This window comes from Rattus norvegicus, chromosome 4 (genome assembly GCF_021556685.1).
Source record: "Rattus norvegicus strain SHRSP/BbbUtx chromosome 4, alternate assembly SHRSP_T2T, whole genome shotgun sequence".
Classification (NCBI taxonomy): domain Eukaryota; kingdom Metazoa; phylum Chordata; class Mammalia; order Rodentia; family Muridae; genus Rattus; species Rattus norvegicus.
The window spans coordinates 164428409-164547629 of record NC_141537.1 but is presented as its reverse complement, the minus strand read 5'-3'; the positions used below and the strand labels follow the sequence as shown (position 1 = coordinate 164547629).

General features: G+C 40.2%; 2 protein-coding genes, 1 long non-coding RNA gene and 2 pseudogenes across 8 annotated transcripts; 2 read left to right on the top strand and 3 right to left on the bottom strand.

Annotated features, from left to right (window-relative positions):
* Window positions 1-397: 397 nt before the first annotated feature.
* Window positions 398-4457, top strand: LOC102553980 (ankyrin repeat domain-containing protein 13C-like; annotated as a pseudogene). Its single transcript, XR_015687049.1, has one exon. The product of XR_015687049.1 is annotated as an ankyrin repeat domain-containing protein 13C-like (transcript).
* Window positions 4458-12708: 8251 nt separating this feature from the next.
* Clec2h (C-type lectin domain family 2, member H) lies at window positions 12709-22470 on the top strand. 2 transcript variants are annotated; one of them, XM_087657740.1, is made up of 6 exons: window positions 12709-12859; window positions 13396-13542; window positions 16487-16615; window positions 19379-19563; window positions 20113-20219; window positions 21117-22470. In XM_087657740.1, the coding sequence occupies exons 1-6, from the start codon at window positions 12727-12729 to the stop codon at window positions 21259-21261; spliced, it is 846 nt and encodes a 281-aa protein (XP_087513866.1). In that variant the 5' UTR covers window positions 12709-12726; the 3' UTR covers window positions 21262-22470. The 2 variants fall into 2 exon arrangements, with proteins under 2 accessions (XP_087513866.1, NP_001434448.1); NM_001447519.1 differs by having other exon boundaries at window positions 12727-12859; window positions 13444-13542; window positions 21117-22465.
* A 2802-nt stretch (window positions 22471-25272) lies between these two features.
* On the bottom strand, window positions 25273-34025 carry LOC134486892 (ARL14 effector protein-like; annotated as a pseudogene).
* A 6251-nt stretch (window positions 34026-40276) lies between these two features.
* Window positions 40277-69387, bottom strand: Klrb1 (killer cell lectin-like receptor subfamily B member 1). Of its 3 annotated transcripts, none has more exons than XM_087659359.1 (6): window positions 68348-69387; window positions 45626-45715; window positions 44319-44393; window positions 43651-43805; window positions 43151-43266; window positions 40277-40863 (listed from the first exon to the last, which is right to left on the bottom strand). In XM_087659359.1, exons 1-6 carry the CDS (start codon window positions 68361-68363, stop codon window positions 40740-40742), a joined length of 576 nt encoding a protein of 191 aa, XP_087515485.1. In that variant the 5' UTR covers window positions 68364-69387; the 3' UTR covers window positions 40277-40739. The 3 variants fall into 3 exon arrangements, with proteins under 3 accessions (XP_087515485.1, XP_087515486.1, NP_001078874.1); XM_087659360.1 differs by lacking the exon at window positions 68348-69387 and adding an exon at window positions 59351-59495 and having other exon boundaries at window positions 40277-41964; NM_001085405.1 differs by lacking the exon at window positions 68348-69387 and adding an exon at window positions 59351-59435 and having other exon boundaries at window positions 40740-40863.
* Window positions 69388-103106: 33719 nt separating this feature from the next.
* Window positions 103107-108438, bottom strand: LOC134486848 (uncharacterized). Of its 2 annotated transcripts, none has more exons than XR_015687092.1 (2): window positions 108192-108438; window positions 103107-103356 (listed from the first exon to the last, which is right to left on the bottom strand). It is a non-coding gene; the product is annotated as an uncharacterized LOC134486848 (long non-coding RNA). The 2 variants fall into 2 exon arrangements; XR_015687091.1 differs by lacking the exon at window positions 108192-108438 and adding an exon at window positions 106321-106409 and having other exon boundaries at window positions 103193-103356.
* Between the last annotated feature and the right edge of the window lie 10783 nt (window positions 108439-119221).

Sequence of the window (119221 nt, the reverse complement as noted above, 5' to 3'; positions counted from 1 at the left end):
GAGACAGTATCCAAATTAACAAACTCAGATTGAAAACAGAGACATAACAACAGAAACTGAGAAAATTCAAAATACTATCAGATCCTACTACAAAAGCGTATACTCAACAAAACTGGAAAGTCTGGATGAAATGCACAATTTTCTGAACAGATAACAGGTACCAAAGTTAAATTAGGGCCAGATGAAACATCTAATCAGTCCCCATAACCCCGAAAGTAATGAAAGCAGTCATTAAAACTCTCACAACCAAAATAAGCCCAGGACCAGATAGGTTAAGTGCAGAATTCTATCAGGCCATAAAAGAACACATAATACCTATGCTCTTCAAACTATTCCACAAAATAGGAGCAGAAAGAACTCTAGGGGGTGTCTTCCGACGTCGCTCTGAGGAAGGTTCACAAACAGGGTTTCAGCCTTTAAGCTAGAGTTTGTAACTGCTGTTGACCTCCTTTGCAAAGGCCCAGAGCACCAGGTCAGAGCTCTGAGCCTTGGGTCTCCAACCACAGGGCCCCACCCCAGCGTGGAACTCTGTACGAGGGGAGCGCGGGCGCTGGCCGGACACAGACGCGAGTGCAGGAGAGGCCAGCTAATACTCCAAGGCGTTTCCTTCCGAGTTCTTGCGAGAGGAGCCGAGTGAGGAGGCGGCAGCGGCGTGTGGTCGCGGGCTCTTGAGCTGCGGCTTTCCTCGTCTGAGACGAGGGCCGCTGCCTCCGGGAGATGCGCGTGTCGCGGACCCGCGGTCGCCCCGGGAGTTCATGCTGCGTGCGAGGCTCGCAGCCGCCGCTCTAATCGCCCGGCGTCTCCGCCGCGCCCGCTCGGCCCGCGGTGAGCCTCCCGGACCCTGTCCCTCGCGCCGCGGCGGCGATGACCGGGGAGAAGATCCGCTCCCTGCGGAGGGACCACAAGCCCACAAAGAGGACGAGGACGTGCTGGAGCCCTGCGAGGAGGAGGCGACGGCCGCGCTCGGCGGCGCCTTCACTGGGGACAGAAGCGGAGTGGGCGGCAGCGGCAAGGGCGGCAAGGCCTGCCCTAAGATCTTCAGCTACCACCACCGGCTGCAGCTGAAGGCGCCCGCTGCGCCCGGCCCCGGCGTTCCGGCCCCGCCGCAGCACAACGCAGTGACAGCCACCTGCCTGGCTCCGGCCTGCCTGGGCAGTAACCCGGTTGTGGTGGCTGACGGAGGCAGCTGCCCCTCGCTCTACCCGGTGCACGAGTGCGTCTTTAAGGGGGACGTGAGGAGACTGTCCTCGCTTATCCGCACGCACAATATCGGACAGAAAGATAATTACGAATGTGCACATTTACTGTTGGCTCACAATGCTCCAGTAAAGGTGAAAAATGCTCAGGGATGGAGCCCTCTGGCGGAAGCCATCAGCTATGGAGACAGACAGATGATCACAGCTCTTCTAAGGAAACTCAAGCAGCAATCTAGGGAGAGTGTTGGAGAAAAACGACCTCGATTGTTAAAAGCCCTAAAAGAGTTAGGTGACTTTTACCTAGAACTTCACTGGGATTTTCAAAGCTGGGTGCTTTTGCTTTCCCGAATTCTGCCTTCTGATGCCTGTAAAATATACAAGCAAGGTATCAATATCAGGCTTGACACAACTCTCATAGACTTTACTGACATGAAGTGCCAACGAGGGGATCTAAGCTTCATCTTCAATGGGGATGCTGCACCCTCTGAGTCTTTCGTAGTGTTAGACAATGAACAAAAAGTTTATCAGCGAATACACCATGAGGAGTCAGAGATGGAAACAGAAGAGGAAGTTGATATTTTAATGAGCAGCAATATTTATTCTGCAACTTTATCAACCAAATCAATTTCTTTCACACGTGCCCAAACTGGATGGCTTTTTCGGGAAGATAAAACAGAAAGAGTAGGAAACTTTTTGGCAGACTTTTATCTGGTGAATGGACTTGTTCTAGAATCAAGGAAAAGAAGAGAGCACCTTAGCGAGGAGGACATTCTGCGGAATAAGGCCATCATGGAGAGCCTGAGCAAAGGTGGGAGCCTGACGGAGCAGAACTTTGAGCCGGTTAGAAGACAGTCTCTTACCCCTCCTCCTCAGAACACTATTACGTGGGAAGAATACATATCTGCTGAAAATGGAAAGGCACCACACCTGGGCAGAGAACTGGAGTGCAAAGAGAGCAAGAAGACATTTAAAGCCACTGTAGCCATGAGCCAGGAATTTCCTCTGGGAATTGAGTCATTATTGAATGTTCTAGAAGTAATAGCACCCTTCAAGCACTTTAACAAGCTTAGAGAATTTGTTCAAATGAAGCTTCCTCCTGGCTTTCCTGTAAAATTAGATATACCCGTGTTTCCCATGATCACAGCCACTGTGACTTTTCAGGAATTCCGATGTGATGAATTTGATGGGTCCATCTTTGCCATCCCTGAAGACTACAAGGAAGACCCAAGTCGTTTTCCTGACCTTTAACTGATCCCGAAGAGCAAGAGGCTTCAGGTGGCAGGGACTGACCTTCGTTCAGCAGAGAGAACACATCAGTGATGTGATGAAAAACTGACCTCTAATGAAACATCCACAGCTTCCTGATGTGCCATTCATTCCTCTTTTTAAAGTCACTTCCTGTCTGTGCTAGTTTGACACCCAGTGACCCCAAGACCTTCCTATGTAAAGCAGCTGTGAGTGCTGTGATTTGTTTTTAAAGATTTTTACACTTCTTGTTGAAATATATATCATATGAATATATCTATAGCTATATCTAAAACACACCTGGACCATTAACGTCAATTCCGTGTCTATGAAGTCCTTTGAAATGTGTCACCTCTATCAGGTGGCATGTATAAATGTTCCTTTAAACTATGTTTTCATCATCATGTATAGTTCTGTAATTTGAATGTTTAATCAACTAGAAGGAATGCAGTTTTCTGAGGTGAACAGAGCAGTGGTAACTATTGAACAGTTGCATTTACAGCCTGTTGCAATACATTCCGAGGGAACACTCCTGCAGGGAATGCGGTGCCCCCACCCCCACCCCACCCCACCCCAACCCCAGCACTTTGCTAACAGTTGCATTTACAGCTGCAGTGCATCCGGAGGGAGGGCTCCCTGCAGGGGATGCGGTGCCCCCAGCACCTTCATGCAGCTCATCCTGGTGCTCTTTGTTTCACCTGAATCCTTTTTCAGTGGAAACTGTTTGTTACTGATCTTCCTTTCATAGAACCTCAATTTTTTTTCCTAAACTTGAGTTTAAAGGTCCTTGTTCTGTTGATAGGTACAGTAACATGCTTACAGCTAGCCCTTTCCTTAGTATCAGCACTTTAAACAAATTCCAAATTTTAAACTTGCTTCCTAGTAAGTGCACGTAAGTCAGATTATTTTTAATGGAATATGGATGCATTGGTGTCAATTTAAAAAAAAACAAAACAAAACAACGTATTTTGGACAATTATGTATGTAACGCTTTCAAAATAAGGTAAAAACATTTTATATGCTACAATATATTTGTTATAGGCTAAAAGTCCAGAAACACACATGATTGAAAGTTCATTTTTTTCTTTTAAGTCACAGGAAAATAACTATTGATTTGTCTCCAGAGTATTAAAATCATGCATTACTCATTTTTGCACCTAAAATTTGTCATATTTATTACAAGATGGTTTAAAGAACCAAGAATGAAAATAAATTAGAATAATGTTCAAATCATAACAGTATCATGTTGTATTAAAGACTTAGCTAAATGTTTGTGTCCTGATGAGATGTGTCATGGATGCACCTGTCAGGTTGTTATAGAATGTTTAAACTTTGACCAAGACTTTTATTGAAAGATGACTTATTTAAAATTCCAAAGTGTCAGCCGTAAGATATTTATCTCTTTACAGTTGCATCTCAGATAGTGATACCACCTGGCATATGTTGACATTTTATTTTTTATAAAAATGATTGCATTCAAAAAAATCAAAGCCCTAATCACTCCAGTAAGTGATCTGTTCAGTTTTAAGAACTGAGAAGCCCAAAGCTAGCATGATGGAATGGAAGTTATCCCTGCCAGACAGTGGCTGATTCGGTGACTTAGCTACTCAATTAATTCTGTTGTCAGTCATGAGGTCCAAGGTTCTGAAAGGCAATGATCATTGTTGCTTTAGGCTCCTTGGCTCGAACATAAAGGAAAAAATGATAAATTTACAGCTTGGGATTTAGAATTTCTTAACATATGTGAATATTTTGCTGGGTTACACTGGAGATAGGACTACTGAAAATTGTTGCACTGGATTGTACTACTGAAAATTGTTGCACTGGATTGTACTACTGAAAATTGTTGCACTGGATTGTTTTGACTTCAATTTTTCTTTAATGAATAGTAGAATCAGATTGTCCATTCCAAAATGTTTTTTCTCTGATCACAAAGAACAAGTGTATCTCTTATGATGGTGGGAAAAAAGGAGTTAATTAATGCAAATAAACTTTTCACAATATTAAAAAAAAAAAGAACTCTAGACAATTCCTTCTATGAAGCCACAATTATGCCTATACCTAACCCACACAAAGATCCTACAAAGAAAAAGAACTTCAGACCAATTTCCCTCATGACTATTAATGCAAAAATACTCAATAAAATTCTCACAAACTGTGTCCAAGAACACATCAAATGATCATTGAATATGATCAAGTAGGTTTCATCTCAGGGATGTAGGAATGGTTCAATATATGGAAATCCATCAATGTAATCCACTATATAAACAAACTCAAGGAAAAAAAAAACACATGACCATTTCATTAGGTGCTGAGAAAGCATTTGACAAAATTCAACACCCCTTCATAATAAAAGTCTTAGAAAGATCAGGAATTCAAGGCCATACCTAAACATGATAATATAGCAAACCAGTAGCCAACATCAAACTAAATAAAGAGAAACTTGAAACAATCCCACTAAAGTCAAGGTCTAGACAAGGCTGACCACTCACTCCCTATCTATTCAACATACTACTTGAAGTCCTAGCCAGAGAGCAATTAGACAGCAAAATGAGATCAAAGGGAAACAAATTGGAAAGGAAGAGGTCAAAATATCACTCTTTGTAGATCATATGATAGTATACTTAAGTGTCCCAAAAATTCCACCAGAGAACTCCATCAGATGATAAACAACTTGAGCAAATTGGCTGGACATAAAATTAACTCAAACAAATCAATAGCTTTCCTCTACTCAAAGGATAAAGAGGCTCAAAGAAATTAAGGAAATGACACCCTTCACAATAGTCCCAAATAATGTAAAATAACTTTCTGTGACTTTAACAAAGGAAGTGAAAGATCTGTCTGACAAGAACTTCTACTCTCCGAAGAAAGAAATTGAAGATCTCAGAAGATGGAAAGATCTCCTATGCTCATGAATTGGCAGGATTAATATAGTAAAAGAGGCCATCTTGCCAAAAGCATTCTTCAGATTCAATGAAATCCCCATCAAAAGTCCAACTCAATTCGTCATAGGATTAGAAAGAGCAATTTGCAGATTCATTTAGAAAAGCAAACCAGAATAGTGAAAACTATTCTCAACAATAAAAGAACTTCTGGGGTAATCGCCATCCCTGACTTTGAGCTGTATTACAGAGCAACCATGATAAAAACAAACAAACAAACAAACAAACAAACAAAACCCTGCATTGTTTTGTTACAAAGACAGGCCGGTAGATCAATGAAATAAAATTGAAGACCCAGAAATGAACCCACATACCTATGGTCACTTAAGCTTTGGCAAAGGAGCTAAAACTAATGGAAAAAAAGACAACATTTTTAATGAATAGCGCTGACCGAACTGGAGGTCAGCATGTAAAGAAATGCAAATTGACCCATTCTTATCTCCTTTTACAAATTTCAAGTCAAAGTGAATCAAATACCTCCCCATAAAACCAGATACACTGAAACTAATAGGAGAGAAAGTGGGAAAGAGCCTCGAACATATGGACACAGGGGAAATTTTCCTGAAAAACACACCAATGGTTTACCCTCTAAGACCAAGGATTGACAAATGGGACCTCATAAAATTGCAAAGCTTCTGTAAGGCAAAAGACACTATCAATAGGACAAAACAGCAACAGATTAGGAAAAGGTCTTTACCAATCCTATATCTGATAGAGGGTTAATATCCAATGTATACAAAGAACTCAAGAAGTTAGACTATGGAGAATTAAATAATCCTATTTAAAAATTGAGTACAGAGCTGAACAAAGAATTCTCAACTGAGGAATATCAAATAGCTGAGAAGCACCTAAAGAAATGTTGAATATCCTTAGTCATCAGTGAAATGCAAATCAAACAACCCTGAGATTCCACCTCACACCAGTCAGAATGGGTAAGATTGAAAACTCAGATGACAGTAGATACTGGTGGGGACATGGAGAAGTAGGAACACTCCTCTATTATTGGTGTGATTGCAAGCTAGTACAACCACACTGGAAATCAGTCTGGCAGTTCCTAAGAAAATTGAACATAGTACTACCTGAGAACCCACCTCAGAATTCCACTCCTGGGAATACACCCAAAAAATGCTCCAACATATAACAAGGACAGATGCTCCACTATGTTTATAGCACCATTATTTATACAAGGCAGAAACTGGAAAGAACCCAGATGTCCTTTAAGAGAGGAATGGATACAGAAAATGTGGTACATTTACAAAATGGAGTATACTTATCTATTAAAAACACTGACAACATGAAATTCTTAGGCAAATGCATGGAACTAGAAAATATCATCGTGAGTGAGGTAACCCAATCACAGAAGAACACACATGGTATACACTCACTGGTAAGTGGATATTAGCCCCAAAGCTTGGATTACCTAAGAAAAAATTCACAGATCATATGAAGCCCAAGAAGGAAGACCAAAATGTGGATGCCTCATTCCTTCTTAGAAGGGACAACAAAATACTCAAGGGAGAAAATACAGGGATAAAGAGTGGATCAGAGACTGAAGAAAAGGTCATTCAGAGACTTTCTCACCTGGGGATCCATCCCATATGCAGCTACCAAACCCAGTCACTATTGCTGATGCCAAGAAGTGCTTGCTGACAGGAGCCAGATATGGGTGTCTCCTAAGAGGCTCTGCCAGAACCTTAATGATACAGATGAGAATGGTTGCAGCTAACCATTGGACTGAACAAGAGGACCCCAATGGAGGGGATACCCTCTCTCCCACTCCCCCTCTCTCCCTCTCCTCCTCTCCCCTTATCTCCCTCTCTCCCTCTCCCTCTCTCCCTCTGTCTCTCAATCTCTGCTCTGCTTCTGCTTCTACCATGATGAGTTCCAGTCTGCTGGCAAAGTTCAGTATACTACTTTCCCTCTCTCATCTGGATCCTTTCAGATGCCACTGACTGTTCTTTTTCTAATATCTACAATAAAATCTTCCACTTTAACCTTACCTTGGTGTACTCATGTTGCTAGTGTGTCGATCTGGTGCTGAAACACTTTCCAAAAGGGCTTGACCTCTCCTAATTGAGCTAAGATGCTGATTTGACTCTACTAAGGTAGAGGTCATTTGTTTCTGCTGGCTTCAGTCAACTCCACATTTTAGAGCCTACTTCTTCAGTTCATATAGTTACCCACTGTGATTCGGGGCACCTCTCGGTCTCTTTGACTCCTGGTGCTTCTCCACCATCCCGGGCACCTGTCATGTGGAAAGGCTCTGTCTCTCTCATGGCACACAGTAAGTGTTCCCTTGCAGCTGCCTTCTCTGTCTCTGTCAGCTTCTGGGGCAAACTACTACTTCGAAGATCACACCAGTACACCAGGCACCTTCATTTACCCCATTGGGCATCCACCACATAGAAAGGGATGCTTCTCCTCTTTGATTTGGAATGTTTCTCTTTGACAAGTCCCTCAGTGTGCTTGGGATGCCCAGGGTTAAAATTCTTGACACCAGAATGCTTACCTTCTCTCTCCTACCCTTGTTCCTCCCTCCTCCCTTGTCCTCAGCTCACTCCTGTAGCTTACCGTCTCTGTGTCTCAGATCCCGCCTGGAGCCCACTTTGTCTCTAACTGCTCTGACCACTTTTCCCTTCCTGCCCACTCTGTGTCTTCTCTGTATCCCTGGATCCTGGACCCTGCTCCTCCATCCTAGGAATCCATCAGTCTGTCCTTCTGTGTGCTTTTCCTCTGTGATTCAGGTTATCTCTCTGCAAAAGCACTCAACCCTCTCTCCTTGTATTGTAACTCCCCCTCTGGCAGAGTCCCAGTTTGTGACCCTTTTCTCTAAGCCTCTCCCTCCTCCTCTTTACTCTGCTTTTCTGTCCTATATACTCTACCACTCAGCTGGATCCTGACACTAACCATGGGCTCTTTCCAGTTGAAATATTCCCCATCTTGCCTTTTCTAATTCCTTTCCCTCCTCAGATACAGAGATTTCATTAAAGCCTTGCTGTCTAACTACAAATGCTTGATCCCTGTACACCTCAGTGGCCAATGATGCCACACTCCATTTCTAAGTTCTGACAGATTGCAACAATGTTGTCACCACACAAGTAAATGATCCTCAAATCTCTTATCGATATGTTTACTCTACTCCCAACCCTCAAAATGTTTTTATTTCTAAATCTTCTCTACACTCTCAGACATCACTTAAGACCATGTTTTAACTCTCTTATCTCAGGATTTATAAGGGTATGGCCTAAAAATATGTAATACCAATAAAAAGACGTCAGTTCAAATATTACAAAATGTTGGTAGTTTGGGAAACAAGCTAAAGAAACTTGTCCCAACTATTACCATTTTGTTTTCAAGGTTCCAGGACCTAGGAGAACTGGTTATTCCCGAGTCTCTGAACAGCTTCTGTTATTCTTCTAATTCTGGAACAAAATGACTGTTTCTAACCACAGCACCCATTGTTCATCCTTTTCCTCCAAAAAAAAAAAAAAAAAAAAAAAAACCATTGTAACTATTCCTAACTACAAAAGAACAAATGGATTTGATTAGTTGGATTGCAAAATCTACACTCTGTATCAGTTGACATAGATCACCCAAATAAGGAAAGTCCTTATTGGTAAATCCTGGTTTGTGGGGAAATGTAACAATTACTTGGCACAGATGTTCCTGCAAGCTTAAATATTCTGTGATATTCCTGCTTGAGCTTGTGGTCACAGTTCAGCTTTTGAGTGTGTTCTGCAGCCCAGATCAATCAGTAGTGGCCTAATTACAATACATTTTGGTAATCTGCACTGATCTGGAATTTGAGTTGTGTTGTATATAAGCAGACCCCATAATATTTGGTGCATTGACTACCGATCCAATCTCTCTACCCAGGTTCCTGATTTGTAATTATCTGCATTTGGGGACTTCACTTGAAGTCCTAAACCTCCAGAGGTATGCCTGTGATTTAAATAGTTTAAGGGATATGAAAAATGGCAAATATTTGAGATTCCTTTCCCCCTCTGTGCTATTGTTACACTAAAACACCAGATGAGATGTATCCCAAGGTGGGGCAGTCTCTGGATGGCCTTTCCTTCAGTCTCTACTCCACTCTTTGTCCCTGCATTTCCTTTTCAGGAGGAATTCTGGATTAATATTTTTGAGATGGGTGAGTGAACACATCCCTCAAATGGGAGCCGTGCCTAACTACTGGATATGGTCTCTACAGGTTCTATCTCCCCTTTGTTGAGTACTTTGGCTAATATCCTCTCCACTGGGTCCTGGGAACAACATATGTTCATAAATTCCTCTTTTTATAAAGGTCTACTCAGCTTTACAGAAACTGACTTAGAGATGTATGTATAACCAATTATGTCTTTGTTAACCGTGCTTAACACTGGGCTTCTTGAAATTTTTAGATAAGGACCAAAATATGTGCAACGAATTATGTATGCTTGGTAAATAAGGTTTATAAATTCTTAAGGTCTACTCAGGCTAGCAGGAACTGACTTGAAGATTATACATAGCTTTTTGGTCTTTGCTAAACTTGTTCAGCTTTAGCTATTTAGATACACTGAGTCACACAAGAAACATCAGTGCTGTGTAATGATACAGCATGAAAGTATCAGAAAAGCAAGGTTGCCAGGCCCTGTGCATTTTGTTTGTGAACTAATATGGTTTAACATTGTATTTATGGCTAGCTTTGATAACAAAGGATCTTCAGTTAATCATCAATTCAAATTTAAGGCTCAAACTTAACAGGGGGAAAATATCAACTTCAAATGTTATGAAAGTGACTAACTTGCTGTAATTGGTAAAGACAAGTAAGATGTGCAAGTTAATTTTCAGTTACTTTATAAATGATCAGATTCTGTCATGTGCTCAGAACTATGCCTGTAGTCATGCTAAGTACAATTACAGTTCATTCATAAAGACATGCTTCCACCTTTGGTTCATTCACAAAGACATGCTTCAGCCTTCTGTGTATGTTTTCACGTTAAGATTGAAGCAAGTAGCTAAAAACTAATAAAGTTTGTTTACAATCAGGCATACTTAATAAATTAGATGATAGCCTTCAAACTCCTCAAAAAGATCTGCTGACTGAGTTCTGAATGTGGTCCTGTTGGGGTGGGAGGTGGTTCCTTTGACTTTGAAAGTCTACCCTTTTGTTGATGTGAAAAGATGACATATTCTCTTCTACAAGTGCTTCTCAGTTGAAATTAGGACATTGTTTTCAGGTCCCAGGAAAGTAAAAATGCTGGTTGGGGAAGGAAGTCAGTAGTAATAGGGAGCTTGTGCTAAAGCTTCTAGTTACCATCAGGTAATCCAGTCTGTATAATACTTTGTTGCAAAGAGATTTTACTCTATAAGGGCCTCAGAGGCAAGCACTCCTGACTCAGAAAATCTCCACCTTTCTCTTTAATCCATGATCTCTACTTGTTTGTGGTCTCTCTACTTGTTTGTCTTTCTATAACCATCTTATGTGCTTATGACCTGACATTTCAAACTTTACAGCTTCTATCAACCATGAGGCTGAGATAAGAGGAGATAACCAGGAATAGCAGGGATCAAAACCTTATCTAAATGGTGTCTATGTACAGAGCTCAGCAGGAGCTGTCCAAAGGTTGTCAGAGGAGACAGACACCACCCAGGCTGTGTGAACTGAAAACTTATAGATTGAAAGTCAGTTGAGAGCTAGAGGAGATGAAGTTGGTGCATTTTTGGAATTGTCATATCGGGTAAGTAGACATTTGATAAAGCCACACTCATAAGAAATAATTGTACTTTTGGTTAAAAGGAGTTAGCTTGAGGCACATTATTTCTAGAGAAGTGCTCTAGTGTTCTTGGGGTGACATGCTTAATTAACAACCCACTGTTTTCATAACATTCTCTTGGCTCTGCCTTTTTATGCATTGCATACTTCAGTTGTGTTTAAATGCATGGTTGTGAGCATCATAGAAATGAAGCTGTTTGCCATGTATTTCCCAGCAGCTCCCTTCTTGTTAGGATTTTGATGACATCCATGCTGTTGCCTACCACGAAAGGGTTCTTGTTCAATGATGTCTAGTATGCACACCACATAAACACAGAATAGTGTGTTTCTAACAGATGATATTAATGAGTATCTAGACTTCTGAATTGGCCGTTAGAAATAATGGTAGCAAAACCATTTTGTACATGCCTTTCTGTGTGTATGTAATTGAATATATTTACTGTAGCTTGGTTTGGGTATGCTTAACATTAATAGCAATGTCAAAGTTTTACCACATAATTACAAACACCTACTCCATTAGGTGTAAGGTATCTCTCTTGAAAAATTCATATACTTGTCTTCTGAGATCAGTATAAAAAATGCTTAGTGGCCTCTGTAGGGATTTATTCCTGCTCTCTTTCCAAATATCAAAACAGATCTATAAAACAGAGCAAAGTGCACATGTCACATCATTACGTTGTGTATTTACCTGGCCTTTGTTCTTCATTATGATTGTCCATTCTGTCAGGGAACTATAATCCTGTACACATCTCTACGACACTGCATATATTGCACCTCCCAACATGCACTGTATGCTCATTCCTGTCTTATCTATTATACTTGGATCTTCAGTGCACTCTAGCACTTCACTAACATGGCTTTTCAAATTACTTACTGTAAACCATAATGCAAGAATATCTCTCAAACATATCTGTTTCTGTACTCTTTCTGTAGTGCCCACTGAGAATGGAGCTGCTGCTCCTGGGACAGGTCCCTGGACAGGTGATGGCTCTGTAGCTGTGTGTTCCCCTGTATTTGCATTTCAGCAGCACCCTTTTTTTTCTAAACAACATCATAATTACTGACGATTAAGAGAACGGCCAAATCTAGAGATTCTGAGTAAAAACGTTCTAAAAGTAAAATATATAGGCTGAGTAGAATGACTTGCATTCTTAAGGCTCACACATATAAGCAGAAGCAAGCTGTTCTCCAAGAATTTGAGTCTATCCAGGTCCACAAAGTGAGACTGAGGCTACCAGAGGTACATGTGAGACCCTGTTTCAAAATAAATAGTTTCCCCAATTAATAACAGCATCTTTCATCAAAGCAATATTTTTCTTAAAGAATCAGTGATAAGTAAGGAGCATTTTCCAATTCTCAGGCATTTGTCTATTTTATTTATTGCGTTTAAAGTTCACATAATTTCATGTCACAATCTTCTACCTTGTGATTCTATTTCCTCAACAAACAAAAAACTATGTGCTGACAGGTGATATGTTCAGGACTGAGAAGGAGTGACTAATGAATCACCCTTCTTAACTGAACTCATAAAGTGTTTATCAGGAAGCACATACAATATATAAGGCTCCCTCTCCCTCTTCACAGTTTCATGTCAAATCTCCTCCTGAATTCCGTTCTTCCTCTCAGTTCAAAAATGAGTGCTGTAAAGATTGAAGAAGCTTCCGTGGACAAGCTGAAGATACACCTCACTGCTACTGCCTGCCTGCAGGAGGAAGATAAAGGTATATATTTTAATGCAATTTGAATCAAGCTAAAGGTATAAAGGGGAGATTCAAGAGAGACCCTCAGAAGAGTTGAGCATTGTCTTTTACATTGTCAAGGTGAGTCTCTGTAAAAGTGGAGATGCTTGGAAGTATCTCTTATATTATATACTCAATCAAGTATTGAATATTTGAGTATTTCTGGGCAAGAGAAATGAATAATGAATTCACTATAAGAATCAAAGAATTTGTTTGGTTTTGGATTCTGTTGTTTGATTTGCTGCTTGGTTTGTTTGTTTTATGGTATGGGTATTGTTTGTCGAATGTTGTTTTGTTTCTTCAGCCTGTTTTTGCTCTCTCTCTCTCTCTCTCTCTCTCTCTCTCTCTCTCTGTGTGTGTGTGTGTGTGTGTGTGTGTGTCTGTGTGCGTATGTCTCTGTGTGTGTATGTGTGTCTGTGTGTGTGTGTGTGTGTGTGTGTGTGTGTGTGTGTGTGTGTTTAGAGGAAATTGCTGTAGAACATCCTCCTTATGTCTTAATGTGAAGGAAACTCTAACAGGAAAGCTTTCAAGGAGCACAGCTAAAGAATTTATCCTTGATCCTGGAGCTTGTGATTTGCAGATCCACTACAACACGAAGAGGGAGACAGAATTGAGGAGGAGCCGGAATCTTCTTTCAGCAAATCATGTGAAATGTGTGGTTTCTGGTAAGTTATGGAAATGAACAATGCTGTGGAATTTCTGTCTCAGTATTATGTATTTCAAAACTCAGTATACACTCTTTTGTATTTTGAAACTGTCTTGTTTGGTTCTTTTATGGTCTTTTTTCTATCCCTTTCCATTAATTGAGTTTTTGTTTGCTTGTTTGTTTTAACAAAAAATATTGAGTTTCCTGCAAAACACTCTCCATACTCACCAAAAAATCAAGATCTAGAAGAAAATAGATGCTTTTCAACTAAAGCAAAGTTTTCTCTAATTGGAACATTTTTATTTTCTGCATAGATATGTACACACACACCATAGTTCTGTGAGAGAAGTTTCCCTGAGTTAAGAATTTGTCAGACTTGTAGACAGACTAAGAGAAGTCATGAACCAAATGGACTTAACAGATATTTATAGAACATTCTATCCTAAAGCAAAAGGATATACATTCTTCTCAGCACCTCATGGTACTTTCTCCAAAATTGACCATATAATTGGTCATAAAACAGGCCTCAATAGATATAGAAAGATAGAAATAATCCCCTGCGTCCTATAAGACCACCACGGCCTAACGCTGGTCTTCAATAACAGTAAGGGAAGAACGCCCACATATACATGGAAGTTGAACGATGCTCTACTCAATGATAACCTGGTCAAGGAAGAAATAAAGAAAGAAATTAAAGACTTCTTAGAATTTAATGAAAATGAAGGTACAACATACCCACACTTATGGGACACAATGAAAGCTGTGCTAAGAGGAAAACTCATAGCTCTGAGTGCCTGCAGAAAGATACAGGAGAGAGCATATGTCAGCAGCTTGACAGCATACCTAAAAGCTCTAGAACAAAAAGAAGCAAATACACCCAGGAGGAGTAGAAGGCAGGAAATAATCAAACTCAGAGCTGAAACCAACCAAGTAGAAACAAAAAGGACCATAGAAAGAATCAACAGAACCAAAAGTTGGTTCTTTGAGAAAATCAACAAGATAGATAAACCCTTAGCCAGACTAACGAGAGGACACAGAGAGTGTGTCCAAATTAACAAAATCAGAAATGAAAAGGGAGACATAACTACAGAATCAGAGGAAATTCAAAAAATCATCATATCTTACTACAGAAGCCTATATTCAACAAAACTTGAAAATCTGCAGGAAATGGACAATTTCCTAGACAGATACCAGGTACCGAAGTTAAATCAGGAACAGATAAACCAGTTAAACAACCCCATAACTCCTAAGGAAATAGAAGCAGTCATTAAAGGTCTCCCAACCAAAAAGAGCCCAGGTCCAGACGGGTTTAGTGCAGAATTCTATCAGACCTTCTAGAAGACCTCATACCAATATTATCCAAAATATTCCACAAAATTGAAACAGATAGAGCACTACCAAATTCCTTCTATGAAGCCACAATTACTCTTTACCTAAACCACACAAAGACCCAACAAAGAAAGAGAACTTCAGACCAATTTCCCTTATGAATATCGACGCAAAAATACTCAATAAAATTCTGGCAAACCGAATTCAAGAGCACATCAAAACAATCATCCATCATGATCAAGTAGGCTTCATCCCAGGCATGCAGGGATGGTTTAATATACGGAAAACCACCAACGTGATCCATTATATAAACAAACTGAAAGAACAAAACCACATGATCATTTCATTAGATGCTGAAGTTGATTATCAGCTGTAGGAGATATTTATGTCCTTCTTAAAGTCCTCTATCATCATCATGAGATATGATTTTTAAACCCTAACCCTGCTTTTCCTGTATGCTGTGGTTAGGACCTGCTGTGGTGGGCAAACTGGCTTCTGATGATGCCAAGTAGCCCTGGTTTCTGTTCCTTAGGTTCTTGCACTTGCCTCTTGCCATCTGGTTACCTGCTGTGTTAGTTGTCCTTGCTGTCTCTGACTGGAGCTTGTCTTTCCTGTGGGCCTGGGACCCTGTGATCTTAGGAGTAAAGCACTGCTGGGAGACTGGCTAGATATCTCCACTTGAGATTTGGGTACAGAGGGCTGTTGGACATCCCTAGCTTCAGGGCACAGATGGAGACAGGAAGGATCCTGTCCCAGGCTGTTCTGCAGTTCCTGTGCCCTGTGTGCTCCTGATGGGTGCCCCTTTGGACAGTTATTGGAAAGAAATTTGGGTATTACCAGTGGGTTAGGAGTGAGAACAATCCTGGGAGACCAGCTCTCTCCAGGAAGGATTTGGGTACAGATGGCTGTGGGACAGCCTTAGCTCTGGGCACAGATGGAGAGTAGAATCCAGTACAAACCTTTAATCAAGTTGAAGCTGATTCTTCAGTTGTTAATGTGTTCAGAGTTGTTACTTTAGATTTTTAACTTGAATTTTGCACATGGTTTTGTAGATTTTAATTAAATGCTCTTTTTAATTTTCTTATTCTGATAATACATTGAATTATATGAAAGTAGTTATTTAGCATGAGAGAGTTTGTGAATTATCTAATTAGTTAGATTCATAGGCAAATAGAACAGGGAATATTACATTTCCTCTCAGTCTCTTCCTCATATTTAGCCAAGATTGGCCTCAAACTCCTGTATCTCGAGTACTAGTAACTACAGTCCGGAGCCCCCACTCCTTGAACACTGATTGCTTTCTCTTCATTTGTAGTATGGTTTTCTCAGTCCTAACCAGATCTATTCTAATGGAACTTTGATGTTATTTCTTCTTCACTCTGTCCTTCACTCTTTCAGTTTCCTTCTCTTTCATTGATCGTTAGTTTAATAACTGGAAGATTCTATGAAAAAATATCTGTCTCCCTTTCTTCTAGTATTCTGTCAGCCAACGAAATCATTTATGGACTGGAAACTTCTGTGAAGGGATTTGCCCTGGTGGAGTAAAAACCAAATCTGTACATGATTCTGGGGTAAAATTTTATTTTTATACAAAACACTTTTAAAATTGATGTTCTCATACACATATTTTGCAGGTAAAGTACTCCAAGGAAAACTTCTCAGAAGCATCTCCCCTGAGTCTCGTGTTAAGCTTCACTGCTGCTATGGAGTAGTGATCGTGGTCCTCACTGTAGCTGTAGTTGCTCTTTCTGTTGCTTTGTCAGGTGAGTGACTCACTCTCCAAATCCTGCGTCCCTCTGTCCACATCCACATTGTCAGTTATACTCACTGAGCACTGTGAGCTAGGCATTGTGGGAAGGGCTCCAGAGAAAACACCTGGAAGTTCCTGTTCTCTGGGGACTTAGGTTCCAGCAGGAAGATGCAGTGAAGGAACAGCACAGGCTGTGGTGTGCACAGGAGGCCAGGCTCAGCCTCCCTGGGAAGCTGACATCCAGCAGGCTCTAGACAGTGATGCAGGGGACATGGTACACCTGGGGGAACTGTCCAAGGCAGAGAGCAAGGAGAGGAAATATCAAAGTAGGAACCTCAAGGAGCATGCTGCATCTAAGGGGAACTGAGGCAGTGAGGAGTCACATAGTTGCGAAGATAAGAAAGCCCCGAGACCCGTGGTTGGAAACTTCAGAATATGTGATTCCTACATGTTTAATTGTAGACTGTTCTGAATAGTGCGGTAAGATCTTGTGTAACTTTGCTGCCATAGCTAGAGTAAATATTCCATGATATTGCTTTATAGCTTCATTTTTGGAAACAGGGTTTCTCTGTGCATCCAGCTGACTTTGAACTCAGAAATCAGCCCTCCTCTGCTTCCCAGGTGCTGGTAAAGTTTGAACCACCAATGCCCAAATCATTTCACATAATTAACCTTAACTTTACCAATGACAATTACACAAGTTTAAAGAAATAAACATTTGCCAGTAAGTCATAGGCAGTGTAACCTAAACTATTATGTAGCCCTAAAAATACTCAGATAAAAAAAGTGGCATCACCCTCATTTCAACTGCATTTGTTCCTTTCACTAATGCCTTGTGGCACTGGGTATGAGATATGGGAAAAACTAAGGCAGAGTCCCACACACTAAAAATATTTGGGGGATCATTTCCAATATTTAATATTTTGCTTCAAAGATCACTTGTTCCTTCAAAGACACTAGAACTTTGAAAGAGCATCACATTCGTTCTGATAAGTTAAAGGAAGGGAGAAGAGAAGGTAAGAAAGAAAAGTGTCTGTTAAGTTTCTAAGATGTCCTCTGAAACATTTGTTTTCAGAGCTTTTAGACACACACACACACATGCACGCATTCACATGTACATGCACACACGAACACACATACACACACACAATTACTTTAATAGACTCACAGACGAACACATCACACAGCTCCATCAACACAGTATCTTTCTAATATCCACACGGTTGAAATACCCATTGTGAAGCCATGAAGCTTAGCTTATGGTTTAGTCTCTCATTGTCAGTCACATTTTTGTGCACTCTCTGCCACAGAAAGAAAGAAAGAAAGAAAGAAAGAAAGAAAGAAAGAAAGAAAGAAAGAAAGAAAGAAAGAAAGGAAGGAAGGAAGGAAGGAAGGAAGGAAGGAAGGAGGAAAGGAAGAAAGGAAGAAAGGAAGAAAGGAAGAAAGGAAGAAAGGAAGAAAGCAGAAAAGAACAGAAAAAGGAAAAGAAAAAGAAAATTTATTGCAGAGTTAAAACTAGAAGCACATTTCTGTTTTTTAACTTTTCACAACATATGGTTTGTTATTGCATGTGTCCTTTCTTGTCCCCTTATGTCCTTCTTCCTTCATGGTATTCCATGCCTACACACAGAGCTACATCCACTGTCCGCTATAGGCTGGGAATGTATGTGAGGAAGTACAATGGGCTGGTTTTCTTGGAACTTGGGTGATCTTCCTTAATATTATATTTTCTAGCTCCCATCACTTTTGAACAAATTTAATTTACAGCTGAATAACATTCTGATTTGTACCTGTAAGGCATTTACACTATCTGTTAGTTCATGAGCATCTGGACTTTTTTCATACTGTTATAAATATCAGAGCAATAAACACAGATGTGCAAGTATCTCTCTGGTAGGGTTTGAAGTTCTCTTCATATGTGCCCACTAGTGGCCTATGTGGGTCACATAGCATGTCTATTTTTAAGTTTTCTGAGGACCCTCCATATGGGCTATATCAGCTTATACTTTTACCAGTAGTAAATAACCCTGTTTCTGCAATTGGCTGAGCTAAACAGGCTGAGCTCTGCCTTCCTGTGCTTCCCAATTATTAGGGATAAAGGCATCCATATGCCACCACTCACAGCATGGTTGTCATATGTCTTAAGGATAGCCAACCTGAGTAGATATAACAAGAACCAGCATATGATTAAATTTACTTAGTGTGTGTATGTGTGTGATAGAATTATAGAAAGCTTTTTATCAAAATTTTGGTATCAAAATTTATTTGAGCCTGCCATGTTTTGCATGCTGGCATTTCTATATAGTGAAATGTAGACAAGTGAGGAGTTTCTTTTCATTTCTTAGAGAAAGGGAGGATATAAAGGAGGATTTTAGGAAAGAAAGTTATACCATTCTAGGAATCAGGGACAGTGCTATGTAGAAATGAGTTCTTCACAGGTTATGGTGTCTTCGGTCCCAGAACTCAGGAAGCACAGACAGAAGGATTACTGCAAGCTCCAGATAGCTTAGTCCTCATAGTAAAATAAAGGCCAGGCAGTTGGACATAACTAGATTCTGTTTTGAAACAAAAAATACAAAGAAGAAAAGAAAAAACGTTCTCTTAGAGCCCCATTAGAAGGTTGAGGACCCTCATGCTTGGAGAGGTCTCCTAGTGATCAGTAAAGAAAGCTACAGTCCAAGCACACACCTCACAACTGAGGTTTGGATGGCTAGACAAAGGGACCAGACATGGAAATGTCACTTTATTACATTTTATATCACTATCTGCATTCTAGTGAGAAACAAAATTCCAGTCATGGAGAACTGTGAACCTTGCTCTGCCACATGCCCAAGTGGCTGGATTGGATTTGGAAGTAAATGCTTTTATTTTTCTGAAGATGTGGGAAACTGGACATTCAGCCAGTCCTCGTGCATGGCACTAGATTCCCATCTAGCTCTGTTTGACAGCCTGGAGGAGCTGGTAAGGAAGGCGATCAGTAATGGGTTTGTTGGCTTTGTTGAATATGTACTGCCTTGAGATAGAGAGCTTGGGGCTGAAACAAGAGGAAGGATCCCACTCAGGCAGATGGGGTTTAGTCAGAGAACAGTACTTTGTACCATTTCCTGATGTTATTGCTTGAGCCCTAATCTATTGCAGAGATCTGTTCTCATGTAATTCTCATAGTGAGACCTGCCAGGCCAGACATACAATCTCCTGAGATACCTTGTGGTCATGTAAGCTTTGCTCCAAGCATTCACACGTTTTATACTGAATGTGGCATCTATTAAAAATGGCAAGGAAATTGTATATCAAGGACTTTTCCAGTCACAATGGGATGGATGATCATCATTGTATTTTAGATTATGCGTATAAAATGCTTACACTGAGAATTGAGGGTTATTGTGGCTCCAATATAGATAACCCTCAGTTACTAGATGCTGCCATCTTCTGAAGAGGCTCTAGGGTGGAGACTCAAGGGTCATGTGAAACTGAGAGACACATGTATTTGCTTTACCTGTGTTATGACAGATTTTTCTGAAGAGATACAAGGGACCTTCTGACCACTGGATCGGCCTGCATAGAGCGTCAACAAAGCACCCTTGGATATGGGCAGATGACACTGAGTATAGCAACTTGTATGTTTTCAGAACACTTTCTCTTACTCTGTATTCATTTGTTTTGAAATGTGTGAGTTGTATCTGTAAGAGATGAATGACTGTGTTGTGTGAAGCCAACTGTAGTGGGAAGAAAGAAAGTATGAACCATCAAAGTGCAGGTCTGGTTCAGAGCCAGAGTGGGTGCTTAAAGTCAGAGCCAATTCCAGCAAACACCACAAACTTAAATCCTTCGGATATGTTCCCTTTTAATGGTCATCATTTCCAAGGCATTTACTTAATTCAATTTCTCTCAAAACCTTTAAGATGGTGATGATGTCTGAGGGAGATATTGTCTGCTCCATCACCAACTAAAAACTTTTCTTTGCTGGTGTCAAAACTTTAGGTGGGCAATGGGGGCTCTAAAGCACAGGAAGCCAGTGCAGAACTGCATGAGTATGACTTGATGGTCCCCTGTACCTGTTCACAGAAGCAGAGACTCCAGGGATACTGGGAACCTCTCTAAAGTCTTCTCATCAAAAATCATGAGACAGCTCTTCTGTGAGCATAGCTAGACATTTTGAGTGGAGTCATTTCACTGGAATGGTAAAACACAGACACATTCAAAGTCATTATGAAAGACCTTTTGAAAATTTTCTAAGAATTGGGTTTTCTCCACTTGTATAACTTATGTAAAATACTTCAAAATAGAACTGAAAATCACCCTCAGTGATGTCACCTATGGCAGCAGTTTGTTTGAACATGGCAGCAAATGCCAGTCAGTTCCCTTGTACACATTACATGATTCAACATTGAGGAGTAAGGAAGGTGTGGTTCAAGTCAAACCCTGAGGATGTAAATCAATCTCAGTACAACTAGCACTGTGATTTGAACGCACTGTTGGTTTGTGCAGTAATTATCGTTTGTTCTTTGCTTTAGGGTTCTCATCCGAGGAGGAGGACAATGTGGCTTCCTGAGTGACAATGGGATCAGCAGTGGCAGGGACTATACACATAGGAAGTGGATTTGTAACAAGTCCAGCAGCTACACCTCACAGTACCCACTATTTGTAAATCCAAGCTAGGGAATGTACCAAGGGAAAGCATGTGTGAGAAACAGATGCTCTGTGATCTGTTATCTACAGTTGCTGCTCTACTCAGGACCTACCAAAGCCATGAACAAAATCCATCAATAACCACATTGACAACAAAGATGAAAACTAGCTTAGAGGATCATAGGAATACTACATAAATTTTGGATAAATGATTCTAAATTAAATCGGTATTTGGGTATGAGTTAGTACTGATATCTAAAACTAAAGTATAAACAAAACTGTGTTGGTGAGCTCCATTTTATCATCAGGAATGAACATTTTCATTGGTCCTTGCTATAAATTCAGGGGATATGAACCCATGAAAATTATTAGTCACAAGAAATATGATAATTGGCCTGTGGCTTCCAAATATTATAGTAAGTATGGTCATCATTCTTTTTAAAAAATTCAATAACAAATATGGAGGGAAATCTAAACCAGATGGAAGGCAATGCTGTATACTCTGTCATTTAATAGCATTGTCAATTATTTTTATACTTTATTTACGAGTTTTTTAAAATTGAAACAGACTAAGAATATGATACAAGCAAATGTCATTTTATTTTCCAAATTTAAACTTTTTTGAGAATTCCATACGAGTGTATGACATTTGAATTTTATTCTTTACTAGGTTCTTTTCAGATCAGGATAAAATTGGTTACTGAACCTCCTTCAAAGCATTTGATCCCTAATCTTGTAATCATTTACACACACATAAGTTTTAAGAAAAAATATTAACAATATTTGGATAATGTGCTACACTGTACTGATGAGTCCCAAAAAGGACGAAATAACAGGTCAGTTAACACTTTCGTCTTACTTTATCTTTGGATTAAACCTTCTCACACATGCTAGGCAAACACTATCCTACCGATATTACACTATCCCTTTTTATAAATTTTTATTTCATAACAAGATCATTCTGTAAGCCCCAGATGGCTAGGATTACAGCTGTGTATCACCACAGAGGCCTTGCTCTATTAACGTTTTAGTTCATGGAGTTCAGGGACAGGACTATGATACCAATGGTAAAGGCACCAACTACTAAGACTGATAACTTGAGTTCAACATCTGGATTAGCATGTTGGGAGCATAAAATCGTCCACAGTATATTGTTTGTAAACTTCAAACTTGCACTGTACCCATTCACAAACAAACACACACAAATATATTAAAATGAAGTAAAAAATATTAAGTTTTTTTTGTAGTAGACTGTGTTTATTTTAATCCATATCCTTATTATCGTTTTTGTTTCTTTGGTTTTCTTGACACAGGATTTCTCTGTGTATTCTTGACTGTCTTGAGTCCTGCTTTCCTTTATAGACCAAGTTAGGTGTGGACTCAGAGATCCAATTGTCTCTGCCTCCCTGGTTCTAAGTTGATAGATATGTACCACCACCGCTGGGCTCACTTGGTTTGTTCATTCTAGATAAATGCAAGCATATTTCATTCAAAAAATTCTTTTCTCAGTATTCTACTCCTACTGCATTTAGCTCTTTCTGCTTTGCAGTCTGTCTTATTTCTAGTAAAATAATAAGAAAGTTTTTGCGTGTAATTTACTTCTACATTCTCAGAGAACAGCAGTCTGTCAAACCCAGGAGTTTTCAAACCATATATTTAAAGAAGATATGCTCTTATGACAGTCATTGTAGGATTCCATGTCAGATTATACAGAATAACAGTTACAAAGAACATACTCTTTTAACAAAATTCAGAGACATTAATGACTTTATCATTTGGTTGGTTTTTTTTGTCTTGTTTTGTTTTTATTGGATATTTTACTTACTTGCATTTTAAACGTTATCCCCTTTCTGGGTTTCTACTCAGTAATTTCCCTATCCCATCCCCTTCCCCCTGCCTCTTTGAGGATGCTCACCCACCCATCAACTCCCTCCATCCTCCCCACCCTGGCATTCTCCTACACTGGGACTTCAAGCCATCACAGAACCAGGGGTCTCTCCTCCCTTTGATGCCCGATAAGTCCATCCTGCTAGTTATGCAGCTGGAGCTGTGGGTCACTCCATGTGTATTCTTTGATTGGTTTAATTTGGTACTCTTTAGTCCCTGGGAGCTCTGAGAGGTATGGTTGGTTGATATTGTTCTTCCTACGAGGTTGCAAACCCCTTCAGCTTCTTCAGTCCTTTCACTAACTTCTCCATTGAGGACCCCCTTCTCAGTCCTATGGTTGGCTGCGAGCATCCACATCTGTATTTCTCAGGCTCTGGCAAAGCATCTCAGGGGACAGCTATATCAGGCTCCTGTCAGCATGCACTTCTTGGCATCGGCAATATTGTCTGGGTTTGGTGGGTGTATATGGGACAGATCCCCAAGTGGGGCAGTCTCTGGATGATCTTTTCTTGACTAACGACTCCACACTGTCTCCGTATTTCCTTCTGTCAGTATTTTTCCCCTTTCTAAGAAGGACTGAAGCATCCACACTTGGGTCTTCCTTCTTCTTGAGCTTCAGGTAGTCTGTGAATTGTATCTTGGGTATTCTGAGTTTTTGGGCTAATAGTTACTACTTATTGGTGAGTACATACCATATATATTCTTTTGTGACTGGGTAACCTCACTCAGGATGATATATTCGGTTTTTTTCAACACTTCAGATTTATTGAAAACAAGATTTTTCGTGGTTTAAAATAGTACCAAGTCACTAATTCCCAGTGTTTAAACACTTTCTTTCATTACATATCTAATGTAACTTAGAGAAGTACTTTTCATACATGGTTCCTAGGCCAGTGGCATCAGCATCATCTGGGAATTTGTTTCAAATGTAAATGGAGTCACAGTATGCATCTTAAGTTAGTTACTGAGAATTTGAGAACCTTCCAGAGAGTGAACATAAGAGAAACTCTGACTTAAAATGGGGAAAATTAATGTTTGGTGTTAAGGAGATGGTTCAAACATTTAGAGCACAAACTGCTCTGCAAAGGACCTGGGTCTGGTTCCCAGCACTGATTTCAAGTAGTTCATAAAAGTCAGTAACTCAAGCTCCAAAGAAGCCAAGATCTCTGACCTCTGCAGGCACCTGCACTGATGTACATGAACACACACACACACACACACACACACACACACACACACACACACACACACACACTTCAACTTTCCAGACACCTGCTATAGTATATCAGAACAGAGACAACCACATCATGCTGTCAGTCAGCTGCTCATCCATCCATCCAACTAGCAAACATGCAAGCCACTGAGTATCATTTAAGGCTAACTTCCTTTTGAACAAAAAGTCCTGAAATACTGATCTTGTAAGGATTCAATTTTTTGCTTCTCAATTTAGTTAATTAATATACAATTTAGTAAAATATAAATGTTTTGTAATAAAAACATTGTCATTACCAAAGTTAATTTAACATCAAAATATAAACAATAAAAATAAGACGAAAGATATAAAATACAAAGGTAAATGTTTACTTTTCTTTGTAACATATGACATTCTAAGAAAGACATTCATTTGGTTGAATGTTCTAGGTAACAGCTTTCAGATGCAGAGCTTTGCAAATCTTAAAATTATGGTATTCCCAACCAGACATCCTGGGAAGGGAGAGATGACTTCAAGGCAGAGTTAAGAGTGCTGCTAGTGAGGGAAACTGACCATCCACTCTGGCAGCCTTTGATCACATGAGAGGGTCTCTACATAATTATTATCCATTCTATATCCATCTGTAGCTTGAGAGAATGTTTTGCCCAAACACTGACACTTATCCAAGAAAAAGAAGTTTGACTTAAAAGTATACATACATTATGTAAAATATACAATATATTACATATATGGTTATACCTACATTTATGAATGTATATATGTTTGTATATATGTAGGTAAAAGAAACAGAAGCTAGGCATGATGTAATATACCTAAATTAATACAACTTGGGAAGCTGAGGCAGGAGGATTGCCATAAGTTCAAGGCAAGTCTGAGCTACAGAATAGACCCTATCTCAAATCAAACAGGTGTGTACACACACACACACACACACACACACACACACACACACACACACACACACAGAGGAAGAGAGAGAGAGAGAGAGAGAGAGAGAGAGAGAGAGAGAGAGAGAGAGAGAGAGAGAGAGAGACTAGTCAGGAACACTAAGTGGCAGTGTGCTAATGACCTCGCCAGACTCAGGGACAATGGCATCACAGACACAGCGCTGGTTGCACTGGTACTATGAACCACACTGGTTGGAATTGCATTTGACACACAGGTAGAAACATGCCAGGCAGTCCTCCAGGCACTCACCCAGGTCCACATTGTTACAGATCAGTCTGCCTTTTTTGTTGTACTTTCTCATCACCTTGTACTTCACAGGAAAATATTCCTTTCATCTTGGATATCAGTGCTTTCTATTTCTGCTGCCTTATCTCAGGGTTAAAATCTGTGGATATTTTCTAGTTCTATCCATCTGCCTAAGAATTTCATGAAATTGTTTTTAATAGCTGAGTACTACTACATTGTCTAAATGTACCATATTTTCTGTATCCATTTCTCTGTTGAAGGGCATCTGGGTTCTTTCCAGCTTCTGTCTATTATAAATAAGTCTGCTGAGAACATAATGGATCATGTGTCTTTGCTAAAAGTTGGAGCATCTTTTGCATATATGCCCAGGAGGGGTATAGCTAGGTTCTCAGGAAGCATTATGTCCAATTTTTTGAGGAACCACCAGACTGATTTCCAGAGTTTTTGTACCAGCTTGCAATGTGGAGAAGAGGAGTGTTTCTCTTTCTCTACATCCTCACCTGCATCTTCTGTCACCTGAGGTTTTGCTCTTTGCCATTCTGACTGGTGTGAGGTGGAATTTCAGGGTTGTTTTGATTTGCACTTCCCTCATGACTAAGGGTATTGAACATTTCTTTAGGTGTTTTTTGGCCATTTGATATTCCTCAGCTGAGAATTCTTTGTTTAGCTCAGTACCCCATCTTTTTAAAGGGTTATTGGATTCTCTGGAGTCTAGCTTCTTGAGTTCTTGGTATATATTAGCCCTCTATCAGATGTTGGATTGGGAATGATATTTTCCCAATTCCTTGGTTGCCCTTTTGTTCTGTTGATAGTGTCCTTTGCCCTGTAGAATCTTTGCAATTTTATGAAGTCCTATTCCTGAAATTAGGACATAAGCCATTGAAATTCTGTTCAGGAAATTTTCCCCTGTGCCCATGTGTTCAAGGCTCTTCCCCACTTTCTCTTCTATTAGTTTGAGTGTATCTGGTTTTATGTGGAGGTCCTTGATCCACTTGGACTTGAGCTTTGTACAGAGAGATAAGAATCAAAAATCGATTTTCTACATGGTGACCTCCAGTTGTACCAGCAACATTTGTTAAAAATGCTGTCTTTTTTCCACTGGATGGTTTTAGCTCCTTTGTCAAAGATCAAGTGACCATAGGTGTGTGGGTTCATTTCTAGGTCTCTAATTCTATTCCATTGATCTATATGCCTGTCTCTGGACCAATGCTATGCAGTTTTTTATCATTATTGCTCTGTAATACAGCATAAGGTCAGGGATGGTGATTCTCCCTATGAGGTTGGAGCCCAGGGTCAGTCCATGGGTAGTGGCTTAGTCCCTGGAAGTTCTGGTTGGTTGGCATTGTTGTTCATATGGGGTCTCAAGCCCCTACAAATTCTTTCAGTCCTTTTTCTGATTCCTTCAATGGGGGTCCTGTTCTCAGTTCAGTGGTTTAAGGATGGCATTCGCCTATTGTAATTGCTGTATTCTGGCTGTTTCTCTGAAGAGAGATCTACATCCGATTCCTGTCGGCCTGCAATTCTCTGCTCCATCAATCTTATCTAGTTTGGTGGTGGTATTATGTATGGGCCACATGTGGGGCAGGCTCTGAATAGGTGTTCCTTCTGCCTCTGTTCTAAACCTTGCCTCCCTATTGCCTCCCAAGGGTATTCTTGTTCCCCTTTTAAAGAAGGAGTTAAGCATTCACATTTTGGTCATCCTTCTTGAGTTTCATGTGTTCTATGCATCTAGGGTAATTCGAGCATTTGGGCTAATATCCACTTATCAATGAGTGTATACCATGTGTGTTTTTCTGTGATTGGATTACCTCACTCGGGATGATATTTTCCAGTTCCATCCATTTGCATATGAATTTCATAAAGTCATTGTTTTTGATAGCTGAGTAGTATTCCATAGTGTAGATGTACCACATTTTCTGTATCCATTCCTCTGTTGAAGCGCATCTGGGTTCTTTCCAGCTTCTGGCTATTATAAATAAGGCTGCTATGAACATAGTGGTGTATGTGTCTTTGTTATATGTTGGGGCATGTTTTGGGTATATGCCCAAGAGAGGTATAGGTGGGTCCTCGGGTAGTTCAATATCCAATTTTCTGAGGAACCTCCAGACTGATTTCCAGAATGGTTGTACCAGTCTGCAATCCCACCAACAATGGAGGAGTGTTCCTCTTTCTCCACATCCTCGCCAGCATCTGTTGTCACCTGAGTTTTTGATCTTAGCCTTTCTCACTGGTGTGAGGTGAAATCTCAGGGTTGTTTTGATTTGCATTTCCCTTATGACTAAAGATGTTGAACATTTCTTTAGGTGTTTCTCAGCCATTCAGCATTCTTCAGCTGTGAATTCCTTGTTTAGCTCTGAACCCCATTTTTAATAGGGTTATTTGTCTCCCTGCAATCTAACTTCGTAAGTTCTTTATATATTTTAGATATAAGCCCTCTATCAGTTGTAGGATTTGGTAAAGATCTTTTCCCAATCTGTTGGTTGCCGTTTTGTCTTAAGAACAGTGTCCTTTGCCTTACAGAAGATTTGCAGTTTTATGAGATCCCATTTGTTGATTCTTGATCTTAGAGCATAAGCCTAAGTTCTGAAACTTTTCCCAGTGCCCATGTGTTTGAGATTCTTCCCCGCTTTTTCTTCTATTAGTTTGACTGTATCTGATTTGATGTGGTGGTCCTTGATCTACTTGGACTTAAGATTTGTACAGGGTGATAAGCATGGATGGATATGCATTCTTCTACATGCTGACCTCCAGTTGAAACAGCACCATTTGCTGAAAATGCTATCTTTTTTCCATTGGATGATTTTGGCTCCTTTGTCAAAACTCAAATGACCATAGGTGTGTGGGTTCATTTCTGGGTCTTCAATTCTATTCCACTGGTCTTTCTGTCTGTCTCTGTACAAATACCGTGCAGTTATTGTCATGATTGCTCTGTAATACTGCTTGAGTTCAGGGATAGTGATTCCCCCAGAAGTCCTTTTATTGTTGAGGATAGTTTTAGCTATCCTGGGTTTTTTGTTATTACAGATGAATTTGCCAGTTGTTCTGTCTAACTCTCTGAAGAATTGGATTAATATTTTGATGGGGATTGCATTGAATCTGTAGATCACTTTTGGTAAAATAGCCATTTTTACTATATTAATCCTGCCAATCCAAGAGCATTGGAGATCTTTCCATTATCTGAGATCTTCCTCAATTTCTTTCTTCAGAGGCTTGAAGTTCTTATCATACAGATCTTTCACTTGCTTGGTTAAAGTAATACCGAGGTATTTTATATTATTTGGTACTATTATGAAGGGTGTCATCTCCCTAATTTCTTTCTTGACTTATATCTCTTATGTGTAGAGGAAGGTTACTGATTTATTTGACTTAATTTTATACCCAGGCACTTTGCTGAAGGTGATTATCAGGTTTAGTAGTTCTCTAGTGGAACTTTGGGAATAACTTAAATATACTATCATATCATCTGCAAATAGGGATATTTTGACTTCTTCTTTTCCAATTTGTATCACTTTGATCTCCTTTTGTTGTCTGATTGTTGTGTCTAGAACTTCAAGAACTATATTGAATAAGTAGGGAGAGAGTGGGCAGCCTTGTCTAGTCCCTGATTTTAGTGGGATTGCTTCAGGTTTCTCTCCATTTAGTTTAATGTTAACAACTGGTTTGCTGTATATGGCTTTTACTATGTTTAGGTATGGGCCTTGAATTCCTATTCTTTCCAGGACTTTTATCATGAAGGGGTGTTGAATTTTGTCAAATGCTTTCTCAGCATCTAATGAAATGATCATGTGGTTTTGTTCTTTCAGTTTGTTTATATAATGGGTCACGTTGATGGTTTTCCTTATAATAAACCATCCCTGCATGCCTGGGATGAAGCCTACTTGATCATGGTGGATGATTGTTTCTACATGCTTTTGGATATGGTTTGCAAGAATTTTATTGAGTACTTTTGTGTCAATATTCATAAGGGAAGTTGATCTGAAGTTGTCTTTTTTCTTGGGTCTTTTTGTGGTTTAGGAATAACAATAATTGTGGCTTCATAGAAAGAATTCGGTAGCGCTCCATCTGTTTCAATTTTGTGGAATAGTTTGGATAGTATTGGTATGAGGTCTTCTATGAATGTCTGATAAAATTCGGCACTGAGCCCATCTGGACCTGGGCCCCTTTTGGTTGGGAGAACTTTAATGAATGCTTCTATTTATTTAGGAGTTATGGAGTTGTTTAAATGGTTTATCTCTTCCTGATTTAACTTTGGTACCTGGTATCTGCCTAGGAAATTGTCCATTTCCTGCAGATTTTCAAGTTTTGTTGAATATAGGTTTTTGTAGTTGGTTCTGATGATTTTTTGAATTTCCTCTGATTCTGTAGTTATGTCTCCCTTTTCATTTCTGATTTTATTAATTTAGACACACTCTTTGTGTCCTCTCGTTAGTCTGGCTAAGGGTTTATCTATCTTGTTGATTTTCTCAAAGAGCCAACTTTTGGTTCTGTTGATTCTTTCTATGGTCCTTTTTGTTTCTACTTGGTTGGTTTCAGCTCTGAGTTTGATTATTTCCTGCCTTCTACTCCTCTTGGGTGTATTTGCTTCTTTTTGTTCTAGAGCTTTTAGGTGTGCTGTCAAGCTGCTGATATATGCTCTCTCCTGTTGCTTTCTGCAGGCACTCAGAGCTATGAGCACAGCTTTCATTGTGTCCCATAAGTGTGGGTATGTTGTACCTTCATTTTCACTAAATTCTAAGAAGTCTTTAATTTCTTTTTTTATTTCTTCCTTGACCAGGTTATCATTGAGAATAGCATTGTTCAGCTTCCATGTATATGTGGACATTCTTCCCGTATTGTTATTGAAGACCAGCTTTCGGCCATGGTCGTCTGATAGGACCCATGGAATTATTTCTATCTTTCTGTATCTGTTGAGGACTGTTTTATGACCAATTATATGGTCAGTTTTGGAGAAAGTACCATGAGGTGGTGAGAAGAAGGCATATCCTTTTGTTTTAGGATATAATGTTCTGTAAATATCTGTTAAATCCATTTGGTTCATGACTTCTCTTAGTCTGTCTATGTCTCTGTTTAATTTCTGTTTCCATGATTTCCATGACAATGGGGTGTTGAAATCTCCTACTATTATTGTGTAAGGTGTAATGTGTGCTTTGAGCTTTAGTAAGGTTTCTTTTACGTATGTAGGTGCCCTTGTATTTGGACCATAGATATTTAGGATTGAGAGTTCATCTTGGTGGACTTTTCCTTTGATGAATATGAAGTGTCCTTCCTTATCTTTTTTGATGACTTTTGGTTGAAAATCGATTTTATTTGATATTTGTATGGCTACTCCAGCTTGCTTCTTCAGACCATTTGCTTGGAAAGTTGTTTTCCAGTCTTTCACTCTGAGGTAGTGTCTGTCTTTGTCTCTGAGGTGTATTTCCTGTAGGCAGCAGAATGCAGGGTCCTCTTTGCATATCCAGTTTGTTAATCTATGTTTTTTATTGGGGAATTGAGTCCATTGATGTTGAGAGATATTAAGGAATAGTGATTATTGCTTCCTCTTATATTAATATTTGGATGTGAGATTATGTTTGTGGGCTTGTCTTTTCTTTGTTTTGTTGCCAAGATGATTAGTTTCTTGCTTTTTCTAGGGTGTAGCTTGCCTCCTTATGTTGGGCTTTACCATTTATTATCCTTTGTAGGGCTGAATTTGTAGAAAGATATTGTGTATATTTCATTTTGTCATGGAATATCTTGGTTTCTCCATCTATGTTAATTGAGAGTTTTGCTGGGTAGAGTAAACTGGGCTGGCATTTGTGTTCTCTTAGGGTCTGTGTGACATATGTCCAGGATCTTCTGGCTTTCATAGTCTCTGGTGAGAAGTCTGGTATAATTCTGATAGGTCTGCCTTTATATGTTACTTGCTCTTTTTTCCTTACTGCTTTTAATATTCTTTCTTTGTTTTGTGCATTTGGTGTTTTGACTATTATGTGACGAGAGGAGTTTCTTTTCTGGTCCAATCTATTTGGAGTTCTGTAGGCTTCTTGTATGTTTATGGGCATCTCTTTCTTTAGGATAGGGAAGTTTTCTTCTATGATTTTGTTGAAGATATTTACTGGTCCTTTGAGCTGGGAGTCTTCACTCTCTTCTATACCTATTATTCTTAGGTTTGATCTTCTCATTGAGTCCTGGATTTCCTGTATGTTTTGGACTAGTAGCTTTTTCCATTTTCCATTATCTTTGACAGTTTTGTTGATGATTTCTATGGAATCTTCTGCTCCTGAGATTCTCTCTTCTATCTCTTGTATTCTGTTGGTGATGCTTGTATCTACACCTCCCTGTCTCTTCCTTTGGTTTTCTATATCCAGGGTTGTCTTCCTTTGTGCTTTCTTTATTGCTTATATTTCCATTTTCAATTCCTTTACCTGTTTGATTGTGTTTTTCTGGAATTCTTTCAGGGATTTTTGTGATTCCTCTCTGTAGGCTTCTACTTGTTCATTTATGTTTTCCTGAGTTTCTCTAAGGAAGTTCTTTATGTCTTTCTTGAAGTCATCCATCATCATGATCAAATGTGATTTAAAATCAAGATCTTGCTTTTCTGGTGTGTTTGGATATTCAGTGTTCGCTTTAGTGGCAGAATTTGGCTCTGACGATGCCATGTAGTCTTGATTTCTGTTGCTTGAGTTTTTGCTCTTGCCTCTTTCCAATAGGTTTTCTCTGGTGTTACCTTGTTCTGCTATTTCTGACAGTGGCTAGACTGTCCTATAGGCCTGTGTGTCAGGAGTGCTGTAGACCTGTTTTTTCTGTTTTTTTTTTTTCAGCCAGTTATTGGAACAGAGTGTTCTGCTTTCTCACATGTAGTCTTTCCTGTCTACTCGTCTTCAGCTGTTCCTTTGGGCTTGTGTCCTGAGTCCACCAGGCAGGTCACTTGGAGCAAAAAAGTTGGTTTTACCTCTGGTCCAGGGGCTGAAGTTACTCCTGGGGGGCTGCTTTTGAGCTCTCAGTGAGGATGGCAGCCAGAAGGGCCTGCCCCGCCTTTCTTGGGGCCCGGTTCACCAGGGTCCCAGATGGTGTTTTGTATTTTCCTCTGGAGTCAGAAATGTGGGCAGAGAGTAGTCTCTTTTGCTTCCCAGGTATGTCTGCCCCACTTGAAGGTTTAACTCTCCCTCCCACAGGATTCTTGGTAGACATTTAAATACCACTTCTATTTCACTAGGGATTATAAGTCTGTTTAAATGCCTGTTTGATATTGGTTTAACTTTGATGAGTGATAAATGTCAACAAGTTTATTTATGTCTTTTAAGATTTCCAATTAGATGGATGCAGATTTTTAAAGTATGTCCTTATTAGTCCTGGATTTCTTCATTGTTTGATGTTATATATTCATTTTCCTCTAATATTGTTAATTTGCCTCTTCCCTTGCTGTCTTTTAGTTAAGTTGCCTATGGGCTTGTGAACACTGTTGGTTTGTTCAAAGAACCAACTGTTTGTTTCATTGATTCTTTAAATGCTCTTTGTTAATTTGTGTCTATTTTATTGATTTCAGCCCTGATTTTGATTATTTCTTGCTATCTACTTGCCCAAGTATTATGAGCTACTAACCAGAGAATATCCAGACACAGGTTCAAACCAATATAAAGCCTTTATTAACTACTTGGCAACTAAGCTGCTTGTTTAGGACCCCAGTGTAGTCCCAAGTCTATTCCAGTGTGAACTTTTGAGCACAAAATCATATACTAGGTTGATACACCTCATTTAGAAGAACAATTAGTCCAAAGCAGACTACAGGAGCCAAATATCAAGATTAGTACAGTAGAGACTCTCCCTGAACTATGAACTTTGATGGATTAGGTTTTGGTTCTCATTTTGGCAGGTAGTGATGCAACAGGCTGGGTTCCAATGCCTATATGGAACTTCCACCATGATGTCAGTTGTGTTAAGGTCTAGTGTCCTCCTAAGCTCTGGTGGGCCTGTTACATTCCTCACTGATTCTATGAGCACAGTCAATGCATGGATTCACCTTAGTGCAAGAAGTTATACCATCTCCTTAGCATTAGTGCTTTAACAGAAGTTATTCTCTGTCTTACATGGCAGTTGAGCAAGTGGGGTCCCATAGTAATAGATAGGAACAATAGGATTAATTACCTAGCCAGGGCTGTAAGTAAACCAGGACAGACAACAAAGATTGGTACCAGTTGTTAGATTCTTAATATCTCCTTTCTTTTTCATGAAGCTCGTTTTAGATATGGCTAATTTTTATCTAATTATTCCTGACTGAGTGGCATTGAAGCAACAAGTTTTCCCTAGTGTCGTGCAGAGGCCTCCTTGTCTCATAAAGAGGAAGAACAATCTTCTGCAATTCTGAAGAATAATCTCAGCTAAGGAGTCTAACTGGGCTTCCAGATGGGAAGTAGAATTTTTCTAAATGGCTCCAGTCTATGTCTACTTGAATACTGCATTTCTGCATGTTTTCAAACTCCATAAATAGGGTCAAAGTTTCAACTGCTGTGGAACCTGTCATACCTGCTCCAACCAACAGGGGAAATAAGAATGGAGACAGCTCCCACCTCATGGGAGATCCAGGTCCTAGATTTAGTTAGATCTTTCACAATTGTAGATAAGAACCTGTGGTATAACATGCATGAGATAGTAAAAGATGTGGGTTCTCTTCCAATGCAAAAAATTCAAAAGTTAAACTATTAGTAAAAGCAAGCCAGATAGACTCTAACTCTTAAAATACAGTTGCCTTCTATTCATGGGTTACCCTGATGTGCTGCTAGCTACAGTGGCAAGGTCCTGCTAGGTATTCAGGTAGGGGGAAGGGTGGAAAAGGCACTGAGAGTGGCATTGGCCATCAGCACCAAAAGCTGATTGATGAGTTCTCACAATTTAATTCTCTCATCTTTTTTAGCAGACAAAAAGCTGTTAGCTTCAGGCTATTAACACCTGGTGATAGCAGCAGGGGGAAAATCTTAGTTACTTGGGTTCTTTTCTCACTGACTCAGGCTCAGTGGTCAGGTGAGTGGTTGAGTTCTTTAACTCTTCATTATCCAGAGGAAAAAAGGGGGTGGCACACATATATACAATGCATACTAGGTGAAGCATATAGGGCTACACCACTACTTTATTTTTGTTCTTGGTTTTTACAACTTCTCAGAGTAAATGATCTCAGAGATTTTTTAAAGGATTTTCACATTCCATAATTTCATTGTAAGTTTAAGGCAATAGTCCATGTTGTAGATCAATAAGGTTTAAGGAGTTACAGCAGAATTATTTACATATCTTTATTATGACTAGTACCTGACTAAACATTCATTATCTCTTTATAGTTCCATGAGTTCATTATACATTTAAAGCAATAATTTTTATGTCATAAGTTGGAATACTTTTGTCAAGAGACATATCATGTGCTTCTGTTTTTGCTATTTTTAAGTCTTGTATAGATAAACTAGTTCATCACTTATTTTCTGTCCTTGAATCTGCAATAAATTGTCCATTCCCACTCTATGACCTTTAATTACCAGATAGTGGCCTCACTCTTAACCTAGAAAGAATGTTTCCTTGATTGTAAATTTGTTCCAAGCCTGCTTTTTTTCCTAGTGCAATTAGCCTATGACACATGAAGGTTTACAGAGCTGTATTTGTAGCTTTTATTTTATAGGGGGTCTGAGATTGCTTGCATCAATTTAGGAGTTCTACAAATTGCGATCAAGAATTATCAAATTATCAATTAATCTATACAGCATTACTACATGAAAGAACATCTTCATACTGATTCTTCGGGAGATCGTCCCAATAGGGTGAGTAAATACTCAGGAATTGTTTGGCTGTGGAATAGTGGCAAGAAAAGCATGTAATCAGCAAGAAGAAATCCTGGGATGAAGTCTTAGAACAGTAACGGATCTTGGACTATGCTGCATATGACAAGAGGAAGGAGATGATGGTTTCTTTTCTAAGACTATAAAGTAATCAATTGGTAGCCAAGAGAATTCAGTTTCACTACACCATCAAGCACAATGGTGTCCACCTGGCTTCTTTCAGCTCAGGGTTAGGGGTAGAAAGACTGAGCCCAAGAAAGTATAGTACTTAATAAACAGGAGACCTTTCTTTACACCAGTGGACCCACATACCCATGAGTATGCTTCTTCACAGGATTGAGTAAACAATCCCTCAGTAGCTTCTGGATGCAATATTTTACATAAATCAACTGGAAGGTGGGTTGGTTCTTAATGGGTCAATTGGCTATGAGCTCCCTGGTTGCAAACTTTCTTAATTTCCATGACTAAAGTCCTAGCATGGAAAGTTTTAGGTCTTTTCCACTGGGAGACAGAATAGGACAACAAGAATTATAGGGACCATAACATTCTTATCCTTAAAAGAACAGAGAGCTTAGTAATGACCCATCTGTTATATCCTATCCTCTGCCCTGACAGTGCCCTGACTGAGATTAAATATGTGACCCTTGAAAGGCAAAATGTGGCTCAGGACTCCCAAGACCAAGTTCTCAGCCAAACAGTGAATTACTAACTGTTCCAGAGGACTGAAAGTATGGGAAAGTGACAGAGATAGGAGATAGAGGAAAAAGGAAGGGCGGGGGGAAAAGGAGCAAATGAAAGGAGAGAAGGAAGATGGGTGAGGGGTATTTGTGATAGAGTGGGACTAAGCTCTTTCTTGATAGAGAGAAGACAGACATGACACATAGGAAAATGGCAGCTTATGAAGTTACAAAGGAAAAGTGTAGAATGAGGTATCTATTTCAGTCAGAGAAGTTAATTAGGTGAGTTGAAGTGGGCCTTTGATTTCTGGACTTGAATATTTTGATAGCTTGAACTTAGTAGTCAGCCTCAAAAGAAGGCAGTGGGCAAATAAGAAAAAGGACCTTGGGAGCTACATTTATCAATAAAATCTACTGGTTTTTAGCAAGGCAGCGTGAATAGGGAGAAGGGAAAGGCTGTCAAAACCATGTTCCCATACTCAAGCTAGACAGAGTGCTCCTGCATTACAACCTTTTTGTTTTATTATTGGGTCCCTACATGTTGGGTAAATAGGCATAATTCTCTCTGGATGTTTCCTGCTGAAATTGGTGCATTATTGATAAGGAGCACAAAGAAGCTGGGTTGCTAAATCGGGAAGAGCAAACTGTTGCACTTGTTGTACCACAGGAAAATGTAGTCTGTGAAATTGGACCAGGAAATAGATTCCAAAGAATGGCTAGTGCTGGTGCTGTACTTTTTGGAGCAGTCTGCAGTTGATTTGAAAACTGCTGGGACAAATAGACTAGGGACACAGGTAATGTTAAGTAGTTTAGGGAGAAATTATTTTATCTTGGAAATACATTTGAATTGTTTAGATTTATGGTCCTGATAGAGTCCCAAGGCCAGAAAGAAGGCCGTGAAAATGGGGAGATCCCAGGCAAAGAGGGCAATCTCACCCTAAAGCACAGGCAATATCCAAGAGAGCTGAGTCTGTTACTTGGCAGAAGTATATATCTGGAGTCTGTTTGAGAGGCCTTGAGAGGAGGAAGGAAAATTTAGATTGGCTATATAAGTTTAATTGGTGAACAACTGTTAGTTGAAAGCAGGGTCTGATTATGTCAGGGAGAACCCAATTTGAGAGACTTTTGTTGTATCAAAATAATCTTTCCTGGGGTGTTCAGGTGGGTTTTGGAATTTCAATATTTTAGGAACATGGATGATTGGGAAGTTCTTGGAAAATGTTAAGAGATATGGTCAATAACAGGTTTTAAGGGTTGTTGTAGAAAAGATGAGAGACCTTGGAATTAATTTCCAATTAATTTAATTTAGTTTAGAGAACTTTTAATTCTTTAACTTCAAGGGACTCGGATGACCAAGGGGACAAGCAGTCAGTAGTGAGGGAGGAGAATTGGCAACTGCAGTATTGGTAAATACAGACTATGACTACCAGAGGGCTTTAAAGACAGATGCAAAGAAAGCAATAGGAGACATTGAAGGAGGGATCAGTGAAGCTTAGGAAGAGAGTTTGTTGGATGACCTTGACCCAAGAAAGATTTTGTCCGTGACAGAGTATGTATCCGAGAGGAGATGGCTTAGGCTTAGTTATATATTGTTGGGAGTGTAGAGTTTGTTCAGAGTGTTTGATATCTGTACAGTTAGCAAATTTGGAAGAGTCACTTGGCAGTGGATGTCTGGCAATCATTTGGGCATCTGAAAAGTAGGAGAATGAGAAGAGAAATTAAATTTGTGGACAACACGTAAGGAGCAGCAGCCTGAGGGTAAGGACAAATACTGATAATGGAGAGGTCGGTCTGATGTGGCCATTTGACAGGAAGGATCTGTCATCTGTATACAAAATGTAGACACAATTGCTAAAGAACTCTTTTTTGTATGAGAGGGATGAGGTAGGAGGCCTCTCAGAGGTTTTAAATGGGAATTTAAAGGATCAGGAGAACATTGAGGTAAATGAATAAGTGTGGAGGAGTTTGAGGCGGAGCAGGAAAGAAACATGAGTGGTTAGTTTTCGGTAAGAAAAGTTTGTAGGGACAAAATACAAGACAATGGATGAGATATAGGAGATAAGGGAGGTTTTGGTGGAAAGAGATTGTGAGAGAAAGATCAATCAATTTTGAGAGGGATCAATAGAGTGTGAAAGGGAATCCAAGGTTTTGGTTTTTTGTTTATTCATTTGTTTGTTTATGTTTTGGGTTGTTTGGTTGGTGTTTGTTTGATTGTAGGTGTAGAGGTGAGCAGCGGGACAGTGGCAAGAGAACAGAGAAGGGAAGTCAGCTATGGATGATGCTGTAAGAGTTTTGGAGAGGTAGCTGATGGGTCAAAGGTCAGACTTAGGAAGTATTTGTGTGTTTTAGAGGTGTAAGAATGAAAATGTAGGGATAGATCTGGGAGATATGGGTCTGGAGTAAAAACGAGACCATTTTAAGTTTAAGGAATTGTTTGTGGATGGGAGGAAAGAAGAGGTCCAAAAGTGGCTTGTTTTAGAGGTTGTACTGGGGACCCATGAGTAGAGGAAAATGGTCATGAGGGCAGAGATAAAAGGCAGAGATGAACAAGGTAGTTTAAAATGAGGTGTTTCTGAGTTAATATAAGAAAGAATATCAGGTAGGTGACTTGGGAGAGGTGAATTTAAACTTTGGAAGGTGAGAGCCAAAAACTTTAGGAGCTGAGAAAATTGAGGGAGATTGTGTTAGAGATGGAAGGAGTGCAAACAAGGAGGTTGTCTATAAACTGAAGCAGATAGGAGAAAAAATGGGGGAAAGGTAGGAGTGCAGAGACAGAGAGACTGAGAGACCAGACCAACTATATTTTGTTTTCAGGCTCTATCTTAGAGAGCCTGACCTAAAGGTGAACTCAAGTTAACCAACAAGTCTGTACCTAGCACCAGTTTCCAGGTTACTCTCTAATAAGCCTGCCCCTGGCACTTCACTCCCTAACAACTAGCAAGCAGGAGAAAAGCAGAAGTTTACGGTTTGGATCCCAGCACTAGCAAATTATTTTAAAGGACAACAAAATCCCATAATAGCGTCCCCAATCAGACGTGTATCCCCTTGCTTGTTTGCTTGCCTTTGTAAATCCTTGCTTGAAACTGGGCTCAAGGCTTCACCCTCCTGTCTTGCTGCACCAGGGTAGGTGGTGAGCCCAAGCTCAAGCTAGATAGAAAGACCCTAGTGGCATTGCATTGGATTTGGCTCCTTGGTGGTCTTTTGGGACATAAGAATGAACGTAACAATACAGGCCCAGTCCTTATCCAATGTCTAGCCAAAAAGTTGAGGACAATCTTTGAAATCCTGGGAAAAGACATTCCAAGTCAGTTGTAGGGATTCTTGAGTAATAGGATCTAAGGATGTATAGACAAAACTGTTTCACAATGTATGTTCAAGAGTATTACCCACATTACAGCTTGCAATCATCTATAACTCCAGTCCGAGGGGATCCAATTCTGCTTCTTGTTCCAAGGGCACTGCTCCTACATAGTACACAGACACACATGCATGGAGAACATCCATACACGCTAAATAATAATTTTAACCTAGAATTATTTTTAATTGAGATTCTACTTGCACATCCTTCAATTTAATTAAAATTCACATTGAGGGATGAGGGTCTATGAGTATCTATTTTAACAGAAATTTTCTTATGCCTCTATATACAGTTAATTCAGTTTTTTTCTTTTGATTACTATGGAAAATTTGATAAGATGTTTTTGTTGTGTCAGGGTTTTTCTTTTTAGTTTGGTTTGGTTTTTAGAGAAGAGAACTTCCAAAAGATTGATAAGAATAAATACTTAGTTTTGAAAATTTCTCTAACTGAAGAATTAAAAAAAGTCATTTATTTTCTGCTACAATTACCAAATATTTAGCTTCATACTTTCTACAGTTTCTGCATACCCATAAGCTATAGAGAGGTGTGGAAGAAAGAATCAATGAGAAAATAAAATGGGATGGCTGTGGACAGTGGAAAGAGGCAAGCCTCTGTCTTGGTTTTGTTTTATTTTTTGTTTGCTTGTTTGTTTGGTTTGGTTTTTTGTTCTGTTTTGTTTTGTTTTTTCCATAACAGGATACCTCTTGCTGCTAAGGAGACTGAGAAACCCAGTACCAGTGAACTAGCATCTGCCCAGGGTCTACTGTTGTATCACCACAAGCTGGAAGCCATCATATGGACAGAGTTCAGTTTACATACAGTCACACTCATTGTCAAAGCAGTAGTCCATTATTAATTGGCTAATTTGCAGGTGTCAATCAAAATGCCTATCCCAAGTTCCTCAGCTCTGAGCCTCTGCTGTCAGTCAAAAGCAAGATTTTATTCAAAGTTCTGCAGTTCAGATGTTTGAGTGGGGGTGGGGTAGAGATTCAGATTTTACAATTTTCTGCAGCTGTGTGTAGATGACCTCAGGCACAGAGATCAGCAAAAAGCACACAGACTCCAGTGCCCCCTGCTGACCTGAGTTTCCCTCTGTAGAAGTCCTCTCTTAGAAAGCCACATTTGTGTCTGTGTACATTTACATTTACACAATAAAGAAAATGGACATGAGCATCCGTAAGAGTCACCAGGGTTTTGAAGTCCATAATCTGTGCCACTAACTGCACAGGGCAGGCCAACAACAAATGTGCAACACAGAGATCTGGTGTGAATATTGAAGTGATAGAGATGAGATTCACAATCAGGAGTCAGGACACAGGGTTTCAGACACGTTTCTGGATCTGAGAGATGAGATTCACAATCAGGAGTCAGGACACAGGGTTTCAGACACGTTTCAGGGTCTTTTGGCAGATCCAATGGTTGTCTGAAGAACAAGAATCTGAAAACACTTCTGTGTGTGAGATGAGGGCACAGCTGTTTTCTTCGTTCTTGCCGGTGATGCGTAATCTAAAGAGCAAAGCATAGGCTGCTCCTAGTGTCCAAGATTTCCTGACAATTATCACATCAGTCATCATTTCTCTTTAGACAGTTAAGGAAACTCTAGATTACACTGTGTTTAGACATAGTAAACATATGGTGACAAACATTAATTACACATATAAACAATAATGATACAGCTGATGGAAACCCCTATAATTTCCAATTGTACCTTCACTAGAGAGGAATTCTTGCAGCAAGAATCTTTATTATGCTGTACAAAACAGAGATTGTTTAGGAATTGGGGATGGAATGCCTCATTCTACTATTAACATGTCCTATTATCATGTGAAAAGCATCATCATTTTGCTGAGCATCAATATCCTGAAGTATGTAGTATAACCAACCTGCTAATGCTAGATAAGACATTGAGATATACATGAATGTATGACAAGCACACAGTAGGTTCTCAGTAAATGTATTAAACACACTGAGTGAATGCAGTGAGTCTATAGAATGAGATGCAGAGGGAAAAAGGCCCCGAACTCATGTGAAAAAGGATAGGAATCCTTCCTGTCTCATCCTAGAGGCTGTTGGGCCTTTGCTTCATAGCAGCACTGGACTCATCTGGAGTTCCTGCAGATTCCTACAGGTGGAAATGAGACCAGAGGCAAAGCACTAACACAGGCATCTTCTCGGTGATTACAAGGAAGGGTGAGTTCAAGACCAGCCTGTCCCCAGCTGATGAGGTCACACATCAGGCAGTAGCAGGGCTCCCTCAGTGCTGTTTCTTTGCCTCTATTCATTTCTTGATGGAGCCCCTTGTGTGTCAACGGCAAATTTGATGTTATCCTAGTGCCCAGCATGCTAGTCAAACTATGAGCTTCCCTCAATTGGGCATCCATAAATGTCCCTTAATTTTATTTTTCACCCTTTAGCTTCTTTCTTTGATCTTTAAGAACCTTTTCTTAAAGCCAATCTGTTCACATTAATAACTTCTTTTCAAAAAGCCTTTAATGGATTCCTTGGTCTTCCTCAGCCAGACTTCCTGTGAGGACTCTAACATTATCTTATTCAATTCCACCAAATAATCCTGTTTGGAAAATGTTATTTTCCTCTTGGTTTTCTTACCTGAAAACCAGGGATCGGGGAGGTAAAATAGTTAGAGAGGAGATAGGGTGAGGGAAGGAGGGTCAGAACATGTGGGGAAGTCAGAGGTCAGTATTGAGCATAGCCTCCCTTTCTGCCTTGTTTCTGCCACTATGCTGTGGTCTCCAGGCTCACTGGCTCAGGTTCTTTTGGGTGATTCTCTGGTCTCCACCTCCCATCTCTCTGCAGGGATGCTGAGATACAGGTACGCACGTCCACATCTGCCTTTTTATATGGGTTCTTTTTAATATGCCTTTTTATGTGGGTTTTTATATACCTTTTTATGTGGGATGAACTGTGAGACTTACACAGATAGAGCTTGTACCGAGAGCCATTGTCTCAGTCCAGTTTAAACAAAAGCAGGCTTTGACTGACTCCCTTTCTCCTGTAGCAGGACAGTCTCCAGATTTACCTGGTTACTGCTGTCTAATCAGAGTATCATTTATCCAAACAGTAAAATCACATAGCAACTGTGCTCAATCCTCTGCTTTAAATGTATTCTTTTACTTATTATCATAGTTTTTGCTATTAACATTAATTAAAATTAATTTTAAAATTTAAAATTTTTAACTAATTTTAAAATTAGTTAAAATTAAAGAAAGTTTTAAATCATAGCACAATTGACAAACATATGCAAACACACACACACACACACACACACACACACACACACACACACAGATTCAACTACCAGCTCCCACAAGGCAGCTCACAACCATCTGCAACTCCAGTTCCAGGGAACCTGATACCCTCTTTGAACCTCTGGAAACTCCTGCATGCACATGGTATACATGGAGACACCCAGGCAAACACACATAAAATAAAACAAATATATTTTAAATATATATATAAATTTATATGAAAATCTATGTTCTCTATAGACTTTAGAATTTTTTATCTCTAACTTTAAATTAGTCTATTTCTTGTCCTTTAAAATTCCATTATAAATACACACACACACACACACACACACACACACACACGCACACTACTATAAGGAGTTAATGTCAAAAGAATTGAAAGTACATAAACAATTCAACTAATTTTGGAATTGACTCTTCAGACTATTTCAACCCTCTAAAAATTCATAAAGTCAATTAAAATTACAAATTTCAATTTTAAGGAAAAATGAGAATTGAATACTCAAATTAGCTCATTAAATACTTACAGATTAGTATTTAAAATAGAACCATTCATCCACTTCCAAACCTTGTCCTCTTGTACATATTTTAGTCCAATAAAAAATTGTTGTCCTTTTCCCTTTGAGAAGTCCTGCAATAATTTCTATAATCAAAAGAGAGGGGGAGACTTAACCTTACATCTTAAGACTTATATCTGTGTACACATGACTTCCTTTTTTCTACTAGCCTTCAAAAGCGTTATTACTTTGGTTTGAAGTCCCCACCAGCACAATTCTCTCCTCTCTATGAAAGTGATCTCTCTATATTTGTACTTTTAATTAATTCATCCCATTGTTTTCAATTATTAGTTCGACATCCAATTAGTCTTTCAGATAAGAGCAGTTTAAAATCCATCACAGACATTCTGAGATGTTGACATCGCTTAAAGAAAGTGTTCTTTTCTTTATTTTCCATTGCTTTGATTTTACTTAAGAGGTCTGTTTTATTTCTTTTAATTTAATTTATTTTATTTGGGCTAACAGTTTACCAATTCTTTTCCATCTCCAATGAGCAGCAAAGTGGCTCCTCTCAAAGAACAGTCAGCGAGACCTTCAGCCCAAGGTCTGGAAGTTTGAGAAATAAATAAGCATTTATTCCAGTGCAAATGCCAATCTCTTGGGCACTCTAGAATGGTTGATCTCACTAGAGAAGAAAAAAAAAAGACATGATCTATTTCTGCCCTGTTCTTGATGTACCATAATAAACTACACACAGTAGGTTCTTCATTAGTGCATATTGCAACATAATCAATGTGGTTATAGGTCAGATCACCATAATTAATGTAAAGGATTGCTTTTTGTTTTGCTTTTATTAATTAACTTCAGACAAAGTACACTGTGCAACACATTCATGAAAACAATCAACTACAGTACTTTTTAACTTGAACTCTGCCCTTTAGGGATTATGTGCATCAGCAGCCTGAGACAGCATAGTCTAAGGCTCATAGATGTCAAAGTCACACAGCTTCAGCTGAGTCTTGAACATCAACAGTTACAATCTGTGCGACTCTCCAAGAATTCTTAATGTTGTGGCTGTCTTCTTAAACAAAACCATGGTGATATAGTATGTTCATGGAGAGCTGCTATGAACTTTGATTGAAGTAATTCACATTTTCTGTTATCTATTATTCTCAGGAAACTCAAGCCACACAATTACCTGTTGGTTCAGTCTTGTTCTCTTGAACAGCCACACTGCATTTTTCTATTGGTGGTTTTTGCACCAAGAATCCCACTAGCAAGCAAGAAATCAAACCAAAAGCATTAAATTCTGGAATGAATGGTGGAATGAACCATTCTTTAGTTTTTTAAGACAGAGTTTCTCTGTGTTATAGTCCTGGCTCTCCTGGAAGTCACTTTTAGATCATGTTGGCCTGGAACTCATAGATATATACCTGCCTCTGATAACCAAATGCTGGAGGTGAAGATGTGCAGCAGCACACTCGGTTTAATTTCTAATTTCAACAAATCAAGTTATTTTATCTGAACATTGAATGAACTGGATTAAGGGACAAGTTTGGTGACAGGATATATATGAACAAGAAAGGCACAGAACACATGAATTCACACAGCTCTGAGATGTTGAGATCTGCCCCAACAACATAGCTATAGCCATTTTGTTCCATGACTGTCAGATATTTCATATTGTTGCTGTAATATTCATGCCAGTCATTGACTCAGAAAAATAGCTTATCTGAAAGCAGGATAATGACTGTATCCCCTGTAAAGTTCTATATGTTCTTAGGTTTGTTAATCTTAAGAAATACAACAGAGCTTTACATAGGACCCATCAAATTAAAGGTCAATATGTTATGTCTAAAATGTCTTGAGTCAGAAACAACCACCGACCTGAACTTCCTGTGCATATGAGCCCACTGTGGGTTTTGTGGGGTTTTTTCTTTTTAAGCCTGCCCTGAGAAATGATTGTTGTAGTAGCTCAAATAGTTCTGAACTATGACCCTGATTTGATTGGTATTAGGGTGTTCATTCAGTCAACCATCCTTGTCTGACTGAGGTGGCATTCATATGGTTTGTGGAGCAGCTCTCAGTCCCCAACAGAAATTGCATATCATCTGATTGACAAATCAACCTATGGGTGTTGCTGAATCGCTCATACTGTTCATGGTCACATCTGAGCTTGCTCATCTTCTGTGGCACCCACACAAGAGAAGGTTTATCAGACATGTAAAAAGCTAAAGCTTTTAGTTTTCATTGTTCTTGTCATCCTTTGTTACAGTTGTGACTTTTATTTTTCTAGAGTTCTAGGTGCATATATGACCCTGTAATACTACTCACAGAATTCAAGAAGCATGAAAGAAATGTGAAGTTTTTGAAGAGGGCACAGGATATTGCCCTGTAACATTACATGACATTGACCTTACCCTAGGCTTAAGGAACCCAAATGCTATGAAAAGAACCAATGTTTATGTGAGAAAATTATGAAGCAAAAGCTCTTGCCTCACTTACCTAAGACACTGAGTCCCATTAGAAGAAGGATCAGCCCAACACAGCCAAGTTTCAGAGCCACCCGGTGCCAGCCTGATCCCCAACAGGCATCTAAGAAGGGCAAATAATACACTTGATAAATCCAATTGAAGTATATCTGAGATAGAGGTCAGAAATGGTTCATAACTACATAAGACTATGAGGAATATTTGAACATGATAGTAGACTGACTGACATTAGAGATGGTGTTACAATTTGTGTGCATTGTTTTACACACACACACACACACACACACACACACACACACGGGGGGGGGGAGTTCCATTTTAACTAAGCCCATACTACACTTAGTGGCTATAAATTTCATAATTTGATGTGTGACTGCAAAAGAAAGTTTTCATTAAGTGGAATAATTTGTGATAATAGCTTTTGTTTCAATGGATGCCCTATGGCTTCTCTTGGCTATGAGTGAGCTGTTGGTATCCCTACTTTTGCAACTTGGGTCCATCACTGAGTGAGTATTACTGGGACACAAGCACTGGTGACTAGTTGTGGTGGTTTGAACACACTTGGCCCATGAAGTGGCACTATTAGGATGTGTAGCATTGCTGGAGTAGGTGTGACCTAGCTGCAGAAAGTGTGTTACTGTGGGGGTGGGCAATGAGACCTGCCTCCTAGCTGCCAGGTTTGGGAACCCAGTCTTCTCCTGTTTGCCTTCAAAACAAGAGATAGAATTCTCAGTTCCTCCAGCGCCATGATGTGCTTCCTGCCATGATAATAATGGACTGAACTACTGAACCTGTAAGCTAGCCCCAATTAAATGTCCTGTATAAGAGTTGGTCATAGTCTTCACAGCAATTGAAATCCTAACTAAGACACTAGTGATTGACACCTTAACCTAGATGCCATGAAATATCACTGCTGCTCAAGGCAGTATCCAGCTTAAAACAGTGAGTTTCTTATTCCTAGAATTTCCTAGTTAGTAGTTTAAGAGCACTGCTAAATGCAAGTAACAGAAGCTATAGACACTGAAATAGCAAATAAATGGGTACTGTGTTATAACATGACTATTGTGTATAATTTAAAAAAAAATCATACTTCTGCTTTCCGGGGAGCACTGACTGCACTCACAGCTAGGCTCTGAGAACATCTGCCTCTGGTCTCACTCAGCTCCACCAGTGGTCAGCTGGCTGTTTTCCCCCAGAGCTGTGATCCCTCTCCCAGACCCCCACAGCCTCTGTCAAAAACCACCCAAACTGCCCTCTTTCTCCTGCTGCCCACCTTAGCCCTGTGGATCAAAAACACGAGACAGTTTTATTATTTAAAACTAGCCAGATAATCCAATGTCTGGGCAAAGAATTTATCGACTAGCTCCCTCCATCCTCCTTTCTCTCCTTCCCCTCAGCCTATAGCAGAGGCTACAAACAAGGTGCTCCAAGACCTGTATGACTGCAGCTTCCAGCTTCCTCCTCATTCTGAAGCCTGGTCCAAATCTCTCTTCCCTCCCTGCATCCCTTCTTTTTCCTGCTAGGATCTGAAAGTCCCATCTTTTTCCTTTCGCCCAACAATTGGCTTCTGCCTTTTTTATTGAGACAATCAAGAACCAATTAGGGAAACAATACCTCCCTCTACACATGAAATATACTATTTATATCTGGCAGATGCCATGCAGGAAGAGCTGCAGTGGGCAAGTGATCTTCCTGGAGATGCCCCACCATTTTGCATAGCTACAGTGGGTGTAACATTGAGGACTATGAGCCCAGCGGCTTTGGCCAGGATTGCTTCTTCCTACTAATGTGTCTTCTCATGCTTATCATTGGTATATTCTCCATATACCTAACATAGTATGATTGGGCACGGGAAGACCCTTACTGCCTATAGGCTGCTATGATAGTGTGATGATCATGAATGATATAATTCACTCTGTTAGGCAAGTTTCCTGAAGATCAATATGGAGATGAAAGTTCTTGAGCTAATGCTGGTTAGATGAATTAATGGTTGTGTGGAATTCCTGTTTTGATTCAAGTAGTTTTAGGAAATTAGTTTGGTTTGAATAATTTTGGGAAGTTAGGGTAGTTGTTAGAAAGTCTAGAGTTAGAATCAAGAATAGAATGTGCCCCTTCCTCATAGAGTAGCAAGAGCTACACAGGTGAGAAAGACAGTACAGTGAACTTTCAGGGGTTACAAATACAAATTGTAGTAGCAAGAAAATTAGGCTCAGGACATGTTAATATTCAAAGAAAACATTCATTCTAGGTTGGTCCTGACTTTATTGATCTTGTCATCTAGGGATAAAGACACAGGTTTTTGTGTGCACCATAATAAGGAAGGTCACAAACAAAGAATAGATAATTTCATTATGAAGGTAAGAACAGAGAACTGATGATTAGCCAGTTTAGCATATCGAGATTCAAAAATAAGACATAAGACTGATGGCCTGTTCCTTAGTAAATAAATATCGTTGCTAGCTAAGCATAGGAAAAAACTTGCTACTATAGGCTTGGCTTGCTTAAACTTTGTTAATCTATGGCAAAAGAAGCATTGCCTTGGGATTACAATAAACATGCCCAACCCTGGCGGAAAACAGTGGAATTTGGGACAATTGTTGTGGTTCCCAGTCTCTTGTGTACCTAGGCGCTGCCTGCATACAGTAGCTGGGAGTTGCGAACTGATTTCCCAGCCCCTGTTTCCCCTCACAACATCTACCTACCAGGCAGGAAGAAGAAGGCAATGTCCAGGCTGGGGGCAGAGCCTGGTTTTGTTCAAGTGACTAGAGTACAGAGGTGCTGGGAGAGAGACAGCCATCTCTGGGTGATTTAGACGCAGCTCTTTACAACATAGGCCTCCCCACCATGGCAATCCTTGATCCTTGGTTCAAACTGCTGTATTTGATGGCAAATGTAAATGCATAAACCTTACTCAGGGTAATCCAAAGATTAAATACCTTCTTCCAGGAAGGCATGCCAAGAAGGAAAGCTCACTGGCTAAACACTCAGGTCCTATCTAGATACCTCATTAGCATGAAGACCTCTAGGATTTTATGCTATGTGACGGATTGCCATGGTTTTTTCAGTGGGGTGTCATGGTTATGTATTCCAGAGGAGGTAGAATTTGGCAGGAATCTGGCCCAAGGCCTACCATATTCAATTCTGAGTTTCATGGGGGTATTCAACCTTACCAGTTCTTCTGTCTGGTGGCATGGTCTACTTGCCCCACATATAGGTAGATATAAGTTTGAAAAAGAGAAAGTGTAATCAATAAACCTGTTCTTACTCCCCTTTGGTATAATGATTTTAATCTGTTTTTTTAAGAATATATTTATGTAATTATTGTTTTTAGAAGCAATGTAACTTGTGGCTACAAGGTAATTTTCTTCTCACATCAAAAACTTTGTCTTAGGGGGTATAAAAAGGTTAATGAAATAAATAAAGTTGTTGTAGCCTACTCATTGGAGCTTGCTTGCTTGAGCCACTCGGAGTGTGGTTGTGTGTGTGTGTGTGTGTGTGTGTGTGTGTGTGTGTGTGTGTGTACAGTCCACCTTCCCTTTCATTTCTCTACTCACTGGCTGCCATCAACAACTCCTGTTGACTGACTGCCCCCCATCAGCTCCACCAGTGCTCACCTCCATCAGGTGCCATTAGCACCAACACCAGTCACTGACACTACAGTCAGCCCTCTTGAGTTAACGCTGTGGTGTTGAAGCTGGGGATACTGTGGTAGATAAGGGGATACTGTGGTATAACTTTGTCGGGTCTCTGTGACCACCTCAGCTGGCTATGCAATGGTATTCAGAAGGCAAGAAGACACTTCAACTTAATACGACTAATTAGCCTGTGCTGGTTAAACTTTGGGAGTCTGACCCCAAATAGTTTCTCATAGGCATATTTAAACACAGCAAAATTTAGAGAAACTTTCCCACTGATTGGCGGAGGATGTTTTCATGCACTTTGTATTTAAATTCTGATTTTTATACCCAGAGATCTGGTTGTGGTCAGGACCTTGGTATTGTCAGTATTATGAAGCATCTCTTAACTCAGTATTTTGTAGAACACTGTTCTCCATCACCTTCATATTTGTTCAATATAAAGCTGAACAGCCAATATCTGGGCAGGATGGGGAAATATCAGGACTTCCACATTCAAGAAGGTGGAGGAGGAATCTCAGGTGTGGATGGGGAGGCACTGTCAAGACTCAGATGAAAAAAGGGGTAACAGGGCAAGACTAAGATGTTACATAATGTGCCACATGCCTGAGATGTAAGCCAGGTCAGCATGTCAGGTTAGAAATGCTGAGTATCTGTCAAGCTGTAGTGCCTGAAGCTTTTAACAAATATAAAAGACCCCATGTCATAATTCAGAGCAAAGGAAGGCATAGAAAAGCCCTTACTTCTACAGGTGATAACTAACTCAATCCTGTGTGGCCCACAAAACTTAAGACTACATTGCAATTTTTGTAAAGAACATGTTATATCACCCTAAAGATGGATTCTATAAATTGACTACATGCGACTCCTTCCATAAAGATTGAGTTCTTTAGATTGACAGGCTAATCGTAAGTGTCTGGGAGATGATTCAGTTTTGGCCCAGCCACACAGATAGTGCAGTAGTTACACAGTATAAGAGTCCAAATTCAGCTTTCTGGATTGATAACAAGTTATACACTCCTTCCTTTGAAGGAAGACCTAGTGACTTTAACATTCCTAGTTCCCCTAGTGCTTACCTGTCAGCATGAGGACTTCTGTTACTACTGTATAACATGGCGTACACTATGTCTACCATACTGACTGCCTAAACATCATGTTTGATATCTTGGTTTTCCTTGATAACCATACCAACAATGGGTATTTTATGCTTATTAAGTATTTAAATGGATTGATTTTTGAGATATAGTCATCGTATAACTCAAATTTGTAGATTTAACATTTTGCTAGACAATTTTAAAAATGCAGGTTTCACATAAAAATAATGAGTTTTATTTATAAAGGTAATAATGAGAAACACTAGCCAGGACTTAATCTCTATTCAATCATAATTCCCTATTGTTTTCATTTACTTTTACAGTTCCATGTATAATATTTTATGAATGGCTGTTTACAGTCAATAATTAGAGCCAAGTACTATACCATTCTGAGCAATGTTTTCTTATTGCTTTTTGTTTTACTGTGTCTAGTTTCTGAGGTTATGTTTCTGGTGGCTTAGGCTAGTGGCAAACTCTCTCTGTGGTAAAGGATGACCTTGAACTCCTGATGAGGTGTCAAGTACTAAATTTACCTCTGTTCCCTAATCTGGATGACTGGGGAACTCCAAATTTCTACTGCTACACATTTATTCCAGTTTTTATTATTTTTCTGTTGTTTCTAAATACTCCTGGATATAAATGATGTCATGCAGTGAGTTACATGTTAAAATTTGAAACAAAAATCCTCTGGGGAAGAAAGCTGAACACCCAAGAGCACAAACATCCTGAGACTGCAGGATAGACTGCAACCTCTGCACACATCCCTGGTCCAAGAGGCAACTGCACAGTGCCTCTGGACACAGGGATATAGGAACAGAGAGCCAGTGGTAACCTCAGTTCTGCTCTGTGCCTGGGACTGAACTGAACCAGCCAAACAGCTTCCTGCACCTAAATCCCATGGGGGAGAGAAATGGACCCTCAGAAGTGTGGACACTTCTGAGAAGTCAGAGGAGACTACCCTCTGCCCACAGTCCAGACCCAAGAGGGAATTGCCTAGTGCCAACTGTGCCCCTTGGGTCCTAGGACCTAGGAGCAATTTGGGGCAAAACTCTTTGATTCCTACCCACCTGTAGAGCTGGAAGACAGTCTCCAGGAGCACAGACACAACAGAAACCAAGACTACATGGCATCATCTGAGCCCAATTCTCCCACCAAAGCAAACACTGAATACCCAAACACACCAGAAAAGCAAGATCTAGATTTAAAATCATATTTGATCATGATGCTGGAGGACTTCAAGAAAGACATGAAGAACTCCCTTAAAGAAATCAGAAAAAAATAAATAAACAAGTAGAAGCCCATAGAGAGGAATCACAAAAATCCCTGAAAGAATTCCAGGAAAACACAAATAAACAGTTGAAGGAATTAAAAATGGAAATAGAAGCAATGAAGAAAGAACACAGGGAAACAACCCTGGATATAGAAAACCAAAGGAAGAGACAAGGAGCCATAGATACAAGCATCACCAACAGAATACAAGAGATGGAAGAGAGAATCTCAGGACCAGAAGATTCCATAGAAATCATCAACACAACTGTCAAAGATAATGGAAAATGGAAAAAGCTACTGGTCCAAAACATACAGGAAATCCAGGACTCAATGAGAAGATCAAACCTAAGGATAATAGGTATAGAAGAGAGTGAAGACTCCCAGCTCAAAGGACCAGTAAATATCTTCAACAAAATCATAGAAGAAAACTTCCCTAACCTAAAGAAAAAGATGCCCATAAACATACAAGAAGCCTACAGAACTCCAAATAGATTGGACCAGAAAAGAAACACCTCCCGTCACATAATAGTCAAAACACCAAATGCACAAAATAAAAAAAGAATATTAAAAGCAGTAAGGGAAAAAAGGCAAGTAACATATTAAGGCAGACCTATCAGAATCACACCAGACATCTCACCAGAGATTATGAAAGCCAGAAGATCCTGGACAGATGTCATATAGACCCTAAGAGAACACAAATGCCAGACCAAGTTACTATATCCAGTAAAATTTTCCATTAACATCGATGGAGAAAACAAGATATTCCATGACAAAACCAAATTTGCACAATATTTTTCTACTAATCCAGCCCTACAAAGGATAATAGATGGAAAACTTCAACACAAGGAGAAAAACTACACCATACAGAAAACAAGAATATAATTTCCTCACAATGAAATCAAAAGAGAGACAAACAAACATAATTCCACCTCTAACAATGAAAATAACAGAAGGGGACAATAACTATTCCTTTATATTCTGAACATCAACGGACTCAATCCCCCAATTAAAAAAAAACATAGAGTAACAGACTGGATATGTAAAGAGGACCCAACATTTTGTTGCATGCAGGAAACACACTGCAGAGACAAAGACAGACACTACCTCTGAGTAAATGGCTGGAAAACAACTTTCCAAGCAAATGGCCCAAAGAAACAAGCTGGAGCTGCCATTCTAATATCAAATAAAATTGACATTCAACCAAAAGTCATCAAAAAGATAAGGAAACACACTTCATATTCATCGAAGGAAAAACCCACCAAGATGAACTCTCAATCCTCTCTATGCTCCAAATGCAAGGGCATCTACATTCATAAAAGAAACCTTATTAAAGCTCAAAGCACACATTGCACCTCACATGATAATAGTAGATTTCAACACCCCACTCTCATCAATGGACAGGTCATGGAAACAGAAATTCTAGAGAAACTAAGAGAAGTTATGAACCAAATGGATGTAACAAATATTTATACAACATTCCATCATAAAGCAAAAGGATATACCTTCTTATCAGAACCTCATGGAACCTTCTCCAAAATTGACCATATAATCAGTCACAAAACAGGCCTCAACAGATATAAGAAGATAGAAATAATCCCATGCATCCTATCAGATCACCAAGCACTAAGACTGGTCTTCATTAACAACAATAATGACAGAAAGCACATATATACATGGAAGTTGAACAATGCTCTACTCAGTGACAACTTGGTCAAGGAAGGAATAAAGAAAGAAATTAAAGACTTCTTAGAATTTAAAGAAAATTAAGATATAACAAGCCCAAACATATGGGACACAATGAAAGTGGTACTAAGAGGAAAACTCATAACTCTGAATGCCTAAAAAAAGAAATAGGAGAGAGCATATGCCAGCAGCTTGACAGCACACCTAAAAGCCATAAAACAAAAAGAAATAATAAACCCAAGAGGATTAGAAGGCAAGAAAGGATCAAACTCAGGGCAAAATCAGGAGCTGGTTCCTTGAGAAGATCAACAAGATAGATAAACCCTTAGCCAGACTAACCAGAGGTCACAGAGAGTGTATCCAAATTAAAAAATTCAGAAATGAAAAGGAAGACATAACAACAGAATCTGAAGAAATTTAAAAAATCAACAGATCTTACTACAAAAGCCTATATTCAACAAAACTGGAAAATCTGGAGGAAATGGACAATTTTCTAGACAGATACCAGGTACCAAAGTTAAATCAGGAACAGACAAACCATCTAAACAATCCCATAACTCCTAAAAAAAATAGAAGCAGTTATTAAAAGTATCCCAACCAAAAAGAGCCCAGGCCAAATGGGTTCAGTGCAGAATTCTATCAGACATTCATAGAAGACCCCATACCAATACTGTCCAAACTATTCCATAAAATAGAAATAGCATTTTCAACAAATGGTGCTGGCTCAACTTGTGGTCACCATGTAGAAGAATGTTAATTAATCCATTCTTATAACTATGTACAAAGCTTAAGTCCAAGTGGATCAAGGACCTCCACATCAAACCAGATACACTCAAACTAATAGAAGAAAAAGTGGGGAAGAGTTTCGAACACATGAGCACTGGGGAAAATTTCCTGAACAAAACACCAATGGCTTATGCTCTAAGATCAAGTATTGACAAATGGGATCTCATAAAACTGCAAAGCTTCTGTAAGGCAAAGGACACTGTGGTTAGGACAAAACGGCAACCAACAGATTGGGAAAAGATCTTTACCAATCCTACAACAGATAGAGGCCTTATATCCAAAATATACAAAGAACTCAAGAAGTTAGACCGCAGGGAAACAAATAACCCTATTAAAAAATGGGGTTCAGAGCTAAACAAAGAATTCACAGCTGAGGAATGCCGAATGGCTGAGAAACACCTAAAGAAATGTTCAACATCTTTAGTCATAAGGGAAATGCAAATCAAAACAACCCTGAGATTTCACCTCACACCAGTGAGAATGGCTAAGATCAAAAACTCAGGTGACAGCAGATGCTGGCGAGGATGTGGAGAAAGAGGAACACTCCTCCATTGTTGGTGGGGTTGCAGACTGGTACAACCATTCTGGAAATCAGTCTGGAGGTTCCTCAGAAAATTAGACTTTCCACTACCTGAGGACTCAGCTATACCTCTCTTGGGCATGTACCCAAAAGATGCTCCATCATACAACAAAGGCACATGCTCCACTATGTTCATCGCAGCCTTATTTATAATAGCCAGAAGCTAGAAAGAACCCAGATGCCCTTCAGCATAGGAATAGATTAAAAAAAAATGTGGTACATCTACACAATGGAATACTACTCAGCTATCAAAAACAACGACTTCATGAAATTCATAAGCAAATGGAATGAACTAGAAAATATCATCTTGAGTGAGGTAACTCAATCACAGAAAAACACACTTGGTATGCACTCATTGATAAGTGGATATTAGCCAAAAAGCTGGAATTACCCAAGATGCGATCTACCGACTACAGGAAGTTCAAGAAGAAGGATGACCAAAATGCGAATGCTCCCACTCCTTCTTAAGAGAGGAAAAAAATAACTCTAGGAGGGGATATTGAAACAAAGTTTGGAGCAGCGACTCAAGGAATGGCCATTCAGGCCCTGCCCCACATGTGGCCCATATATGTACAGCCACCAAAACTAGATAAGATTGATGAACCTAAAAAATGCATGCTGAAAGGGACCGGATACAGATCTCTCCTGAGAGACACATCCAGAGCATGTCCAATACAGAGGTCAATCCTAGCAGCAAACCACTGAACTGAGAACAGGACCCCGTTGGGGGGAATTAGAGGAAGTATTGAAAGAGTTGAAGGAGCTTGCAACCCCATAAGAACAAAAATGCCAACCAACCAGAGCTTCCAGGGACTAAACCACTACGGAAAGTCTATACATGGACTGACCCAGGGCTCCAACTGCATATGTAGCAGAGAATAGCCTTGTTGGGGCACTAGTGGAAGGGGAAGCCCTTGGTCCTGCCAAGGTTGGACCCCCAATGCAGGGGAATATGGGGAGGGGCAGTAAGGGGATGTATGGGGAAATACCCGTATGGAGGAGGGGGAAGAAAAGGGATAGAGGCTTATGGACAGAAAACTGGGAAAGGGAATAACATTTGAAATGTAAGTAAAGAAATATATCTAATAAAAAATTTTTTAAAAATTAAAACAAAGTGTGCTAACATGGTCTTTTATTTTTGTTACGTGGTCCGCAATTAAATGTTACCATTTCTATTTTTTTTAGTTTTGTTTCATTTTGTTTTTTTGGGGGGGGGTTGGTTTTGTTCTGTTTATTTTTGGTGGCTGAATTCTATGATTCAGAATGTAGACAAATGGTAGTGGTTTCAGAACTGGAGATCAAATTTAGGAGAAATTTAGAAAAATTTACAGAAATTCACCCTCATATTCTCTAGACAAATACTTACAACAGCCATTTGGATGGCGCTGAGGTAATCTTAGACACTGTGATTAATCTGGAGATTATCTAAAGCACAATGAGTACGCACATAGGTTCTGTGCAAATTTTAAAAAAGAGACTTGAGCTTATATGTGGCAGTTCTATAAACAATCTTCTCTGGACAGTGAGTAATGCTACGTATTCAGAGGTGATAAAGGACTGTCATGGAATGATACAGACAGTATATTGGACTTGAGAAATAGCAGCATGAATTGTAATTCCTGTTATGTGAGACATGCTGTGTTAATGGACAAGGAGGCAAAAGCAGACACCAGAGAAAACTCTAAGGCCCCAGAGATACCCTGAATATGAGAAAAACCATATATGTATGTCAGCCTACAACTTCTCCTGAGCATTAGGGTGACACAGCATGACTAAGCATGGTAAATAAATCTAATGAATTACATTTATCATGTTATGCCTGTCTTACTTTGGGTTTCTACTGCTGAAATGAAACACTATGCCAAAAAAAAAAAAAGCAAGTTGGGGAAGAAAGGGTATTGGAGGAAGTCAGGACAGAAACTCAAGCAGAACTGGAACTGGGAGCAGGAGCTGATGCAGAGGCCATCCATGGAGATATACTGCCTACTGCCTAGTTCTCAGGGCTTTCTCATCCCAGGGATTGCACCGCCCACCACATACTGAGCTGTCTCCACTTAATCATTAATTGAGAAAATGCCTTACAGCTGGAGCTCATGGAGGCCTTTCCTCAACTGAGGCTCCTTTCTCTCTGATGATTCTAGCTTGTGCCAAGTTGACACGCAAAACCAGCCAGTATAATGTATAAGCATTATTTCACATTTCTGTCTTTTCTCTCCCCTTTTACTCTCTCCCCTTATTTAACTTTTTGTAAAATAATCTTATTTTCATATAGGTACTATTTTGATGCTTTTTACAAAAATCAGAACCATCATATTTCAGTGTTATCATAGTACGATGCAGAACAATATCTTACTGGGGGAATATGTTTGACCTTCGTAAACCATAGAATTCCACCTCTGTAAAATGACTGGACAATATCTACTTCATAAACTTTTAGAATTTGATGAAACAATTCTTATAATTTCCAAAGCACAATGTCTGCTCCAAAGCACTATTCAATACACAGTAACTATTTCCTGTCCTTCTTAAAGTGTTTTTTTTTTTTTAATGAAAGTAAAAAACTGTTTGGGTGATTTTAGAAATCACTACTCCCTCACACTAAAGTGTAAGGAACTGCATACACATCCTGACCTGTTTGAGCTACTCTACATGAGTTTAGACTGAGAGGAAGAGTCACTGAACAGTGAAGAGGCTGTGTGAGGCTTGATTATGTGGCAGTGCCTGCTTTGGTTATTCCAGACACTGCTAAGTATTCTCCACTGTTCAACACATTTTAATGGATTCCCTCAACATTAGCACCTGTAAAATGACCTCCAAATCTTTTTCGACCTGTCATCATTCCTCCTGACTTGATCTCTGCCACACACTGACGATGCATGTTCCCGTGCAACATCATAGGCAAGTTCTTCCTTTGCATTTTTGGGTTCACCTTCCTAGGTGACATCTTTCACATACTCAAACTTGGTCCCCAGTGTCCTTCAGGAATGGACTCCAGGAAGGAAGGCTTGCCTTGATTATACTATATGACATGGTGCACTAACAGCAAAATTCTTAATTTTCATTTAAGTGGTTTTCTTGCTAGCATTCTACATCACACAGTCTCTGATACAGGTGTTTAATGATCGAATACCTACACATTCATAAAATCCTATAAGAAAAAATATTCACATTAATTTACAACTGGATCTTATTTAAAGAAATTACGACACATAGTAGGTGGTTATGAATGGATGATTGAATGAATGAATGAATGGTCTCTGTACATATTTTATTCATCCTACTATTAAAGCAAACTTTTGTCATTTGGTCACAAAGCAGATAACTGCCCCTGTTCCTCTTTCTGCTCTTTTTTGTTTGCTTGCTTGCATTTTGTTTGCTGAGAAATCTAATCCCTGTGCTGTGAATTTCCCAGTTTGAACCATCTAGTTAGTGGGTTGGTTCAGTTGGTTCAGGTTGGTTCAGTTATTTCACTTTGGATCACAGACCTCAATGACTTATTCTACTTATTTTGTCCTTCAGGTTCACATTCAAGCTGATGTGTGTAGAAAAATAATCACAATGAGAGTAGACAAATTTTCTAACCTCTTGATTTTGGATCATGGATAGTAGTATTATTGATGGAATCTCCTTGCCTTTCTCAACCTTCATTTTCTTATTTCCATTTAAATGAGCCCCTCCTCTACTTTTGCTAGGCAGAAACACAAGGAGAAGGCAGCGTGTTTCATTCTAGCACACTGGCTTTCTCAAATCCTTCTAGCGCTATCAAAGCCTCCACTTTCTCCTAACCCTGACATGAAGATAATGATGAAGCTGATTTAATAACTCTAAGATGTTTTTCTGATTTTAACTTTTATAATACAATAGTTCCTAACCAAACATCCTTTAATATTGATAATCATATACTTCTCACAATATAGGAATAATGCCAAATTGAAAATGGGGCAGTTATTGATCTTAGTAAACCCAGTTAGGCCACAGAATGCAGTACTATCTCATGACAATTTGACACATTTATTACCTCAGTTTCTGGTCCCTCTTTATAATCCTCATGCCATGCTATTATTTTGAGTATTGCCTCAGTCTTGCACACTATTTCATGAAGATTATTAAATGTTCTGGCAAAGAAGACAACTGATTTTCCCCAATACTACATACAAGGCATGAAATTGCAGTAGAGCTGAAACAGAGTCTGTGTTCTGTGCCAGGATCTGGGATGGGCAGGATGTAAGTCTGCACTATCATTAAAACCATTTTTATGATCATAAATATGAAATATGATTTCTTCAGGGTCTTTCTGAAACTGACAAGAGAAAGGCCTTTTATCTTTCAAGAGCTCCTAGAATTAAATAACATTTAAGTTTTTCTCTTTGATTGTGGTTATCTGTTGTGTTTGTGCATGATTGAGTGTGTGTGAGTGTGTGTGTGTGTGTGTGTGTGTGTGTGTGTGTGTGTCTACAGATGTGTGCATGCTACACTAAATGTAGAGATCAGAGAACACTTTTCACGAAGTGATTATCTCCCCACCAAAGGTATTGGGAATTGAACTCTGGGTGTCAGATTTGTGCAGCAAGTACTATTACTTGAGGAATCATCTCACTATCCCAAAGCAATCACTTAACACTGTAATATGACAGGAAATGCTTACCTCTCAATGATATTCAAATGCCAAATTAAGAAATAAAGTCACTTACCTTGTCGGGGAGATGGAGGTGATGTACACCTGAGCCCTTGGGTGTTGGCTAAATGTAATTCAGCATAGAGCACTGGTGCATCCATTAGAAATGAGAGTTGTAATACTGACCTCTAGGTGAGGACAAACTCAATGATCTGTGATGTGAAATGAATAAAGGGGTATCCGCTGTCAACTATGCTGTCTGTGGCCACACCTACCCACGCTTGTGAAAAAGGTTTTAAAACTGGGTCTATTATGCTCACATTTTACTTATTTTTATCTTTAAAGCTGAAGGTTTTTCCATACACATGGTATGATTTGAAAAAATTCTGAAAAAGCATTTTTGTTCTCAGCTCTTTAACCATCTGTTCTCAGCTATTAAATCAAGGCAAAGGTTAGTGTAAACGGAATGAACCACTCAATCTCCAATTCGGATTTAAAACATAACCTCCCCTCCGAAGTCTGTGGAATTATAATGCAATATGTTTTGTTAGGGTTTTTTAAAAATTAAAGTCAATGCATCCAAGTATATAGTTATATTGGACACTAGTCGAAGCTCAAAAATCCTGAAATATTTATGTCATGAAGGAAGGTGTGGAATGTGGGAATAAGGACAAGAATATGGCTGACACAATAGAAGCAATGAGGAAGGAACCATGGGTACCTCTCTCTCATCCTTGTTCTGAAGGTTTGCTTGGATATAACATCATTCACCTGAGTGAAAGGACTTCATCTTTCAGAGCTCAGAGAGTAGAGGACTAGGGTCAATGGGATGTGTTAACTTCCCCAACAGTTTTCAGACTGAGAGCCTTAGAGGAAGGACTATGAATGCCAAATCTGACATACTCATATCACACGTGAAGGAGAAAAGCAAAGATTTTGTTAAAGTCACTTCTATGGTCAGAGAAGAATTGAATCAGTCACTCACAATGACATGGCAGTGCAACACTAAGTCGGCTGTAAGTTCCAGGAGACAGGAGTTGTGTACATACAACATGGGGCTCACACTTATTCTCTACCACCAAGATGACTGTGGCAGGGGGAGCTAGTGTGAGGGTCTCACAGCTCACTTATGACTTAGTGAAATATCCTCAGCTGTCACTGTTAGTAAACAGTCATTTCACTCAATGCCAGGCATAGGGCTCTGTCTCATGTTTCATCTAAACTTAAGATTTCAAACACTGAGGAGGAGTTTCCTGACTTGTCTATCTTAAGTGATTCTGCATACATTTCCTGAAAAATGAACAAACCATATTTGAAGAGTGACAGACCAATCACACAGTAGCCCTGGGGCTGATAACCCCAGGCTTTTATGGGAAAAAAGTCAAGCTCACAGGAACTGAACCATTAAATCTTTTAAGGGTGTATCTCCAGGCCTAAACAGGCCCTGTCAAGTTCACCTTTGGGCAAAGACACAGAATTAGGTCTTGATCTTTCAATAGGGCTTCTCAGAATGCCTTGGATTGGTACAGATCTCATCACTGTGGGAGAGTTCTGCCCAAATCTTTTGCAGGTTGAAGTATGAGAGCTGCCTCAGTTGCCTATTCCCTTCTCTGTAATATATCTCCTTAGTTTAAAACGGGATTGTGTATGTGGAAGTTTGAGTGTATATTTTATAAAGGTTTCAGTTCTGTTATATATAAGATTCACCTGGAAAGGTGTTAACAGTGCTTGGTCCTGCCCCATAAACCCTTGCCTTTGTCAAGATACTGTAGACTTACATGCAGAAATGTGTAAATAATGATGCCAAGTAATAAATGTATTGACGGAGCATGCTTAAATAAGTAACCCATCAGTTAATGAAATCTGTGGGGGTGAATTAGAAATATAAAGAGAGAGAATCTGGTGTTCTAAAAAGAAGATTCACAGGATGCTTTGATCTGGGTAGAAGACCTGGAATTCTAACTGTAAGCTCTGAGGCCGTTGGAGGTGACTAGAAATTTGTAGTCGTTCTTCTGAAATTAACATATTGAGGTAAGATGGTTCCTGGTAAAGAAGCTTACAAAGGCCTCTACGTTGCAAAGTGTGATCTAACTGGAAAAAAACAAATTTGTCCACATAAGCCTCAAGCAAATTGACCACTTGCCGTTTACAAACTATCAACAGCAGCAACTACTGCACAGTTATGTAGTCATCTTCCTACAGATACAAAAATACAGTCTTCTGAGAATGCACTCCTGGAGAATCTAGCAGTGCTAATGATACTTTTAGCACAAAATATATCAGAATTCAGAAGTAGCTTGATTTTGTCACAATAAAATATATGGAGAGAGAAGACAAACAATGTGAGGGAAAGATTACAATGTGGTGTTCTATTCAAATAATGTGACATTAAATCTAAATAAGACAAATAAACAATTACAAGTAATTCTGGGTTTTAGAAGGTGAAAATAGAGAAAGTAATGTTGAGTGTCTCAATGGACAAATAAAGACAGGTTTTTAATTAGAAGCCTATTTTGATATCAAACCTTTCCAGATTAAAACTCAAGGGTTGGAATATATAGAAAAAATGTCAAAACACACATAGTGGCAATCACGAATGATGAAAAAAGTGATAAAGCAATAACTTTATGAAAGAAGATGAAAATATGAGCCAGAAAGTGATAATTATGTTGCAAAATTATATGTTTTAGGTTCAAAATGCAAAGCAATGGATGTCAGGAACAGAACAGCTCTCCAGGAAGCTACAAGGACTCCTTGCTCCACAAAGGCATTGTTTTAGGTATATTGGAACACACACCACAACAGCTCTGTGGGAAGTTTTGACACTCGCTAGGAGGTTGCACCGAAGCCCATTTTAAACTAAGGAGATATATTACAGAGAAGGGAATAGGCAACTGAGGCAGCTCTCATACTTCAACCTGCAAAAGATTTGGGCAGAACTCTCCCACAGTGATGAGATCTGTACCAATCCAAGGCATTCTGAGAAGCCCTATTGAAAGATCAAGACCTAATTCTGTGTCTTTGCCCAACGGTGAACTTGACAGGGCCTGTTTAGGCCTGGAGATACACCCTTAAAAGATTTAATGGTTCAGTTCCTGAGAGCTTGACTTTTTTCCCATAAAAGCCTGGGGTTACCAGCCCCAGGGCTACTATGTGATTGGTCTGTCACTCTTCAAATTCTCCATATTTCCTCTGTACATCACTTCTTGATTAACTTCCTTCTTGCTTCATCTGATTATATGATAGCTTTCTTCTGACTCTGTCCCATTTCTCTCGTGGAAATAGTGTATAAGATGCTGTTTTTAGATTTCTGAGGCTGCAGCTCCACCTTCATCCCTGGAGGCTTGCTACCATCCAGGACAAACAGGTGAAATCCTCAAGCACAAAGCCCCTGCTCACTGGGTCCCCAGAAAGGCCAGTAACCTTGAGGTCTGCACTGTCACCTCCATGTTCAATCTTCTGAACCACACCTCCTTTAATCTCTGAGGTCTGCAACCATCAGGAATCACCAGCTCTACCTGTATTCCTGGAGACCTGCTATTAACCAGGACAACCAGAAACCTGAAACCATCAAGATTACAAGCTCTGCTGGCATCCCTGGAAGTCTACTGCTACCAGGGACAACCAATTCTACCTGCAATCCTACAGGCCTTCTGACATCATGGACTACCAGCTAGCTCTACTGGCAGCCCAGATACCTGCTCCCATTAAAGTTTACCAGGCCTGCCAATACTAAGGATGGTCAAAAGGGTAAAGGCCAGTATAAGAATATAATCAACAAAAGCCAGGGCAATATGGTACCACCACAAACAGCCATCATACACCAGTAAGCTCAGAAATTCTAACACACTTGAATTGCAAGAAAATGATCTTAAATCTAGTCTTATGAAGATAATAGAGGCCTTTAAAGAGGAAACAAAAATATCCCTCAAGGAAATACAGGAAAATACAGTCAAACAGGTGAAGGAAATTAATAAAGATCTGAAATTGAAATACAAACAATAAAGAAACAAAACTGAAGCACCCTGGAGATAGAAAACCTAGGCAAGAGAACAAGAACTGCATACATGAGCATCACCACAGAATACAAGAGATGGAAGAGAGAATCTCAGCATAGAAGATACCATAGAAGAAATGATACACCCGTCAAAGAAAAGGAAATGTAAAAGGTTCCTAACTCAAAAATCCAGGAAATTTGAGACACCATGAAAAGATCAAACTTAAGAATAATAGTAATAGAAAAAGACTCCTAACTCAAAGACCTAGGAATTATCTTCAACAAGATCATGGAAAAAATTTCCCTAACATAAATAAAGACATGCCTATAAATGTATAAGAAGCTTACAAAACATCAAATAGAGTAGACTAAAAAAGAAAATCCTCCCAACACATGTTAAATAAAACACTAAATGAACAGAACTAAGACAGAATATTAAAAGCCACAAGGGATAAAGGCCAAGCAACATATAGGCATGGAACTATTAGAATTACACCAGACTTCTCAACAGAGACTTTAAAAGCCAGAATGGCCTTGGCAGATGTCTTACAGTCTCTAAGAGATCACAGAAACCACCCCATACCTACTATACCCAGCAAAACTTTCAATCACCATAAACAAAAAGCAACTAAGGTATTTCATAACAAAAGTGCCTTCAAACATCTTTCCATTAATTCAGCCCTACAGAGGATACTAGAAGGAAAACTCCAACACAAGGAGGGTAATTACACCCAAGAAAACACAAGGAAATAAATAACTTCGCATAAGCAAACCAAAGGAACACAGAGAAAAGGTGGGACGACCACCACCAACAACAAAATAACAAGAATTAACAATCATTTGTCATTAATACTTCTCAACATGAATGGACTCAATTTCCCAATAGTAAGACACAGGCGAACAGAGTGGATGCATAAATAGGATCCGTCATACAAGAAATACACCTCAACAACAAAGAGAGAAATTAATGTGGAGTAAAGGGCTGGTAAAAGGTTTTCCAAAAGAAAAAATGGGCCCAACAAACAAGGTGGAGTAACTAATCTAATATCTAATAAAATACTTTCACCTAAAAGCAATCAAAAAGACGGGGAAGTACACTTTATGTTCATCAAAGAAAATCTACTAAGTGACATCTCAGTTCTGATCATCTATGCCCAAATGCAAGGACACCAGATTTGTAAAAAAAAAAATTACTAAAGCTTAAATCACACATCAAAACACACATATTAATAGTGGTAGATTTCAACACTCCACTCTCATTAGTAGATAGTTCTTTGAGACAGAAACTAAACAAAAATTATTATGCTATCAAAGAAGCATCAACAGAACATTTAACAAAAACAAAGATAGTATAGCTTCTTTTCAGCACCCTATCGAAGTTTCTGAAAATTTGATTATATAGCTGGACACAAAGCAACCCTTAACAGATATGAGAAATTGAGATAACTCCTGTATCCTCTCAAACCACCATGGATTAAAGCTGGACTTTAAAAAACAGAAACAACACAAAGCATACAAACTCAAGGAAACTAAAGAACTCTCTATGCTACTATCATGGGGTCAGGGAGAAAAATAAAGAAATTAAAGTTTCTCTGGAACTCAGTGAAAATATAGGCACAACATACCTAAACTTTGTCTCAAACAAAACAAAGCAAACATTGTCAGTAAAAGCAAAAATATCAAAAGCGGACAGATAAGGTTAAGAATTATTACAACCAAGGTAACAGTAGACCCGATAAAAGGAATATGAGTCTGACTGTTTGAATGAGGATGACTTCCATAGGATCACATATTTTAATGCTCAATCCCTAGTTGGTGGAACTTTTAAAGGATTGTTCCATGTAGATTTTTTCCTTGCTTTAAGCTCTGGAGGACCATGCTACCAGTCCCCACCCAGATTCCTGCAGATAAAAACCAACACACACACACACACACTCCACTTATTCTAGAAGTGCCTATGCTAAATCAATGACTGGGCACTCCTAAACCCCTGCCACCTCAGGCATAATCAGTGAAAACTCACATGGCTGGTTGACTTTATCTCCGGCCACTACTGCCTCCTTCTACTTAACCCAATCTCCTCATTCTCCCCATTCTCCCCATTCTTCCCATTCTCCCCCATTCTCCCCATTCTCCCCATACTCCCTGCATCCTTCCTCGCAACTCTAAGGGTTTTTCCCCATCATCAGTATATTTATTGATTGAGTAAGAACCAATTGAGGAACAGGAACTTAGCATCAGAACCACCCTCCATACCTCACCTCTTCTGTCCAATTAAAAAAAAACTCAAAACACAAACAAAGACAAACCTCTTCTCCCAAACTTAATTTGAACAAAATAATAACAATCACATAAATTACAAAGTATGATACATAATTAACATCCAGTCCATCATATTTGTCAGTTAAAGTACTCTACCATCATTCTACCATCATAGAATTATGAATCTATCATTTGATTATGTTTACATTTTAGCCTGTAAAGTCATCTAAAAACCATGTCTTCCACTCCATAACTTCTCTCCCATGTTAAACAACTCAAACCTGATTATGAGACCAACCCCGTCAATAATCTATGAATGGCTTAAACATTAACTGGGTAAATAGGAAACACCAAACACAGATTCTTAAACTTATACAAATGTAGATACAATTGACTGCACAAACAGCCCCATGATTTATTATTATGGTGGAGCATCTGTCTTCAACCTTTTGGCCCAGGACCATCTCTGACAGACCTTTGCAAACCAGGATTATGAAGGACTGTTCACCTTGTCTTGGCAGAGCTATGAGTTGACTATTCCTCATATGTGTCCTTTTCCTGGACAATATTTTGTCTATAGATGAAATAGGCAATTTCTGCCTGTGGCTATTTTGCCACAATAAGCCACCTTCCCAGAGGTAAAGATGTTCATTTTTTTTTCTTTGGAGGAGAATGGGGAAACTGTCCAGAGCATACATGCCTCATAGTAAAGTGACTTTTGGTAATGAAATAACATTAAATGTCACATTCTATGGATTTCTGATGTTTTGAAGACTAAGTAAAGCATCTTGAAGTGTTAAACCTTAGCTACTCTTAGCCATTTCTATTTGAGTAAATTGAAGGTACTTTATTAAATTAAATCAGAATCTAACATAAACTTGAGTTTGCTCTCTGACCTTTAATGTGTGTTGCTTAATCATCTTAAACATTTTGTAAAGTAGTTATTAGAAGGACTAGGTCTAAGCTTTATATTCTTATTTTTTATTTGTTTTTAATTTTTTATTGGATATTTTTATTTATTTACATTTCAACTGTTATCCCTTTTCCACATTTCCTGTCCATAAACCCCCTCCCCCTTCTTCTGTGAGGGTGTTCCCCCACCCATCTACCCACCCTGACCTGCCCCTGCCCTGACATTCCTCTACACTGGGGGGTCCAGCCTTGGCAGGAATAAGGGCTTCTCTGTCCTCTGCTTCATATATATAGCTGGAGCCATGGGTCTGTTCATGTATACATTTTGGATGGTGGTTTAGTCCCTGGGAGCTCTGATTGGTTTGTATTGTTTTTATGGTGTTGCAAATCCCTTTAGCTCCTTCAATCCCTTCTCTAACTCCTCCAATGGGGACTCCATTCTCAGTTCAATGGTTGGCTGTGAGTGTCCACCTCTGTATTTGTCATGCTCTGGCAGAGCCTCTCAGGAGCCAGCTTTATGAGGCTCAACTTCTTAGCATCAACAATATTGTCTGTGTTTGGTAAACCTCATATTCTTAAGTAACTTGCATGGTTATCAAAGTGTAACAATATTAATCTCAAATTTTGTATCTATATAAGAAATTCACACCAATGAAAACATTAAATCTGTATGAATATAAATTTTCTACCAATTTAAGAAATTATAACTTCAATTTGTATCAATTATAAAGATTTCTGTCAATTAACATTTTGACTACACAACGTTTAATTCAAGGATAAAATTTAGTAAGCTATCTTACCTGTTCCTCCCTGTTCAAAATTGTGAGCATTTCCAAATCATCCTTTAAAATGTCAAACTATCTATAATTTGTAAAATAACCATTACCAGACACCCAAACCAAGGGGATTAGGTGGTTTATCCTTGTTGGAGGAGGTATGTTACTGTGCATGGGTTTTGAGATATCAAAAACCCATGCTAATCCCAGTTGGTTCATTCTCTGTCTCCTATTTGCAGATCAGAATGCAAGTTCTGAGATACTGTTCCATCACCATGTCTGTCTGCCAGCTGTCATGCTTCCACCATTATGATCACGGACTAACCCTCTGGAACCATGAGCCCCCCAAAATTATAAATTTCTTTGGCTACATTGTCTCCTCACAGCAGTAGAAAACTATCTAAGCCACAATTTGTTGCCAGCAATTGGGGTGTGGCTATGAAAGACTTGACCATGCTGTTTTGGAACAATGCAGAAGAGCTTGGGACTTTGGACTATGAAAGTGTTTGAAAGCTATAAACAAGTTGCTAGTTAGTGGAACTGTTTAACAACTGTTGGGAGATATGTCCTTGTGGGAAGTTGTCTCCTTGACATTTAAAATTCTGTTCTGTCCCTAATTAGTACTCTGCCTACTTCCTACTTATAGAACAAGATATATTATCCACACATGTACTCCATCCCATGCTCCACCACACACCTACCTTCAGGCTGCTATGTTCCCACCACTCAGATTCTAACTTTGGAAGCATAGCCCCCAAAAACATTTTCTCATATACATTCACTTCCTCATGATGTTTTTTCGCAACAGAAAACTGAGGAAATAAGGAAATGTTATTCTCACATATTTTATGGAATTAATATCTAGCATACATGAGTAACTACAAACTAACAAAGACCCGACAATCTAGATTTTTAATCTATAAATTATTTTAAGATACATTTCTTTAAAAAGCAATTGTATTAGTTGCTTTTGAATTCCAGTGACAAAAACCATGAAGAGAACTTACATGATGAAACTATTTATTTTGGCTCACAGTTTCACAATTTAGTCCATTGCACTGTCTATTCCTTGTTGTCAACTTGACTATATCTGGGATGAAATATAATCTAGAATTGGAAGGCTCACCTTTGGTCCTGAACATGAGGCTGGAAGATACAAGTTTCTGACCTGGACCTTGGTATGGAGATCTTGAGGCAAAGTGGCTATGAATCCCAGGAGCTTCAGGCCAAGAGATCTCTGAGTTCAAGGTCACCTGGAACAAAGCAAGTCCCAGACCCAGGCGTGGTGGTACACACCTTTAATCTGGGACACATCTTCTGCTGGAGACTTACATAAGGACATTGGAAGAAGGACAAGTTTCTCTTCTTTGCCTGCCTGCCTGCCTCATGGGACAAAGCCATTGCCAGATCCTTTGACTTCCATTCACAGCTGCTGCTGATCGTTGTTGGGGAGTTGGACTACAGACTGTAAGTCATCAACCAATTCTCTTACTATATAGAGACTACCCATAAGTTCTGTGACTCTAGAGAACCCTGACTAAGACATCCATCATGGGTTTGTAGAAAAGAGGATGGGGAAATTCATGTTAGGTTGAGCCAGGAATCAGAGAAGAGAACACAGAGAGGGGCTGGGTTGAAAGATTACCCGTGGGACATACTTCCAGTGAACTACTGCTTCTGTCTAGGCTGACATCTCCTACCTCTCATCGGATCTCAAAATACCACCATATTATAAATCTACCAGAGGATTAAACACTACATTATGTTAAAACTCTCATCACCTAATATTCTCTGGAAATATCTTCACAGAGACATACTACACAAATGATTTAGATGTTTCTTAATCTAAGCAAGTCAAAGTCAAGGTTAAGTATCACAACAGCATAAAGATAGCCAAGAAGCCTGTGAAAAGTTGAACTGCATCACTAAACATCATGAGGATTGAAATGAAGACAGTGAAAAAAGACTCCTGGTTTCTAGTTCTGCATGAAGGAGCCTGGGAGTTTCCAATTCATCCTCCCAACAAACATCAATGTGAAACAGCTGGAAACCAAAGGGCTTTTCTAAGTTGTGCAATAGGGGTGAGGACACAAGACAAAGATGCACACCACCACAGCTAGATAGTCAGATGAATGGAGGACAGGAAAGTTTGGTTCATGAGAGCCCAATTTTGCACTGCTCTCTGACCATGGGAGCCACAGCAGAAATGGAAAACGTCATCTATGATTTTTTTAAGTGCTGAAAGCATGTTGTGGTTATTTTGACAGCTATAAATACTTGCAAGAGGCAGTTGGAGGGCAACCACAGCCTTAGAGACTGACCACATCCTCAAAGCAAATGTCACAAGATGCACCCCTTAAGATCACAGTAGGAGAGAAAAAAGCAATTTTTATAATATATTGCCGACCACTCTGCTTTTAACAGAAGTTTTCTCTAATAAATAACATCAACAAAACCCTAGAAACCCAGAAACTCAGAACCTAAAACTAGTATGTTTATTACAGTCTAACTGCCTAGGGACAGGATATACACAGTCTAGTTATTCACCTCTCCTCACAGAGAAGAAAAATCAATTTGAGGCTACTCTGGCCTGCTACAGGGAGGGGGAAAATTCTTATTGTCAGTTGCTGTAGATGTTGTTCCCTTCCACAAAGATGGGAGAGAATAAGTGAAGAAACACTGGGGAATTTATCTTTAAATACACAAGGTCACTAACACTCAGACCTTATGACATCGCCCTGTCCCTTAACCTCACCAGCACAATAATTCTGCACTTGCTTTACCTAGAGAATTGGGTTTATATAGTAAATCCAAGACACAGCAAAATGTAAACATGTGGCTGGATGATCCAGAAACAATCCTCACAGCCATATATCCTAGGGATTGGGGAAATCAAACTAGTGAGACACCTGCTCCTACCTATTGGATGACTACACTAATCAGCTGCCCCACTGAGAAAATGAAGTACTGTTAAATGTCAATGAGAATATGGGAAAACTGAAGCTAATATTCACTGATGCATGGAAAAGAAAAATTTTGCCACCACGGTGGAAAACTGTGGTGAGTCATCAATTTAAAAAAAAAGGAAATAAAGAAAAGAGATTAGTATGGTACCTACAACCCTACTTCTAGATACATGACCATAAGTATTGAAAGGAGAGTCTGTGTTATGTACCCTCAAAATTAATCTTGAAATTGGATCCCATTGAGTAGTGAGAGGTAGAGAACCTTCTCTGAAGGAATCTACTAGTGATATTTTGACAAATGGATATGTAGATGAAGTTCCTTTGAACTATTTATCTTTGTGGAAGATTCACCTCTCAATCTTTGTCAGACAAGTCTCTTTCAGAAATGGGTGTTTGTCAAAACCGGTGACCACTTAGACAGATGGTCAAAGAACTGAGAATATGTAAAGAGTGAGAGCTTAGCCTCAAACCCAACATCTATGTAGTCAACACCGACACCCCATTACACTTCCTGTCTTGGCTGGTGTTATAGCTCTCAGCCCCAGGCCTGAGGCCCCTGTCCATGAAGACTGATAGCTCTCCAGAACAAAGACCTGCCATTTTGCTTCTGTCTCTTCTTACAGTCTTTTATGCTTCTTTGGCCTCAGCTCTGCTCCCTTTGTACTCCTTCTCCTTCTCCCTCCTGCCCTGACTGTTCACAAACCAATCAACTAAGGTATCTTCAGCTGCCCAGCAGAAACTGCCTCACTGTGTTCACAGCATGACCTCCTACACTCAGTGGTCCCTGTCTCTGCTCTTCTGTGCCCTGTGCTGTGCCTCTGCTCTCTGCTCTCTGCTCTCTGCTCTCTGCTCTCTGCTCTCTGCTCTCTGCTCTCTGCTCTCTGCTCTCTGCTCTCTGCTCTCTGCTCTCTGCTCTCTGCTCTCTGCTCTCTGCTCTCTGCTCTCTGCTCTCTGCTCTCTGCTCTCCCTACTGCTACTTCCCTAGTGTAGCCAGCTCAGCCTGATCAGCTTAGAGAAGGCATTGAAAACTCCAGGGAAGTTTTCTGAGTAATGATTTTGTGAAACCATAGGGGAGATACAGCAGGGCATCTGGCAGAGCAACCTTCCTCAGAAGCTTGAGAAAAGATATTTGGACCAGGCATGGCCATCAGTTTCTGACCAGTCACAGCAATTGGTTTGGATCATTCACAGCCGTCACTCTTGCACCAATCAGGGACTTTAAGGTTTATGTTTTGGAATCACAGGCTGGATTGCTAGCATCAGTCAAAGAAGTGTTGCAGCTAGACCACAAGAAAGGTCTTCCCCCTCTGCCCTAAGTGAAAATGGTTGCAGGGTTATATACAGCTCAGTGAATCTGCTGATAGGTTCTTGATCAAATCCTTCTCCCTCTCCCTATCCTTCTCTCTCTCTCTCTCTCTCTCTCTCTCTCTCTCTCTCTCTCTCTCTCTCCCTCTCCCTCTCCCTCTCCCTCTCCCTCTCCCTCTCTCTCCCCCTCTCCCTCTCCCTCTCCCTCTCCTTCTCTCCCTCCCTCTCTCCTTCCCTATCTTTCTCCTTTAAACTTCTTTGAGCACAGTAGATATATGGGGATGACAGATGCAATGTAATACAGCAGGTCTCTAGTGTTTACTAAGTTTGGCTGACTTTCTATACATAATTACTTACTCTCCACCCCTCCTGATCCATGGTGACGCTCTCGCCATTCTTTGTTCACATGTGACTACTGCAGATCCTTCCCATGTATGGAATCAGGCAGCATTTGTTTTATGTGAGTTGATTATTGATTTAGCACAAGGACCTCCAAGTTCACCAATTTCCTGAACCACATATCTCTGTCTTTCTAACAGCTGACTACCATTCCACTGAATGAATATACCATGCTTAGCTGTCAGCAGGGATTTGAGGTGGTTGCACATCATATACGATTATAGAAGTATTCATGTGGTCTCTCTTTTTTTATTGAATATGTTACCTATTGACATTTCAAATGTTATCTACTTTCCTGATTTCCCCTCTGGAAACCCGAATTCCCTCCTATTTTCCCCTGCTTCTGTGAGGATGTTCTACCACCCACCCACTCCCGTCTCCCCACCCTGGCATTCCCCTACACTGAGGCATTGAGACTTCACAGAACCAAGAGTCTCTCCTCCAATTGATGTCTGAAAAGTCAATCACCTGCTACATATGGTGTAGCCATTACTTTCCCCATGTGTACTCTTTAGTAGGTGGTTTAGTCCCTGGGAACTCTGGGGTGTCTGGTTGTTTGATATTGTTGTTCTTCCTATGGGTTGCAAACCCTTCAGCTCCTTCAGTCCTTTCTCTAACCCTCCACTGGGGACCCCCATGCTCGGTCAAATGGTGGACTGCAAGCATTCAACTCTGTATTAGGCTCTGGCAGAGACTCTCTGGAACAGCTATATCAGGTTACTGTCAAGCACTTCTTGGCATCCACAATAGTATCTGGGTTTGGTGTCTGTATATGGGATGGATCCCCAGATAGGGCAGTCTCTAGATGGTATTTCCTTCAGTCTCTGCTCTACATTTTGTGTCCATATTTCCTCCATTGAGTATTTTGTTCCCCTTTGTAAGAAGGACTGAAGCATCCACACTTTGATCTCCCTCCTTCTTGAGCTTCATGTGGTCTGTGAATTGTATGTTCAAGCTTTGTGACTAATATCCACTTATCAGTGAGTGCATGCCATCTGTGTTCTTTTGTGATTGGGTTACCTCACTCAGGATGACATTTTCTATTTCCGTCCATTTGCCTAAGAATTTCTTGAAGCCATTGTTTTTAATAGTTGAGTAGTACTCCATTGTGTAAATGGACCATATTTTCTGTATCCATTCCTCCTTTGAAAGATATCTGGGTTCTTTTCAGCTTCTGGCTACTATAAATAAGGCTGCTATGAACATAGGGGAGCCTGTGTCCTTGTTATATGTTGGAGCATCATTTGGGAGTTGTATAGAAAGGTACTCAGGTATGTCCAATTTTCTGAGGAACTGCCACATAAATTTCCAGAGTGGTTGAACCAGTTTGCGAACCCACCAACAATGGAGGAGTGTCCCTATTTCTCCACATCCTTATCAGAATCTGCTGTCACCTGAGATTTTTATCTTACCAATTCTGACTGGTATGAGGTAGAATTTCAGGGTTGTTTTGATTTGAATTTCCCTGATGACTAAGGATGTTGAACACTTCTTTAATTGCTTCTCAGCCATTTCGTATTGCTCAGTTGAGAATTGTTTGTTCAGCTCTGTATCCCATTTTTAAATAGGGTTACTTGGCTCTCTGGAGTCTAACTTCTTCGGTTCTTTGTATATTTTGGATATTAGCCCTTTATCAAATGTAGGGCTGGTAAAGATCTTTTCCCAATCTGTTGGCTGCTGTTTTGTCCTTTTGACAGTGTCCTTTTCCCTTCAAAACATTGCAATTTTATGAGGTCACGTTTGCTGATTCTTGATCTTAGATTATAAGCCATTGGTGTTCTGTTCAAGAAAATTTCCCCTCAACCCATGTGTTCGAGGCTCTTTCCCACTTTCTCTTTTATTTGTTTCAGTGTATCTGGTTTTATGTGGAAGTCCTTGATCTACTTAGACTTGAGCTTTGTACAAGGAGGAAAGAATGGATCAACTTGCATTTTCCACACGCTGACCACAAGTTGAACCAGCATAGTTTGTTGAAAATGCTGTCTTTTTTCTTCTCTGTATTGGTTTTAGCTCCATTGTCAAAGATCAAGTGACCATGGTGTGTGGGTTCATTCCCCAGTCTTCAATTCAATGTTCTATCTGTTAAATATCTATTAAATGCATTTGGTTCATAACTTCTATTAGTTTTACAGTGTCTCTGTTTAGCTTCTGTCCATGATCTGTCCATTGCTGAGAGTGGGGTGTTGAAGTCTCCCACTAATATTATGTGAGGTACAATGTGTGCTTTGACCTGTATTAAAGTTTCTTTCATGAATGTGGTGCCCTTCGTTTTGTAGGATAGATGTTCAGAATTGAGAGTTCATCTTGAAGATTTTTCCTTTGATTAGTATGAAGTGTATTTTCTTTCTTTTTTGATAACTTTTAGTTGAAAGTCGATTTTAGTCAATAATAGAATAGCTACTCCAGCTTGTTTTGTCAGACCATTTCCTTGGAAAATTGTTTTCCAGCCTTTTACACTGATGTAGTGTTTGTTTTTTTCTCTGAGGTTTGTTTCCTGTATGAAGCAAAATGCTGGACCCTGTTTATATATCCAGTCTGCTAGTCTATGTCTTTTTATTGGGGAATTGTGTCATTGATGTTAATAGATATTAAGGAAAAGTCATTGTTGCCTCCCGTTATTTTTGTTGTTACAGGTGGAAGTATGTTTGTGTGGTTATCTTCTTTTGGGTTTGTTACAAGATTACTTTCTTGCTTTTTCTAGGGTGTAGTTTTCATCCATGTGATGGAATTTTCCATATATTAGCCTTCGTAGGGCTGGATTTGTGTAAAGATATTGTGAAAATTTTCATTTTATCTTGGAATATCTTGGTTTCTCCATCTATGTTAATTGAGAATTTTACTGGGTATAGTAGCCTGGACTGGCATTTGGGTTCTCTTACAGTCTGTATGACATTTGCCTAGAATCTTCGTGGGCATCTTTTTCTCTGGTTGGGGAAATTTTCTTCTATATTTTTGTTGAAGATATTTTCTGGCTCTTTATGTTGGGAATCTTCCCTCTCTTTCATGCCTATAATCCTTAGGTTTGATTTTCTCATTGTGACCTAGATTTTTTGCATGTTTTAGATTAGGCGCTTTTTGCATTTTGCATTTTCTTTGACTATTGTGTCAATGGTTTCTATGGTATCTTCTGTCCTGAGATTCTCTTTTCTATTTCTTGTATTCTGTTAGTGATGCTTGAATCTATGACTCCTGATCTCTTCCCTGGGTTTTCTGTCTCCAGAGTTGTCTCCCTTTGTGATTTCTTTATTGTTTCTTTTTCGATTTTTACATCCTGAATGGTTTATTCAATTCCTTCACCCATTTGGTTTCTTTTCCCTGTAATTCTTTAAAGGTTTTGTGTGTGTGTGTGTGTGTGTGTGTGTGTGTGTGTGTGTGTGTGTGTGTGTTTCTTCTTTAAGGGCTTCTACCTGTCTACCTCTATTCTCCAGTGTTTCTTTAAGGGAGTTATTTATGTCTTTCTTAAATTCCTCTATCATCATCATCATGAGATATGATTTAAAATATGATTCCTGAGGTTCAGGTGTTTTGAGGTATCCAGGACTCACTGTGGGAGGAGAACTGGGTTCTGATGATGCCTAGTAGCTTTGGCTTCTGTTACTTAGGTTCTTGTGCTGGCCTCTCTGGTATTAGTTGGTCTTGCTGTCTCTGACTCCTGTCTTTCCTGTGAGTCTGTGAGCCTGTGATCTTCGGTGTATCAGTACTCCTGAGAGACAAGCTCTCTCCTGCAGGATTTGGGTCAGGAGAGCTGTGCCACAGGGTTAGCATATGGAGACCAGAAGGAACCTGTCCCCACTTTCTTTGTGGTTCCTGCGTCCTGTGGTCTTCTGGGAGATCTCTTTAGCCAGTTTTTGGAAAATTTTTTTCTTTTATCTTTGGACTTGGGAGTAGCAGCTCTCCTGGGAGACCAGACACGATTTGGTTCCAGAGGGCAGTGGAGTCCAGGAGGAGCCTGTCCCCAGTTTCTCTGCAATTCCTAAGCCTTCTCATGTGATCTCTTAAAGGCCTGGATTTTGATACTTCAGATGAGCATCTTGAAGACAGAGTACTGGATCAAACCCCTGTCCCATTTAATTTTTTGAGGAATTTCTATCACCAGATGTTGTCCTATTTAGCATTTCCACAGACAATTTTCAGGGGCTCCAGCTTCTCCCACTTCTCTGTGATACTTGATGGATAGGAGGAAGTGATTTCCCAGGAGGATTTGATATAGACTAACTTTGTGTTTTGTGTTCTGTTCCCTCTTTAAAACACTTTTGACCATCTGGGTATCTTTCAGTTATGTAGTGACTATTAAACTCCCTCATTCATTTTTTATTTGGTTATTAAATTTGTAAAAAGTGTAGAATCTCCTTGAATATTTTGGACATATATATATAGTAGGCCAGGAGTCTCACCAGCTGTCAAAGAAATTTCTAAATCATTAATAGGGTGCTGTCTGGTGCCCAGTTGCCCTCCAGAGCACACAGCCAAATCCAGGCCACACATAATTCACGATACACAGATAGAAATCCTGAACCTAATACTATCAAGGAAATGTAACAGTTGGAATGAGATACACACTCAGCTACAGGTTTTCAAAGAGGTGTCTACAACTAAATGAATCTGATGAGAGGACCAGTGGGCAAGAACCAGCGGCATCCAAACAATGCTCATTATCCTTGTTGAGTTCTCAGCCTACATGACCCAGCCTCTCCTACACTCTGGCAGGTAGAAGTCCTTGTTAAGAGCTTAAGTGCTGGTGGCCCCAACAAGTTTGCCCTAGATCTGTCAGTCACCACTGAGGAAGACCACCAACTTGTGCAGCTTTACCTCACACTGATCTTCCACTGTAAATGTGGAGGGTGACAGGGCAGAAGAATAGAGTCCAGACAAATCTACATGTGTACTGTACAGCAAAGGGACCAGACTCATGAAGCTCTGGAAAGTATTTCCCTAGGTGAGCAAATTGGGCCCAAATTGGGCAGGAAGAAAGAGTCTTTGGGCTTCTAGGGGTGCAGTTGTTGGAATAAGAGCAGCCAACTTCACCAGAGCATGACAAAACAGAGGTGGATGCTCCCAGCTAACCATTGAATTGAGAATGGGGTCCCCAATGGAGGAGTTAGAGAAAGGGTTGAAGGAGCTGAAGGGGTTTGCAACCCCATAAGAACAACAATACCAACCAACCAGAGTTACCAGGGACTAAACTACCCAAAGAGTACATAAGAACAGACCCATGGCTCCAGCTGCATATGTAGCAGAAGATGCCCTTGTTGAGCATCAATGGTAGGAGAAGTCCTTGGTCTGCCAAGGTTTGATGCCCCAGTATCGGGGAATGTCAGTGCGGCGACGCAGAAAGAGATAGGGGGATACCCTCATAGAATCAGGAGATGGGATAGGGTGGTTACGAAAAGGAAAAGCCGGGAAACAGGATAATATTTGAAATATAAATTCTAAAAGGTATCCAATTTTTAAAAAAAGAGTGGTCAGCTTGAGTTCAGGAGTATTCGAGGGTAGCAAAGAGCTTGGTTTTGGGCCAGGGAAGATCAGCATTTGCTTTTCTTAAAGTTCCCCATTCCTCCATTCCTGGTCAGTCCCTTAACAGGCTATGCAAACTTCATTTAAAAAGAAAGAAATAAAAATAAAGATTATTTTCATTTAATCTCTGAAATTCAATTGCTAAGTCTACCATGGTTCTACTTAATTTCCTTTAGAAAATTAAATTCATTTCAAATAATTAACTCTAAGTTCAGCTCGAAATCAAGAACATCCCTGGGGCTGACATATTTTGAAAAACGCAAGTGTCTCATGTGTCTGACTGGTCTGCAGACATGAAACTGACTGGTCCTCATCCCGTGGCATACCCAGGTACTTTGTATTCTCTGCATCAGCTTATAATATCAGAGCAGGGAAGGGCTGCAAAAAATGTTCAGCCTAACAGATGTGCATTTCCCATGGGCCACTGTCTCCACATCCTATAGGGCATATACCACCTGCCCCACATCCTACAAAGGGCATATACCACCTGCCCCACATCCTACAAAGGGCATATACCACCTGCCCCACATCCTACAAAGGGCATATACCACCTGCCCCACATCCTACAAAGGGCATATACCACCTGCCCCACATCCTACATAGGGGCCATACATTTGCCATCTCTTGTTGCTTGCACTACACATAGCATAAAAATCTACTTTCATCCTTATTTCATAGTACATTTCTCCTCTAGGCCGCCTCCTCCTTGTTTAGTTCCCCTCTCCTCTCTTCCTCATGAGCCTCTCTCAAGCCACCAGGACACAGACAGGCCCAACACCTTTCATCTTTTCCAAGGCTTTTCACCTGAACTGCCCACTACTATTCAACAGTCCCAGGGTCCACACGCAGGGTGTGAGGGATGGGTATGGGGAGCCTTCCTGTCAGGACATCCATTGAGTTTGTCTACTCAAAGGCCGTGTCCTCATGTGTCAGGTTTGATCTTTGGGCAGAAACTTTTTCTGAAAGAGTCAAGCCTCCTGCCTGCATTCCTAAGGTCAAAGATGATGCTGTGGTGATGCATGGCACCAGCAGGACCTACCTCAACATCTCTGTTCTGCTCTTGGAGAAAAAGGATAGAAAAGACAGTGGTTCAAGCAACCCTGGAGTTTGAAGTCTTTCTCAGGGTGGATAGCACGTGGTCAACCAAACCTAACTGGTTATTCTTTCTTAAGACTGAAGAAAATGATCTGTAGACACAACACTCACTGTCTAACTGGGCCTGGGGGAAGCAAGTTTGTTGGTTGCTATTTTGGCTGTTGTGAATTCTGTTGCAAAAATAACAGACTTGTATAGAATCCTTTAGATATGCACTCCATGGCAGATTGCTGGATCACTTGGTGTTCTTTATGACTCATTCAGTCAGTCTGTCCTTGACAAATTGCATATTTAATAAGCATTTGTTTCTTTACTGCTTTAGTAATGAGCCCTACTGTGTTCTACAACAGCTCAACCATTCTGTGTTCCCACTAGCTGTAAACCATCTTCAAGTTCACCAACAACAAGCTTGGCAAGCTTCTCTTCTTTCTCCCTTTCCATCCTATCAAATCCTTCTGACCCACCTTTGCATATATCAGACCAAGTGGAGTCAAAAGTATTAGGCCTTTTAATTGCTAATTCTGAGAACTTAGTGGAGGTTTTTAAATACTTTCAATGCATCTATTAGTTGATCCTAGAGGGAGATAACATTGCTTTATGGACAGTGTAGTGGTATCTTCAGTAAGATGAATAGGCATCTGGCCCAGAGCTGGCTACTCTCTGAGACACTCAGTTTTAAAGGTAACATTGTTAACTTCAGGCATTTTCAGCAAAACACAAAATGGACTATACACACAAAATGCATACTTCAGTCATTCTAAATATGTCATTTCCTTTAAGTTATTTATGAAAGAAACCACTTACAAAATCAGTATACTTTGTTGATTTTTAACCTGGAATGGGCTCTTATTTTGAGTTTTACACAGGAAACACTTTTGAGGGGGGATAGAGCCTGCTCTGGGTCATAAGTGACATGATTATTGATGGTATGATATGGATACAGGGGTTAGGAACTTGCATGAGGGACGAAGAGTTTGATAAAAGATCAGAAATGGCACAGAGATGACATCACCAAAGTCCATCCCAACATGAGTAGCAATTCACAAAAGCTAGAATCTTAGGACGTACTGAGTAACCCTGTTGAGTTACTCTGTTGAGTGCCTATCTTAGTTACTTTTCTTTCACTGTGAAGAGACATCATGAGCAAGGCAACTGATAGAAGAGAGTTTATTGCAAGCTTGCTTAAAAATTAAGATGGTGAGTCCATCAATGACCAATATGATGAGAAGGGAGCTTGGCAGCGGGCAGGGAAGTTTGATGTTGGAGCAATAGCTGAGAGCTTAAATGTTAAGACAACATGAGGCAAAAAGAGAACTGACTAGGGATTGGGTGGGCTTTTGGAAACACAACCCCAGTCACACTACTCCTCCAACAAGGCCACACCTCTTAATTCTTCACAAACAATTATACCTAAAGTGGACTAAGCATTCAAATATGGAAGCCTATGGAAGCCAGTCTCACTCAAACACTGTGTTCTTTCTTGGGTGCTCAGTTGGTCTGTGATCCTCTAGGCAATTCTGCTGGTCTTTGCTTCTTCCAGGCATTTGAGCTTGTCTGAGAGTGATTCTCAGCAGTCCACGTTCTATGTATACTCAGGGAAAGGAAGGGGTCTAGTGAATGTGCTCAGTATCATGACTTCCTAAAGTTATTTTGAGTTAAATCCTCTTTAATTATTAATTTATTAATTTATTTATTTACATCACAAACACTGCTTTCCTCCCCAGTATCCTCTCTCTCCATCTCCCTATCCCTGTCCCTACCATGACTATTTTGTTCCCCCTTCTAAGTGGAGTTCAAGCATCCTCACTTGGACCTTCCTTCTTGTTTAACTTCTTTGTGTGTGTGGAGTGCATCATGGGTAGTCCGTACTTTGTGGCTAATGTCTACTTATCAGTGAATACATACATACCATGCATGCCATTTTAGATCTGAGTTACCACACTCAGGATGATATTTTCTAATTCCATCCATTTCCTTGCAACATTCATAGTGCCCTTGTTCTAACAGCTGAATATTTTTCCAGTGTGCAAATCAACCACATTTTTGTACCATTCTTTGGTTGAGGATCATCTAGTTTGCTTACAGTTAAAACTATTACAAATAAAGCTGCTATGAACATAGTGGAGCATGTGCCCCTGTCGCATGGTGGAGCATCTTTTGGATACATGCACAGGAGTGGTATAACTGGGTCTTCAGGTGGATCAGTTTCCAATTTTCTGAGAATTCACCAGATTGATTTCCAGAGTGGTTATACCAGCTTGCATTCCCACTAGCAATCAAAGAGTGTTGCACATCCTCACCAGCATGTGCTGTCACATGAGTTTTTCATCTTAACCATTCTGACAGGTGTAAGTGGACGCTCGGCGTCGTTTTGATTTCCATTTCTCTGATGACTAAGGACTTTGAACATTTCTTTAAGTGCTTCTCAGCCATTTGAGATTTCTCCATTGTAAATTCTCTTTAGCTCTGTATTTCATTTTTAATTGGGTTATTTGGTTTTCTGGAGTCTAATTTCTTGAGTTCTTTACATATTTTGGTTATTAGCCTTCTGTTGACTGTAGGATTCGTAAGATCTTTTCCCAGTCTGTGGGTTGCTGTTCTGTCCTAGTGACAGGGTCCTTGGCCTCACAGAAGCTTTTCAGTTTCATGAGGTTCCATTTGTCAGTTGCTGATCTTAGAGCCTCATCCACTGGTGTTGAGTTCAGGAAATGTTCCCGTTGCCAGTGTGTTCTAGGCTTTTCCCACTTCCTCTTCGATTAGATTCAGCGCATTTGGTTTTATGTTGAGGTTTTTGAACATTTGGACTTGAGCTTTGTGCAAGGTGATAGGTATGGATCTATTTGCATTTGTCTACATGCGCATATCCAGTCAGATCAGTACCAGTTTTTGAAGATGGTTTCATATTTAAATTATATGGTTTTGCCTTCTTTGTCAAAATTCATGCACCCCTAGTTTTAGATCTGGGACTTTGAATCTATTCCTTTGATCAACCTGTCTCTGTACATATCATGCAGGGGTTTTTATTACTATTGCTCTGTAGTACAGCTTGAGATCAGGGATGGTGATTCCTAGAGAAGTTTCTTTAATGACAGAATAGTTTTGGTTAATCTGAATTTTTTTTCATATGAAGTTGAGAATTGCTCTTTAAAGGTCTGTAAAAATTTGTGTTGGAATTTTGATGGGAATTGCATGGAATATGTAGGCTGCTTTTAGTAAGGTGGACATTTTTACTATGTTAATCTACCAATCCATGAGCATGGGAAATCTTTCCATTTTCTGAGGTCTTCTTTGATTTCTTTCTTCAGAGATTTGAAGTTCTTGTCACACAGATCTTTCACTTGCTTGGTTAGAGTTACACCAAGATATTTTATATTATTTGTGAAGGGAGTTGTTTGCCTAATTTCTTTCTCAGCCTGTTTAGCATGGGTAGAAAGGAAAGCTACTGATTTATTTGAGTTAGTTTTATATCCGGCCACTCTGCTGAAGTTGTTTATCTGCTGGAGATGTTCTCTGGCAGAATTTTTGGGGTCCCTTATGTATACTATCATATCATCTGCAAGTAGTGATATTTTTACTTACTCCTTTCTAATTTGTATCTCTTTGTTCTCTCTCTCTCTCTCTCTCTCTCTCTCTCTCTCTCTCTCTCTCTCTCTCTCTCTCTGTCTTATTGCTCTGGCTAGAATTTCGAGTACTATATTGAATAGATACTGGGAGAGTGAGCAGCCTTGTTTTGTCTCAGATTTTAATGGGTGTGCTTCAAGTTTCTCTCCATTTATTTTGATATTGACTATTGGCTTTCTGTATACTGCTTTTATTATGTTTAAGTATGGGCCTTTAATTCCTGGTCTCTCCAATACTTTTAAAATGGAGGAGTGATGTACTTTCTTAAATGCTATTTCCGCATCTAAGGAAAGGATCATGTGATTTTTTTCCTTCAAGTGTGTTTATATAGTGGATTACATTAATGGATTTTCATATATTGAACCAACCTTGCATCCATGGGATGAAGCCTACTTGATTGTGGTGAATAATGGTTTTGATGCATTCTTGGATTTGGTTTGCAAGAGTTTTATTGAGTATTTTTCTATTGATATTCATAAGGAAGAATGGTCTGAAGTTCTCATTTTTGGTTTGGTCCTTGTGTGATTTAGGTATCAGAGTAATTGTGGCTTCATAGAATGAATTAGGTAGTATTCCTTCTGTTTCTATTTTATGGGATAGTTTGAGGAATACTGATATCAGGTCTTCTTGAAAGGTCTGGTAGAATTCTAAACTAAATCCATTCAGCCCTGGGCTTTTTTTTGGTTGGGAGGCTTTTAATGACTTCTATTAACTTATGGGCTATGAGCCTGTTTAGAAGGTTTACCTGCTCTTCATTTAACTTTGCTATGTGATGTCTGTCTAGAAAACCATCCATTTCATCTAGATTTTCCAGTTTTTTTTCCTTTTGTAGTAGGAGCTGATGATTTTTTGAATTTCCTCTGTTTCAGGTGTTATCTCTCCCTTTTCATTTCTCATCTTTTGAATTTGGATACTGTCTCTGCTCTGGACCCTTTAGTTAGTTTGGATAGAAGTTTATCTATCTTGTTGATTCTCTCAAAGAACCAGCTTTTGGTTTTGTTGATTCTTTCTATGGTTCTCTTTGTTTCTATTTGTTTGATTTCATCCTTGTGTTTGACTGTTTCCTGCCTTCTAATCCTCTTGAGTGAGTTTGTGTCATTTTGTTCTAGAGCTCTCAGGTATGCTATTAAGTTGCTAGTATAAGATCTCTCCAGTTTCTTTACAAGGACACTTGGGGCTATGGATTTTCCTCTTAGCACTGCTTTCATTGAGTTCCATGAATCTGGGTATGAGGTATCAACATTTTCATTAAATTCCATGAAGTCTTTAATTTCTTCCTTTATTTCTTCCCTGTGCAAAGTGTCATTGAGTAGAGAGTTGTTCAGTTTCCATGTGTATGTGGGCTTTCTGTTGTTTTTGCTGTTATTGAAACCAGCATTAGGCCATGGTGGTCTGATAAGGTACATGGAATTATTTCAATCTTCTTGTATCAGTTGAGAGTTGTTTTGTGACCAATTATATGGTCAATTTTGGATAAGTTATCATGAGGTACTGAGAAGAAGGTATATTCTTTTGTTTAGGATGAAATATTCTATAGATATCTGTTAAATCCAATTGGTTCATAATATCTATTTGTTTCACTGTGTCTCTGGTAAGTTTCTGTTTCCACGAGCTGTCCATTTGTGGGAGTGAGCTGTTGAAGTTTCCAACTATTATTCTGTGGGGTTCAATGTGTGTCCTGAGCTTTAGTAAAGTTTCTTTTATGAATGTGGGTGCCATTGCATTTGGGGCACAGATGTTCTAAATTGAGACATTCTCATGGGGGATTTTCACTTTGATGTATAGAAAGTGTCCTAACTCATCACGTTCCACAACTTTTAGTTGAAAGTCTATTTTACTGGATATAAGGATGGCAACTCCAGCTTCTTTCTTGGGACCATTTGTTTGGAATACCTTTTTCTATCCTTTTACTCTAAAATGGTGTCTATCTGTGTTTCTTGTATGCAGCAAAATGTTGGATCTTGTTTGCGTATCCAGTCTGTTAGCTTATCTTTTCATAGGTGAGTTGAGTCCATTAAAATCGAGAGATACTAAGATAGAAGACCATTCGTTTCTGTTAGACTTGTTTGTGTAGATGGTTTTATGGGCCTGTGGTTCTCTATTATTATCTTCTTTGTGAGATGCTTAATATCATGCCTTTTCTTTGGTTTAGGTACCTTGTATTGGAGTTTTCCTTCTAGGATCCTCTGAAGGACTGGATTGGTAGATAGATACAGTTTGAATTTGGTATTGTCCTGGAATATTTTGGTTTCTCCATCTCTGTTGATTGAGAGTTTTACTGGATATTGTAGCCTGGGCTGTCTTTTGTGTTCTCTTAGAATCTGCATAACCTCTGGCTAGTCTCTTCTAGCTTTCATAGACTCTGTTGAGAAGTTGTGTGTAATTCTAATAGGTCTACCTTTGTATGGTTCTTGGCCATCTTCCCTTGCAACTTTTAATATTCTTTCTTTGTTCTTTGGTGTTAATATTTTGATTATTATGCGATGAGAGGATTTTCTTTTCTGGTTCCATTTGTTTCTGTAGGCTTCTTGTACCATTATGGCCATCTCTTTCCTTAGGTTGGGGAAGTTTTAATCTATGATTTTGTTGAAGATGTTTTTAGGTCCTTTGAGCTAGGAATCTTCATTCTTCTCTATTCCAATTATTCTTAGATTGGGTCTTTTCATTGTGTCCTGAATTTAGTGGATGTTTAGGAGTTTTTTATGTTTTGAATTTTCTTTGACTGTTGTGTCAATCTCTTCTATGGTATCTTCTACACCTGAGATTCTCTCTTCTGTCTCTTGTATTCTGTTGGTGATGTTAACATCTGTAATTCGTGACTTCTTTTATAGGCTTTCTATTTCTGGGTTTGCCTCCATTTGTGTTTTCTTTATTGTTTCTGTTTTCACTTTTGGTTCTTGGACTACTTTCTACAATCCCTTGACCTGTTTAATTATGTTTTCCTGTATTTCAGGGATTTATTTGTTTCCTCTTTGAGGGCTTCTATCTGTTTACCTATGTTTTCCTATATTTCTTTCAGTGAGTTACTTATATTTTCCTTAAAGGACTCTGTAATATTCATGAGATAGGATTTTAGACCAGCTCCCTGATTTTTCAGGAGTGTTGGTGTGTTCAGGGATTGCTGTGGTAGAATTGGCTTCTGATGATGGCCACGTATATTGTCTTGTGCTTGCCTCTAGCCCTCTGGTTATCCCTGGTATTTACTGGCCGTAGGTGACTCTGTCTGGAGTCTGCCTCTTTTGTCCCTTGGTCACTAAAGGTCTCCTGGTAAGCCTGCTGCACTGGCTGTAGCAGACCTCCTGTGGGGTCTTCCAACTGTGGGATTTTCAGGGGGCCAGAGAAGCTGCTGATTTCTTGCCCTGCCTGCAGCAGATCTCCAAAGAGGTCTTCAGACTGTTGGGTCTTCAAAAGGGCAGTCAAGTTGTTGTCCTGTGTGAAGCTGTTCTCCAGGGGGTGGAGGGGCTATGGACTGTGTTTTCTGTTTCCCTGTTTGCAGGAGAACTCCAACAAGGCTTTCAGTCATTTGCCTTGTATGCCACAGAGCCCCCAGGAGGTTCTCAGATGGTGATGTTGGTTACCCAGTTGCCCTGAGTACAGAGGTACTCCTGGGATGACTTCAAGCTGTGGTGTCCTGAGTGTAGTGTATCTCCTGTGATATCTGTAGCTGTGGTGTCAGATTCCCTGGATGCAGCAGATCTTCTGGGAAGCCTCAGGATATGTGATCAAATGCTCTGAATGTAGCTAATCTTCTGATATGCCTCAAGATATGGCATCTTCTGGGAAGCTGACTAGCTAGCACTCAAATACTCTGAGTGCAGCGGAACCTCTGGTATGCCTCAGGATATAGCCTCTTGTGGGGAGCAAACTAGCTAGCAGTATTTCCCAGCAGAAAGGCAAGTTTTATAAATTCTTAAGGTCTAGGCAGGCTATCAGGAACTGACTTGAAGGTCTGAGGACATGATATAAGGTATGTAAAACAAGACTTAACATGATGTTAAGATTCCAAAGGTATAGAGTTTTAACATTTTAATAGAGTTATAATAAGCTATTAATTTAGCCTTGATAATACACTGGCTACTATTATCATAATCACTCAAGTTACAAAAAAATTTATGGTTGTTTCCTAAATAGATATGAACAGATATATAGATAGATAGATGCATGCTATAGACATATAGATAGATGCAAATAGATATTGATGATATAGATATACATAGATATTTATATAGAGAACATAATTTAGATAGATAATAGATAGAAAGAAGGAAACAAACAGATAGAATTGATTTATGGCTTGAATCTTGAACTATCCTTTTGGGTCCCCCAAGCTTTCACCATGGCTGTCAGGTGGGAATCTATTTCAACAGTTTACAGACAGTAGTTAGCTACTTTTTAAGCAGTGAGAATTTCAGTGCAAATTACAGTGATCATGCTAATATATATAAAATTACATCTTCTTTTGTAAACATAAGAAACTATCATGTAAGCTTCAGAGAGTCCTGATTGAACCATTGTCACAGATCAAAATGGACTTCAAATGAGAACTCCTGTTGATCAACAGCTTATGATTTCCCTCCTAATACCTATCCCTGAGTGTGGCCTATTTCCTTCCCCTGGTATTGGGACTCCTTCCATACACACACCCACCTACCATAACCAAAGGCCTGAAGTTGCAAGAGTACATTGGAAATAAAAATGTTGCTCTAAGTTCCTTAACTTTTGTGTTTCTAAGAGACAGTATTAATGAGCATCTGGGCTTCTAGATTCACTGTTAGAAATAGTGGTAGCCAGACTAAGGCTGGTCTTCAATAACAACAATAATGACAGAATACTGACATATACATGGAAGTTGAACAACCCTCTACTAAATGATAACATGGTCAAGGAAGAATTAAAGAAGAAAATTAAAGACTTCTTAGAATTTAATGAAAATGAAGGCACAACATACCCAAATTTATGGGACACAATGAAAGCAGTGTAAAAGGAAAACTCACAGCTCTGACTGCCTCCAAAAAGAAACAAGAGAGAGCATACATTTGCAGATTGACAGCAAACCTAAAAGCTCTAGAGAAAAAAGAGCTTCTACCCAAGAGGAGTAGAAGGCAGGAAATAATCAAACTCAGGGCTGAAATCAACAAAGTAGAAACAAAAAGGACTATAGAAAGAATCACCAAAATCAAGAGCTGGTTCTTGGAGCAAAACAACAAGATAGATAAACCCTAATCCAGACTAACCAGAGGGCACAGAGAGTGTATCCAAATTAACAAAATCAGAAATGAAAACAGAGACATAAGAACAGAATCTGAGGAAATTTAAAAAATCAACAGACCCTACTATAAAAGCCTGTATTCAAGACCAGTGGAAAATCTGGAGGAAATGGACAATTTTCTAGACAAATACCAGGTACCAAAGTTAAATCAGGAACAGATAAACCATCTAAACAACCCCATAATGCCTAAAGAAATAGAAGCAGTTATTAAAATTCTCCCAATGAAAAAGAGCCCAGGGTTTAGAATCAACAAATGGGACCTCATAAAACTGCAAAGCTTCTGTAAGGCAAAAACACTGTCATTAGGACAAAAGAGCAAGCAATAGATTGGGAAAAGATCTTTACCAATCCTCTATCTGATCGAGGACTAATATTCATAATATACAAAGAACTCAAGAAGTTAGACTCCAGAGAGCCAAATAACCCTATTAAAAGTGGGGTTCAGAGGTAAAGAAAGAATTCTCATCTGAGGATTATCGAATGGCTGAGAAGCACCTAAAGAAATGTTCAATATCCTTAGTCATCATGGAAATGCAAATCAAAGCAACCCTGAGCTTCCACCTAACACCAGTCAGAATGGCTAAAATCAAAAACTCTGACAACAGCAGATGCTGGCGAGGATGTGGAGAAAGAGGAACACTCCTCCATTGTTGGTGGGATTGCAGACTGGTACAACCATTCTGGAAATCAGTCTGGAGGTTCCTCAGAAAATTGGACATTGAACTGCCTGAGGATCCAGCTATACCTCTCTTGGGCATATACCCAAAAGATGCCTCAACATATAAAAGAGACACGTGCTCCACTGTGTTCATCGCAGCCTTATTTATAATAGCCAGAAACTGGAAAGAACCCAGATGCCCTTCAACAGAGGAATGGATACAGAAAATGTGGTACATCTACACAATGGAATATTACTCAGCTATCAAAAACAACGAGTTTATGAAATTCGTAGGCAAATGGTCGGAACTGGAAAATATCATCCTGAGTGAGCTAACCCAATCACAGAAAGACATACATGGTATGCACTCATTGATAAGTGGGTATTAGCCCAAATGCTTGAATTACCCTAGATCCCTAGAACAAACGAAACTCAAGACGGATGATCAAAATGTGAATGCTTCACTCCTTCTTTAAATGAGGAAAAAGAATACCCTTGGCAGGGAAGGGAGAGGCAAAGATTAAAACAGAGACTGAAGGAACACCCATTCAGAGCCTGCCCCACATGTGACCCATACATATACAGCTACCAAATAAGACAAGATGGATGAAGCAAAGAAGTGCAGGCCGACAGGAGCAGGATGTAGATCGCTCCTGAGAGACACAGCCAGAATACAGCAAATACAGAGGCGAATGCCAGCAGCAAACCACTGAACTGAGAACGGGACCCCCGTTGAAGGAATCAGAGAAAGAACTGGAAGAGCTTGAAGGGGCTCGAGACCCCATATGTACAACAATGCCAAGCAACCAGAGCTTCCAGGGACTAAGCCACTACCTAAAGACTATACATGGACTGACCCTGGACTCTGACCTCATAGGTAGCAATGAATATCCTAGTAAGAGCACCAGTGGAAGGGGAAGCCCTGGGTCCTGCTAAGACTGAACCCCCAGTGAACTAGACTATGGGGGGAGGGTGGCAATGGGGGGAGGGTGGGGAGGGGAACACCCATAAGGAAGGGGAGGAGGGAGGGGGATGTTTGCCCGGAAACCGGGAAAGGGAATAACACTCGAAATGTATATAAGAAATACTCAAGTTAATAAAAAAAATTTAAATTAAAAAAAAGTAGGGTTCAGAGGTAAAGAAAGAATTCTCATCTGAGGATTATCGAATGGCTGAGAAGCACCTAAAGAAATGTTCAACATCCTTAGTCATCATGGAAATGCAAATCAAAGCAAACCTGAGCTTCCACCTAACACCAGTGAGAATGGCTAAAATCAAAAACTCTGACAACAGCAGATGCTGGCGAGGATGTGGAGAAAGAGGAACACTCCTCCATTGTTGGTGGGATTGCAGACTGGTACAACCATTCCGGAAATCAGTCTGGAGGTTCCTCAGAAAATTGGACATTGCACTACCTGAGGACACAGCTATACCTCTCCTGGGCATATACCCAGAAAATGCTCCATCATATAACAAAGACACATGCTCCACTATGTTCATAGCAGTCTTATTTATAATAGCCAGAAGCTGAAAAGAACCCAGATGCCCTTCAACAGAGGAATGGATACAGAAAATGTGGTACATCTACACAATGGAATACTAGTCCACTATCAAAAACCATGACTTTATGAAATTCATAGGCAAATGGATGGAACTGGAAAATATCATCCTCAGTGAGGTAACTCAATCACAGAAAAACACACATGCACTCACTGATAAGTGGATATTAGCCCAAATGCTCGAATTACCCAAGATATAATCCACAGACAACATGAAGCTCAAGAAGAAAGATGACCAAAGTACAGATGCTTCACTCCTTCTTAGAAAGGGGTATAAAAATATTCATAGGAGGGAAAATGGAGGCAAAGTTTGGAACAGAATGGCCATTCAGAGCCTGTCCCACATGTGGCCCATATATATACAGCCACCAAAACTAGATAAGATTAATGAAGCTAAGAATTGCATGCTGAGAGGTACCAGATATAGATGTTTCCTGAGAGACACAGCCAGAACATGTCAAATACTGAGGCAAATGCTAGGAGCAAACCACTGAACTGAGAACAGGACCCCCGTTGGAGGAATTAAAGAAAGGATTGAAAGAGATGAAGGGACTTGCAACCCTGTAAGAACAACAATGCCAAACAACCAGATCTCCCAAGGACTAAACCACTACCCAAAGATTGTACATGGACTGACCGATGGCTCCAACTGCATACATAGCAGAAAATACCCTTGTTGGGGCACCAGTGGAAGGGAAGCCCTTGGTCCTGCCAAGAATGGACTCCCAGTGTAAGGGAATGTCAGGGAACAGGAAAGGGGATGGATAGGGAGGGAAACACCCTTATAGAAGAAGGGGAGGGGAAAGACATAGGGGGCTTATGTCTAGGAAAATGGGAATAGGAATCACATTTGGATGTAAATAAAAAGAAGTCCAATAAAAGAAAAAAATTTAAGAAAGAAAATCAAAGTAAAGAATATCACACAATTCCAAGATTGAATTTAAGTATATAATGTATATTCTATTCTTGTCTCCAAATAATGATGAAACATAGGCTATTATGCATATTTAAATAATGCCTGTGTAATAATTTAATAAAGTATTTAAATGTAGCTAGGCTATTTGCAATTTCTCCTTGGTTAGTTCTTCAAATTCTATATTAAACATTACATTTGTGAAAAGAAGAAATAGTGGTAGCAAAACCATTTTGTACATGCCTTCCTGTGTATATGTAAATGGTATTTACTATAGCATGGTTTGATTATTCTTAACATTAATAGCTATGTCAAAGTTTTACCACATAATTACAAGCATTTATTCCATCAAGTATAAGGTATCACTCCTGAAAATTTGTATACTGTCACATCATTACCTTGTGCATTTACCTGTCCTTTGCTCTCTGTTGTCATTGCCCATTCGGTCAGGGAACTAAAATACTGTACACATCTCTACAACACTGCATATATTGTACCTCCCAACATGCACTGTATGCTCATTCCTGTCTTATCTATTGTACTTGGATCTTTGATGCACTCTAGCACATCACTGACATGGCTTTCCAATTTACTTACTGAAAAGCATAACACAATAATTTCTCACAAATGTATCTGTTTCTTCTCATTCTGTAGTGCCCATTGAGAATGGAGCCACTGCTTCTGGGACAGATCCCTGGACAGGTGATGGCTCTGTAGCTGTGTGTTCCCCTGTATCTGCATTTCAGCAAAACCCTCATTCTTCTAACCAACATCATAATTGCTGACAAATGTGAGAACAGCCAAATCTAGAATTCCAATAAATAAACATGTTCTAAAATTAAAATATATAGGTTGAGTACAGTGACTTGCATTCTTTTTTTTTTTTTTTTTGATTTTTTTTTTTTATTAACTTGAGTATTTCTTATATACATTTCGAGTGTTATTCCCTTTCCCGGTTTCCGGGCAAACATCCCCCTCCCCCCTCCCCTTCCTTATGGGTGTTCCCCTCCCAACCCTCCCCCCATTGCCGCCCTCCCCCCATAGACTAGTTCACTGGGGGTTCAGTCTTAGCAGGACCCAGGGCTTCCCCTTCCACTGGTGCTCTTACTAGGATATTCATTGCTACCTATGAGGTCAGAGTCCAGGGTCAGTCCATGTATAGTCTTTAGGTAGTGGCTTAGTCCCTGGAAGCTCTGGTTGCTTGGCATTGTTGTACTTTTGGGGTCTCGAGCCCCTTCAAGCTCTTCCAGTTCTTTCTCTGATTCCTTCAATAGGGGACCTATTCTCAGTTCAGTGGTTTGCTGCTGGCATTCACCTCTGTATTTGCTGTATTCTGGCTGTGTCTCTCAGGAGAGATCTACATCCGGCTCCTGTCGGTCTGCACTTCTTTGCTTCATCCATCTTGTCTAATTGGGTGGCTGTATATGTATGGGCCACATGTGGGGCAGGCTCTGAATGGGTGTTCCTTCAGTCTCTGTTTTAATCTTTGCCTCTCCCTTCCCTGCCAAGGGTATTCTTTTTCCTCATTTAAAGAAGGAGTGAAGCATTCACATTTTGATCATCCGTTTTGAGTTTCGTTTGTTCTAGGGATCTAGGGTAATTCAAGCATTTGGGCTAATAGCCACTTATCAATGAGTGCATACCATGTATGTCTTTCTGTGATTGGGTTAGCTCACTCAGGATGATATTTTCCAGTTCCAACCATTTGCCTACGAATTTCATAAACTCGTTGTTTTTGATAGCTGAGTAATATTCCATTGTGTAGATGTACCACATTTTCTGTATCCATTCCTCTGTTGAAGGGCATCTGGGTTCTTTCCAGTTTCTGGCTATTATAAATAAGGCTGCGATGAACATAGTGGAGCACGTGTCTCTTTTATATGTTGAGGCATCTTTTGGGTATATGCCCAAGAGAGGTATAGCTGGATCCTCAGGCAGTTCAATGTCCAATTTTCTGAGGAACCTCCAGACTGATTTCCAGAATGGTTTTACCAGTCTGCAATCCCACCAACAATGGAGGAGTGTTCCTCTTTCTCCACATCCTCGCCAGCATCTGCTGTCACCTGAGTTTTTGATCTTAGCCATTCTCACTGGTGTGAGGTGAAATCTCAGGGTTGTTTTGATTTGCATTTCCCTTATGACTAAAGATGTTGAACATTTCTTTAGGTGTTTCTCAGCCATTCGGCATTCCTCAGCTGTGAATTCTTTGTTTAGCTCTGAACCCCATTTTTTAATAGGGTTATTTGTTTCCCTGCGGTCTAACTTCTTGAGTTCTTTGTATATTTTGGATATAAGGCCTCTATCTGTTGTAGGATTGGTAAAGATCTTTTCCCAATCTGTTGGTTGCCGTTTTGTCCTAACCACAGTGTCCTTTGCCTTACAGAAGCTTTGCAGTTTTATGAGATCCCATTTGTCGATTCTTGATCTTAGAGCATAAGCCATTGGTGTTTGGTTCAGGAAATTTTTTCCAGTGCCCATGTGTTCCAGATGCTTCCCTAGTTTTTCTTCTATTAGTTTGAGTGTGTCTGGTTTGATGTGGAGGTCCTTGATCCACTTGGACTTAAGCTTTGTACAGGGTGATAAGCATGGATCGATCTGCATTCTTCTACATGTTGCCCTCCAGTTGAACCAGCACCATTTGCTGAAAATGCTATCTTTTTTCCATTGGATGGTTTTGGCTCCTTTGTCAAAAATCAAGTGACCATAGGTGTGTGGGTTCATTTCTGGGTCTTCAATTCTATTCCATTGGTCTATCTGTCTGTCTCTGTACCAATACCATGCAGTTTTTATCACTATTGCTCTGTAATACTGCTTGAGTTCAGGGATAGTGATTCCCCCTGAAGTCCTTTTATTGTTGAGGATAGCTTTAGCTATCCTGGGTTTTTTGTTATTCCAGATGAATTTGCAAATTGTTCTGTCTAACTCTTTGAAGAATTGGATTGGTATTTTGATGGGGATTGCATTGAATCTGTAGATTGCTTTTGGTAAAATGGACATTTTTACTATATTAATCCTGCCAATCCATGAGCATGGGAGATCTTTCCATCTTCTGAGGTCTTCTTCAATTTCTTTCCTCAGTGTCTTGAAGTTCTTATTGTACAGATCTTTTACTTGCTTGGTTAAAGTCACACCGAGGTACTTTATATTATTTGGGTCTATTATGAAGGGTGTCGTTTCCCTAATTTCTTTCTCGGCTTGTTTCTCTTTTGTATAGAGGAAGGCAACTGATTTATTTGAGTTAATTTTATACCCAGCCACTTTGCTGAAGTTGTTTATCAGCTTTAGTAGTTCTCTGGTGGAACTTTTGGGATCACTTAAATATACTATCATGTCATCTGCAAATAGTGATATTTTGACCTCTTCTTTTCCGATCTGTATCCCCTTGATCTCCTTTTGTTGTCTGATTGCTCTGGCTAGAACTTCAAGAACTATATTGAATAAGTAGGGAGAGAGTGGGCAGCCTTGTCTAGTCCCTGATTTTAGTGGGATTGCTTCAAGTTTCTCTCCATTTAGTTTAATGTTAGCAACTGGTTTGCTGTATATGGCTTTTACTATGTTTAGGTATGGGCCTTGAATTCCTATTCTTTCCAGGACTTTTATCATGAAGGGGTGTTGAATTTTGTCAAATGCTTTCTCAGCATCTAATGAAATGATCATGTGGTTCTGTTCTTTCAGTTTGTTTATATAATGGATCACGTTGATGGTTTTCCGTATATTAAACCATCCCTGCATGCCTGGGATGAAGCCTACTTGATCATGGTGGATGATTGTTTTGATGTGCTCTTGAATTCGGTTTGCCAGAATTTTATTGAGTATTTTTGCGTCGATATTCATAAGGGAAATTGGTCTGAAGTTCTCTTTCTTTGTTGTGTCTTTGTGTGGTTTAGGTATAAGAGTAATTGTGGCTTCGTAGAAGGAATTCGGTAGGGCTCCATCTGTTTCAATTTTGTGGAATAGTTTGGATAATATTGGTATGAGGTCTTCTATGAAGGTTTGATAGAATTCTGCACTAAACCCGTCTGGACCTGGGCTCTTTTTGGTTGGGAGACCTTTAATGACTGCTTCTATTTCCTTAGGAGTTATGGGGTTGTTTAACTGGTTTATCTGTTCCTGATTTAACTTCGATACCTGGTATCTGTCTAGGAAATTGTCCATTTCCTGAAGATTTTCAAATTTTGTTGAATATAGGTTTTTATAGTAAGATCTGATGATTTTTTGAATTTCCTCTGAATCTGTAGTTATGTCTCCCTTTTCATTTCTGATTTTGTTAATTTGGACGCACTCTCTGTGTCCTCTTGTTAGTCTGGCTAAGGGTTTATCTATCTTGTTGATTTTCTCAAAGAACCAACTTTTGGTTCTGTTGATTCTTTCTATGGTCCTTTTTGTTTCTACTTGGTTGATTTCAGCTCTGAGTTTGATTATTTCCTGCCTTCTACTCCTCCTGGGTGTATTTGCTTCTTTTTGTTCTAGAGCTTTTAGGTGTGCTGTCAAGCTGCTGACATATGCTCTTTCCTGTTTCTTTCTGCAGGCACTCAGCGCTATGAGTTTTCCTCTTAGCACAGCTTTCATTGTGTCCCATAAGTTTGAGTATGTTGTATCTTCATTTTCATTAAATTCTAAAAAGTTTTTAATTTCTTTCTTTATTTCTTCCTTGACCAGGTTATCATTGAGTAGAGCATTGTTCAATTTCCACGTATATGTGGGCATTCTTCCCTTATTGTTATTGAAGACCAGTTTTAGGCCGTGGTGGTCCGATAGCACGCATGGGATTATTTCTATCTTTCTGTACCTGTTGAGGCCCGTTTTTTGACCAATTATATGGTCAATTTTGGAGAAAGTACCATGAGGAGCTGAGAAGAAGGTATATCCTTTTGCTTTAGGATAGAATGTTCTATAAATATCCGTTAAGTCCATTTGGCTCATGACTTCTCTTAGTCTGTCGACATCACTGTTTAATTTCTGTTTCCATGATCTGTCCATTGATGAGAGTGGGGTGTTGAAATCTCCCACTATTATTGTGTGAGGTGCAATGTGTGTTTTGAGCTTTAGTAAGGTTTCTTTTACGTATGTAGGTGCCCTTGTATTTGGGGCATAGATATTTAGGATTGAGAGTTCATCTTGGTTGATTTTTCCTTTGATGAATATGAAGTGTCCTTCCTTATCTTTTTTGATGACTTTTAGTTGGAAATTGATTTTATTTGATATTAGAATGGCTACTCCAGCTTGCTTCTTCTGACCATTTGCTTGGAAAGTTGTTTTCCAGCCTTTCACTCTGAGGTAGTGTCTGTCTTTGTCTCTGAGGTGTGTTTCCTGTAGGCAGCAGAATGCAGGGTCCTCGTTGCGTATCCAGTTTGTTAATCTATGTCTTTTTATTGGGGAGTTGAGGCCATTGATATTGAGAGATATTAAGGAATAGTGATTATTGTTTCCCTTTATATTCATATTTGGATGTGAGGTTATGTTTGTGTGCTTTCATTCTCTTTGTTTTGTTGCCAAGACGATTAGTTTCTTGCTTCTTCTAGGGTATAGCTTGCCTCCTTATGTTGGGCTTTACCATTTATTATCCTTTGTAGTGCTGGATTTGTAGAAAGATATTGTGTAAATTTGGTTTTGTCATGGAATATCTTGGTTTCTCCATCAATGTTAATTGAGAGTTTTGCTGGATACAGTAACCTGGGCTGGCATTTGTGTTCTCTTAGGGTCTGTATAACATCAGTCCAGGATCTTCTGGCCTTCATAGTTTCTGGCGAGAAGTCTGGTGTGATTCTGATAGGTCTCCCTTTATATGTTACTTGACCTTTTTCCCTTACTGCTTTTAATATTCTTTCTTTATTTTGTGCGTTTGGTGTTTTGACAATTATGTGACGGGAGGTGTTTCTTTTCTGGTCCAATCTATTTGGAGTTCTGTAGGCTTCTTGTATGTCTATGGGTATCTCTTTTTTTAGGTTAGGGAAGTTTTCTTCTATGATTTTGTTGAAGATATTTACTGGTCCTTTGAGCTGGGAGTCTTCACTCTCTTCTATACCTATTATCCTTAGGTTTGATCTTCTCATTGAGTCCTGGATTTCCTGTATGTTTTGGACCAGTAGCTTTTTCCGCTTTACATTATCTTTGACAGTTGAGTCAATGATTTCTATGGAATCTTCTGCTCCTGAGATTCTCTCTTCCATCTCTTGTATTCTGTTGGTGAAGCTTGTATCTACAGCTCCTTGTCTCTTCTTTTGGTTTTCTATATCCAGGGTTGTTTCCATGTGTTCTTTCTTGATTGCTTCTATTTCCATTTTTAATTCCTTCAACTGTTTGTTTGTGTTTTCCTGGAATTCTTTCAGGGATTTTTGCGATTCCTCTCTGTAGGCTTTTACTTGTTTATTAATGTTTTCCTGTGCTTCCCTAAGTGTGTTCATGTCTTTCTTGAAGTCCTCCAGCATCATGATCAAATATGATTTTGAAACTAGATCTTGCTTTTCTGGTGTGTTTGGATATTCCGTGTTTGCTTTGGTGGGAGAATTGGGCTCCGATGATGCCATGTAGTCTTGGTTTCTGTTGCTTGGGTTCCTCCGCTTGCCTCTCGCCATCAGATTATCTCTAGTGTTACTTTGTTCTGCTATTTCTGACAGTGGCTAGACTGTCCTATAAGCCTCTGTGTCAGGAGTGCTGTAGACCTGTTTTCCTCTCTTTCAGTCAGTTATGGGGACAGAGTGTTCTGCTTTCGGGCGTGTAGTTTTTCCTCTCTACAGGTCTTCAGCTGTTCCTGTGGGCCTGTGTCTTGAGTTCACCAGGCAGCTTTCTTGCAGCAGAAAATTTGGTCTTACCTGTGGTCCTGAGGCTCAAGTTCGCTCATGGGGTGCTGCCCACGGGCTCTCTGCAGCGGCAGCAATCAGGAAGACCTGTGCCGCCACTTCTGGGAGCTTCAGTGCACCAGGGTTCCAGCTGGTCTTTGGCTTTTTCCTCTGGCGTCCGAGATGTGTGTGCAGGGAGCAGTCTCTTCTGGTTTCCCGGGCTTGTCTGCCTCTCTGAAGGTTTAGCTCTCCCTCCCACGGGATTTGGGTGCAGAGAACTGTTTATCCGGTCTGTTTCTTTCAGGTTCTGGTGGTGTCTCAGGCGCAGGGGTCCTGCCGCTCCTGGGCCCTCCCCCACTGGAGCCCAGAGGCCTTATACAGTTTCCTCTTGGGCCAGGGATGTGGGCAGGGGTGAGCAGTGTTGGTGGTCTCTTCCGCTCTGCAGCCTCAGGAGTGCCCACCTGACCAGGCGGTTGGTTCTCTCTCTCACCGGGTCTGGGAGCAGAGAGCTGCTGCGGGCCGGGATCCGCGGGTGTGGGACTTCCGCTAAACACAGAACGTGCCCGGTCCTAGCGAAATTCTGCTTCCATGTGTCCCAAGCTCACCAGGCAGCTTTCGTGCAGCAGAAATTTTGGTCTTACCTGTGGTCCCGAGGCTCAGGTTCGCTCGTGGGGTGCTGCCCAGGGGCTCTCTGCAGCGGCAGCAACCAGGAAGAGTGACTTGCATTCTTAAGGCTAACACTTATTAGGTGAAGCAAGCAGTTCTCCAAGATTTGTGTCTACCCTGATCTACAAAGTGAGACTGAGGTTAGCCAGAACTATAAATGAGACCCCATTACAAAATAAATAGTTCCCCCAATTAATAACAGCACCTTTCAAGAAATGCCTGGGAAGCCAGAAAAGACTACAGTCTGCCCACATTTCTGACTCCAGAGGAAAACACCTAATGCCATCTGGGACCCAGGTGCATGGGGGCTCTGGGAAAAGGCAGCGAAGGCCCTCCTGGATGCAGCCCTCACGAAGAGCTCAAAAGCAGCCCCCCACGAGCAACTTGAGCCTCAGGACCACAGGTAAGACCAACTTTTCTGCTCCAAGAAACCTGCCTGGTGGACTCAGGACACACAGAGGCAAAATTCCTCTGGGACCAGACACTTCCGGTTTTTAGCTGGAGCCCAACCTCGCTGATCCTGGCCCACAGCCCACTGCTCCCAAACCCGTAGGGAGAGATAGCTCACCACCCGCTCACCACCCGGACAGGTGGGCACTCCTGGGACTGCAGAGCAGGAGAGACCACCAATACTGCCCACCCCTGCCCACATCCCTGGCCCAAGAGGAAACTGTATAGGGCCTCTGGGAACTGGAAGATAGGGGCACTCGAGCAGCAGGTGCCCCGCAGTCCAGAAACCGCCCAGACATGAAGGGACCCGGTCAACAGTTCTCTGCAACCAAATCCCGTGGGAGGGAGAGATAAACCTTCAGAGGGGCAGACACTCCTGGGAAGCCAGAAGAGACTACATTCTGCCCACATTTCTGACTCTAGAGGAAAACGCCTAATGCCATATCAAAATCACACCAGACATCTCACCAGAGATTATGAAAGCCAAAAGATCCTGGGCAGATGTCATACAGACCCTAAGAGAACACAAATGCCAGCCCAGGTTACTGTATCCTGCAAATCTCTCAATTAACATAGATGGAGAAAGCAAGATATTCCGTGACAAAACCAAATTTACACAATATCTCTCTACAAATCCAATGCTACAAAGGATAATAAATGGTAAAGCCCAACATAAGGAGGCAAGCTACACCCTAGAAAAAGCAAGAAACTAATCGTCTTGGCAACAAAACAAAGAGAAGAAAAGCACACAAACATAATCTCACATTCAAATATGAATATAAGAGGAAGCAATAATCACTATTCCTTAATATCACTCAACATCAATGGTCTCAACTCCCCAAAAAAAAAGACACAGATTAACAAACTGGATACGCAATGAGGACCCTGCATTCTGCTGCCTACAGGAAACACACCTCAGAGACAAAGACAGACACTACCTCAGAGTGAAAGGTTGGAAAACAACTTTCCAAGCAAATGGTCTGAAGAGGCAAGCTGGAGTAGCCATTCTAATATCGAATAAAATCAACTTTCAACTAAAAGTCATCAAAAAAGATAAGGAAGGAGACTTCATATTCTTCAAAGGAAAAATCCATCAAGATAAACTCCCAATCCTAAATATCTATGGTCCAAATACAAGGTCACCTACATACATAAAAGAAACCTTACTAAAGCTCAAAGTACACATTGCACCTCACACAATAACAGTAGGAGATTTTGACACCCCACTCTCATCAACGGACAGATCATGAAAACAGATCTGTCATAGAAACAGAGACATAGACAGACTAAGAGAAGTCATGAACCAAGTGGACTTAACAGATATTTATAGAACATTCTATCCTAAAACAAAAGGATATACCTTCTTCTCACCACCTCATGGTACTTTCTCCAAAATTGACCATAGAATTGGTCATAAAACAGGCCTCAACAGATACAGAAAGATAGAAATAATCCCATGCGTCCTATCAGACCACCTCGGGCTAAAGCTGGTCTTCAATAACAATAAGGGAAGAACACCCACATATACATGGAAGTTGAACAATGCTCTATTCAATAATAACCTGGTCAAGAAAGAAAAAAAGAAAGAAATTAAAGACTTCTTAGAATTTAATGAAAATGAAGGTACAACATACCCAAACTTATGGGACAGAATGAAAGCTGTGCTAAGAGGAAAACTCATAGCTCTGAGTGCCTGCAGAAAGAAACAAGAGAGAGCATATATCAACAGCTTGACAGCACACCTAAAAGCTCTAGAACAAAAAGAAGCAAATACACTCAGGAGGAGTAGAAGGCAGGAAATAATCAAACTCAGAGCTGAAATCAACCAAGTAGAAACAAAAAGGACCATACAAAGGATCATCAGAACCAAAAGTTGGTTCTTTGAGAAAATCAACAAGATGGATAAACCCTTAGCCAGACTAACGAGAGGACACAGAGAGTGTGTACAAATTAACGAAGTCAGAAATGAAAGGGGAAACATAACTACAAAATCAGAGGAAATTCAAAAGTCATCAGATCCTACTACAAAAGCCTATATTCAACAAAACTTGAAAATCTGCAGGAAATGGACAATTTCCTAGACAGATACCAGGTACCCAATTTAAATCAGGAACAAATAAACCATTTAAACAACCCCATGACTCCTAAAGAAATAGAAGCAGTCATTAAAATTCTCCCAACCAAAAAGGACCCAGGTCCAGATGGGTTCAGAGCATTCTATCTCTTGTATTCTGTTGGTGAGGCTTGTATCTAAGGCTCCTTATCTCTTCCTTTGGATTTCTGTATCCAGGGTTGTTTCCCTTTATGCTTTCTTTATTGCTTCTATTTCCATCTTTTATTCCTTCACCTGTTTGATTGTGTTTTCCTGGAATTCTTTCATGGATTTTTGTGATTCTGCTCCATAGGCTTCTGTCTGAGCCTCCTGGGTCCCCTGCAATGTTTCACCCCCCCCCCATCAGACCCTTCTGGGTCTCTTGCAGGGTCTGACCCCTGCTGAGCCTGGCTGATGCATGTGGAAGCCTTTTGTTCCTAACAAAGGAGCAGTCTGGCCTGGTACAGACACACCTGGGCCACACCTGGGCAGAGGTCAATTTGCTCCAGCCTTTTGTCTTCTAGGCCTTTGTCCTTGAGATTTAGGCTGGTCTTCCCGGATTTCTCCCTAGTTAATTCAGGTCATGTAGTCAGTCTTTTGTTACCGAAGTCATGAGCCAGGGTTTCCCACTGTGCTTCCCAGATATTTTCTACCTGGTGAACTTGGGTATATAAGTGGTGAATAAAGCTACAGGAGTCTCTTCCTCTTCTGGCTTGACATGAATAACCTGTCCAACATGCACTGTATGCTCATTCCTGTCTTATCTATTGTACTTGGAGTCTAGGAAAGTGTGTGGCGGCAAGAGACACTGGGTCATCGAGGAGTTGGGATGTGTTTCCGCCAAAATATCTAGCAGATATCTTGGGACACCGCAGTGTGGACCTAGCAAGGTAAAAGACAGCTATACCCTTTTTTATTTTTATATTTTTACAACAACAGATAACCTCTCTAATGCCTCCACATCGAAAAGCCCAGAGACAGCTCTTGTGTGAGCATAGTTGACCATTTTGAATGGAGCCATTTCACTGCAAAGGTAAAACACAGGCACATTTCTGCCCATCATTAAAGTCCTTAAGGAAATTTACTAAGAAGTAGGTTTTCCCCCACTTTTGTAACTTATGTAAAATACTTTGAGAACTAAAAATCACCCTCAGTGAGGTCACTTGTGGCAACAGTTTGAACATGACAGTGAAAGACCCCCAGAGAGGACCTTTCCCTCAGGAGGAGTCCCAAGCGCCCAATGACCGAGCCGAGTCCACTCGGATGCAATCAGCAAGAGGGTTTATTGGAAAACACAGGTACCTGCGGGCACACAGTCTCTTCGGAGGACTTGCGCACCCAGCAGCTCCAGCATGGGGCTTTTATAGGGATTGGGGAAGCAGAAGCGGGCGTACAGAAGCAGATGCATAGTTACGGGGATTGGTGGATTCAAACGAGGCACATAGACATGTTCACATATGATTGGCTATTTCACATGATGAGGTAATAAGGTATAGCTACACACATTGGCAGGTTTGGGGCGTCCTGGATGTCGGGGGCTGGGGGCTTATCTCTTCCTGCCAGGTGGCCTGTGAGTGGTACTCCTGGTCTGTTCTGCATTCCTTTCCTTTTATGGTCTGTTAGTTTTCACGGTGACTCGGCCCTAGGTATCTGGGCGTGCCTGGGCTCGTTCAAGCCTGTTGCAACTCTGAGTTAAGACTCATGGGGTGGGTCTTTCATTTTCCCCCATTTTCTTTTAGACTTGAGTAAAATCCTTTACTCAAATCGAATTCTAAGGAATCTCTTCCTGTTGTCTTACCCTCTGGTATTGTTGGGTGAGAACAAGCGTCTGAATGACTGAGAGTCTGTTCTTTATGAACTGCATCAATCTGTTTAGAATGCAGGGGCCAAAGAGGAAGATTAGGAGGAGGATGATTAAGGGTCCCATCAAGGTGGACACCAGGGTAGCAAACCAAGGGGATCGGTTAAACCACCCCTCGAACCAGCCTTGTTGGGAATCAAACAGCTTCTGTCTCTGGGCCAAGCGTTCTCGGAGCTTAGCCATGTTATCTCTCACTAATCCTGTATGGTCTGCATAGAAACAACATTCTTTCAGTGTAGCACACAGGTTCCTTCTTTAAGGAATATCAGGTCTAATCTTCTCCTATTCTGAAGGACTACCTCTGAGAGGGAGGTTAGGTATTCTTGGAGGTCAGCTAAAAAGTCTTTCACTCTTTTTATATCTGAGTCAATGGCAGTTCTGAATTCTCTATAAACCTTGCATTGCAGGGCAATGGCAGATGTCCTTGTGCTGCCCTTGCAGCACCTAGATAGCCTTAAGTAATTCTCAACTCTTTTTTTTTTTCTTACTAAGTCTTTAGCATCAGGATTCCAATCTGGACACTATCTAAACCTACACACCAAGGTCATGACTAGCTTTTAGAACTTCTAAACTTATACAGATTGTGATCCCTGAGGCACAGTCCCAAGAAGTGTTAGGAGTACTAACATATGCAATGTTAAATCATTTGTAATAGAAATCAAGCCTATCCCCACACCTATCTTGATAAAACCCGGGGCAAACATGAAATTAAGTCTAGGGAGCTTTTTGAAGATCTGAGTTTCCCTCTAGGTCCCAGCTCTCAGCCCCAACAGCTAGTACACGGCTGGTGAGGGTTGAGAGTTGATGGCTGTCAGGGTGGTCAGCAGAACCAGGTACGGTCCTTTCCAGTGAGTATCTGGGTTCGGTGCCATCGTATGTAGCCGAGTCTCCGACCTGGAACTGGTGAGATGTCTCAGGGGTCCCCAGGGCATAGGCTGCTGCCAGCTCTGAGCAGATTTCTTTCTGTATCACCTGTAGGTCTTTTAGCCTGGCACACAAATCATTATTACTATGGCACTATGACATGTTGGTTCAGTAACATCATCTAATACAGTCAGTGGGGCTGAGGCCCCATATAAGATCTCAAAGGGGGTAAGGCTGAATCTGGAAGGGGTATTTCTTGCTCTGAAGAGAGCAAGAGGGAAGGAGTGTCACCCAGTCTGCGCCAGTCTCCATGGTTAATTTGGTCAGGGTCTCTTTTAGAGTTCTATTTATTTACCCTACCTGTCCTGAACTTTGAGGTCTGTAAATACAATGTAATTTCCAATCGACCTCTAAATACTTGGCCACACCCTGGCTTACCTTGGCAACGAAAGTAGGGCCGTTGTCTGACCAGATTACCTTGGGCATTCCAAGAGGAAGATTTCTTCCAGTATCTTCTTGATGATTGCAGAGGCCGTCTCTCGTTTGGTGAGGAAAGCTTCTATCTATTCCTGAAAAAGTATCTACAAGCACTAGGAGATACTTGTGATTATATTTTTCTGGTTTTATCTCAGTGAAGTTCACTTCGACTTTTCACCAAACTCTCTAGGTCTCTTTGCCCTGTTTGCTTGCTAAGCATTCACTTATTGACATGAAAGACCCCAGCTTAGCAGCAGTAACGCCATTTTGCAAGGCTGTACTTAAGATGACTGGTTCAGGGAAAGGTTAGAACACTGAGTACACAGCGGCTGCCAAGCAAGATATGTTTGGTTGAAGGCCTGGCAACAGGACGACTTCGGTTGAGCACCTGACAATGAAAAAAAGCCCCAGGAGAGGTCCCACACCCTGGTGGGGGGCCGAGTCAGTCGTTATGTTCCAAGAAGGTAGCTAAGAAACTTGCCCCCGGGCTGAACCCTTGGGGGGCCGAGTCAGCCGTTATGTTTCAGGAAGGTAGCTAGGAAACTTGCCCCCGGGCTAAACCCTTGCCATATTAGAATCCACCAATTATATCCCTGTAACCATGCATCTGCTTCTGTATGCTTGCTTCTGCTCCCCAAAATCCTATAAAAGCCCATCCTTGGTTCCGTGGGTCGCGCCAGTCCCCCGAGTGACTGAAGCGCCCGCAGGTGCCTGTGCCTGTGTATCCCGACAATAAACCAAATCCTCTTGCTGATTGCATCCTGTGGTGTCTCGGTCTGGTCTTTGGAGTTGGAGGGTCTCCATCCTGAGGGAAAGTTCTCCCTGAGAGCTTTTCAGACATACCTTATACTTTCTACTGCCTCTCTGGCTAAAATCTTAAAGTCTATTACATACACTTAACTACTTGGACAAACTTTTTATCTCCTAAATGAGTCCATTTCTGTATTTGGCAAAGTGAGTCTTTTCTTTGTTCTCTGGGGAGTATAGCTTTCCCCTCAAGTGTGCCATTGTCCTTTATCTTTTAAGCAATTTGGGCCTTTTCTAAGTGAGGCCATCCCTTAGTCCAATCCTAGTTCTCAGTGGCTGTCTCTTGCAGGCCTGCAACCAGGATGGGCTCCTGCATAACCATTTTTCGAGCCACTTGATCTGCTTCGTTATTGCCCCATGTCACTGAATCTCTTCCCTCCTGATATCCTGAGCAATGAATAGTACTCACAGTTGTTGGCTTCATCAGGGCATCCAAGAGATGGCAAAGGCATCTGCGGCACTGATGTACTGGGGGGTTGAGGTTCAGCCATCCTAGATGACATTGTGTTGTCCACCATGGCAGCACCCACTTATCTCTGACCTTCATGAAGAGAACTGTTCCCGTCTGTGGACAAGGTAGCCTCGGCTTTCAGCAGGGGTCAATCAGCCAGTCGCTGAGGTCTTTCCTCCACCCATGGGCTTCTGCCAGTGCTTGACACTCGTGCTGTGGTGGCTCCAGGTCGGATTGGGCAGCAAGGTGACCAGATTGCCCCCAACAGGTGGAGAATCTAGTCCATGGCAGCTGACCAGTGGTCCCATCTTTTGGGACACTCTATTCAAAGGCAAACATCAGCCAGTCTATCACAGTTTAAGTCCTGGATTGGGTGATAATTGTTAGTGCCCGGCTGGCAGGAGTGATATGTTCCAAGTAGAACAGCGCTAAGCCATTCATCTGCCAGCATCAGGTACTGGTGCACTGAGACAGGTCTTAAGCTCCGCATACACAGTCTGTAGATATGCATACACATGGCCTCACCCAGCCATTTCAGCCCACGCAAGCCATTTTGGGGAGCAATTTTCTCATGAGCAAGGGATGGGGGCAGTCAGGGATGACTATGAACTAGTGGGTTACCCGGCCCACGCCAAGGTCCACTGTTCTTCGGGCAGTCCATAAGTATTGTTTGTTGCCAGCAGGCCCCTGTACCCAAGGTCTTTGGATACTGGCCCACTGGAGCATAGGAGCACAGAGCATTGGGTCCCTGTATCCACAAAACAACTGGGCGGGCTTCCCTTCTATCTCTGTGCATAGCCAGCACCAAGAGGCTCTCCAGTGTCCCCTCTTGTTCTTTCTGGGGCAGTCCCTGACCCAATGTCCTTTTTCTTCGTATTAGGCACACTGATCTTTAGCCAGGAATTCTCTTCTGTTGCCAGGTACTATCTTCCTAAGTTCCCTAACTACTGTGGCCAGTATATGTTCCTCTCTTGTCTTTTATCTCTCTTTAGCTCTCTAATCTCCTCTTCTTTTTGTCTCTTTTCTTCCCTAGCTTCCTGCTCTTTTTATCCTCTTTCTTCCTGTCTTTCTTTCTTTCTTTCTTTCTTTCTTTCTTTCTTTCTTTCAGTCTCTCTGCATCTTCTTCTACAGCTATTAGGTGCTGTCCACTTTTCTGCACAGACCCTGAACCACGCATCAACTTATTTTCTCTGCAACTTACAATAACTCTCTCAGTGACTTAGCTTTACCCTTCAAGTTTCTGTAACTTTCTCTTCATATCCTTTCCTTATCTTAGCCAGATTGGTGGGGCATTTTCCAGCCCCTAGGAGACCCACCCTCGGAGCCTGGGGACAGACCTGGAGCACTCCCTACCTTCAGGGGCATTGAAGTCAACAGTCAGGAGCCTTCCATCCATGTCTGGAACATTCTTTCTGGCCTCTAGCAGGATTCTGTCTTTCCTCAGTGGTAAAGAAGATCTGTAACAGTTACTAACAAGCATCTCACGTGGGATGGTGAGAAAACAAGAAGGGAATCTAGAGGAGAGAGGTCCACTGAAGAGGACAAATAGCATTTAGTCACACAGCTAAACCAGGAGGCCTTTTTTTGGACAAAAAGGCCACTGTAAATATAAGCACAAGCTTTGTCTATGAAACAGAAAGGCGAGCAGAGAGGCAGCCTAGCTGTTACCGGCTGTCTCTCTGGGCTTAGATTTTCCCTTAAGGAGTACCTACCTCCCTTCAGTGTCAGCTTGGGGCTTTGCCTCTCAAGAGAACCATCCTCCAAATGACACTAGGCTTCTAGTAACAACTAATAACAAAAGGATGGAGAGATGGTTAGAACCTGGGTGCTAGATACTAAGCAGCTGACAAAAGAATTGTAACCAGTTCACCTGGGGCTTTCAGGACTTTAGTAACAGCCCTTTACCAAACTGTCTCAGTGGGCTATAGGCCCATGGAAAAGAAAACATTAATCCTGACTGGCAAAACAAAGTTCTTCACAGTTGTAGATTCTTTGAAACTATTTTAGGGGCTCTTTTTGTCCCCCAACCTGGGGCATTTTAACCATAGGGGCAGGAACTGGCTGCTGTGGGGATAGGACCAAAGGCACTCTCCATGTTAATGATGATCAGTGAGAAAAGTAATTTAATGTTGGAGACTGACTCCTCCCTTGGAATAAGGACAGCAGATAAGGCAGGCTTCCTTAAAGAACTTCTCTAAATGAGCGCTCTCCTACTGTGAGCAAATGTCAGAAATTCCTTTCCTGTTCTTGTTTTCCTTATAGCCCCACTTAGCTCTCAGCCTTTTTAGATCATTCTTCCTGTAGCATTTCTAACACAGCCTGTCCTTTTTTTATAGCCTGTTAACAGCATTTCTGATCTTTTAGGCAGCTATGCACTAAGTGCCATACCGGCTGAAACTCCGCCTTTAAGATTCCTTACTCCCAAGGAAAATTTAAATCTTTCCCAGTTCATCACAGCTGGCTGCGAGCATAAGCACAGATAAAACACTATATGTTTTTGTTTTGTTTTTCTTTCCTTTTTTCAGAGCTGGGGACCGAACCCAGGGCCTTGCGCTTGCTAGGCAAGAGCTCTACCACTGAGCTAAATCCCCAACCCCCAAAACACTATGTTTTAAAAATTAACTTTGGCTATCAACCAACACACTGCCACTAGAGCGGGGTCTACAAAATTAAGTTTCTTACTCACTAAGCGTTAAGGGGACCAAGTAAAACTCTTCGACGAACAAAGCAAACAGTTTCATGATTTCAAACACAGTCGTCGGTCCAAGATTTTAAACACAGTCGTCAGTCCAAATTCAAACACGAAACAAAAGTCAAAAAGACACTAACAGACAACACGTCCAGAAAACCACAGTCAGGTCACAAAGAAGACAAACAATTCCAACAGTCAAACAAGTAACAAGCAGACGCGCCGCGCAGCTTCGGTACCAAACTGAAACCAAAAATTCAGACGGAGTCAGCGAGGGTCTTGGATCCTCTACTCCAATAAAATTCAGACGGAGTCATCAAGGGTGCGGATCCCTCCGAAAACGGACGGAGGTGCCACGGATCCGGATCTCCCTCTCCTCCAACCACCCTTGGAACGTCTTCCAGGGCTGCGGGGGAGAAGTCCGAGCTCGTCAGCTCCTTCTCTGGCCCGCCCAGATAGTCCCCAGATCTGAGCCTATTGATCGATCGTTCACAGGACAAGACACAACAGACAAGACAAACGCCGGCCGGCTTACCTCCCGGTGGGTGGTCGGTGATCTCTGGGCGGAGGGTCTCCAAATCCCGGACGAGCCCCCATAATGAAAGACCCCCAGAGAGGACCTTTCCCTCAGGAGGAGTCCCAAGCGCCCAATGACCGAGCCGAGTCCACTCGGATGCAATCAGCAAGAGGGTTTATTGGAAAACACAGGTACCTGCGGGCACACAGTCTCTTCGGAGGACTTGCGCACCCAGCAGCTCCAGCATGGGGCTTTTATAGGGATTGGGGAAGCAGAAGCGGGCGTACAGAAGCAGATGCATAGTTACGGGGATTGGTGGATTCAAACGAGGCACATAGACATGTTCACATATGATTGGCTATTTCACATGATGAGGTAATAAGGTATAGCTACACACATTGGCAGGTTTGGGGCGTCCTGGATGTCGGGGGCTGGGGGCTTATCTCTTCCTGCCAGGTGGCCTGTGAGTGGTACTCCTGGTCTGTTCTGCATTCCTTTCCTTTTATGGTCTGTTAGTTTTCACGGTGACTCGGCCCTAGGTATCTGGGCGTGCCTGGGCTCGTTCAAGCCTGTTGCAACTCTGAGTTAAGACTCATGGGGTGGGTCTTTCAACAGCAAACACCTATCAATTCCCTTGAACACATATTATAGGGTTCAACATGAATGAGTGACAAAAGTGTGGTGTTGAAGTTGAGCCCTGAGGTTGTAAAAGATGCTGGGTGTAAAACTTGTGCAGGTGTTTGAATGCAGTGTCATCCTGTGCAGTAATTATTGTTCGTTCTTTGCTTTAGGGTTGTCACCCAAGGAGGAGGAGAATGTGCCTACCTGAATGACAGTGGGATCCACAGTGGCCGGGGCTACACACATAGGAAGTGGATTTGTAACAAGCCCAACAGCTACACATCAAAGTGCCCACTAGTTGTAGATCCAGGCTAGGGAATGTACCAAAGGAAAGCATGCGTGAGAAACAGCTGCTCTGTGACCTGTTATCTACAGTTGCTTCTCTACTCAGGACCTACCAAAGCCATTATCAAAATCCATTAATAATCACATTGACAGCAAAGATGAAAACTAGCTTAGAGGGTCATAGATATACTACATAAATTTTGGATAGATAATTCTAAATCAAATAGGTGTTTGGGTATGAGTTAGTACTGAAATCTAAAACTATAGTATAAACAAATCTGTGTTAGTGACCTCCATTTTATGATCATGTATGAACTTTTTTCATTGGTCCTTGCTATGAATTCAGGGGCACTAAAAATGTGGGTGACTGAAACCATGGAAATGATTCTGTTATCACAGGAAAGATGATATTGTTCTGTGGTCTCCAAATATTATAGTAAATATGGCCATTATTCTTTTCATAAATTCAATGACCAATCTGAAGGCAGATCTAAACAGGATTAAAAACCATGCTGTACACTGAGATTTAATAGCATTGTCAAATATTTTTACACCTTCCTTATCAAATTTTTAAAAATTGAAACAGACTAAGAATATGATATAAGCAAATGTCATTTTATTTTCCAAATTTAACATTTTGAGAATTCCATACATATGCATGACATTTGAATTTTATTCTTTATTGGGTTGTTTTCAGACCAGGAGACAGTTGATTAATCCCCTTCAAAGCATGTGATGCCTAATCTTGCAATCATTTACACATTGTTTAATTTTTAGGACAAAATATTTGAAATTTTTGGATGTGCTATACTGTACTGATGAGTCCCAAAAAGGATGAAATAACAGGTCACAGGCAATTCTTCTGTTAACTCTTTCTTCTTAGCTTTTTTTTTTTTTTTTTAAGAAAGAAGCTAGTGCTCTTTTTTTTTTTTAATAGATTCATTCATTCATTTATTATATATAAGTACACTGTAGCTGTCTTCAGATACACCAGAAGAGGGAATCGGATCTGTTTACAGATGGTTGTGAGCCACCATGTGGCTGCTGGGAACCGAACCCAGGACCTCCGGAAGAGCAGTCGGGTGCTCTTAACTGCTGAGCCATCTCTCCAGCCCCTCTTCTTAGCTTTATAACTATGGTTTAAACCTTCTCATGCATGCTAGGCAAACATTGTACTACTGAGATTTACCACCAATCCATTTTGTAAATTTTATTTTTTAACAAGGTCACTCTGTAGCTGCAGAGGGCTGGGATTACAGCTGTGAACCACAACAGAGACCATAGCCTTGCTCTACTAAAGTATTAGTTCAGGAACAGGGACATGACACTGATGGTAAAGACACCAGCTACTAAGACTGATTACAAGAGAATTGTTGGGGAACAGTAATGGGGGGGTGAATGGGGAGGGGAACACGCATATAGAAGGGGAGAGAGAGGAGTTAGGGGGCTAATGGGCACAAAACCAGGAAAGGGAGTAACATTTGAAATGTAAATAAGAAATACCCAATTTAATAAAAATGGAAGAAAAAATTAAATCAACCAATCAATCAATCAATAAATAAATAAATGTATAAAAAAAGAGTTCAACATCTGGATCCACATGTTGGAAGCATAAAACCATCCACAGCAAGTTCTCTGTGAACTTCAAGCTTGCACTGCATTCATTAAAAATATTTAAAGTTCTTTTTTGTAGTAGACTGTGTTTATTTTGAATCTGTATTTTTATTGGTTTTTGGGGAGTTCTTTGGGTTTTTTGGAGGTTTGTTTGTTTGGTTGGTTTTTTGGTTTGTTTGTTTTTTTTGTTTTGTTTTTTTTTGACACAGGATTTCTCTGTCTTGAGCCCTGCTTTTCATTGTAGACTAGTTTGCTCTTGAACTCAGAGATCTGCCTGCCTCTGCCTCCATGGTTGTGAGTTGATAGGCATGTACCACCAACACTGGGCTTACTCTGCTAATTCTTAGATTAATACAAGCATATCTCATTCAGAAAAACACTTTTCTGTGTTCTATTCCTACTTCGTTTAGCTCTTTCTGCTTTGCAGTCCGTCTTACTTCTAGCAAACTAAGAAGAAAGATTTTGTGTGTGATTCACGTCTGCATTCTCAGAGAACAGCACAGTTTGTCAAACACGGGAGTATTTAAACCATACATGTAAGGAAGGGGTGTTCTCATGGCAGTAGGATTCCATGTTGGATTATATAGATAATCAGTTACCAAGAAGATACTTTCTTAGAAAAATTAAAAGAAACTAATGACTTTATATCATTTAACAGTGTGTGGTTGTTGTCTGACAGACTTTCCTAGGCATATACAACACACAAATCTTCTTACTCCAGAGATGGAGCCCAGGTCAGACTAAATAACAGATATTACCAAAGTCCAACATGGCAAACTGATAAGTATTTATTGGTGTTACTTATAAGAATATGAGTGGGAGGTTACTTACAAGATCAGAATTGCATCACTGCCATATGTGTCACTTAAGCTCACCACAAAAGCTGGAAGTCTGGGGCACGATGTAGAGCCTACAGTGTGCTGGAGAATTCCTATCTTAGTTAACTTTTGTGTTGCTGTGAAGAGACACAGTGACAAAGGCAAATTATACAAGCTCCGTTTACTGGGAGCTTGGTTAAAATTTCAGATAATGAGTTGATGACCCCTACAGTGAGGAGAACGATAGGACACAGGAAGGTATCCTGTTGGAACAGTGGGTGTTGAGACATATTGAGACAAAAACCACAAGGCAGAAAGAAAGTGAACTAGGGATGCTGTAGGATTTTGGAAACCCAACCGCAGTGACATAACTCCTGCAATAAGGTCACATCTACTCCAACAAGATCACAACTCTTCCAAACAAGACCAGATCTTTTAATTTTCCCTAATAGTTTCCCCTATTGTGAACCAAGCATTCAAATACATAGCCTATGGAAGCCATCCTCATTCAAACTATCACTGTGTCCTTTCTCTGGAGCCCAGTTGATCTGTCATCTTCTAGGCAATCCTGTTAGTTTCTACTTCCTCCAGGCATTTGAGCTCAACTAAGAGTGACTCTCAACAGTCCTTACTCCATAGACAGGCTTGGAAAGGGCACGGCCTAGTGAATCTGCTCAATGGCAGGGACTTCATGAAGCCGTTTTGAGTTGTTTAACTTCCTGTCTTCCTACATTCTCTTCAGGATGGACTATTTCTCTGAGGACACTGTAGCACTACAATATTAATTCACAAAAGAAGTTTCATTGACGGTGTAACCCTAAGTGGTATAATATGTATGTGCAAACTGGCTTCTAAGATATATCAAGAAAGTATAGATTATCCTATTTATAGTTAAATGACTTGGAAATTTTTGTAGCAGTAATCACAAGGCTTCTTCACATGTAAAATAGGACAGTGAACATCTATATTGCTGGTAAGCTTATCTATGAACATGTCTCACCAGACTCAACACATGCTTATTATCCTGGTCATCAACTCTTGCATCATGGAGATGAAAATGGAAAAAAACAAAACAAAACAAAAAACAAAAATACAAAAAAAAAAACAACAACAACAAAAAAAACAATCATAGTCTTCATTAGACTGTAACTTCCAAGTGACACTGATGCCACCCATTGGTGGAAGTTGTTCAAAGAATCTTCTCATAGTCACTGGAATTCACCATTATTTGAAGGAAATGACGTTTGAATTTTGCTGTTCTCATGGCTACTGACTAAGAGAACGTATGCTTCAGTTATGAAGGACAGCAGCAGTGAGCCCTTGGCACCCATGGTCACTTCATGGTCACAGTGTTTCCTGTGGCAAGCATTGTCTAGATGAAGTCTCTGTGAGTTTGAACCTAGCCTAGTTTACATATATCAAGTTCCAGAGAAGCTAGAACGACATAGAAATATCCTGTCTCAAAACAAAAAAATAAAATAAAATAAAATAAAAAATAAAAATGAAAAATGGAGACACAAAACAATCCCAGGTTTGTTGTAGTTGTTGGTTTGATTTGGTTTTGGCTTGTTTTTGGATATTTCATATAATTACATTTCAAATGTTATTCCCTTCCCTTGCTTTCCCTCCACAAACCCCCTATCCCATCCCCTTCCCCTGCTTCTATGAGGATGCTCCTCCCACCCACCCCCACACTCTCACCCCACCACCCTCAAGGGGTGGAATCAAGGCTTCACAGGACCATGAGCCTCCTCTCACTGATGCCAGATAAGACCATCCTCTGCTACATATGCATCTGGAGCCATGGGTCCCTCTCTGTGTACTCTTTGGTTGGTGGTTAATACCTGGAAGCTTTGGTGGAGGTCTGCTTGGTTGATATTGTTATTCTTCTTATGGGGTTGCAAACCCATTCAGCTCCTTCAGTTCTTTCCCTAACTACTCCATTGGGGTTCCTGGGCTCAGTCTGATGGCTGTCTGTGAGCATCCACATCTCTATTTGTCAGGTTCTGGCAGAGCCTCTCAGGGGACAGCTATACCAGGTTCCTGACAGCAAGAGCGTCTTGGCATCCACAGTAGTGTCTGTGTTTGGTATCTGTATATGGGATGGATCTTCAGTCATCAGGGACTAGGACTTAAATCAAATTAGGGAATGGTTGGTTACTCCCACAAATTTTGTGGGACTATCTTTGAAAATCAAAGGATTTGTATCCGGGCTAATGTTTACCTTTCTTTTCTGGTAACATACATGGTACCTTCCATTACCATGAGCACTAACTAGTCAGTAGGCGTGAAGGCTCTAGGTAAGCAAAAGCTTGAATACTCTGCTCCGTGAATTATGTAAGTGATGGTTTTAGCAATTGGGCCTTACCCTCAGTGTGAGAAGAACAACCTATAGCCTTGGAAGTTGTCTGAATTGTTTTGGGATTTCCATGGGGGTCTTTTTAGCCCACAACTTGATTAGATGAAACCATTCACATAACTGGAGGTTCATTTAGTGGCAAGAGATGTCTACTGAGGCTTATTCCCCCGTTATTTGGTTATTCCATTTAGACTTATTTCTGATATATTTTAAGAAGCATCTACTGTCGCAGACTATCAAACAACCCCTCAAATACCCCGTAAGTTTAGTGGCCCCTCCCCACAATCCCTTCCTCACTCTTCTCTCTTTTTTCCCCTCTCCCCATTTGAACTTCCCTTACAATCCATGCAGCCCCCTCCAGCTCTAAGTATCTAGTCTATTTTCCTTTTCTAGGGAGATTCTTTTCTCCGCTGTAGTCTAACCTAACATCTGTGGCTATAGGGCCTGTGGCCTGCTTACTGAGGACGTAACAGTTAATATCCACATATGATCAAACATATACCATATTTTTCTTTTTGAGTCAATGTTACCTCATTCAGGATAATTTTTAGATCCACCTATTTACCTGCCAATTGCATTGTTTTTGTTTTTCAATAGCTGAATAATATTCCATTGTGTAAATGTACCATATTTTCCTGATCCACTTTTGTTGATGTGACACCTAGGCTGTTTTCAATTTCTGGCAATTATGAATAGAACAGCAATGAACATGGTTGAGCAAGTGTATCTATAATGGAATGTAGAGTTGTTGAAAATATGCTCAAGTGTGAGTTAGCTGCATCTTAAGGTAAATTGATTACTAGAGTCCTGAGGAGCATCACCCAGATTCCCATAGTGGCTGTGAGCCATCACACTGATTTCCATAGTGACTGTGAACCATGACACTGATTCCCAAAATGGCTGTACAAGTTTGCATTCAGCAATAATGAGTGCTCTCCTCAGATCCTCACCACCACAAACTGTTGGGAGTTTTTTTGGCGGTGGGGGGTTATTTTGGTTTTTGCTTTTGTGTGTGTGTGTGTGTGTGTGTGTGTGTGTGTGTGTGTTGTTGTTGTTGTTGTTGTTGTTGTTGTTGTTGTTTTTGGTGCTTTTTTGTTTTTGATTCTGTTTTTGTTTTTGTTTTTTTTTTATTTTGGTTATTTTTCTGGCTACCAGAAAAGGAAATCTCAACATTGTTTTGATTTGTATTTCCCTGATAACTAAGAATAATGACCATTTCTCTTTTTCCTTAAAAAACTTTTTACAATTTCTTTATCAAAGCCTTGGAGCTTTTAATCATACAAGTGTTTCATTTGCTCAGTCAGTTATCCCAGGATATTTTAAATTGGTTGAGGCTATTATAAAAGGTGCTGTTTCCTGATTTTTTCTTAGTCAATGGGTCAGTTGTCTATAAGAAGGCTGCTGATTTTGTGAGTTAATTTTACATCCTCCTACTGCTGAAAGTGTTTATCATTTGTAGGAGCTTCTCAAGAGAATTTTTTTTGAGACTCACTTATAGATGCTGACATGTCATCTAAAAATGAAGGTACTTTGACTCCTTCCTTTCCTATTTGTATCCACTTGATCTACTTCTGTTGCTTTATTGCTCTAGCTAAGCATTCAAGTACTGTATGGAATAGGTATGGAGAGGATAGAAAATCTTATCTTGTTCCTGATTTTAGTGCAAATGCTTTGAGTTTCTCTCTATTTAGCTTGGAGTTGGCAGGGTATTGGCTGTAAACTGCCTTTCTTATGTTCGCTTTCATCATGGATGGATGTTGGATTTTTCTCCAAATGCCTTTTTTTTTCATCTAATGAAATGATCACACAGTTTTGTCTTTTAGTCTGTTTATCTGGTGAGTAATATTGATTAGATTTATATATCTTGAACCATCCCTATGTCACTGCTATGATCAAGTATGACACCTACTTGATCATAGTTGATGGTCCTTTTGATTGTTCTTATAATTCAGTTTGAGAATTTTTGCATCTATATTCATAAGGGAAATTGTTCAATGATAACTTTTTCTTTGTGGGTGTTCGGTGTCTTAGGTATAGTATAATTGTGGACCTGATTGTAAAAAATATTATACAGTGTTTCTTCTGTTTATATTTTAGGGAATAATTTGGGGAATATTGGCATTAATTCTTTCAAAATCTGGTGGAATTCTGTTCTAAATCAATCTGACCCTGGGTCTTTTTTTGGTTGGTAGACATTTAATTACTGCTTCTTCTTCACTAGGAATTATATATCTGTTTAGATGCCTGCCTGATCTTGATTTAACTTTTATAAGTGATAATGTCAACAAATTTGTCCATGTTTTCCAATTATGTATACTACAGATTTTAAAATATGTCCTTATGAGTGATTTCTTGTCTGCTGTTATATATCCATTTTGTCTCTAATTTTGTTAATTTACATATTCTCAGTTGTCCTTTAGTTAACTTGGCTAAGGGTTTGTGAATCTTATTGATTTTCTCAAAGAACCGAACATTTGTTTCATTGATTCTTTGAATGGTTTTGTTCATTTGTTCTATTTTTATTGATTTTGGCTCTGAGCTTGATTATTTTTTGCTACCTACTTGCTCAGGTGTTGTGGGCTACTTACCAGAGAAGAGCACTCAGACACAGATTCAAGCCAATAAAAAGTCTTTATTAGCCACCTGGCAACTAATCTACCTGTTCAGGACCCCAGTGAAATCCTGTCTTTCCCAGGGTGAGCTTTTGAGCACAAAACAACATACTTGGTTAACACACCTCATTCAGCAAGAACAGTTAGCCAGAAGCAAACTACAAACTACAAAGCTAAAAGCCAATATTAGTACAAGTAGAGATTTTCCTGAACTATGAACTTTGATGGATTAGGTTTTGGTTCTCATTTTGCAAGGCAACACTGTCAACATGCTGGGTTCCAAGACCTGAAGGGTATTTCCATCATAGTGTCAATTGTACTAAGAGCTAATGACTTACTAAGCTCTGGAAGGCCTGTCACATTCGCCACTGTTTCTATGGGCATGGTCAACACATGGATTCACCTTAGGGCAACAGGTTATACCATCTCCTTAGCACTAATGTTTTAACAGAATTTATTCTCTGTCTTAAATATCTAAGTAAGTAATTGAGCAAGCAGGGTCTTATACTGACAGCTAGGAAAAACAGGATTAATTATCTAGTCATGGCTATAAAGTAGACAAGGAGAACAAAGATTAGTACCAGTTTAGAATCTCGATGCCTCTTTTCTTTTTCCTTGATGGTTATTTTTGACCATGGCTAAATTTTATCTAATTATTCCTGACTGATTGGCATAGAAGCAACAAGTTTCTCTTAATGCCATGCAGAGGCATTCTTATCTCCTAAAGAGGACGGCCAATTCTCTTTAATTCTGAATATCATCCTCGGCTAAAGAGTCAAACTGGGTTTCCATATGGGAAGTAGAATTTTCCAAATGACTCCAATCTATGTCTACTAGAACACTGAATTCCTTAGTGGTTTTTAAACCCCATGAATAGGGTTGAAGTTTAAACTGCAGTGTAGCCTGTCATGCCTGCTCCAACCAACAGGGAAATGAGAATGAAGACAGCTCACATCACATGAGGGATCCAGGTCCTATAATTAGTTAGACCCTTCTCCGTATTTGAGCACCTGTGCTTTAACACGTATGAGAAAGAAAAATGTATTGGTTCTCCTCCAATGCAAATTCAGAAGTAAAGCTATTAGTGAAAGAAAGCTAGGAAGTCTCTGGGTCTGAAGTACACTTGACTGCCATTCCTGGTATACTGAGGTATCTGAATACAATGCCCAGGTCCTGCTCAACATTCAGGTACCCGGGGAAGGCAAGAGAGTAGCATCTGCAACCAGGACCAAAAGCTGATGACTTCTGGAAATCTAATTCTCTCTTGTTATTCAGGAGCCAACAGCTATTGGCATCTGACAATTAATTCCTTCTGAGAGCAACAGGGGAAAAAAAACTCAGTTACTTGGGTATTATCCTCTTTGACTCAGGGATGGCTCACTGACCAGGTAAGAGGTTCAGAGTTCATTAACTATTTGTGAACCAGACAGAAAAGAAAGAAATGAGAGAGAGAGACAGAGACAGAGACAGAGACAGAGACAGAGAGAGGGGAACATAAATAGATACCTATATTTATACTGGATGAAGTAGATAAGGCAGCACCATCACTTTATTATTGTTCTTGGATTTTATACTTTCTCAGGATAATTGATGATGCAGTGTTTTTTTTAAAAAAAGGCATTTTATCATTCCATAAGTTCATCGTAAGTTTAAGGCAATAGTCCATGTAATAGATCAATAAGCATTAAAGAATTACAGCATAATTTTTGGCATATTTTTCTATTAGGACTAGTACCTCACTAAACATTAATTATCTTTTTCTAGTTCCATAAGTTCATTATAAGTTTAAGGCAATGTTTTATGTCATAAATTAGCATGGTTTTGTCAAGAGATAAATCACCTGCCTTGTATTTCATTGTTTTAAAGTCTTGTATAGACTTCTTTATTTTCTGTCCTTGAATTTTCTGTCCTTGAATCTACAATAAAATGCCCATTCCCACTTTGTGACCTTTAATAGCCAGATAGTGTCCTTACTCCTAACGTAGAAGGAATGTTTTCCTTGATTGTAAATTTGTTCCAAGCCTGTTTCCTTTTCCTAGTGCAATTATTTCTTCATACATGAAGTTTTACAGAGCTCTATTTACAGTTTTTATTCCGTAGGATGGATGAGATGATTTGTACCAATTTTGGAGTTCTTTAAAATCATGATCATCAAATACAAATTCATTTACACAGCATTAATACATGAAAGTACATCTTCATATTGATTCTGCAGGAGATCTGCGCAATAGGATGGGCTGAGGCCAAGGAATCATTAGTCTATGTAATGGTGACAAGATAGGCATATCAGCAGCAAGAAGCAACACAGGGATGAAGACTCTGGGTCCCTGCATCTCAGAACACATCCATCACAGTCATGCAAAATGGTGGACTATCTCCAAAAAACTTGCTTGCCATAGACTTTTCTATGTGGTGTCTGACACTACAATAATCTGCACAGGAGAAATCATTTTGGGGATATCATGGGCATTTTAATTAGACATTTTCCCTTGAGGGCCCTCAGAGGGAGCTTATGTTAGTCCTATTTATAGGTTTTTAGGATTGGAAGTGGAGCTTATTATTTGATAAGGTTAGTTCCCAACATGTCGTTGTGGCTTAGCATCCTTGCACAGCCAGCAGTCCAAACCTATGTCCAATTGAGAATTGTTAAAGATCGAGATACTCTTTCTAGCATCATGAACACTGAGAAAGCAATGGGAGGCATTGAAGAGGAATCAGTGAAGCTTAGGAAAGAGTTTT

What these genes read in the sequence shown, in the direction of transcription:
- Klrb1 (NM_001085405.1), bottom strand. Translation starts at nt 59,435, where the DNA reads ATGGATGCACCAGTGCTCTATGCTGAATTACATTTAGCCAACACCCAA. An exon ending in GAACAAGACTGAACCAACAG is followed by an intron (nt 43,806 to 44,318) that starts GTAATTGTGTGG and finishes TTTCTTCTCTAG; the next exon opens with TGAGATCAACCATTCTAGAG. An exon ending in TTGGAGATGGAAAAGAATTG is followed by an intron (nt 43,267 to 43,650) that starts GTAAACTGTTAG and finishes TTTTGATTATAG; the next exon opens with AAATTATTGCAGGACTTCTC.
- Clec2h (XM_087657740.1), top strand. Translation starts at nt 12,727, where the DNA reads ATGTCAAATCTCCTCCTGAATTCCGTTCTTCCTCTCAGTTCAAAAATG. An exon ending in CCTGCAGGAGGAAGATAAAG is followed by an intron (nt 12,860 to 13,395) that starts GTATATATTTTA and finishes AAACTCTAACAG; the next exon opens with GAAAGCTTTCAAGGAGCACA. An exon ending in TTGACAGCCTGGAGGAGCTG is followed by an intron (nt 19,564 to 20,112) that starts GTAAGGAAGGCG and finishes GTGTTATGACAG; the next exon opens with ATTTTTCTGAAGAGATACAA.